The sequence below is a fragment of the Trichosurus vulpecula genome, chromosome 1, assembly GCF_011100635.1.
Source record: "Trichosurus vulpecula isolate mTriVul1 chromosome 1, mTriVul1.pri, whole genome shotgun sequence".
NCBI lineage: Eukaryota > Metazoa > Chordata > Mammalia > Diprotodontia > Phalangeridae > Trichosurus > Trichosurus vulpecula.
In genome coordinates this window covers 83,615,809-83,733,010 of record NC_050573.1, presented here as the reverse complement: position 1 = coordinate 83,733,010, position 117,202 = coordinate 83,615,809, and the positions used below count along the sequence as shown (strand labels likewise).

General features: G+C 41.6%; 1 protein-coding gene, 2 long non-coding RNA genes and 1 pseudogene across 4 annotated transcripts; all 4 read right to left on the bottom strand.

Annotated features, from left to right (window-relative positions):
* Positions 1–18,013: 18,013 nt before the first annotated feature.
* On the bottom strand, positions 18,014–29,965 carry LOC118828879. 2 transcript variants are annotated; one of them, XR_005008977.1, is made up of 6 exons: positions 29,873–29,965; positions 28,914–28,992; positions 24,771–24,785; positions 24,509–24,650; positions 23,407–23,492; positions 18,014–19,293 (listed from the first exon to the last, which is right to left on the bottom strand). It is a non-coding gene; the product is annotated as an uncharacterized LOC118828879 (long non-coding RNA). The 2 variants fall into 2 exon arrangements; XR_005008978.1 differs by lacking the exon at positions 24,771–24,785.
* Positions 29,966–45,782: 15,817 nt separating this feature from the next.
* LOC118833556 lies at positions 45,783–46,336 on the bottom strand (annotated as a pseudogene).
* A 914-nt stretch (positions 46,337–47,250) lies between these two features.
* Positions 47,251–101,499, bottom strand: LOC118833748 (zinc finger protein 850-like). The gene is given in 3 exon segments (XM_036741143.1): positions 47,251–48,058; positions 66,180–66,683; positions 100,565–101,499. Coding segments are annotated over 3 exon segments (2,247 nt in total).
* LOC118833593 lies at positions 66,882–70,185 on the bottom strand. Its single transcript, XR_005009324.1, has 3 exons — positions 70,004–70,185; positions 69,272–69,385; positions 66,882–67,148 (listed from the first exon to the last, which is right to left on the bottom strand). It is a non-coding gene; the product is annotated as an uncharacterized LOC118833593 (long non-coding RNA).
* Positions 101,500–117,202: the final 15,703 nt, after the last annotated feature.

The following is a 117,202-nucleotide window of genomic DNA, read 5'->3' as shown; positions in this document are numbered from 1 at the left end:
ATATATGTTCCCTTGAACCTCCTGGCCTTCCAGTTCCTCCAGTCATGGGTTCATCAGTCAAAACTTTCACTCCACCTTGGCCAACACCAGGGGTGAGCACACCCCACAGCCACCCTCCCATTTTACTATTTTACCTCCAGACTCTCAAACCCTGAAACTCCCCCTTCTAACCAAAATCTCTAAGGCAGGGGTGAGGAACCTGCGGCCTCGAGGCCACATGTGGCCTTCTTGGTCCTTGAGTGTGGCCTTCTGAGTCCAAGTTTTACAGAACAAATGCTTTTATCAAGGGGATTTGTTCTGTGAAGTTTGGATTCAGTCAAAGGGCTGTACTTGAGGACCTAGAGTCCTCAAGTGTGGCCCTGAGGCCTCAGGTTCCCCACCCCTGCCCTAAGGCTTCCATCTTTCCTGCTAAAAATGTTTTAGTAATAAGTAAACACAATCGATCACTCAGAAACATTTATTAAGCACTTCCTATAGGCTAGCCACTGTGCCTGGCTACAAAGACAAAAAAGAACACAGCTCCTGCCCTCAAGAAGCTAACGTTCTCGTGGGGAAATATAACATATTCACAAAGAAGTAAATACAGGATATAAATAAATGATTTTTCAGAGAAAAGGAGGCACGGGATGCTAGCAAATGGGGGAGTTAGGCCTCCAGGAGGAAGTGGCCCTAAAGCTGAGCTTTGACAGGAACTAGGGGTGACAAGAGGCAGAAGTGAGGAAGGAGAAGAGTCTGCACTTTGAGCGGACAGCTATACAAAGGCCACAAGCAGGAGGTAGAACGTCATATACAAGAACAAAGAGACTAATGTGGCCAGAATGGTGAGTATGTAAGAGGGAGTAAGGTGTAATCAGCCTGGAAAAGATTGAGAAGAGTTTTAGTGCCAAACAGAAAAGGTTCGATTTTATTCCAGAAATAACAGGGAGTAACCAAAGCTTCTTGAGCAGGGACATAACCTTGTCAGATCTGTCAGCCCTCATCATTTAAGAGGAAGAGTACAATGACAAGTCAGGGAAATAGGAAAGGTTTCCCATTATGGATGACACTTAAGCAGGGCTTTGAAAGAAGTTAAGGATTCTAAGACGTAAAGGTGAGAAAGAACTGTATTCCAGAGATGCAGGACAGCCTATGAAAAGTAAAGGAGGTGGGAGATGGAATGTCAAGTTTGGAGAACAGCAAGTTCTCCATGGCTAGAAGAAGGCTGTAAAAGGTTTTAACTGAGCCGTTTATATTTTATCCTAGAAGCAACAGGGAGTCACTGAAAATTCTTGAGCAGTGGAGTGTCTTTGTAATACCAAGTAAGATCTGAGGTCCCTTCTGAGATTTTATAAGATAATGTGATAAAACCTATATTCATTCATTTGTTTTTAATCTTTTCATACTGGTTTTTAAAATTCTCATCTTTCTTGATCTTTTTGCAGGATTTAATACTTAACTACTTCTTCTTCCCAGATATTCTCTCCTCCGTGGGTCATCATAACATTGTTCTCTCCTGGTCCTCTCCTCCTACCCATCTAACCACTCCTGGTCAGTTTCCTTTGCTGGATCCTTATTCATATCCTGCTCTCTAGAGATGGATGTTCCCCAGGCTCTATCTCAGGACCTCTCTTCTTCTCTCTCTACACCAGAGATGTCAAACTCATCAAGCCAGCAAAATTCCCACGTGGAACTGCCAGGTACAGCTGAAATCAGACAAAAACATGATTGGGAAATGTTTAACAAGATATTTAAAAATGCAACACACCCTAGATAATGCTAATTTGTGGTTTTCTAGGTCAATCTACAGCTTGCAGGGATCCCATTTCTATCTCACACTTCTGCTCTAGACCATCTATAGCATAAAGTGGCCAGATCTTGCCTCCACACCTCTTGCATGCTTTCTTCCTCCTTGTATTCTTTCTACTCAAACCCCCTCATTCTAGTTCACACCCTCACCATCTCCTCTTATTACTTCGACAGTTTCCTACTTGCACTCTTGGCTTTTGGTCTCTCCCTTTTTCTCTAGGCTAAACCAAAAATGCCTCAGCCTGGCAATAAAAACCCCCCACAATCTGGATCTCATCTACTTCTCTGGTCATATTTCATGTTACTCCACATCTCTTTCCATTCCAAACTGGCCTGCTAATGAATTCCTACAGAGAAGTTTCCAAAACCTGCCTCAGTGCCTTCATACAAGTGGTCCTCCATAGCTGGAATGTGCTTATTTGCTTTGCAGAATATTTTGCTTCTTTCAAGGCACAGATCAGGAGCCACTCTATGCAAGGCCTTTCCTGGATTCCATCCCACCCCCACCTCAGTTATTAGAACTTGTTCTCCATTGGAACCTTGTTGTATTACTTTGTATTTACTCTGAATGTGCATATATATATATATATATATATATATATATATATATATATATATATATCTTTTATCCTCCCAGGAGAATGTAAGTAACCTGAGGGCAGGGGCTATAGTGTTTTTTATCTTTGTATTCCCAATTCCCAGCAGAGCTAAGTACATAATAAATGTCTGTTGAATTCAACTGGTGATTCTCACCAACTACTATGGATTCAATTATCATCCCTCTGCTCAGGACTTCTAGATTTATCCAGCTCTCTCTCGTGCTCTCTCATGCTCTCTCTCTCTCTCTCTCTCTCTCTCACTCTCTCCCCCTCCCTCACTCTCTCCCCCTCCCTCACTCTTTCCCCGTCCCTCCCTCCACCCCCCTCTCCCTCTGTTGCTCTCTGTCCCTCTCCAGTTCCTGGAGAACCAAGGAAGAACAGGGAACCATCTATATGGCTGAAGAAAGGAGAAAAGAGTCAGGAACAAATCACCAAATGTTTGTTGGACATCTCTGACTAGATAGTTTCTGCAGACATGTCAAACTTAACATGTCCAAAACAAAACTCATTGTTTTCACCCCTAAATAATACCACCCCTCCTACAAATTTCACTATTTCTATTGAAAATACCAACATTCTTCCTCCAGTTACCCAAGTTCTAAACCTCAGAATTATTCTTTATTCTTTCCTGTCTCTCACTGCACTCCCTGCCCCCATCCCTAAATCTTGCTGATCCCATCCCTGTAACATCTCATTTCCATTCTCTTCTCTCTGCTCAGAGGCCCACCTTCCTACCTCAGACCCTCATCTCCCCTAACATATACTAAAGGACCAGCCTCCAGTCTCTCCCCTCCCCAGAGCTGCCAAGGTAATCTTCCATAAGTAAATTTCTAGCAGCATCTCTCTCCCCCTTTCAAGAAACTCTGGTGGCTCCTTATTGCTACTAGAATACAATGCAAACTCTTCACTTTAGCATTTAAAGGCATCACAATCTGGCTCCAGTTCTAGATTTGCTTTCCATTAACTCTATATTCCTGCCAAACTCATTTATTTCCTGTTCCCTGTACTTGACATCCCATCTCTTGACTCTGAGGCTTTGCACTGACCATCTGGTACACTCTCCTCAGCCTCTTAGAATCCCTGGCTTCTTTTAGGCCTTAGCTCAGGTGCTACATCCTATGGAAAGTCTTCTCTGATCCATCCATGTACTTAAGAATGCACTCTCTCTTCCCTCTAGGTGTATTCTTCCTCCCCACAACCCCTCCTCCTCCCAGTACAATTTAAGCTCTTTGATGACAGGGACTGTTTTTCATTTCCTCCTTGAACTGTATTCCCACCACCTAACTGAGGGCCTTATACATTAGAAGCTCTTCATTAGTGCTTATTGTAAAATCAATATAGAGGCTGAATCTTAGTCTTCTAGGCAGCACAGTGAGTTGAGTTCTGGATTTGGAATCAGGAAGACCTAAACTCAAATCCAGACTCAGACGCTCACTAGCTATATGACTCTGGACAAGTCACTTAACGACTGTTTGCCTGTTTTCCATCTATAAAATGGGGATAATAATGCCACCTACCTCCCAGAATTGTTGTGAACATCAAATGAAATGATATTTGTAAAGCACTTGCCAAACCCTAAAGCACTATATGTTAGCTATTATTATCCCCTGGAGTATATAAATATCGCCTTGCCCATAGCAGGCTTTCAGTAAATATTTGCTGAATAGATGAACACAAAAGTAAGTCATCCCTGTTTCTTAGACACCATTGTCCACCTACTGATGGCCACCAAATTGCAGGTATTACTTCTATGAAAAATGAACTATCTTTGACTGGGCTTGTCTCATGTAGGGCTAGAGGAGAGAATTCCATCTGATGTAAGCACAGAGAGTTACACGTTCTAAATTCCCCCTTATAGTGGTGAGTTTGGGCTGATTTTATCAAAGAAATTCTCTGGCTTCTCCAATATTTCCACACAGAAGGGTTTGGGCTAAGAGGAGCCTTGGGCCACTGTCTAAACTGAATCAAGAACAGGACATTGACACTTACTAGCTGTGCGACCTTGGGCAAGTCACTTAACCCCAATTGCCTTGCCTTCCCCCCGCCCTCTCCAAAAAAAAAAAGAACAGGACACAGGGGACCCATCTTTGGTCCTATTGACCTGCTGATATGAGGGCATAAACAAGCTGCATGGGGATGTCACAGTCAGGATGGGAAGGGGCCATATAACCATCACATGTATAACTTCTATGATCCCTGAAATAGATGGGGGAAAGAGATCTTCCCTAGAGGGAATCATGGAAAAAGGGGCCAAGAAACCACCTATGTGTAGTCTCACATTCAACAGAGGGGTCTATGGTTAAGGTGCATGGGTTTCCTGGGCAAAGAAGACCCAGTGGAAGAGAAGGAGACAAGGCCTTACTTGGCAGCAGATCCCAGAGAGAATTGTAGAAAGAAGAGCCCACTTGGGAGGTGTAAAGCACAGTGACCACAGCTTCCAAGCCCCATCTAGAAATACGGCCAAGAACAGGCCAAGTACTCCCATGATTCAGAGAGTGTAGACCATGGACCACATATTTTTTGCTCCTATAATCCTGGGAAGAGGAGGGAAAGGAAGAGGTTAAAGAAGGAGGAGCCAAGAGCCATTTCTACAGCTGAAGAAAGAAGACAAGTGGTGGAACCTCTAGAAGGACAGCTCACCTGGGACTTGGCCAGTATAGGGAACATAGCTGCCATTGCCAACCCTCCTCAGCTCCCTTAGGGAAAGGGGCAGATACTTGGGGAGCAGGCAGAACTAAGGGAAAACAGAGGAGCCACGAATGAGACCAGCCCTTTCCTGAAGCTTTCTCACTCACTAGGATTCCTCTTCTTTATAGGAAATGAGGGGGTCCTGAGCACAGCCATTTCTTTAATACTATCCCTTTCACTAAATCACCATCAGCCACCATGACCTGAGCCCCTAAAGAGTATGGGACCATGTCTGAGGTGTCATAGCAGCCTAAGGAAGAAGGTAGAAATAATATCCTTATAGTAGAAGAAATCGTAGGCAAATGGACTAAATAGAATTGAATTTTGGATTTCCTGCACTCTTTCCCTCATCTAGAGTGAACAATTCACAAATTAGTAACATATCATTAAGGGAAACCTAGTTGAAATGTCCACACGGTCCTGAATCACATCATAGAATCTCAAAGGGAATCCAATCTTGGTTAAGCATGAATCTTGTCTATAAGCTCCACAACTTCTCCAGGTGATCCATTCCATTTCTGAGGAGTTACAATTATTAGGAAGTTTTCACTTATATCAATCCAAAAGTCTATCTTTCTGTAACTTCTTCCCAGCAGTGACCCTCAGGGGCCAAGCAGAGCAAGTCTAATCCCTCTCGCCAGTGACATTTCAAAAACTTGAAGACAATTATTAAGACTCCTCTAAGTTGTCTCTTCCCTAGACATCCCCAGTTCCTTCAGCCAAGTCATGGTTTTCTGTCTTTTCCCCATCCTGGCCACCTTCCTCTGGATTGATTTCATTTGGCAAGGTTTCTCCTAAAATATGGTACCCAGGACTATACACAATACTTAGGTGCATTGAACTAGAGGAGAGAACGTAGGGATTTGCTAGGACCTCCATCATTCGTGCCTGTTCTCTCTAGGCAGTAAATCTTTAAACAGGTGTTTACTTTACCACTCCCCCGACCACTCTTCTCTGGGGCTGATATCTGATGTTCTAGCAAGGCTTAAGAAAAAAACAACTTTCATACAGCTCTAGTCCCTGGATTCTTTCTGCTTCTTACTAGGACAGAAAAAAAATGGACCCATGAATAAGAATCACACAGTCCTGAAATCTCAGTGCTGGACAGGACCTTAAAAGGTCATCTAGCAACCAATCAACAAGTATTTATTAACTACTATGTACATTGTGCTAGGCCTTGGGATACAAAGACAAAAAAGAAAACAGTGCCCACCAAGAAGAGCTCATGAGAAAATGGAGCTTGACTTTCCTAGTGGCAAAGAATTGGAAATTGAGGGGATGACCATCCATTGGGGAATGGCTGAACAAGTTGTGGTACATGATTGCGATGTAATACTTTTGTGCTATAAGAAATGATGAGCAGGATGCTCTCAGAAAAACCTGAAAAGACTTACATGAACTGATGCAAAGTGAAGTGAGTAGAACACACAGTAACAGCAATATTGTAAGATGGTCAGCTGTGAGCAACAGCTATTCTCAGCAATATGATGATTCAGACTTATGATGAAAAGTGCTACCCATCCCCAGAGAAAGAACTGATGTTGTCTGAATACAGATTGAAGTATATTTTTCTATTTTTCTTGAGTTGTTTTGGTCTATGTTTTCTTTCACAATATGACTGATATGGAAATATGTTTTGCATGACTATACATGTATAACTTAGATCAACCTATGTATGTATGTATATACATATATGTGTATATATGTGTGTGTGTGTGTTACACATGTATAACCTATATAAGCCTTCTCAATGAGGGGGGTGGGGAGGGAGGAGGGGAGAGAATTTGGAATTCAGTTTTTAGAATGAATGTTAAAATTGTTTTTACATGTAAATAGGGGAAAATAAAATACTAAAAAAAAAAAAGAAAAGAAAGTGAAGCTTGAGCTGAACTTTGAAGAAAGCTAGCGATTCTAAAGGACAGCTGGGAGGCCCAGTGAATAGAATATTGGGAATCAGGAAGACTCATCTTCATGAGTTCAAATCCAGCCTCAGTCACTTAGTGGCTGTGTGACCCTGGGCAAGTCACTTCACTCTCTTTGCCTCAGTTTTCTCACCTATAAAATGACCTGGAAAAGGAAATGGCAAACCACCCCAGTATCTTTGACCAGAAACCCACAAAATGGGGTCACAGAAGAGTCCAACATGACTGAAATGACTGAACAACAACAAGAGATTCTAGGAGGCAGAGGTGAGGAGGAAACACATTCCAGGCATAGGGGCAAACTAAAGGCATAGGGACAAGAGATGAGAGTGTCCTGTGTGAGGAACAGCAACAAGGTGAGTTTGGCTGGACTGAAAAGTGTGTAAAGGGGAGTAATATATAACAAACCTGGGAAGGTAGGATGGGCCAAGTTTTGAAGGGCTTTCAAAGCCAGTGAAATTTGTATCTAATAGTTGGGATAATAAAAAGCTACATTGAGAAGGTGATGACGCGGTCAGACCTGTGATTTAAGAACGTTACCATGACAGCTGTGAAGGGGATGGTTTGGAGAGGAGAGGAATTTGACACAGGGAGACTAGGAGGCTATCGTAATTGTCTAGCCTAGAAGTGATGAGGGCCTATGCTACAGTGGTAGACACAGATATGGGTGGAAAAGGACCAATGTAAGAGGTTTTGTGGAAGCAGAAAGGACAAGACTCAGCAAATGAATGGATATGTAGGTGCTTGCTCTGGCAACATATGTACTAAAAATCCATATGTAGATGAAAGAGATAGAGGGGTTGGGGATGACTCTGAGGCAGCAAACTTGAACTACTGAAAGGACAGTGATATACTTGAGAAAGATCAGGAAGACAGGAAGAGGGGAGATCTTTGGGGAAAAGCAAATGAGTTTTATTTGGGACATATGGAGTTTGAGATCCACAGGACATTCAGTTCAGAATGTCCAGAGCTAAGAGCAAAAAAGAAAAGAAAAAGACTGAAATATATGTATTTTTAAATACACCAAAGACCAGAAGCAATCAGAGACAAGCAGAGAAAAGCTTTGAATGTAACATGTTGACTATATTGTATATGTAACAGTTGTACCCAAAAAAGTTAATGATGAAAAAAGTGTCCAGAGCTGAGGAGACAGTTCAGGGTTGTAGAAACAAGTCTAGGACTCTTATGTATAGCTGATGATAGTACCAAGAGAAAGTGTAGAGAGGGAAGGTTTAGGGCAGAGCCTAGGAGTACATTTACAAAGGGTAGGCTATGGACAGTGTTCTAGCAAAGGATACTGAGAAAGAGCAGTCATGGGATTGAGAACAGTATCCAGAGACTGTATTCAGAAGAAGATGGCCAACAGTATCAAAGGCTGCAGAGAGATTAAGAAGGGTGAGGACTGAAAAAAGTCCATTGGCCTTGTCAATCACAAGATCATTGGTAATGTTATGCACCAATTTTGTTATATGAGATAACTATCTGGGAGGGGAAGGAATACAGGAAGAAATTTAGGCAATTTACAAATAAAAGATATAAATAAAAAAAATTTCTAAGGGATCATTGGCAATCCTGGAAAGAGTAGTTTCAGTTGAGTGATGAGATCAGAAGACAGACTGCATGACAGAAGAAAATAGGATAGGACATAGAAGCAACAAGTGTAGATGGTCTTTTTTCCCCCAGGAGTCTAGCTGTGAAAGGAAAGAGAGAGATGAGGTAACAGTATGAGGGGATGGTGGGATCTAGGGAGGGGTTTTAAGGTTAATGAGACCTGACTGTGTTTGTAATCAGCAGGGTTGGGGCCAGCAGAGATTAAAGATGAAAGAAAGGTGGGAGTAACTATGGAGAATGTGCTGGGGGAGATGGGAGAAGATGGCACAAGTAGAGACAGGGGCTATACTTGACTAGGAGATCCAAACCAGTTCTGGTCCAGGGACTGAACAAGAATCCCTTCTGCAATGTCCCTGACTAGTGGCCATCCAGACTCCACGTGGACACCTAATGGAAGGCTCGCTACCTGTCAGAGCAGCCTATTCCACTGCTAGAAGGCTCTAGCTTTGGAGAAAACATTACAGGACACAGAGGATAAAATACTCCACTCATTTGGAGTAGGGAAAACTTGGGTTCCAATCCTACCTGTGATATTTACTATGGGCAAGACCTTCAGGGCCTCGGTTTCTTCATCTGTAAAATAGAGGTAATAATACCTGTACCTTGTAGGGTTGTTGAGGGACCAGCTCCAAGAAAATGTTTATAAAGTGTCTGGCAAACCTTAGATCAATATATGCATCAGCTACTATGACAACTAGAAGTTTTTTTTACCTTATACCAAAATCAATCCTCCTGTCCCTTTACCCACTGTTCCTCATGCTGCCCTATGGAACTAGATAAAATAAATCTAATCCTTCTTTTGTTCACTGGAAGAGGGACTGCCCAAACTTTCCCTGCTCTCCCACCCACTTTGGGTTAGGGCTGCCTCAATATGACCCATTTTGGCATGTGTGTGTGTGGATTGTTTGTGGGAGTTGGTGGGGAGGGGAAGGCAGAGAAAAGAATCACCACTGACATAAATCATGGAAAACATTCAGGCCTTTCAGAAATTTCCCATGACAAAAACAGAATACAATAAAATGTAAGCTCCTTGAGGTTAAGATCTGGTTTTCTATTTTTTTGTCTTTTCATCCCTTCATTCGGCACAGTGCCTTGCACTCAGCAGGCTCTTACTAAATGCTTTTTGAATTGAATTGGAACACAGCAAAGACCTAACATTTAGAAAAGGAGACCAAAGAGATAAATATGTAGTATAGTGATAGAGTTGGAAGAGGCCTTGGAGATCTTCTAATTCAACCGCCCATTTTACAGCTGAAGAGGAGGATCTTGCCTTCACACAGATAAGTAGTGGCACCAGGATTTGAACCCAGGTTCTGCCTCCAAAGCTAGCTCTCTCTGGTTCACTAGATCCTTCACCTGTAACACCCCGTCCATATACCCATGGCACTATCCAAGCCTCCTAGTTACTTGCTTTCCCTTCAGTACCTCATTCACCCTTCCTCTCCACTATTATCCTCAATTTCATACGTAGGGACAGGTACATGCTGATGCCTCCTCAATCACCTTGGTCTCTTGAGCAGTCAGGCTCAATATCTTTGACATCCATAGACATGAGACTCCACCATCACTGATAACTGTGCCATGTCCATGTTCTTGACCTCCACAACGCCCCCTTTGGACCATAATCTCTCATTCTTCCTTCTCTTCCTGTCTCACTCATGCTGAAATCTACTATTCCACATCTGCACCAGGAGTCCTTCGGCTCCTTTCTGCCCTATCAGTCATCATCATCTGGCTTCATCCTTCTCACCTTGCAGTCTTGATTCTACAGGTAACCAGTACAGTTGCACAATTCTCTCCAAACCTGATTCTTTGCCCCCTTGCCCTACCACAACCATTCATGTCCTGTCAGGCCTCAGCACTGCTTCATCCCCACCATCATCCGATCAGAATCAACTAGGTGGTTCAGTGGATACAGCACTGGGCCTGGAATCAGGAAGATCTGAGTTCAAATCCAGCCTCAGACACTTACTATCTGTGTGATCCTGGGCAAGCCACTTAATCGCTGCCTATCTCAGTTTCCTCAATTGTAAAATGGGGATAGTAACAGAACCTACCTTAAAAGGTGGTCATGAGGGTCAAATGAGATAAAGCACTCAGCATGGCTCCTGGTATGTAACAGGCCCTAAATAAATGCTCATTCCCTTTTCTTCCACTCCCCATCTCTCTTCCTGCTCCTACACCCATTTAGAAAGTCACACACCTGTGTTGACTGAGTCCACTACAAATTCATATTATCTAATCTTAGAAGGTACCTCACTACTATAAGGTAGCAATTTTTATATCTTATATCTTTCCATGCGGCAGCTAGGTGGTGCCATAGACTGAACGCCAGGCCTGGAGTCAAGAAGAATTGAGTTCAAATCCAGCCTCAGACACTTACTAGCTGTGTGACCCTGGACAAGTCATTTAACCTCTGTTTGTCTCAGGTTCTCATCTGTAAAATGGGGATGATAATATCACCTTTCCTCCCAGAGTTCTTGTGAGGCTCAAATGAGATAATCATTATAAACCTCTTAATTAGAGCCTGGCAGTATCTAAATGTTAGCTATTAGGAATGATTCTGTTTTGAACATTCTCTTTGACCTTTCTATACCTCCCTTACCACCCTTTGTCTTTCAGCAGATGACCTGGTCTCTAACTTTATTGAGAAAAATGATGCCAGCTCCCTCATCTCCGTCATTCCACTCCTATAAATCTCCACCTTTCTTTGCCTCTGGCTCTAAGAAGAGGTGGCTCTTCTCATCAAATGCTCACCTTTCTGTCTGTACCATTAGATTACAAACTCCTTGAGGACACAGCCTGTTTTTGTCTTTCTTTGTATCCCTAGCATTTAGACAGTCTGGCATGTAGTAGGTACTTAATAAATGCTTGTTGCCTCTCTTGTACCATTTATCCCATCACTTCTTCTTTCTTCCAGGAGCAGAAATCATTCTCCCTTTCTCATCTTTCATCTCTTTCTTTCTATTAATTCCTTACCTACTGTGTACAAACGTGCCTAGGTCTTCCCCATCCTTAAAAATTCTTCATTTGATCCTACCATCACCTCCATTTTCTGTTCTCATTTCCTCACTACCCACTCACTATTCAACCTTTTATCAACAGGTTTTCCAACCCCACCGCTGTGCTAAGGCTTAGGGGTCTGCCTTTGAGGTTCAACTAACAGATGAGGAAACTGAGGCCCAGAAAAGTTAATCACCCAAGTGCTGACTCCAAATCCAGGGCTTGGTGATTCCTCAATGATTCTGACTCTGTTCTAACTGTTCTACAGATGGATAGAAAGACATCCCCACAGAAGCATAGCTCTAGGCTCTCCCTCTCTCTCGAACAGTCTGCCAAAGTACTATCCCTAAGGTGTGGTTCTGATTCACAACCCTCCCTTGCTCAAAAACCATCAGTGGTTCCCCAGTGCTTTTCAGGCTCTCCTTTGCCTGGTATTCAAGGCCCTTAACCTTCTGGGCCTAACCTATTTTCTCTTATACTAGCACCCTCTAGATATTCCAAGTTCCTGCCAAACTTAGCTCCACTAACATCTTCCACTGGACTAGAAGGAATATCTTTGCCCCAAATCAGTGAAAATACTCCCTTGCTCCCACACCCCGGCCCTCTCAACTTTTAAATTCCCTACACCTTCCCTTGAATAACATCCTTCCAACACACACACACACACTTACACTTGCATGCATCCCTTTCCAATACATGGGCATATGAATGCATTCATGCCATTCCAACATACACATATTCCTGCATGCACATCCTTCCAACACATACGTATCTGCATGCAGGCACACATATACCTAAACACTTTTTCTGCACACACAGATGTACAACGTACACCCTTCCAACACACATACCACCTATACCTGTGTGAACACTCCTCCAACACACGGATCGGCATGCAAACACTCTTCTGACATATACACACATGCATGTTTACACATCTTCCAATACACACAAGAGCCTGCGTGAACACCCAATACTTATACCTGCATGCACACCCTTTGGACACGTGAATATTCATGCATCATAAATGCTTACACATTCTTCCCATCTACATCCATACATAAACACATAACTACCCTTGCCCCAACTCACCCAGGGAAGTCGGTTAAGTCTAACAACGGCCGGAAGTGGGTGCCCAACCAAATCGCTCCTGGCAACAAGAGCCTCCCCAAGCCCCTGGCCAGAGTACTTCCGGGCCTCTCTAGGCCGCTGGGAGGACTCATCCTCTCGCTGGTTCACTTGCTTGCTAGCTTGTGAGTTCCCAGGCCGGCAGAGCTCTGATGTCTGATGGGGGAGGGTCGAGCCCCTGAGGCTGCTTGGCCAAGAGCCCAGCTCCCTGCTTTCTCTAGTTGGGAAGAAGTGGGCGGGCTGGGGGGGAAGGGAAGAGGGAAACAGTTGGGGACTTGAGCTGGGCTCAAATTTGAGCCCCAAGTTGCTGCTTCCATGGATTGCCAGCCACAACTCCCATCCTTGCTAGGTGCCCATTTCAATTCAATCCAACTACCTAAACATGTTTTGGTTGTTTTTTTTTTTAATTAAATTTTTTAATGTAGCAAAAACTACACAGTCCAGGACCTCCAAATGCTTGCAGTCTAAGGCAGCTATAGGTACACAAATAAATGATACAAAGTAGAAAACAGCAGAACCAAAGGAAAGATCCAAAGCACTCCAGGGAAATTTAAAGTAGAGATCACTTCCTGCTGGGTGGTGCTGGAGAAGTTTTCCTAGAGGAGGTGGTGTCTGGGCTGAGTCTTGAAGAATGGAAAGGGTTTCAACAAGTTGAGATGAGAACATCAGTCCAGGGCAGCCTGTGCATTACAAAGACGAAGAAGGCAGACCTATCTAGAAGTTCTGTTTAGCTGGACTATGGCAGCCCATGAAAGGAAGTAAGAAATAGGGCAAACTGTGAAGTATCTGAAGTCAAAGGGTCTGGGCAGGGGAGGGAGGAAAAAGAAAAAGCACATTATAGTCTCAGGCCTTCATTCAAGGTTTTCAACAACTCTGGTCCAACCTACATTATCTTACATTACTGCCTTCAGTATATTCCAAATTCAGAAATTTCCGCTCAGGCAGCACAATCTGAGGCTACTTTGATCAGTATTGCACTTTGAGAGTCTCTTACAGGGATGGAGAACCTGAGGCCTCAAGGCCACATGTGACCCTTTAGGTCCTCAAGTACAGCCCTTTGACTGAATCCAAACTTCACAGAACAAATCCCCTTAATAAAAGGATTTGCTCTGTAAAACTTGGGACTCAGTCAAAAGTCTGTAGCTGAGGACCTAGAAGGCCTCATGTGACCTCAAGGCCTCAGGTTCCCCCAACCCTTAGTCAGGCATCAAATAGACTTCCTGATCACCTGTTGTGTTTGTTCTAGGCCACCTGGGCAAAGTGGATACAGAGACCAAGAAGCCACTTTCAGGTCTTCAAGAAACTTCTGATCCTGGAAGCAGCTGGCTGGATATCTGAATGTATTGTTTTAGTCAGGCAACACAAATGACTAAATTTCTGTTTAACCTGTGTACTCACCAATGGTGGTTACCCTGAGTAATTAAGATGAGAGTGAGATTTCCTCTATGTGCCCTTGGTAAAGGGGTTAGGAAAGATGACAAGCTGTCAATAGACATTTATTGAGCACCTATTATGTGCCAGGCACTGTGCTAAGTGCTAGGAATACAAATATGACAAAGAGTCCTTGCCCTCAAGGAGATTACCATCTAACAGAAACACTAGCAGGGACATGATAGAGTTCAAGTGGGGAATGAAGAGATGATTCACATGAGAGCTCTCTGTAAATGGAGGCTTTAGGAGGAAAGAAAAGGAATAAGCACCTACTATGTGCCAGGCACTACTCTAAGTACTTTACAAATAAAACTTTGTTCCTCCCCAAAGCCTTCCAATCAGAAGAGGGTACTGAAGTGATGAGTACTAAAGTTGATGAAATCTTGCAGGATGATGAGTTTCCTGATGATGAGGTTCATGGGAGCATGACAGGGTCCAAAGGAGTACAGACAGACAGGAAATGAAGTGTAAGACAAACAGCTACACCTGTGCTTTCTGAAGTGGGAACCTAGAATGATGAGAGTTGAGTCTCAATATGTATGATAACCATGATACCAAGGAGTGAGTGTAATTAGGAGATACCACCATAAAGATTTAATATCTCCTAATATAGAGAGGTAAAGCCATTTTATACATGAGTAAAAATAGTTTGTGGAAATCTGTTGACCAGGGATATAACCATACATTTGGCACTAGCCCCAAGAATCTTTGGGTTATGCTGTTTTTCCCTTGGGAAAAGGAGGGCCAGAACGCACGTGTATGCAACCCAGAGTGTGAAGAAAAATCGGATGACTGAATACCACTCAGCCCTTTCTCTAATGAACTGACCTATTTTATGCATCACTTCTCCCTGGGCAACATCACTGCCTGCCTCCCTAAATAACAGAAATCCTTCCGGTCCACCTAGGACCAGACTGGGACCAAGGAGGTCAAACAGCAATGATCGAAACTTTGAAATAACTTCTGGTAGGGATTCTTCCTGAGATACACCAAATACAATGACTATACTAATGCCTCAAGCATACTTTCCTGTCTTTCAGATTTTATTAAAATTCCCTGTGTTAGGAGGGTTTTATGATCGTTTGTGTAAATAAGCAACTTTTTAAAAAACCGATACAACTTACTTGGAAAGAATACAAGTGGTGCAGCTACATATTTCATCAGTCTAGGGAAAGAATGTCATGTCATAGTTTAGGCAGGCTTGGTATCTTCTCTCAAAGGAAAGATAGGTAGATAGATGCTATGCAAATGGATGCAATGAACACAGATTCCGGTTATTTGCCTTTATTGTATTCGTGAAGTACCTAAGTCTGCTTATGTTAGGTTGGTGCCTTTGAAAAAGTCTCCAGCCCCCTTTGCCCTTCTTAATATAAAACAGTACTATCCCAAACTACTATTATTAATCAGACCTATCCTGTAATTCTGGATGGAGCTGGTTTTTCTGAAACTCTTCCAGAGCTACATTGCCTTGCAGGGAGCAGATCCAACTGCCAAGCAAGTAGATGGCTAGTAAAGCAGATTAGTACATGTATTCTTATATTTTCAGTAGTACACTCACTATGGAGGAATCTTAAAAAAAAAAAAAAGATTTGTACCATATCACATATAATAACAGGATTTCAGAACTGGAAAGGACCTCAGTAGCCAATCTATATTGAAGGAATCCCAACTATAATACAGCTAACAAGTGGTAGTCCAGACCCTCCAAGGAGGGGAAATGCACCTCATGACGCATGTTTCCCTCAAAACTCTGCTCAAACAACACCTTCCGCATGAAGCTTTGCCTGATTCTCTCCCAGTTGCTAATACCCTCCAATTCAAGAAGTTATCTCTTATTTTGTACATACTTCTTTATGTACCTGTTACCCTGATTTCATGTAAGCTCCCTAAAGGGAAGGCTATTTCATTTTAGTGTGTCCAGTGCCTAGCACATAATAGGCACTTAATAAATGTTTATTAATTGACATCTAGAACTGAAATGACTTACTAAGATATTTAATATGTACTAAGATATTGATACTGGTAGATGTCATTGTTTGAGCCACTGTCCCAGGTTCGGAAATAACTACCATTTATGTATCACTTTAAGGTTTGTAAAGTGCTTCAATACATTATCATATTTGAACCTCACAACTTTATGATTAATAATCTGGCATTATTAATTATTGTTAATAACTGGCATTATCATCATTTTGCAGATGAAACTAAGGTTCAAAGAAGTTAACTGACTTCCATGTGATCATTCAGTAAATGTCAGAGGTAGGATTTGAACCCAGGTATTCACAACTAAAATTCCTGCACTTTGTTCACTATGTTAGGGCTGCAGAAGAGAAAATGTCTCAGCTGGTTGGCTGGGTTTTTTCACGGAAGAAAATGGAGTCTGCAAACTATGGGCAAAAAGTAATTCCCAGTAAAATTCTGGTTCCTTATACAACTCTGAATTTTTTTTAACATTTTGTGGATATGTTTTTGTATATAATTTTGATTCCCCATGATACTTAAGTGAATTTAATTAAAGCATTCTGCTTTGGGTGGGGGGGGGGCTTTTAGCTTTGGTCAGTTACTCACTGAAAGAAGACACGGAAAGCCACATATTAATTAGCATTAAATAACATGACAAACTGATCAAATGATAAAAAGAAGAGTTTAGAATTAAAATCTTGTCCATAGGGCATGACCAAGCAAATTGTCTTGGCAAAGGCAAAGGGGAAAATTTGAGGGGATAAGAAAAGGGAAAGTTCATTAAGGACCTAAATGGTAGGTTAGAGAGATGTTTCAACAAATTCTCTTTTCATGATCTTAAAATCTAAACTGAAGGTGACAAGGAATAACATAAGAAACAGTGGCCCCATTTTGGAAACATGAAGAACTTCAGGTCCCACCTCTGACATATTGTGATCTACAGGACACAACTTATTAATATAAAGACAATTCTCTGTAGTCATAAATTCTCTTATAGACTGTAGGTTGCAGAGCAAATGCTGGTCTGAACTGATGAAAGGAGTTTCCTTGTTAATTGTTGCCTATACCAATAAAATCATAGTTCTAGTCAACAACTAAAAATCTCCAGAGGATAAGGGTTGTGACCTGTACCAAGAGAGAAAATAACCATATCAATGAGATCACAATGAAGCATAAGAATAGTCTAAAAAGATAAAGGCCTTAGAAGTAAGGAATATGCAAGAATTTTAATGGGAAACCAACATACAAGAATACAAGTCACATTCTGCTATGAGTTTCCTAAACTGTGAATTAATGAAGTCTTTCCAACATTCCTCAAATTTTTCATCATATATTCATTAGGTTGATAAAAAAATTTTCCCCCAAAATGAAATGGTTGAGAATTAACATATTCATCACAATTACAAACTTATCCACATTCATTAAATTCATGAGGTTTCTCCACTATAACGTTTCTGATGTTGACCAAGTCTTGAACTCCAACTGAAGGCGTTCCTACAATCGTTATATTTATAATAAGGTTTTTCTCCACTATGAATTCTCTGATGTACACTAAGGCGTGAGCTCCACCTAAAGGCTTTCCACACTCATTACATTCGTGCAATTTCTTTTCAGTGAGAGACGTAAAATGTTTTATAAGGTTTGTACTCTCTAAGGCAACCTCATATTCATTACACTGGTAAGATTTCTCCCCAGTATGAGTTCTCTGGTGTTCAATAAGGTATGAGCTTCTGCTAAAGCTTTCCCACATTCATTACATTCATAAGGCTTAACTCCAGCATGAATAATCTGATGTTGGGAAAGGGTTGAACTTTGACTAAAGCCTTTACCACACTCAGTGCATTTATAGGGTCTCTCTTGAGTGTGAATTCTCTGGCGTATTATAAGTTTTTTCATATTCATGACATCCAAAGGGTTTCTCTCCAGGATGAATTCTCTGATGATGAATAAGACTTGAATTGTGAGTGAACGCTTTCCCACATTTATCACATCCATAAGGTTTCTCTCCAGTATAGATTCTCCAAAGTTGAATAAGATGTGCGCGCTGAACAAAATCTTTTCCATACTCATCACATTTAAATGGCTTCTCCCCTGTGTGAGTTCTTTGATGGAGAATAAGGCATGAGCTGCAACTGAAGGCTTTCAAACATGTTACATTGAAAAGGTTTTTCTCCAGGTGAATTAACTGACATTGAATAAGATGTGAGCTCCACTTGAAAGTTTTCCCACATTTGTTACATTCAGGCATTTTCCCTCTGGTATAATTTCTTTGAGGCTTAAAATGTGGCCTACAAAAAAATCTTCATTCTCATTACACTGCTGTGATTTAACATAAATATGAGTTTTTTGATGTTGAACAAGGGTTGAACTCTGGCTGAAGGCTTTCTTACAATGATGACACTTACAAGGACTCTCTCCAGTGTGAACTTTCTGGTGTCAAATAAGCTGTGAGTTTTGATTAAAGGCTTATCCACATTCATCACACCCATAGGGTTTCTCTCCAGTGTGAGTTCTTTGATGTTAAAGAAATTGTGAACTCAAATGGAAGGATTTTCCACATTCACTACATTTAAATAGCTTCTCTCCAGTATGAAATCTTTGATGTCGACTGAGTTGAGGTCAGAATAATAGCTTTACCACATTTAACACAACTATAGGTTTTCTTTTCAGTGTGATTTTCTTGGTCTCCCCTAAAGTATGAACTCTGGTTGAAATTTATCCCACGTTCATTACACTTGGGGAGATTCTCTCCAGTATTAATTATTTGATTAAAAGCAATGGTTGAATTGTGTATGTAGCTTTTGCCACAGATTTCACATTTATAGGTCCCCCCCCTTGTAGTATTTCTTTGACCAATAGCAAGATTTGTGTTTAGCAAAAAGTTTTCCTAAATTCACTTAATTCTTGGAAGCATCTTCCTGTGGAAGTTTTCTTAAGAGTCACCATGACTTCACTGAAACCTCTCTCCTGGAAAAGGAACTGTCTTAAAATTTCCTCTGTGGTATTTCCTTGGTGATTTTCTAATCTCTCAGGTTCACACACTCTTCCAAAACCAGGTTCAGGAGGAATAGTCCTTAGGCATATTTCTATTATTCCATGTGGTTCCACTTCTAAAATTCCCTCTTTTTCATTTGACTGTTTATTTTTGGTCCAGATCTCAGAATCTGAAACAATAAATAGAAAATACAAATGTTACCTGTTACTTCTGTTGGAAGAAAACAAAAGAACTCAACATGTCCAGAATGAAACTTATTAACTTTCCCCAGTAAATTCATTTATTCTCCAAACCTTCCTGTTTTTGTTTAGAATACTACCATTCTTCAAGTTATCCAATTTCACAGCCTCAGCGTGAAAATTACATCCTTCCTCTGCTAAGAAATCTTTAATAGCTCTCTATTACTTACCAAGTAAATTTCAAACTCCTTTGCCTGGAATTCAAGTCCCTCAAGAGTCACATTCCTCACTCTTTCCTTTCCCTCATCTTCCACATTCAAATGGCTACAAGTGTTGTCAATTCTACTTCCACAACATCTCTGAAATCCAGCCCCTTCTCTTCACTCACAGGGCCACTACTCTAGGTCCCAACCTTCTCGTATCTTGGCCAGACTATTACGAAAGCCTCCAACTAGACTCCCAGCTTCCAGTTTCTCCCCTCTCTAATACATATTTCACAAAAGTTGTCAAAATAATGTTCCTAAAGCACACCCTCTGACCATGTGAACACCCTGTTGAATATTTAGTGGCTCCCTATCACCTCTACAATTAAACAAAAACTTCACAATCCATGTCCAGCCCATCTTTTTAGGTTTATTTCACATTCTTCTTCTTTTTCATGTATTATATGTTCCAGGCAAAGGGGTCTACATCCTGGTTCCCTGAACTGATTCAATTCCCTCCCTCTATACTTCTGCACATGTTGTCCTGCATGTCAAGAATGCATTCACTTCTCATCCCTACCTCTTAGAATCTCTAGATTCCTTCAAGGCTCAAGTCATACGCCACTTACTTTCGGGAATAATTCCTGATTTCCCTAGTTGAAGGCACTCCCTTCTTCCTTGGATAATCACATTAGTGCTTATGTTAACATGTTGTACCACTCTAATAAATGTAATCTCCTTGAAAGCAAGGGTATTTTTCTCTGTACCCCAATGCTTAATACAGTATCATGGATATAATGGGTGCTTAATAAATGCCTACTCAATCACACTGGACTGGATTAGACTGAGAAGTAAGAAGGGGTTATCAGGAAGAGACAAAATTTGGCTCTCCCTTATTCACCTCTCATTATCCTGTAAGCTACCAAGTCCTGTTGATTCTATCTTTGCAATACCTCTGCCATCCATCCCTCCGCTCTCTTCCTACTACAACTATACAGGCCTTCACTCTTACTTGGAAAAAGAGCTTTAGCAACTAGGAGAGAATCAGGAAAGGCTTCAGGTAAAAGTGATGCCTGAATAGGGTTTTGAAGGAAATAAAGGATTTGAATAGGTACAGCTAAGTTGGGAGTGCATTCCAGGCATGGGGGACAGTCAATGAGAAGACACAGAAATGGGAGACGGAGTGTCATTTCTGAAAAAAAGCAAGGAGGGCAGCATGGCTAGACTTTAGAATTTGAGGAAGAAAAGAAGGAAGGAAAGGAAGGAGGGAGGAAAAGGAGGAGGATTTATTAAAAGCCTACTATGTGCCAGGCTCTGTGCTAAGCATTTTGCAAATACTACTTCATTGTATCCTCACAACTCTGAGAGGTAGATATTATTATCCCCACTTTACAGTTGAGGAAACTGAGGCAGCCAGAGGTTAAGTGACTCACCCATGGTCATACACATTTAATTCAGATCTTCTTGACTCCAGGTCCAGCAGTCTTTACACTCTGCTACCTAGTTAAGAGGGAGGGGAGAGAGAAGTGGGGAGAGAAATAATGTACAATAAAGTTGGAAAGGTAGATTGGGGCCAGATTATGAAGGAACTAAAAAGTTAACCAGAGGAGTTTATATTTTATCCTAGAGGAATAGGGAACCATTGGAGTATATTTAGTAGAAGAGTAACATGGTCAGGCTCATAATTTAGGAAAATCACTAATGGCTACATGGAGAATGGAGGGGGACTTAAGGTAGCAAGGCCAATTAGGAGGCTATAGTCCAGATGAAAAGTGATAAGGGCCTGAACTAGGATGCATAAGTAAAGAGAAGATAAGAGATTCAAGAAATATTAGTAAATAGAGAGAAGGTAAGGTATGCAACAGAATTTGACACCTGATTAGAAATGCGGAGTGAAGGAGAATGAGGACTAAAGATAATGCCAAGGTTTTGAACCTAGGCCTATAATGTCTAAATGGCAACCACAGCTTCTTAACCTTCTCTCACTCACCTGCTTGAAGGCCTCTCAAGTTCTCTCTCTCTTGGGCACCCTGAAGATCTACAGCCCACAGCTCTTCTCCTTGCTCTAGCTGGGAAAACCAGCCAGGTTTAGAAATGGGAAATCCTGCATGTGACAAAGGAGAGGGAATTCAAAGTATTCCCAAGACTCAGTACCAGTCTCCTGACCCACTGGGGAGAGGAAAAGACCAAGAAGAAACTAGATCTTCTGAAGGAATCTCATTCCCTTGTGTAGAAAGGGCAGTGAAAAAGGTGAAGATCTTGCCACAAAAACAGAACAAACTTATTTGGTTCTTTACTGCTAAGAGACTGTGAGCCTGGAAGAATTCACACAGACTAGGGCTCTGTCTCCAATAGGAAACTCAGAGGATAGGGGATGGCTAATGCCAATAGCTCAAAGGAAACTGTACATTTCTGGTCCCGCCGGATCTATCACCTCGCTAGAGGCAACCAAAATGTTCTGATGCTGAGCTTAAGTGAAATGAGGAAGATCTGATCTCTGGATCACAGAGCATAAGTTTGATGAAAGCAGGGACAGTATCTTACTCAATTCAATAAACAGTTATATGTGCCCAGAATGTGCAAGGTTCAAAACTGGAAAACAAAAAAGTCCTTGCCCTGAAGGAACCTATGTTTTACTGACAGAACCCAGTGTATCCGGAGGTAAGCAAATACCTAGCATTAACAAAATAACACAATGCAATATCATACCAGAGAGTGCACTGACAACTGGAGAGGATCAGAACAAGGTTCTTGGGGTGGGGTGGCTCCTGAGCTGTCTCTTGGAGGAAGTTAGGGATTCCAAGGCAGAATTGAGGAGAAACTACATTCCAGGCTCAAGAGCCCACTTATGTAAAGGCAGGCAGGTGGGGACAGAATAGCATGTCTAGGAAAAGCCAGCAGGTCAGTGTGACTGGAATGCAAAGTACATGAAGGACAATATCGTGAAATTAGCCTTGAAAGGTAAATGGAAGCCAGACTGTAGAGGGTCTTAGGTGTCAGGCTAAGGATTTCATATTTTATCCTAGAGAAAACTGCAACTTCTCAAGCAGAAGAGTAACTGGAAGTAGGAAGAGCAATTAGGAGAGTAGCACAATAATTCAGGCAAGAGATCTTGAAGACCTGAAAAAGGAAACAGGCTACATGAAGAGGAGATGGATGTAAGAGATGGAATGGACAAGACTTGACAACTGATTGATCAATAGGGTTTAAGATGAAATGGAAAGGGTCAAAATTAACCCCAAAGTTGCTAACCTGCACAACTGGAAGATTGGCAATGAAAGGGAGAAGTTTGGAGGGATGGGTTTGAAGGGAAATAAATGTCTTATCTGAAATTGGTACCTACATGGAGCACAGTGCTCTGTGTATAACATATGCTTAATACAGGTTTGCTGAATTAAACTGCTGCATTGAGTCTTTTTTTATTGATAAATTGTGTCTGAACATCTAACAATAAGCATAAATATTTAAATAGATCAACACAGCAATAGAAACACACTACAAGCAAAAACAAGAAGAAAATACAAACTAAACAACACAAAAGACTGCAACCACACACTTATTATTGACTAGTAGTTAAAATAAATTTTACCATGATAGGCACTATATTTAACTTAAACTTATGTTATTGTTCAACATGAATTTTATTTATTACATGGTTGTGGTCAGCATACACATTATTTTTTGGTCCTGTTTTCTTTACTCTGCATCTAGGTCTTCTCATATTTCTTTGAAATCTTCATATTCATCACTCTTTTACTTTTTTACTTTAATACACCACCATTTATTCAATTTTTGGACACAAAATTGCACTAAATACAATATTATTGAAGTTCTTAACTCATGAAGAACATAAGAGACCTAGGGGAGCAGATTTTCAGTCATTAGGAAAATAGCCCTTACCCAGAGTGACCATGTTCCCACAATTTTCCAGCATTACATCCCTGTAGAGTCCTCTCTGACAGGAATCCAGATGCATCCATTAATTCCTGGTAAAGTACACAGCCACATCTTTGAATGTCACCAACTCCTGAAACAACACGTAACTGCTGCCCCAATGCACCAGACCTGGGTTCTAGTCCTGGCTTTCCAGGTATTATGCCCTTTCTAGGCCTGAGTTTTTTCATCAGAAAAAGAGAGAGATTAGACTAAGTGATCTCTGAGATTCCTTCCATCCCTGACAGACTATGATTGCCCTCAGCTGGAGGGAGGATGCACAAGGAAAGGAGAGAATCTAGGATAGGGATTGCTGGGATAAATAGTTCTGGCAAGTGAGGTGATGTGACCCAAAAACATTCCACTTCCAGTTTGCACCCCCACCATCCACAAAGGAAAAGAAGGAAAGAATGACTAAATCCCTACAACCCTGGCCCTTGCCCAGCAACCACACCCTTTCTAGATGGTGGGCATCTGCCACTATTTCTCTGGCTAACAAACTCCCACCCCCTATTACCCATCCAGGAGAAAGTATCTCCAAACTTCCCCTCTCATATTCTCATCCCCATCCGCCTTAATCCTACCATACCCATGTCATACTTTAACCCTGCCCACCCTTTCTACTATATCATCTGGAATTCCTGTTCCATGGTGATAAAACTTCCATGCGATCACATCCATTTTATCTGTTTTCATAGACACCTCCTCTACTCCTTTACTTCCAATCAATGAAAGTCTGAATTATCTCCCTTCCACCTCCCCTGCCACTGAGAAAGCAAGAAAAATGTTATAAACATGTATAGTCAAGCAAAACATATTCCCACATTAGCCAAGTCCTAAAAAGTACGTCTCAATCCGCACTCAGAATCCATCACCTCTCTATCCAAAGATGGGTGGCATGTTTCATCATGAGTCATATCTAGAATTGTGGTTGGTTCTATTTAGTTTTTAAAGCCCTTGACCTGGTAGCCTCATTATATATTATACATTACTCCCTTCCAAACTGTTTTTCACACATGGCACTCCATCTTCCATTGCTATGCCTTTCCCTCATGTTTGTAATACATACCCTCCTCCCTTCTGTAGAGGGCCAGCTCTGAGATAGTCCATGGTGGGAAAGGTACATGCCAGGTTTTTCTTTGAGCCTGAGCCTGTTCTTCTCTGGGCTGTGTACTCAGGATGTGGGCTCTCCAACTCCCTTTTAGCTGCCCCTGAGAACGTGCAGAACGACACGTGGAGAGCGTGTTTAAGCCTCAAGGCTAAGGCCATTTGAGGATAGGTCTATGCAAGGCAAGACCATCAAAGACTAAGAGGATGAGGCAAGGACCCACCTTCGCAGCTGCTATCTGCATGGGAAAGAACAGGAATGTTTCAACATGGTTAGCTTCAAGGGAACAAAGTAACAAAGTCAAGCAATGTGTACCCTGCTCCACAGAGTATATAAACTCACTGCCTGGGCTTAATAAGCAGCGTTGTTCTATACTCTCCCACCTGGCCCATGTCTTTCTTTCACTCTCTCCAACATCCTTATACCTCAGTGCCATCTCTGTAGGTGGCACCCTTCCACCTCTTAGAATCCTTGTCTTCCATTAAGACAGCTCAAACACCACTATCTACACAAAGCCTTTTCTAATCCAAATACTAGTACTCTCTTACCCAAACTACCTTGTGTTTAACTGCTTAGTATCCATTCTCTTTATATTTATTCTGTAAATGTTTATATGTGCGTCTGTTGTTTCTCCCTGTAGCACATAAGCTCCTTATGAGTAGAGATTGTTTCTTTTATTTGTCTCCCCAGCACCTAGAACAGTGCCAGCCACAAAGGTGCTCAACACATGATTTTTGATTTATTGATTCCAGACACACAAATAGGAGTAGTAGACAAGACTGCACAGGTGGCCTCACACAAATAGTAGCAAGACTTTTTCTGAAGATCCTATTTGTTTCTCTCCCCTCCAAAAAGGTGATCTCCACCTGTCTGACCACAGGGCTACATTATATAGTAGAAAAACATATTGCATGAATTGACAATTTGGGGAATAAGCTTTTCCCAGGATCAAAATAAGATTAAGGGCAATTTTGGTCAATCTATAATTCCAAGTCTGAACACAAACCATATTTAGAACATCCCCCACAGTATATAACCAGGGACATGTCCTTTGACCTCTCTTATCTTACATGATCATTGTGAGGGTCAAAGGAAGTAGTTTATGTAAAGTGCTTTTCAAGACTTAAAAGTGTCAAATCTATCTTGGTAGTCTACAATTTAGAAATACATCTGAAGAGAGGAAGGGTTTTCTTTTTCTCTTTTTCTCTCAGTTGCTTCTTGTTGGGGGAAGAGTAAGTTTGTGTGTTCCTTCCTCTTTTGGCTTAGAGAGCAGCTCAGTAAGCACTTGCTCTTTCTCTCTGTATATAGGTTTACTGCTGGGCTCAAAAGGGATCACACCCTCTGAGTTTATCTGGAAGATTCTTTTAGAGCTCTGTCACTTTTCTGAGCTCTGAGAAGCTCAAAAACTTTCTTGATCTTTCTGCCTGACAGGGAATTTCAATGTACCCCAGTGAAAATGGTGCAACCAGATCACAGGAGAAATACCTTTACAAATCTCACCTGTCCTCCCAGAGAAATTTTGCTTACATGTTGCAGCTTCTACTTCTATATCCAATTGCATTAGTGAAATTATTTTATGAGGAAATAACCTTTATGTGGCTAAGATCAACAATGATTTGCAAATACTTATGACTGAGCTAACATTTCTCCAATGTGATCAATGCATATTTTAGTTCTGTATGTTTAATATATTGTGACTCCATTTTTTCAAAGGGCCTGTAAGAGTACTGTTGAGTACAATATGCCATCATGTACCATCTCTTATCTCACTGTCCCTTCTTTAGAAGTTTCTTGAAAAATCTATGCCAGAAGCTTCCACTTCCTCACCACCCACTCTCTATTCAGCCCTTTGCAATTAGATTTGTCCCCACCTGAAATTGCTCTCTCAAAGTACACCAATAAACTCCCATACATCAAATCTAATGGCTGTTATTTAGTTCTCATCTTCTATGACTTCTCTATAACATATAACACTGTTGCCCACTACATCTTGAATATTCTCTCCTCCTCTGGCTTTTGAGACACCACTTTCCTGGTTCTCCTACCGTTCTACATGGTCCTTCTCTGTCTCCTTCACTGAATCTCCCTTCTCTTACTGACCCCTTAGGGTTGATGTCCCAATATTTTATCTTCAGCCTTCTTCTCTCTGTCTCTGTCTGTCTCTCTGTCTCTATCCGTGCTAGGTACTTCCTTCCTTCACAATTAAATTCACTTCCATGGCTTCGATCACCAACGCAATGTTATTAACTCCCAAATCTCTATCTCTAGGAATGACTTTGCTTTTAAACTATGTTGGAAAATTTCAAAAGCAAAAATCTTACACAGCAGGGAGAAGGAAAGCTTTATTATAGTTCTCGCAAGGAACAGAAGCCTCAAGCTAAGATGCACAAGAGCAAGCACGACAATACAGAAGCAGAGCCAGCTTATATAGGTTAATTGATTAAGGTCTCTCCCTTCCAGGTCAGGATTGGTCCCAATCCTTCCTGGTTATATTCTTCCTTACACTCCTACTACATACTACTCCTTATCATGTTACCCCACCAGATTCACGCGTTGCATATACAGAAAATGGGGGAGTAATTTTATGCAGGGTGTATTACTTAATATTAATAAGGTTCATTAAGCAAGAGCACTTTGATTCTGGTGGCTGTTGCTTTAAGTGTCCTTTCATTAACCCCTCAATTCTTGAACTCCCTCCTTCAAGTTGGATTCTGTGGTTAGCAAGTATTTAGTCCCAACTCCCTTACTGGATGGTTGGTCTTTAAGCAAATAGTAGTGGGTCAGCTCCCATGGGGGAAGGGGCTGGCTTCTTCACTATTTGTTGTGGAAACAGAACAACCCTTCTTTTCTTACAACCGCGCTCGCGCGCGCGCGCGCGCGCGTGCGTGCGTGTGTGTGTGTGTGTGTGTGTGTGTGTGTGTATACATACACATATATACTTACACATCTGTTTCAACAATCCAGTTAGCAGCTGTTGTGGAGGTGGAAGACCAGCCCAAGCCCAACAACAAGAACGCTACCAGCACACTGCAAAAGCACAGGTTCTTTTGATCTGCTTAACTAAAGAAAGCTATATGAAGGGGTTGACAAGCTTACTTTAATTTAGCATACAAATATCATTCACTTAGTTCAGGGGAAAAGAGCCAGCACCCTAAACTTCGGAATAAATACAAACAAATTACAAACATCAACAGACAAACCTTGTCTGATTCAAATCCCAATACATAGTTACCAGAGTTTAACAAAGTCTCAGCATCTGGGTTATAAGCTAGAGGGCTCTTAGCTACAGCTGCCCAGAGTCTCCACCTCAGCACCACCACAAGTGAGAGCCCTTGTGCAAATGGCTCTGTCCTCTCTTCTTATAGGGCTTCAGACGTCATCAAAAGTCAAACGTCATCTGAATGACCAGAAGTTAGGCTGCTATGATTGGCTCTTGAGTTAGCCCCTCCCCTTAGGACCCTGGGAGGTTCACATCCACATAGGTTAGGTTAACACCTGATAGGGGTTAAAGCCTGGGGCTTAGCATGTAGTAAGACTCAATGAAATACACTGAATTAATCAAAGGAAAGAAAGCCAAACTCTTCATGGGCACTTGTTGAACTAAATGCTAAGAGCCCATTTCGCTTACCAACACAATATCTCTCTCTCTCAGTCCACATGCACACAGGACATTCCAGAATACTGGGAAATTCTATTGGCACCTCAAATTCAACGTGACAAAAAAAAAATAAACACATTATTTTCCTCCCTTAACCTGCCTTCTGACTTCACCTAGTATCTGTGTCACCAAGTTCAAAATCCTTTGTCTGATACTCAATAACCTCTAAAATATGGCACCACTCCACCCTGCCAGGCTTCCATCAAACATTCCAAGTTCCAGCAAAGTAGGCTATTTGCTGTCTCCCATAGAGATCCCACACTTTCTCACCTTCTATTCATGTTATTCGCTGTTCCAAGAATGCTCTAGCCCTCCTCCATTGGTTATCTTTTATCTTCACTTGTTTATCTTTTAAAGATCAACATAACACTTCCTTGCACCTGTCCAATAGGTTGTTGTATTACTGTTAAATCTAGGTATGTGCAAAATCCCAAATGGTCTATAAATATTGAGTACAGGTAGGTATCATGTCTTGTCTAAATTTTGTAATTCCCCAGTACCTAGCACAGTCCTCTACATAAACAAATCAATAAATATGTTTAATTGCATGAATTCTTGTAATTGTTGTACTCAAAAAAAAGGTCTTGTCAGCCTCACCAGTGTTACTCCTTGAAATCCAAAGGTTTACTAGACAAGACCAATCCAGATTAAGGGAAGATCAGGCCATACCCAGCAGGAGGGATGAGATTTCTTGGAAGGACAGCTCACCTGAGACTTGGATATCTTCATTTTGGGCACAGCTGCCATCTCCTGATTTTCTGGGCTCCCTTAAGGAAACAGCAGGTACCTTTCAAAGATGAATGGAGACAAAAGATCCATAAAAGAGACTTGCCCTGCCCTTTACTTCTCATGGGCCTCCCCCTTACACAGAATACTTAAGGGGCCTGTAGCACAGCCTCTTCATATGCTACACCGATCAATAAATCATTATCAGTCACTGAGTCCTGGGTCCCTAAGAAGTATGTGGCTGTATATGAGGTATCACAAGAATACTGGTGTAGGAAAGGGAAGCATCAGTCCCCATTCTAAAAAAGCACACGGTATCTGGGGAAACTAAGCAGACAGAAATGCTGACAGAGGCACACAGTAGCCCATTAAGTCAACTCTGCATCCTCCCTCCCCAGCGGCGCCCTTCCCTGCAGACCTTGCTTCTGCCCTCCCTGGGGGCTTGATCCGTTCAGGTTAATTACTATTTACTCTGCGGGCAGAGGCACTCTCTGAAACCTCCACACTTTGCCAGGCAACAGACCGTTCCATGACTTCTTGGTGAGGACGCGACAGCTCAATCTCCCTAAGTAAAGCAAAAGTAAAGCTCCTCCCAGGTCTTCACCAGTGCCTCAGGATAAGACAACTCCAGAAGGTCCAGCAGACAGACCCTCCAGGATCAGCTCCCAAGGGAGGGGACGTGCCTTGCCCAAAGCCCCATTCCCAGTTTGTGCCAGCGCTAGAACCCGGATCTCCTGGGTCCTGGTCCTGGCTCTTCCCACTCCTCCAGGGCTCCCCTCATGGCCTTGCTTGGACATTCGAGCACAAGCCCTAGAAAACTTCCTAGATGTCACTGACTCCACCTTCCCCCTCCAAGCAGTACACCTCTGGGGATGGAGGGGGTTGGAGGTGGGAGGGTCATGAGGGCTTCGCTTGAATACTTCCGACGTTGGGCTACTCACTCCCTGTGGGGGTTCAGGCTGGGAGTCTCCCACATTCAGACTTCTGATGGAAACTCTGCAGAAGGGTCAGGTCGGGGCGGGGAGGGGGGAAGCAGGAAATGAAAGGGACGGGGGTTTAGGCCAGGCCCTTCCTTCCTCCCCCTGAGCCTCAGTTTTCTCCATTCACACAGTTAAGATGCTGGAGGGACCCCGAGCCTCTCACGTCCCTCCTGAGCAGCTTCCCTGCCCTGGAGTCACCCCGTGCATCCCAACAATCTCGGGTTGGGGAGAACCCTCAAGACCGCCAATTAAGTCCCGGGGGCTTAGGAGGGCTAAGAAAGCACCCAAGTCTGGAAGCTTCCGGGGCAGCTCTAGGCCGCTCGGAGGACTCGCCGTCAATCTCTATGGTTGCCTGGCACTGACTGGAGGAGGAGCCTGGGCGGTGGGGCTGGGGGAACCTCGCTGAGGTTGGAGCCCCGCCTCTAGGGGCGGGGCTTAAAGGTACCTAATCCCATCCAGGTCTGCATGATTCAAACATATCGCCCGCAATCTGTCTGCTGTGCCCTATGCTACTTGGAATACGAAGGAGAAAAATGACAATCCCTCCCTTTGTGGTACTTAGAATCTAACAGGGAAACTATGATATGCACATAAATACTGACTAGCTGTGTGACTCTGGGCAAGTCACTTAACTACTGTTTCAACTTCCTCACTGTAAAAGGAATAATAACAGCATCCATCTCACAGGGTTGCTGTGAGAATCAGATCTTTGTAAAGCTCTTAGCACAGTCCCTTGCACACAGTAGGCACTTTATAAATGCTACTGCCACAGCTTGATAATGATAATGATACAGGGAGAATTGTGATAGAAGAGATCCAGACTAACAAAACCTGATGAAGGTGGGGGCACTTTCAACTGAGAGGATCAACTTAAATCCTGGTCTTCTGACTTCAAATCTAATATTCTATTGACCATACCATGCTGCTGCCTAAAGTTGTCCAAGAGTCATAGGCTGCCTTACAAGGTGGTGGCTTCCCCATCATTGAGGTCCCCAGTCACAGCCTAGATGACCTCTTTTGTCATGGAAGTTGTAGAAGAGACTCTTGCTTGGATGCCCTCTGAAGTTCATTCCAGCTCAGAGATCAGATGATTCTGTGATCAGCTCTTGCTCCCACGGCTTCCTCCTCTACTTCTACATTAAGCTTCCAAAATCTCTATCCCCTGGCTCAAGGCTCAACCACCCATTCAACTAAGAAATTACATCTTTCAAAGTGAAGAGTATCTCACCACCAGAGTGTTGGCCAACCAACTAATTAACATTTTGGCCACAGCAATTCAAAAAGACCATCTGCTAAACTTCGTGGGCAGGGGATACAATCTGTATTGGCAGTAGATTACACAGATTAAACCACACGCATTCTGAAGTATTGAATTATTTCCTAGGGGAAAAGAGACAAAAATTAAAAGGATAGGGATGCATGTGATTGAAAGTGCATATAAAAAGGTCTTCCTTTTAGCTCCCAATAGTTCTTTCAGCTGCCATGGAATCCAGAGCAATTACCTGCCAGTCTAGAAAATGGTACATCTACTGGTACTAGAAACTGTGAGAAATGTGGTTTTGAGGATCGCTGGACTTCACCAAACTGTGAGAACACACGGCTTTGGGGATCATTGGACTTCCTAAGTAGGGCCAAAGTCCTGAGGAAGAACCCTGTGATAATCCCTAGGGAAGGCTGTACAGACCACAGGACTCCCAGAGGAAGACCACATGGTAGCCCCCCTTTAATCTGTGGGGATCACAGGGCCTCCTAGGGGTCAGACCCTAAGGAAGACCCAAGTGATGGCCCCTTAGGGCAGCGGTAAGATCACAAGGCTCCTGAGACAGGGCCGGAAGTCCCAAGTGATGCCCCCTTAAGAAGGCTGTGCAGACCACAGGGTTCCCCAAGGGAATCTGGAGTGGTAGCCCTCTTAACACCGCAGTGGGGATCACAGGACACCCCAAGACAAGATCGAGGAATAATCCCGCCAAGCTTCCGCTGCCTATTGCTTCCCTTCACTTGACCTTAGGAAGATCCATGTGTGATTTGCCCATTCTCACCCAAAGAACTCAAGACCAGAGTGGGCAGAGGAAGGCATTTGATTACGCTCCTCAAGCAGGTGTAGTGCTCATGGGAACACTCACACTGATACAGCTGCAAGAGCAGGGGTAACCATTCCCTCCACTCCTGCTAGAGTTACGGTTAGTTTACAATCTTTTTTTTTTTTACGTAGTTTTCCTAGGTTATACAGAAGGATACAGAAGCAAAAGTGAAGTTAATTAGATTTTCCTTGTCTTAGTTTAGGACTAAACTATATTCTTTTACTTTCCCTACTTTCCCTCATTAACATATGCAAATTATGCAAATCAGTAGGCCTTGATTCTTGACCGAGACCAGACCCTAGATAAGCTTGAACTGGTTCAAGAGGGTTTGGCCTCTCTAATTCCCCAGACTGCCTTCTCAAAAAGCATGTGCAGCATGCATACAAGCCTCTGACCTCTCACCTGACCGACCTTGAGGCCTGGTTTCTGCTAAAGCTGGGGTGGGGGAGGGTGGGGAAGCACACCTTTAGTTCTGTGGAAACAAAACTCCTCCTCCTATTTCTTACAATTTCCCCCTCTTCTTTTATTCAAATTTTTGTTTCCACATTTTTAATATTCCCTTACTCTCTCATCTGAATTTTTCCCCTTAATCATCAGCCCCTTAAATGTGGGAAGGATTGATCGACGCATTGACAAATCAAAGGGGGCAGTCCCCTTTGTAAATACAGATACAGAGACCCAAAAGAAAACGATAATGCAATTGTCCCTTTAAGATTCAAAAGTCTCTTCCCATAAGGCTCTCTGGCAGGGAACAACATCAGTGTAGTCCTCTGGTCCTTGGTATTTGTTCCAGCCATCTCCAGCATCTTCTTCTTGCCTTCTTGTAGGAACCAGCTTTTTTCCATTCTCCTACAAAAGTTACCTTGGCACAATTTTCTAATCCTTATACCCGGATCATTTTTACAAATTCAGAATTGGAACTTTGGCCAATTGCCATGTTTAAGAAATTTACATCAGAACCCAGTTCCTCATACTTTACATTAACTCTTTACATATTTTACTTAACATACTTTACATTAACATTTCCTCACCAGGAGAATGATATTTCACTAAGGAATTAACAGCAGACTCCAGCACATACATAAATACATTCGATAACCAATTCTTAACACAGTACATATAACATCATAAACTTTTAGCCATGACATGTCTCTTTGATGGCATTTACAAAATAATCCACAAACCATTCTTAACAAGGCTTAAAGATGTTTCTGATTTAATTCCAGCACTTAATTGCACATTGTGTATACAAAGTAACTTTAAATTACAGTTACATATTCACAATGTCCATTCAAAGCAGCACTTTTAAATCCCAGATGTCTGATTGTAGTTATCTGGTCCCTTGATAGTAAAAGACAGTTCTGCTTTTCTGGTGCAGATCTAGAAATTCTCAGACAATTCTTACTTAATATAACTTAGTACAATCACTTAAATTTGGCTCTCCTTTTTTAAACTTCAGAGTATTTCAGTTCATATATCATCTGCTATTTCTATCCTTACCTAAATTTTGTACCTGGTATAAGAATCCTTTAAAATATGAAAGTCCAACCATAAATTGAACTCATCTTCCTTTAAAATTATCAGGCAGATACTTTACAAAGGAGATATAATTTCACTTATTCTACTATCTTATACAATTTACTTGTGCTAACATCCAAATTTAATATCTTATTACCAAAACACACTTATCAGCTTGAATTTCCAGGATTGATAAATTTGAGCCAATCATACACATCTGTGTATAATTCTTAGGGGAATCAATCTGATCCTATTGCCTTTTTCACATTTATCGCATTAAGTCTTTGCCTTATGGCTTTGTCTAATCATTTCCCCCTTTTGGAGGATGTTATGTCTATATTATTTCAATGTTTTATTTGGCCATGAACATAGGTTAAAATTGTAAGCTATTGATTCCTGTGTCCTATTATAATAACCCAGAGATATTCCAATATTCATCTATCACCTAACAGATTTAGCATCGTGCTTACAAAACTTCTTGATAATATAAATTTGCTATGAAAGAAAGGAGGGACAATGTCATATATCTCAACAGGAGGAAAGAATTTCCTTAGCTCTGTTTGATTCCAGGCATGAGCCATGTCTGATAGCCAATCACAGAAAAAGTCACTGAAAGCAGGGCTTAGGAGTAATCAGGTGGGGATTTCCTTTTCAGAAAGGAAATAGCAGAATTGGGAAATAGAGTTAGGAAGATCCTACCTAGGCCATGTCCAAGGTCGTCTTCAAAACTGTTTCCCAGGCACAGACATCCACCTTGAAAGTTCTCTGCTTGTAATGCCAGCCATTCTACTACTGGCTTTCTGTGACCTATTCCTGTAACCAGAGCTTAAAATAATATTAAATTGTAGTCCCATAAAATCTTAAATAGCAAATAAATATCCTTCAGATAAGACTGTCCAAATTTCATTGAGCTAAGAGTTATCAAATCAAGTTACATAACTTTTCCACCTTCTAAATACTTCCTCACACTCTTTCCCAACTTACTTAAACCATCTGAAACTAGCATTCTCAGGACAGGGGAGGCTCAGCTAACTCCCATTTGTCCCCAAACTTTCTTATCTGCCTTTCCAAATCTCTCAAACCCATTACTCAGTCTTCCTTTACATTTCAACCATAAGACAAAACAACTCATAACTGTGTATACTGGAATCCCATTCCATTTTCTTAAACAAACAAAAGAGATTAATGACTGACCTCACAAGTTGATGGATTTGTCCCTGTTAACTCATTCTGGAGGAAAGGGACACTTCAGGAATTAAGTCTTATACACATTTATAAGCTCTAACTCTCGCTTAAAATCACAAAAACATTTTTCAAAATAGTTCTAGAATTGTTTCCCTAAACTAAAGATGTCTCTGATTTAGTCGCAGTAATTAATTACACTATTTGTATCAATACCTAATTGCTCTTATCACTTAAAACATCTAAGAACTCTATCTCACATAGATACAATATAGCTTTAAATCCCATCCTTAGTCTATGGGATAATGATTCAACCTTACATTCATAAACAATATTATCTCATAAAACTTCTTTTCCCTTTTTCCCAAATTATTCCCATTAATACTTTAGAAGCCATATTATCTTTCATTTGGCTATACAAGAGTACCAATGTAACCAGTCACTTGATTAAAAACAACAAGATTTCACATATCTGCATTTATCCAATTTTCCATTTTTTTCCCCCCATAAAACCAACTTCTTTCACAATGGTAACAGATTCTGGCAGATACCTTCCCTTTTGTCACTACCGGCTTATTTCTGATTACAGAGATCTGCCATAAAAAAAAAAAAAGCATCATATCATCTCATCCCAAGAGTGGGTTCTTTTACATCAGATGGCAAGTTTCACTAATGAAAACTACCAAACCAAACCCCATCTCAAATCTAACCTTATACGTTCTGCTGACTTTAAGAAGCCAGGTTTGGAGGCTTCTGACCCCTACTGTAATGGTCCTTTAACCACCCTCCCCCAAGGCTTCTATGGATGAGCATTAATTCTAATAAGGTTCTCACCCAGAAACTCTGAAAACTCACAATAGGTTTGAACTGCAACCAATTAGCTTACAGGTGGAAATTCAGCAGGCCTTCTGAAAATTATGCAAAAAGATTTTACAGAGCATTTTTCAAAAGTATTTTCCCTTCTTTAAAACAGTTTAAAATTGATCCTGATATAAACAGGGATTGTCACTAAACTTTCATGAAAAAAAATTATTTGGACAGCTCTAAAATGAGATGTGTCTCCTTCTTAAAGCAAAATAACCTTTAAACATTGGGATTAATTCAAATTCCCAAAGTGCCATCACCAATTGGTCCATAAACCTCCAGATTAACACACATAAATATATCTTTAGATGATACAGGCTTGAAAATCACACCCCTGTATTTTTCAAAGTATTATAACAACTCAATTCCTTGTTATTACAGAATTTCTAGATATCACAAAAATTCTTCAGTCAAAAAGGTGTTGTAATAGGGAGAACACTTAGTTTCTATACATTACATACCCAATTAAATTAGCTTTATCACAATAACAAAGTCTACCAGGACTTTAAAAGCTTTGTCCATAGGAATTCCTCTACCCCGAAAACCTTTACACAAGATTGAATATCCAAAAGTCCTTGGTTCACTTAACAACATCAGTTTCTTAACTAAGTAAAATTCTTAATCTAACCTCTAGATTACAAGAGGAATTTTAATCACTAGTGGTAACATTTTAATTTCTAAGGCCCAATACTCTTAGCATTGTAAAAGAAAACATTACTGTTTATAAAACCACATTTTTGACAGTTCACAATGTATCCTGAATTGACAGAGATTACAAGAGGACCCAACAAGGCCTTTGTATAAATAGTTGATTTATAGCAAAAACAATTTCAACTGAACTTCCAGACAAAACTTGGAAGTTATAACTTCTTAGGTCACAGTAATTGTCCAACTTCTTAACCTAGTGCAACTCTAACAAAATGTAATAATGCCCTAAACATTATTATGTATGTAAAATTTGAACTACCCATTTCAGCCTAGGTAAATACATTTCTAAACCAAATATGACAGTTTAGAATTATCAAATTTTCATCACATCCTTTAAAGGCACCCAATTCACATGTATCAAGCTCAGATTAAAATCACATAATGGTCCTCTTAAATTTCACAATCTAAGAGAATTTTAGAAATACAGAAACAATAAATTTCAGATGACATCAATTGCATTTCCAGGTTACCACATATAGGAATTGTTGATCTTATTACTTCTGGTATATATAAAAATTGAGCGAAAACCTGTTGACCCTTACAATAGATAGGGGTCCTGTCTAAGATCAGTACCTGGAAATCTTCACCCTTAACTCCCATAACCTTTAGGACTTTTCTCCCAATTTTTACCCCAATGGGTAGTGTACAAAGGGAAGATCTCTCTGTCCCTGTGTCTACCAAGAATATTATGTCTTCTTTATGATCCCTAAATTTTAGGTTTACTACAGGTTCTCAGTTGGGTTTAGAGAGAAAGAACCCCAGATCCCAATAGTCTTCTTCCTCAAAAGTGAGGAGGGGAGCTACCTGTTCTTCCTTTCTTAACTCAGGACACTCTCTCTTAAAATGTCCTTTATTACAATAGTAACATACTGTCCATTTACCCACATCTCTCCTATGTCCTGAAGCCCTGTGCCCTTTGAGATTCTCCCTTAAGGATTGTTTACAATTGCCTCTTCCTTCTTGCTTCCTCATAACTTCCCTTATAGTATTGACCATGACCCGAGCTTTCTGTTTCTGTCTTTCATCCTCCCACCTCACATACACTTTCTGAGCCTCTCTCAATAATTCGTCTATTGGTCTCTCACTCCATCTCTCTAATTTTTGCAATTTCTTATTTATATCTGGCCATGACCTGGTGACAAAGTTTACTTTTAGCATCCCTTGGGCCACAATGATGAGGGCACAGTCTCTGGGAACCCCCTTGAATCTGGAATACAGTCTCTGGGAGTCCCCTTGAACTGCCCTTGAATCTTCCAACTAGATCTGGCCCTCCCCTAAGGCCATAAGCCTTACATTATCATTAGGCCCAAATCTCTACCTAGCCTTGCCCTTTATTGTCTAGCTACTTCCCACCCTTGATACTATCAATATCCATTTCTCCAGCTACTTCCCACCCCCAATTCCATTCTCTTGGTTGCTGGAGTCTCACCTCACCTTCCTTAGACTCCTCCTCAAGACCCGCCCCCCCCAAAGCCCTCCCCTAGTCACCCCAGACCACCCCTCAATCCCTCCTACAATCTTTCTGTATAAGCTCCATCTTGCCCCCATGAAGGTGCTCAGATTTAATCTAGCTCAGCCAAGACTAAATCTGGCCCGCCTGTGAAAACAGGCGTCACAAAGGGTGGGACCTCCCAAAACAACCCATCATGGTGAATCCCCAACAAACCCTGTCCCTTCCCTTGGCTGAGAAGGCCCAAGTCGAACTCCTTTGACAGGACCCGGAGGGTAGGCACCTTGGGGTCTTGAGCACCCCAGAAACTGATAGTTCACTAACAACCATCATTTTGATTTAACCTCTTCAACAGGATCGTGAATATCTCCTCATTCTTTCTAGGAACTGAGGAGATTCATTATTTTTTAAATTTCAAAAGCCTTATATTCTGTGATTTTGGCACAGCTTCCCTTATCCCTTCAATTACCAATTGTCTAAGATCCTGCATATTCCTATGATGTTCTTTAATATTGTTATCCCAGCTTGGATCTTCATTTGGGAATTTTCTATCCGCAGCTACCACTCCTGGTCCTAGAGGGTGTCTCCTTTCCCATCCCTCCATGGCTGCCTTTCTAATCATACCCTTTTCTTCTCCCATAAACAGGAGGTTGAGTAGGGACATTAATTCTGCCCAGGTATTAGGAATATTTGCCTGGCTAAACTTATATAAAAAAAAAGAAAACTTTATTTCATATCATTATTTGCTTTAAGAACCATCCAGTTTTGAATTTGGCACCCTGCTTTCTCCAAGCTTCATCTTATGCATACTGGCAATTAACAAAATACCTAAGGATTCTAAGGATTTTTGAGGAAGGGTGCGGGTACTACTCTTAAAAAAAAAAAAAACCTTTTGGACTCTTAGATAAGAGGGAGTGGTCCTTAAGAGCACATGGGTTTGTAACTCTGCCACTCATTCTTTATACCAAGCTAAAATATTTCTCAGTTTCCCCTTGAGCCTGCTACCTCTGATAAAGGGAAAAATCCCTTTCAGTTTTCTAAGGGCTCCTCCCTAGATGGGGCCTGGCAGCTTGAGAGCAAAGGAGCCCACCTTTCTAAGCACTAACTAATCAGCCCTATTTTCCAATCAGGTTACAAGTTTCTTTAGCTTCAGCTCCTAATTGACACACCCAGTCTTCTAAGGTGGAGTGGGGGGGGGGGGAGGGAGTGGCCAAAAGCACATGGCAGCTAAGAGCAGCACATGGACTGAATTCCAGGTGGTTGCAAGCCACCATTCTACAACCCTCACCTAAATTCCTTTTCTTTCTCCCTTTCTTTCCCAATCTTTACTGAAACTTTTTACTCTCCGTATTTCCAATTTCAATCTTTCTTTCCCTAATCTTGACCCAAATTACCTCAAACATTTCAAATAAATAAATTACATACTCACCCAGCTTTCCCTTTTCCCAGCAGCTTTCTTTTCATCTGTTACCATTGTGAAAGAAGTTGGTTTTATGGGAAAAATGGAAGATCGGATAAATGCAAATATGTGCAATCTTGTTGATTTTAATCAAATGACTGGTTATATTGGTACTCTTGCATAGCCAAATGACAGATAATATGGTCTCTAAAATATTAATGGGAATAATTTGGGAATAAGGGAAAAGAAGTTTTATGAGATAATATTGTTTACAAATGTAAAGTTGAATCATTTTCCCATAGACTAAGGCTGGGACTTAAAGTTATATTGTGAGATAGAGTTCTTAGATGTTTTAAAGTGATAAGAGCAATTAGGTATTAACACAAATAGTGTAATTAATTACCGCGACTAAATCAGAGACATCTTCAGTTTAGGGAAACAATTCTAGGAATGTTTTGAAAATGTTTTGTGATTTTAAGCCAGAGTTAGAGCTTATCAAGGTGTATTAAAACTTAATTCCTGACGTGTCCCTTTCCTCTAGAATGAGTTAACACAGGACATAAATCCATCAACCTCTTTTGTTTCTTTAAGAAGCTGGAATGGGATTCCAGTACACACAGATATGTCAGTAAAAATATTAACTTATGAGTTGTTTTGTCTTATGGTTGAAATGTAAAGGAAGACTGAGTAATGGGTTTGAAAGATTTGGAAAGGTAAATAAAGGTTTGAGGGAAAATACGAAAGGCAGATAAGAAAGTCTGGGGACAAATGCGAGTTAGCTAAGCCTCTCCTGTCCTGAGAATGCTAGTTTCAGATGGTTTAAGTAGGTTGGGAAAGAGTGTGAGGAAGTATTTAGAAGATGGAAATGTTATGTAGCTTGATTTGATAATTATTAGCTCAATGAAATTTGGACAGTCTTATCTGAAGGATATTTATTTGCCATTTAAGATATTATGGGACTACAATTTAATATTGTTTTAAGCTCTGATTTCAGGAATAGGTCACATGAAGCCAGTAGTAGTATGGCAGGCATTACAAGTGGAGAACTTTCAAGGTGGATGTCTGTGCCTGGGAAACAGTTTTGAAGACGACCTTGGACATGGCCTAGGTAGGGTGTGTTCCCCTTCGGGCTGCTGCCCGTGGACTACCAGCTGCACATCCTCTCGTTCCTGACGGAGGCGGAGAAGTGAATGGCGGCCGAGGTGTGCCGGACCTGGAGCCAGCTGATGCGCATGCCCCGCCTGTGGCACATGGCCAACTTCATGCGGCTCGGCGCTTTCCAGTCGGGCCTGGAGGTGGTGCTGGTGTTGGCATGGGAGTTCGAGCGCTGGAAGGACTGGATACACCAGTACACCTACCACCTCATGGCGCGCGGGGCCAGCCTGCTGCGGCTCTGGGCCAGCTTCAACCTGGCCGACCAGGGCGCCTGCTGGGCAGACTTCCTCAGCGGCTTCCTGGAGGGCATCCACTGCGGGGATCTGCGGGACCTGGAGCTCAACTGGACCCTGACGTACCTGGAGCCACCAGACTTCTACCCGCTGGGCATGCGCAGCATGACCCAGGTGAGCCTCGCCAAGCTGGACCAGATCCACAACTTCCAGGTGCTGCTGGAGCGGCTGCTGGTCCGGGCACCCCGCCTCAGCCGCGCCAAGCTGCCCTTTGACTGGTCGGCCCCATCCGTGGCGCTGCTCACACGCTTTCAGCAGCTCCGCACCTTGGAGCTCGAGTACTTCTGGAGCTTCAACGGTGTGTGCCCAGATACAATGCAGGAACTGACCAAGGCCCTGCCCAACCTCAAGACCCTAGTCCTGCACGTGCTCGTGCCCGTCAAAGACCTGGGTGTAGCCTACGCACTCGAGTCCCAATCCCTGGAAACTAGAAGTATCCCAGAGCCGGGGCCTAGTGTTCCGTCACCTTGACCTGCCGGCACTTAAAGCTCTTCGGGTAAAGAAGACAGTCCGGGGAATCATCCTCAACTGCCGCACACGCCTGGCCCTACAAAGCCACTGGGCCTGCCTCTACACACTGCTGTGCCGCGGGACCCCTAATCTTCGAGTCCTCAATAACCAGACCCTGCTGCCTCACTGGCGGGAGCAGGCCTATAAAGAACTGCACGCCTTATTACTTCAGGCCTGCTATTGTACCCGCCACTCAGATACCTGGCTCCTATAGGGTCAGGGGAGGACCCCCCCCCTTCCCTCATTGTCCTTAGCTCTCAGGGTATGGGCCCACCGAGCGGTATGGAAAAGTTACCCTGCTCCTCAGACGTACTGGGTTGGAAGTGAGGGAAGTGGGGTTAGGGCTGAGGGAATGCTGAACAGGGGAATCTGGGTTTGGTGGGACTGTTTGTAACAGAGCAGACCTTTACATGGATATTGCCTTTATTTTTGGTGTTGTGGTCTGTGAGCGTCTGTCTTGACAGGTGGGGAGTGGGGAAGAACACTAGGGGAGTGACCAAGAAAGTTCAGGTTTTGTGCAATATTTCATGGGTCCTGGATTTTATTACATACAAATAGATAAGCCCAGGAAAGCAGAGGGTTCCCCTCTCCTTGAAAGCCAGAACTTCTGGCCCTAGAACAACTCTGCCGTTATGTCTGGCATGGACAAGGCATAGAAAGTCTATAACCCCGTTACACAACCCATCCAGGAGCATATACTGAGTATGGCCCATTCTGGTTCTGCCAAAGCTCAGAGAAGGAGGCACTCGCCTCCTTGGAATAATACTGCATCAGTAGCAAAGCAGAGGAATACTGCCTCTCTTCGCACTTCTCCTCCCCACCCTTCTACTCCATAAATATAAATATACAGATACTGCAGGCTGAAGTAGTCAAAACGGTTGTGGCCATAGATATCCATGCTCCATAGCACACTGTGGCGCCGTCTGGCCTGTAGCAACTGCTGCAGCTCAGCTTGCACACTGGCAAGCCTCTCTTCATCCACATTACCCTCTAGGAGATTGGCTGAAGAGGGTGGCCATGGCAGGTCCTTGTAGCAATCCACAGGGATTGGGTGAACAACCAGCTGGAGCTCTGCACAGGCACTGCTTGGTGGGTGGGTGGGTGGGGGATGCCCTCCAGAAGGGATTTGTTTCCACAATCTGGCTAGCAGCTTCTGTGGAGGTGTAAGATCCACCTACAACCAGCACCCAGAAAGCTGCCAAAGCACAGGTTCTTCTGACCTGCCTTAATAAGGAAAGTAAGGTTAAAGGGGTTTGACAAGCTTACTTTAATTCAGCATACAAATATCGTTCACTTAGTTCAGGGAAAAAATCCAGCACCCCGAACTTCAGAGCAAATTACAAACAAAGCACAAACATCAACAGACAGACCCAATAGTTACCAATATCTAGGCAGTCACGCAGCACCACTGCTGTGGGTAAGAGAGCTCCAAAGAACAGACAGCCAACCCCTGGTTTTTATATCTTTTTCAGCGTCAGGGGTGAGTCACACATGCGACTCACCCACGTGACCCAGAATCCTCACAAAGAGGTGGACTTAAACCCACGTGGTCTAAAAGCCTCTGCTCTCCCAGACACGTAAACTAGGCCCTCCCTGGAGTCAGCCCCACCTTGGGCCCCACCTTAGTTGCCAATCCACACCCATTAAGGTTTTACACCTAATAGGAGTTTGGGCCTGGGGCTTAGCACCTAGTAAGGCTCAATGAAATACACTGAATTACTCAAAGGGAAAAAAAAGCCAAACTCTTCAAGGGCACTTGGTGAACTAAGTGCTAAGGAGCCCATTTTGCTTACCAACACACTTTGTCCCAATATTCTGAGCCTGGCTTTCCCAAAACTAAGTAAGCCAGTCTAATAATCACCAGCATCAGGCCCTCCTCCAAATGAATAAAGCCTGAGAATGATGGGAAGTGACTGTGATGAAGGTCACTGATGTGGCTGACCAACTCTCTTAACATCCATAACATCAGCATCTCTGTGTGTTGCTATCCAGAATTTAACCATGCCTCATATGTTGGTCTAGGATAGGTCAAGGGACTTCATTGTGTTCAGGTGGAGGGAAATGATTACTTGAACTTTCCCTTACAATCTTCCCTCTTGACTTTGGCTGAGGTTACAGCTACTGATTCCTACTTGGCAGCTGCTTCCTTTTCTGTGGTGATCACAGCGTCCCTTCTCTTCCCCTGTCTTGGCCAATCTTCATTCCACATTGCCAAGTTTGATAGGGACTCTTAGGGGCTCCCTATTCCAGCATTCTTCTTTCAGTTGTTAAAAAAGTCTCTTGGTTGGTCTTTGGGAATAAAATACCTTGCACATATTGCCAGAATCATGTTCCTAATTCATTACCCCAGCACATCCTTTTCCTTCCTCCCACAAAACAAAACAAAAAAACCTTTAATGGGTCCCAATTACTTGTACCTTTACAATAACAGTTCACATGTACCAAAGTACTTCAAGGTTTATAAGGTACTTTCTACACAACAATCCTATCAGTAAGTAGTATATGATTATTATTTCCACTAACAAATGGGGAAATTGAAGGTCAGAAAGATTTAGTGTTTTGGCCCATGATCAGACAGCTAGTAGGTGTCAGAAGTAGGATCTGAACCCACATCTTCTGGACTCCAAGTCCAGAATAGTATCACCATATTATTGCATATAAGAATACGGAACATACATTCAGAGAGGGGTGCAGTTCTCATGCATTGATTAAACAGTTTTTAAAAATGTGCACATAAACACAAAGCTTTGAGTCAACTACACGACATCTGTGGTTGCTGTTCAGTCATGTGAAATTCTGCATGACCTCATTTAGCGTTTTCTTGGCAGAGATACTGAAATGGTGTGTCTTTTCCTTCTCCAATCCTTTTTTGTTGTAGTTGTTGTTGTTTTTAAATAGATGAGGAAATTGAGGCAAATAGTATTAAGTGACTTCCCAGGGTCATAAGCTAGTAAGCGTCTAAGCCCAAATTTGAATTCAGGAAGAGGAGTCTTCCTGGTTCCAGGGCCAGCACTCCATACACTGAGCCACCTAGCCCTCATGGTATCTGTAGTGGCCATTAAAATGCTGAATTATCTGAGAATGTACCGTATATCCAGGTATGCTACAGTTTTTTACGTGTAATACATTGATTCAGCATTCAATTAATTCCCTAAAAGCATCAAAAATGAACACTCCTCATTTTATGAATATTGTTTTGTCTGTAAAAATTTTTTCTTTAGAAGTATTACCTTTTAAGATTTGTTTGATTATACACATATAAAAGTAGGGCTGAGGTCATGAAATTTTATTTTCCATATTTCTCATTGTGATCAAAACACAAAGAAATATGCTCCACATTATTTTTAAACATTTTGTCCACCTGAAACATAAAAGAGATAAGCAGAACAAGAAATCAATTATGAAAGATGTCACAATAATTAAACAGGCTTGTTTTGCTATAGCAATAAATTATTTAATAAAATTATCTTTCAAAAACTGCTATGGGTATTTTTAACCATAAAATGTCCTCATTTAATGTACTGCTCTCTATTTTGCTGTTTATGCATATTATAATGGGTGTGATAAGTATTCCAACATTCTAAAAAAGTACCAAGTTGACAAAAGCTACCTAAACTTATTTATGTTTTTACAGGTACTTTAAAATTCATGTTTTCCCTGGAAAGGAAAAAAAATCAAATAAAAAGTACCGCCCCTCCAAAAATCAACTTTGTTGATTTGGCTATTAGAAAAACAGTATAACCGATATATATTTCCTCTAATATTTTCAAATTATGAATAGAAGACCCAAGTTATAGGCGCAAGACTATGAAGGATGATCGTACAGACACTGAGACTAGTGTTGACATGTGAATACTTCTCCTAGTGGAATTTTGTGGAGAAGCCAAGAAATACACTATAGCCTACTCAGTTACCACTTCCTAATCCTTAGTAGTCACTCCCAACAAAAAGCAACTATTTAGATTACCAAGCCAACCAAAATATCTCTAAGGAAGGAGGGGAGGAAGGAAGGGAAGAAGGGAGAAAGGAAAGAGAAAGGAAGGAAAGAAGGAAAGAAAGAAAGAAGAAAGGAATGAAGGAAGGAAGGAAGGAAAGGAAGGAAGGGAGGGAGGGAAGAAAGAAAGTTGAAACTTTGTGACATCTGACTCACTTTTTGTCAGGTGGGTTAGTGGACTGCTGTAAGGTGTGGAAATCCTCTGGCTGGGGAACCCTGTACCTCCCCTATACTGTGGGGTAAATTCAATTCCAAAGGAAGAAGCCAAGGAGCTCCAGATTGATTATAGCAGTTGAGTCAATCATTATGATTACTTACAAACAGGGGCAACATGGAGTGGCAGCCAGATGATTCAGTGGATCCCCTCAAAGAACCCCAGAAACTCCCATGGTAATTACAGAAATCAGACAAAGGGAGAAGGAGCCATAGGGTACTTCACTGCGGATTGGTAGACATTTTGGGTTTTTCTGTTTAGTCAATGTTTTGGCTAATATTTTAATTTATACTTAGTATTGGACCTGGTTCCCAGACATCCAGGCATTTACCCAGCACTGTTGGGTAAATGGCTCAGCACTCAAGGTTGGGTACTGGTTATGTACTGGTCACGTGCCAGTCATAGTATCTAAGTTATAACTCCATGTCTGAATTATGATTTTTAACAGGTCACCGTGTCTGGCTTCCACTTTTCACAAAGTTTAAGTTTATGGCTTTCACTTCTTTTTTTTTTTTTCTGGGGGTAGGGTTTATTAGAGAAGGGGTGTAGAAGTCAGCCCGGGGTACCCCAGCAGGCTCAGGTCACCCAGACGGAATTATCCCGGATAAGCGGTGCTGTCTTTTACCCACCGAAGGTACGGAAGGTTCCCCTGCTCCACAGGTAGTGCGATGACACGACCACTTCATAGGGATGCACAGAACGGATAAATTCCGTCAAGGGGGCCGCCAAGGCCGTTTGGGTCTTCATCATCATCAGCACCTCGCTGTCCTCCTCGACCTTTCCCTTCCATTCCGTAGATAGACGTGACCTGGGGCACGAGATTGACACAGGCGGCCAGGCGCTTCTCCACCGCAGCCCTGGCGATAGTCTTGGCGACCTTGTCATTGGGGCAGGTTACGGACACGACCGAGACGGAGCCGGCGGCGTAGTCCGAGCCGGTGGGGGCGGGGGCCGAGGCTTCCGGAGGCCGTGTGGCCATGGAGAGGGCTCGGGGGAGCAGCCGTAGGGAGGGGTACACGGAGAGCAGCGAGGGCATGCACAGGGAGGCCAGGAACAAAGCGGCCACTCCGCCGAGCCAGACCTGGGGGCCCCGCCCCACCAACATGCAGCCTAGGCGGGCAAAGGTGGGGGGGTAGGGATCAAAGGGCACGTCACCGAGCGAGAGGAAGTCGTCCCAAAGCCGCGCCCCCCCACCCCATCCCAGAGGTCCCTGGCTTTCACTTCTTACTGTGTATTACGGCTTTCACCAATCAGGACCCCACAACTTCTCTTGTCAATTGCTTAAAAAAAAGTCTGGGTCAGATCAGAGTGAGAATTAAATTAAACAGATATTTATCTAGCACCATTTATGGAGGAATTGTGGCTATGCACATGATAGATAAGATACTACCTCTGCCCACAAGTAATGATATTCATCAAAACATCTGTGACATGTGAAAATTCCATCTTAACAAAGGCCATTTGGAGAGTAACATGGAGTCTTAGAGCTGGAAAGGATTTTAGAGATCATTTCATCTAATACTCTCATTTTACATATAAGGAAACTGGGCCATAGAGGCATTTAGCTATTTGCCTAAGGTCACAAACTATGATGGAGTCAGGACTAAAATGAAGTCTCGACTCCCAAGTTTGTGTTCTTTTTATACCTCATCTTTAACAAAGTTATTTCCAAGTTCTAGCAAACAGAGGAGAGTAACTATATTTTATTCATTTAGTTTTAACAAATTCCAAACAAATACTGGTTCTCCCTTCAAGGCCCTTTTAATACCCGCAATACTATTCAAAGAGCGTTTCCAGAAATTTATTACTTTCTCTAGATTATTTTCTAGCATAAAAAACTCTGTTAATAAGGCTTATTGATCTTATTTGAGTTCCCCACATTTAGAAGTTCAAAATATTTCTCTCATATGAAATTCCTCATACTGAATAAAGCATGAGCCTCAGCTGAAAGCACCACCATATTGATTTCATTTATATGTTTTTCTCTCTAGCAAAGTCTCTAATGTGAATTCTTTGATGTTTATTAAGTTGTGAGCTCTGAATAAAGGCTTTGCCACAGTCCTGACACTTATAGGGTTTCTCACCAGTGTGTGATGTCTGATGTCGAATAAGGTTTGAACTTCGAGTAAAAGCCTTCCCACATTCAACACATCCATAGAGTTTCTCTCCTGTATGGATTCTCTGATGGTGAGTAAGATGTGAGCTTTGACTGAAGCTTCTTCCACATTCATTACATTTATAAGGTTTCTCTCCTATAGCATGAGTTCTCTGATGTTGAATAAGCTGTGAGTTCAGACAAAAGGCTTTGCCACATTCATTACATCTATAGGGTTTCTCTCCAGTATGAATTCTCTGATGTTGAGCAAGATGTGAGCTGCAGCTAAAACATTTCCCACATTCATTACATTCATAAGGCTTTTCTCCAGTGTGAGTCCTCTGATGAAGAATGAGGTGTGAACTCTGACTGAAGGCTTTACCACATTCATTACATTTATAGGGTTTCTCTCCAGTATGGATTCTCTGATGCTGAATAAGGTTTGAACTAGAATTGAAACCTTTCCCACATTCATTACATCCATATGGTTTCTCTCCAGTATGGATTCTTTGATGCTGTATAAGTTGTGAGCTGTGAATAAAGCCTTTACCACACTCATTGCATTCATAAGGCTTTTCTCCAGAGTGAGTTCTCTGATGTTGAATAAGATTTGAGTTCCTACTAAATTCTTTCAAACACTGATTACATTTATAAGGTTTCTCTCCAGTATGAGTTCTCTGATGTCTAATAAGTTGTGAACTCCGACCAAAGCTTTTCCCACATTTATCACATGTGTAAAGTTTTTCTCCAGTATGAACTTTCTGGTGCTGAATAAGGTTGGAATTATATTTGAAACTTTTCTCACAGATATTACATTTATGGGCTCTGCCTCTGGTCTTGTATGTGGCAAAGTTTGAGTTCAAACTAATGTTTACCCCAAATTCATTAAATTCATGGCTTTTTTTTCCTTTGAGGGTTTTCTTGCATGTCATGGTTGAGGCCTGAAAATCTCTCTCGACAAGGAACTTTCTCAAGGTCACAGCTGTGAAGGGTCCCCAACAACTTTTTTTATTTTCCAATGTTCTTTAAAACAAGTCCTAAGGAACATCCACTGTCCCTTCTTGTGATCCTGAATCTTCTAAAATGTCGTATTTTTCCATAAGACTGTTTGTTCTTAGTCCTTATCACTGAATCTAAAACAGTAAACAAAAAATATCACTTGTTTCCTGTGGTAGAAGTAAACACAATAACAGGCATAAGATCATTAAAATTAATGTCTATGAGCCTTGCTTATAATCTCAAAATCTGCATTCAAGACCTGGAAAGAGAATAAAAAGGAGGATAATGGTTGCCTAAGGAAGTGACTGAAGTAGGTCTACAAAAAGGAGGGAGATGAGTATAAAGTGTCAATTGACATGAATGAGAAGTTTGATTAGAGGAATAAGAAGGGAAGAGATGGGGGGATAAGCAAAGGTAAGGAGCAGAAAGTGGGGAAGGCAAGGTAGAGTCTGACAGAGATGGGTTTTGAGGGATGCTAGGAAGGAACTATTAAGGAGATGGTAACGATAAGGATTTAGTAGGTAGCTAAGAATGACTGAGACTTAGCACTCCCTGTAGACTCCCCATGCCCTGCCCCCAAGAGTAGGGAAAAGAAGACTAAGTCTCCCTTTCTTGGCTATCTGAACCTAACCCTACTGAATACTTCTGGAAGACTTAAAGAGACTTCTCTACCCAACAGGAGCTCGTTGACAAAATAATTTTGTTCTCATCCTGATCTAGCCATCTGCTGGACGGCAGCTCCTACTCCCCTGACTAGTCCAAGTTTCTCCAGTGGCAGCTTTTTTAAATAGCATTTCAAACAACAATTCATCCTAATTTGGAGCTATTTAATAATATTTAATAGAGACAAATGTAAAGTCATAAACTTAGATTAAAAGTCAATTGTGCCAAGATGTTAAGAATAGCAAGATGAAGTATACCAAAGCTCCATCCCTCCCCAACTCCTCCACTTAGATCTACAAAATGTGCCAAACTGAGTCCTAATTGGGAAAACAAAGAAAAAAAGTATGGTAAGTAGTTTTTTTCAGCCCAGGCAAGCAAAAAGTGTTAGAGAGTTCTGGGGACATTGATGATAGGATCTAGCCAGGAACAGTCAGGCAGAGCAATTCGGTATATTACGTTAGGACAAGATATCCTAGAACCACACAGAGGAGTCTGATGCTGTGCAAGCTGCAGGAATAGGTGCCAAGTGTCTTTGTCATACACTAACCAGTTCTGGGTCACAGATCCAGAGCTGGCTGAGGAAGGGACTAGTTATGGTGTCAGTCCAGGGTTAAGGAAGAATCATGGGCCCTAGGTTTGTGTACTGAGCAAGAAGCACTGGACTACCCAAAAGTCATGACAAAAAAAAAAAAAGAGCCCAGGTATTTGTTTTTGCTTTGTCTGATAGCACAACTGCAGCCTTTGCTTTTTTAGGTTCATATGATACATAGTAAATTTTGTTCCAGACACTCATTTTTATTCAGCCTTGGATCATTCCCATCACCTATCACGTTCACTCCTACACAAATGCTTCAAAATGAAGATGGAAAAAACCACACAATTGTTCTGACTAGGTGTCCACTACAGATTTTCATTACACAACCTCAACTGGACCCTCACTGCTGCTAGGCAATCCTACTAAAACTTCCTGTATCAACTTTCTTTCCCATTCTCTCACAGCAGCTCTTCCAAAACCTTTTCATTCCTTCTCATCTCCCTTGGCACCCTCTCCTCTCACTCTTTCAGCTGAGAACTTTGCCTCATATTTTGCAGAAAAAAACTGAGGCTCTTCGAAGTGAGCTCACTCTTCTCCTTTGTTTCTCATTTCATATTACTCATATACCTTCTGCCACCTTCTCCTCCTGTACCCCATGTCACGAGGTGGCATTACACCTTACCAAAGCTAACCCATCCATGTACTTACACAATTCCATTCCTTCCCATCTCCTCCAACTCTGTCATCCCCATTCTATCACCTCAATGATCCCATAATTGCCAAATCCAATAGCTTTTTCTCCATCTTCATTCTCTTCAACCTCTTTATAGTCTTTGACACTGCTGATCACCCTCTCTTCCTTGATACTCTCTTCTCTAGGTTTTCAAGTCACTAGTCTCTCCAGGTTCTCCTCCCACCTATCTGACTTCTCCTTCTTGGTTTTCTTGGCTGGATCCTCAAACAGATGATGCCCTCTAACCCTCAGGTGTCCCACAGGGTTCTGTTCTAGGCCCTCTCTTCTTCCTCCGTACTACTTCATTTGGTGAGCTCATCAGCAACAATGGATTTAATTATCTCAATATTAATGATTCTCAAATCTTCCTATCTCTACTGACTTCTAATCTTGCCTCTCCAACTGCCTTTGAGTCATCTTGAACTGGATGTCCAGTAGACATCGTAAATTCAACACATGGAAAACCGAACTCATTATCTTGTCCCCTAAACCCTCCTTCCCTCCTACTTTCCCTATTCCTCCAGATTTATATAGAAAATCCTGTTTGACATTCAAAGTCATTTATAACATAGTGTCACATCCCCACTTCCTCCACCCCACATATGCACACACACCTTTCTACCCGTCTTTACTCTCTCCCATGTACTCTTTGATCTAGCTACACTGGCTTCCTTGCTGATCATCAAACAAGATACTCCTTATCCTGGCTCAGAACATTTTCTCTGGTTCCCCCATGCCTAAAAGGTTCTCCTTCCTTATCTCTAAGTACTGCTTTCCCTGACTTCCTCACCTTCTGCAGGACACTTCCCAAACCCTCTTAATTCCAATGCCTTCTCTCTCTTAATTATTTCCTATTTATCCTGTATATGGCTTGTTTGTACATATTTACTTGGTTGTTTGCTTTGTCTCTTCCAGCGTCATTAGTTACCAGAGGAACCTGAGGGGAAAAAAAAGAAATGGGCAAAGAAACAACAATAAAAAAACAAACAAAAACCAAAAAGAGAGAACTGACAAAGGTCCCCAGGCTGGGTGTCAAAAAAGATAAAAGTCATTCATGATTAAATCGCCTCTAAACACACTGGGGAAGAACCAGTTCTTGGGGCTCCCGTCTAGGGCAACCTCTTGAAGGTCACGGCACCCCTCCCCCTCACAGTCCACCCTCGAGGACACGGCTCTCCCAGGATCTGGTCAGACCCTTCCTCCAATCCCCGCCCCCTCCCCCAGAGAAAGACAGGGCTCCAGGTCAGAGTGGGCTCTGAGCACCCCTTGGCCCCCCAACCCTGCCTTTTCCCCACATTCCACCAGGGCTTCTCAGACGCGAGTTCCTGGAGGGGCGGGACTCTGGCGGGCACCCACTCCTATACGCCCCTTGCAGAGCCCAACACTGAACTCACCCCCTCTCCAGGTAGGGCGCTGCAGAGGGGGAGGGGCAGACCCCAAGGAGCACCGGAAGAGAGGAGAAAGAGGTGAGAGGAGGGGAGGGACACAGCACCTAGTGCCGCAAGTGGATCTTCCCTTATCACTGAGTGCTTGCTAGAAGGGCGGAGACCTAGATGCTGACCATCCCCACCCCAGCGCGCATGCGCTACCTTAAGCCCTTGCGGGAGCGGAGCCACCACTGAAGCTCCGCCCCTGGATCCCGCTCCTCTCCGGTACAAGCTGAGAGGATGCAACTGAGTGTTGTAGCAACGGATAGTGGGGCAACATATAGACAGGTTAACTCTCAGCTTCACTTCTGCCCTGACACTAATAGCTGTGTGGCCCTGAGGAAGTCACTTAACCGCTCTGAGCCTCGTTTTCCCCGTGTGAATAATAATACCACCTTCCTCCCAGGTTTGACAGATAGGTGGTGTAGTGGATAGAGTCCCAGGCCTGGAGCCAGGAGGATCAGAGCTCAAATTGGGCTTCAGATACTAGCTGTGTAACCCAGGGCAAGTCACTTAACTCTATTCGCTTGTTTGTAAAATGAGTCGGAGAAGGAAAAGGCAACCATTCCAGTATGTTTGCCAAGAAGACCCCAAATGGGGTCCCAAAGAGTCTGACACAACTGAAAAGTGACTGAATAGCAAAACGACATCGCCCAGGGTTACCATGAGGTTCAAATGAATTAACCTATATAAAGTGTTTCGCAAAACCTTTAAATACCATAAGGGCATACCTCATTTTATCATGCTTTGCAGACACTGCACTGTTGTTGTTTCTACAAACAGAAGGTTTATGGCAACCCTGCAACCAGCAAGTCTATTGGCACCATTTTCCCAACAGCATGAGTTCACATTGTGTCTCTGTATCACACTATGGTAATTCTCCCAATACTTCAAACTTTTTCATGATTATATCGGTTATGGTGATCTATAATCAATGAGTGATCTTTGATATTACTATTGTATTGTTTTGGGCTGCCACTGGGACTGTTAGATAACAAACTTAATTGATAAATATCGTGTGTCCTGACTGCTCCACACATTCCGTGTCTCTCTCCCTCTCCTTGGGCCTCCTGATTCCCTGAAACATAATATTTAAATTAGGCCAATTAATAACCCTACAATAGCCTCTAAACGTTCACGTGAAAGGAGTCGATCGAAGCTTAAACCTTCATTGTTGTCTTATTTTAAAAAATTACCCATAGTCACCCCAACCTTCAGCCACTCTGAACAGTCAGCAACCATCAACACTGAGGCAAGACCCTCCACCAGCAGATTAGGGCTTGCTGAAGGCTCGGATGATGGTTAGCATCTTCTTGTAATATTTTAAATTAAGATATATACATTTTTAAATATAATACTATTACATACTTAATAGACTAATATAATTTTTATATGCACTGGGAAATAAAAATATTTGTGACACTTTGTGATAGTCATTTGACTTCAGTGGTACAGAACTCAACCCACAATATCTGCCCTGTGAGCAAAGCAACGGACAGATATGAGTGCTGAGATGCTATGGATAATTGTCGAGGACTTAAATAGTGGAGGCTTTTGCTTTCAGCGGCTGGAGGTACTGAGCCGGGGAGAGGGAGGGATGGGAGGATGACCTCTTTTCTGGGACCCTTCAAATGAGTATTTTTTGCTCCAGGTTGTTACACTGTGACCAAGATGAGAAGAAAAAGAATGGGGCCATGGGAAAATGGGCTCCATGTCAGAGCAATTAGTAGAGAAGGCTTGTTCCTCCGTTCCCAAAAGTTGCAGACAATATGCCTTCAGCAGCTGCAGTTGGAGTGGCCACTGGTTTCTCTTTCCCTGGCAATCTTGGAGAAATGGGAGCCAAGAGATTATGAGCTATCCTGTCCCCTCGTCTTAGTAGCCTAGAACCAGTGATACCAATTTTCCCCTGAGGACTAGGCTTACCAGTAGGAAGTATGATTTTGGGGTTCATTAAGTACCCTCTTCCCAAAAAATCTTCCCTATTGACAGAAGACTAACATTACTTTAAGAAAAGACAATCATTCATTCAACTAGAGACTTAAAATTTCATTAACTTCCTCAGAGTGGTAGGTAGTCAGCTGAAACTCATCACAGCTAAGGAACATTAAGGAGTCCCCTGAACTTGTCTTTTGGAATTACCATATTTTCCAAAAATACTGGACCCAGAGTATGCAGGAGGCCCTGAATGTGTCAAGGATAAAGCCCCTGACCCCGAGCTGACACAACCTGTTATTTGCACCCCAAACTGGACTCCCTGTGTGTCTTTGAGGGTCAAGACAGATACCAGTCAGTCTACACTAGGCTAAGAAACTACTTGTGCTTCTGGGAGGCTTATAAGTAAGCAGACCCTCCTATCTTCATGGTCTAACTAGCAGTTCCCAAGGGAAAAGAATGTGGCTTTTGCCATCACCTTGCTCCTCCCTTCTGGGAGAAATTTTTGTCTTTTACCCACCTTTCGTCCTTCCATGCCACTTCCCCTTTGGCTGGAGATTTCTGGTACCTCCTCTTCCTTTTGTTGAACCATTATAAATATACAAACTTTTGTATGGATTGTGAACTCTGCTCTGGCTTTGGGTTCCACATGCACATTCATTTCTCTTGTAATAAATCTAACTGCAACACAATGTCTCATGGACTTGTGATAGTTTTTTGATTAACATTACCAATACCATGTCACTAACAGACATAGTATTGGAGAGAATATTGAAATTCTCTTCAAATGCCTCGTCCTGAATTCTCAAAGGCCACGTCAGTGACGTGGAAGCTCTGGTATGTCCTATCAAGCTGGGAAAGCTTTAAGTAAAGCCTCAGAGAAAGACTATTATTGGGGGATAAACTTACCTATGGGCAGACAGATCATTAGGCTGATCATTACAGAGTATTTTTCAGCCATTGTAACTCCTCAAACACAATGGGGTTACAATCTGTGTCAGTGAAAAAAGTACCTACACTAATGAAATAACAGGTCTTTCAAAGCATCAAAGATACTGACACAGCTTGGACTCTCCATTGACTTGTTCCAAGGAACTAGAGAGCAAAAATTCTATTTAATTTCTACAGAATCAAATCCCTGCCCTCATAGTGCCTGGCACATAGTAGACTCTTCATTCCATACCTGGCTGCACTTCTTTGATCTTCTTCATCATGCCCCTGAGTCAAGTGCCTTCTCTCCCCTTCTTCCTCCCACTCCCAGAATCCCTTTCTGGGTTGTGTTCCTCCCCTTTAGATAGTAAGCTCTCTGAAGGTAGGGACTGTCCTTCTTTTTGTATTTGTATTCCCAGCACTTAGCACAGTGTCTAGTACATAATAGGCACTTCATAAATATTTGTTGACTTGGCTAGGTGACTAACTAAATCTCCATGTTGGAAGCAACGTTATTCCAACTTGGGAATCCCTTCTATAGGAGCCCTGAAAGGTTGTTTATCCAGCGTCAGCTTTAACACTTCCAGTGAGAGTGAACTCATTATAATTTCACTGCTGAACAACTCTACTTGTTAGCCAGTTCTAGATTATACTGGCTAAAATCTGTCTAACATTTCTCTGGTCCCACCTTTGTTCTCTGGAGCAACACAGAATCTATTTTCTCTTCCACATAAAAAACCTTCACACTTAAAAGTGATTGTATACTTTCTTTTTTCCACACTAAACATTCCCACCTCCTTCAACCATTCCATATGCAAGTGACACAGTTTCTAGCCCCTTCCTCATCCTGCTGTCTGGTTACTACAGACTAGAAATAAAATTCCCAGGTGTAATATTAATAGAATAGGAAGATCTTCCCCACCTACTAATAGGCCGATGTGACCACATGTGTTCAATCACCATGTTTTGCTGCTTTAAAATTCCAGCTCACAACTGATCCATCCTAAGTGTAGCCAGAATGGCCTTTGTTTTCTTTGAATGACTCAGCTTACCTCATTGAGCCTCTGGACACTGTGGCTTGCTCTTCCGGGGCAGGAAGCCCAAAGAGCATTCCAGGAAGCAGACAACTTCCTGTGTGATGAGTCATGGGGCTGGCTGAGGGGAGGTGTTAACGGCTATGCTAGGGGGAGGGGCCAAGTCAAGAACCAATCGGCCCTGGTCGTTCAGGCGGTGCTTGATGATGTCAAAAACTCTATAAGAGGGGAGAGGACAGCTTGAAGATTCTCTTTTCCTTTTCCGGTTGGAGCCAGCGACAGTTACAGCGACAGTTACAGCGACAGTTGGAGCCAGAGGCAGTTACAGAGGCAGTTACGACAGTTACGTCAGTTACAGCCACAGCCACAGCCATAGCTGAAGCAGGAGCTGCCAGTAGCAGAGCTAACCTACGGGAGAAAGCTGAACAAAGACTTCAGGCCATTACAGCGACAGTTGGAGCCAGAGGCAGTTACAGAGGCAGTTACGACAGTTACGTCAGTTACAGCCACAGCCACAGCCACAGACACAGCTGAAGCAGGAGCTGCCAGTAGCAGAGCTGACCTACGGGAGAAAGCTGAACAAAGACTTCAGGCCAGTGGGTAATCTTATTACCATAGAGGGGGAAACATGATTTTGCTTTACGCAATCATGCTTCTCTGTAGCCTCCTGGTTACTCTTTCAAGGCGTACTTATTGGGCCTGGAAGCTTTTGATCAATATATCAAAATGGGGTTGCTGGTTCATGGGTTGGTTACTGTGGAGCCTAAATAAATGTTTTGATTCTTCTGCCTTCTACTTTGAGAGTTTCTTATATCCGGCGATTCCGAACGTTTCAGACATGTTTATGATCCTATTTGAGATTATAAACTCTGCCCTCCTAATACACTAAGTCATGTGGAGCCCATTGGGGAGGAATTTGCTTAAAGAAAAAGCCTGCTTATGAGGCTTGCTTGCTTGAAGGCATTCACACCTTTTGGCAATTAGGCACTGATGCATGAGAGTTGTGATGCCTTCTGGCTATTCATATATCAGGAGGTTAGCATTTTGCTTCAGGGATCACTCATTGGAAGAACATTCATGTGATTTGGCCAGGAGAGACTCTGGGTAGCCATTAAGGAGCCCCTCGGCTTTAAAAACCCAGATATTGGTGCTTCTCTTTCTGATAACTATGTATATACTGCTTTGGTGAGACAGTTAGAAACCCTGACTGTTGATCTGTGCTAACTTCTCAGACATTTTTCCCCTGAACTAAGTGAATGATATATATGTTTAATTAAAGTAAGACTGGTGACCCCTTTAAAAGCTATTTTTCCTTTAAAAGCTGATCAAAGAACCTGGGCTAGCAGGCCATCCTGGGTATGCTAGGTTGCTTGCTTTTACACTAGGTCATAAATAAATTGCACAACAGTAGAAGTCTCATTTTAAGAAAGAACATCTTCAATGCACAGAGGCCTTTCAAACAGTCATTTTTATGTTTTAGCTGACAGCACAAAACAACGGTATTTTATTATTTTTGCCTTCAATTTTCAAGACAACACAAGAACTACTCCAAGAGAGGAGTGCTGCAGAGTGTGAAAAGAACACTGGACTCAGCATCAAGACCTGAATACCAACTCCAAGAAATATTCCTGGCTTTGATACTGTTGTACCAGAAGCGAGCGAGACACACCACAGAATATAAGTTTTAAGTGGAGAATTTATTAGCCGGCGGCCATTGGGGTACTGCACTGCAAATCAATGGCAATGTGTTGGGGTGATGGCTTGGCTTATATAGGATATGGGGGTACAGGGCAGAAAAACAGGAACAAAGGTCCTGGCTGATCAAAAGATTCAGTCAGGTTATCATACTAGTGGGATAATCTCATTTACATTCCTTGGTGGAGTCACGGAGCCCCAGGGATATCTGCTAGAAAGGGTCTGCCAGGTTATCCTTCAGTAGGATGGTCCTATCTATTGACTTTCCTTGGTGGAGTCATGGAGTCCCAGGGGGTTTGCTAAATGCCAAAGATATCTGAGTCCATTCTTTTCTGGGGGTGCTTGTCAGTAGCTAGGGGTTACTCAGGGGTTCCTAATTTTCCTTGTATTCTAATAAGGTTCTCACTCAGAAACTCCGAGAACTCACAATAGGTTTGAACTGCAACCAATTGGCCTACAGGTGGAAATTCAGCAGGCCTTCTAAAATTATACAAAAAGATTTTACAGAACATTTTTCAAAAGTTTTTTTTTCTTCTTAAAGCAAAATAACCTTTAAACATTTGGATTCATTCACAAATTAGTCCATAAACCTCCAGATTAACATACATAAATACATCTTTAGATGATACAGGCTTGAAAATCATACCCCTATATTTTTCAAGGTATTATAACAACTCAATTCTTTGTTATTACAGAATTTCTAGATATCACAAAATCCTTTAGTCAAAAAGATGTTGTAATGGACCCAATTAAATTAGCTTTTATTACAATGACAAAGTTTACCAGGACCTTTAAAAGCTTTGTCTATAGGAATCCCTCTACCCTGAAAACTTTCACAAGATTGAATATCTAAATGTCCTTGGTTCAGTTAACAACCTCAATTTCTTAATTAAGTACAATTCTTAATCTAACAACATCCAGATTATAAGAGAAATTATTCTCTAACAGCACAGGTAATGCGATGTTAACCAATTTGTATATAATAATAAACTTAGAAATAAGTACACCACAAGCAATTATCATGTATTTAAAACTTGAAACAGATTCCAATTAATTACCAGTCTAGTGATCATAACTGAGTTGGATAAGCAAATCAAATCTGATTCATAACCACTAGTGGTAACATTTTAATTTCTAAGGCCCAATACTCTCTGCATTGAAAAAGAAAAAGGTAGATGGTGGCTGGTAAGCAGGAACTAGTGTGAGCTCCGTACAGAGTCCCTCCAAAAACCTATAAAAAATGGCTCTGAACTAATTCTAGAACGGCAGAACCTAAAAACAGCAGAGGGAAGCAGGGCTCCAGTCCAGGACAGCCTGGATGGTCTCTGGGTGAGGTCTATCCCACACGGACCTGGGAGCTGAGAGCTGGGAACGGAGTGGAGCAGAACCCAGCCTGAACGGCGTGGACCATCCAGACCAGAAGCCGGGCGGAGCGGGCCCTAGCACCCTGAATCAGTGAGCTGCAGCAGTTACCAGACTCCTTAACCCACAAACACCAAAGACTGCGGAGAAAGTTAGTGGGAAAGCTGCGGGAGTAGAAGGAATTCGCGGTTCGGCTTCCAGCCCCGGGGGCAGCGGAGGTGGGGCAGCTACAGCTGTTGTTACTTCTGGCTCCAGGCCCACCTGGTGGGAGGAATTAAGAGGCGGATCAGAGCAGGAGTGCACAGCCTGCTGAAGATCTAAGCCCAGTCCAGGTTGGGGGTTGGGGAAGGAGCAGTGCTGGTGTGGCAGAGCTGGCACCTCCCCCCCAAACGTGGAACATAGAACTCTCTAGTCTACAAGCAGTCATAGCCCACTGAAAAACTCAAAGGTCAAGTTAGTTGGCTGGGAATATGGCCAGGCAGCGAAAACACACCCAGATTCAGTCTCAGACTTTGCATTCTTTCTTTGCTGACAAAGAAGAGCAAAACATACAGCCTAAAGAAGTCAATAAAGTGCAAGAGCCTACACCAACAGCCTTCAAGAAAAACATGAACTTGTCCCAGGCCATGGAAGAGCTCAAAAAGGATTTGGAAGAACAAGTTAGAGAAGTAGAGGAAAAATTGGGAAGAGAAATGAGAAGGATGCGAGAAAACCATGAAAAAAAAATCAATGACTTGCTAAAGGAGAACCAAAAAAAAAATATCGAAAAATACACCGAAGAAAACAACACCTTAAAAAATAGACTAACTCAAATGGCAAAAGAGCTCCAAAAAGCCAATGAGGAGAAGAATGCCTTGAAAGGCAGAATTACCCAAATGGAAAACGAGGTCCAAAAGACCACTGAAGAAAATACTACCGTAAAAATTAGATTGGAGCAAGTGGAAGCTAGTGATTTTATGAGAAATCAAGATATTATAATACAGAACCAAAGGAATGAAAAAATGGAAGACAATGTCAAATATCTCATTGGAAAAACCACTGACCTAGAAAATAGATCCAGGAGAGATAATTTAAAAATTATTGGACTACTTGAAAGCCATGATCAAAAAGAGAGCCTAGATATCATCTTTCAAGAAATTATCAAGGAGAACTGCCCTGATATTCTAGAGCCACAGGGCAAAATAGAAATTGAAAGAATCCATCGATCGCCTCCTCAAATAGATCCCAAAAAGAAATCTCCTAGGAATATTGTCGCCAAATTCCAGAGCTCCCAGATCAAGGAGAAAATACTGCAAGCAGCCAGAAAGAAACAATGAGTATTATGGAAACCCAATCAGAATAACCCAAGATCTGGCAGCCTCTACATTAAGAGATCAAAGGGCTTGGAATACGATATTCTGGAGGTCAGTGGAGCTAGGATTAAAACCTAGAATCACCTACCCAGCAAAACTGATTATCATGTTCCAAGGCAAAATATGGATTTTCAATAAAATAGAGGACTTTCAAGCTTTCTCAGTGAAAAGACCAGAACTGAATAGAAAATTTGACTTTCAAACACAAGAATCAAGAGGAGCATGAAAAGGCAATCAAGAAAAAGAACAAGAAAAAGAAATTGCAAGGGACTTACTAAAGGGGAACTGTTTTGTTGACATTCCTACATGGAAAGATGATGTGTATGATTCATGAGACCTCAGTATTAGGGTAGCTGAAGGGAATATGCATACATATATGTTTATGTATATATATGGGTGAATGTGTATGTATGTATGTATATATCTATGTGTGTATGTGTGTGTGTGTGTATATATATATATATATATATATATATATATATAGAGAGAGAGAGAGAGAGAGAGAGAGAGAGAGAGAGAGGGAGAGAGCGGACACAGGGTGAGTTGAAGATGAAGGGAAGATATCTAAAAGAAATAAAATCAAATTAAGGGATGAGAGAGGAACATACTGAGAGAGGGAGATAGGGAGAGATAGAATGGGATAGATTATCTCCCATAAAGGTGGCAAGAGGAAGCAGTTCTGTGGGAGGAGGGGAGAGGTCGGATGAGGGGGGAATGAGTGAACATTGCTCTCATCAGATTTGGCCTAAGGAGGGAATACCATACATACCCAATTGGGAATCTTACCCCACAGGAAAGAAGAGGGAAGATAAAAAAAAATGGGGGGATAATGGAGGGGAGGGCAGATGGGGGTGGAGGTAGTAAAAAAAAACACTTTGGAAAGGGGACAGGGTCAAAGGAGAAAATTCAATAAATGGGATGGGTTGGGAAGGAGCAAAATATAGTTAGTCTTTCACAACATGAGTATTGTGGAAGGGTTATTCATAATGATACACATGTGGCCTATGTTGAATTGCCTGACTTCTTAGGGAGGGTGGGTGGGAAGGGAAGAGGGGAGAGAATTTGGAACTCAAAGTTTTAAAAACAGATGTTCAAAAACAAAAAAAAAAAAAGTTTTTGCATGCAACAAGAAAATAAGATACACAGGCAATGGGGCGTAAAAATTTATCTTTCCCTACAAGAAAGGAAGGGAAAAGGGGATGGGAGGGGAGTGGGGTGACAGAGGGGAGCGCTGACTGGGGAACAGGGCAACCAGAATATATGCCATCTTGGAGTGGGGGGGAGGGTAGAAATGGGGAGAAAATTTGTAATCCAAACTCTTGTGAAAATCAATGCTGAAAACTAAATATGTTAAATAAATTTAAAAAAAAAGAAAAAGAAAAAGGTTACTGTTTATAAAACCACATTTTAACAAAATAGTTGATTTATAATGTGTGGGACGAGTGAAGACCTCTCATAAAAGGGAACAAATTAGATAAATAGAAATAAGTAGGATAGTGAGTCCCATTTCTCTTAGATATTTTCCTTTCTGTAAAGCCATTATCTCTACTCAGATGTTTTCCCCTCCACAAGCCTAGCTAGTGACCATAAGGCCCCCGAGGTTAAGAACAGGTCCTGTGTATTTACCTAATGGCGAGAGGCCTGAAAGAAAGAAGGGTTGAGGTGAATAAGTCAGCAACCATAAAATTCTCTGAGGATAAGGATAAGACACAGGATACTCACCCCCTGTACATTGACCCCAAGATAAGAGAACCTCCGTTTGGGGAAGAATGGATGAAAAGCCGAAAAGCCAGGTGCAATATAGATGTGCAAGATTAGTTAGGTATAAGAATGATGGGAGGCAAGGTGTAAGGATACTGGGGATATCCGCCATAGCCACAGATGTGAAGATGAGGTAACTAACAACTAATTCCTGTCTGTCACCGATAACCGAACTGTTTGTTCAATCGTCATTGTCATTGTTATTAAGACAGATTTACTACCTTGAGATTGATAGTAGAATGAAACAAGGATGGTGGGAAGTTTATGACTGTCACCTGCTTGTAAAAATAACCATACTGTTTGTTCCTTGCCATTGTCCCTGGGTAGATTTATCGCATCTAGATTGTACCCTCAAAGCTTACGTCTGCAAGCTGAGAGGAAGGAGGTTGGGAGGGGGAATTGCGGTTAGGGACCTATATAAACACCCCAATTTTCTGTGTCCAGCGCGCTCTGACACTGAGAGGACCCCCAGTCCTTTCAATGTCCGGGTTGCCCTTTCCTGCAGGATCGTAATAAATTTTCCTTTCTACTTTCACCTTGAGATGCCTCTGTTGTTAATTTTTGGATTCGTAAAATCCATCCCACACAATAACAAGAACAATTTCAACTGAACTTCCAGACAAAACTTGTAGGTAATAAATTCTTAGGTTACAGCAATTGTCCAACTTCTTAACCTAATGCAACTCTAACAAAATATTTTATATTATAAAAATGTAATGATGCCCTAAACATTATTATGTATGTAAAATTTGAACCACTCATTTCAGGCTAGGTAGATACATTTCTAAACCAAATGTGACAGTTTAAAATTACCAACTTTTCATCACATCCTTTAAAAGCATCCAATTCACAATATACATCAAACTCAAATTAAAATACAGTATAATTTTAGAAATACAGAAACAATAAATTTCAGATGACACCAATTGCATTTCCAGATACAATATAGGAATTGTTGGTCTTATTACTTCTGATATTATATATTAATATATAAATACGTGTATCACATATATTAATACATTAACATCTTAAATACATTTTATTTAGCTGTATATTCTTCAGCACCACTACCTCTGGCCCACGTATTAGGAACTTTTGCCTGGCCATGAATGAACTTATGAGAGAGAGGGAAACTTTTTGCACCCACTTTTTCCAAGCTTCATCTTATACAAAAATGCCTAAAAGGATTTTTTTTTCGGACTTCCAAGGAAGATAAGGTCCTTAAGAGCAGGAAAAAATCCCTTTTAGTTTTCTAAGGGCTCCTCCCTAGGTGGGGCCTGGCAGCCCCTTGAGGGCAAGGAGCCTACCCTTCCAAGCACTAACTAACCAGCCCTATTTCTTTACAAGTTTCCTTTTAGCTTCAGCTCTGATAATCTTTCAATGTGGAGGGTGGGGGAAGGGTGAGGCCAAGGAGCACATGGCAGCCAAGAGGAGCACATGGACTCCTGACTAGACAGGTAGTCTCAAGCTGCTACTCTACAACCCCCCTAAATTCCTTATACAGGTTTTCTATCTCTCTCTTTCACAAATTTACCTTTAAACTTTACCACAAGGACGGGCTACTAAGCTACCCAGGGGTACAGGACTGACTGTCAGTCTGTGAATTTCCATCCCTCTCCTCCTTTTGCCTGTCAGGGAGGGCAATTTAAGTTTTTCCCTACAGTTCTCCTGCATTCTCTTCTAATCTGATCTGGGAGGAGAGGAGTTTGATTTAACTGCTCTAACTTTTACTGCAGCCCTAGTGAAAGGATCTCAATGATTGTAATTCAAGTAAACTTCACCCCCTTGCTCACTCCCAAAAACCTCTTTTGTACTTGAATTGAAGGGAATCAGGGACTAAGACAAGTGCGAGAGTCCCACTGAAAACTTTAATGGAGATTTTAGCCAGAAGGCATTCATTGGGAGGAGATGTTTCAGCAAGAGTGAGCTCCTGGAATGACTTTACAATTTCAGGAGTTCTTTCTTCCCAAATTCAACTAACCAATTTCCAAACTTTTTAACAATTTAAAACCCAGAATTTGCCAAAATTTTAACCCATTCCCTGTAGTTTCACATTGGCCAAACGGGAGCCACAAGGAAGGGAGTCTTTGTTTTCCTAGTTGCAGCCTGAAATCCCTAGCTGCCTATGTTTCAGATTTTTTTTTTAAAAATGACGTTTCACAATTTTGATATAGACACACAAACAGAGACAAACTCAAAATGTAGCAAAATTCACAGTGTGGATCGAATTGAAGGCTAAGCAGGTCCCCTCAGAGGAAAGATTTCCTCCTCAAAGATTATGACCTCCAACCTCTCTCACACCTCAACACAAAACAGAGAACCATTAGCATGAGTTAATTGGAGGCTAAACAGGTCCCCTCAGAGGAAAGAAGATAAACCAGGTTTCCTCTTCAAGGAAAACACCCCCAATCTTCCCACACCCCAAACAGACCCGGTAGCATGGGTTAACTGAGGCTAAGCAGGTCCCCTCAGAGGAAAGAAAATAAACCAGGTTCCCTCTTCAAGGAAAACACCCCAATCTTCCCATACCCCAACACAAAATAGATAACCAATAGCATGAGTTAATTGGGGCTAAGCAGGTCCCCTCAGAGGAAAGAAAATAAACCAGGTTTCCTCTTCAAGGAAAACACCCCAATCTTCCCACACCCCAATAGGAAGGGTGGCGTCCCAGCCCCCCTAGCTCTGTACCACAGCCTCGTCAGGGTTTATGATGATAACACAGACCCAAACGGCTAAAACCAAACCAGAAACCAAACCAGAAAAACCTTACTTCTAGAGGTCTGAAAACCAGAATTCTCTGTAGCCTGAAAAGGGACAGGTCAGCAAAGAGCCCATTCTCCAAGACCATCACTCCACATCAGAGTCCTAGGAAAAGAAATCCCCAGGAGCCGGCCCTCTGAAGTGAGAGAAGGTGGATCGGGGGCAGACACTCCCTGTTGAGGTCCGAAATTCTGTGTGTGTCTCCAGGGCGGTAACACGTAATACTGTGTCATCTCGCTGGGGCCTCCAAAATGTTGTACCAGAAGCGAGCGAGACACACCACAGAATATAAGTTTTAAGTGGAGAATTTATTAGCCGGCGGCCATTGGGGTACTGCACTGCAAATCAATGGCAATGTGTTGGGGTGATGGCTTGGCTTATATAGGATATGGGGGTACAGGGCAGAAAAACAGGAACAAAGGTCCTGGCTGATCAAAAGATTCAGTCAGGTTATCATACTAGTGGGATAATCTCATTTACATTCCTTGGTGGAGTCACGGAGCCCCAGGGATATCTGCTAGAAAGGGTCTGCCAGGTTATCCTTCAGTGGGATGGTCCTATCTATTGACATTCCTTGGTGGAGTCATGGAGTCCCAGGGGGTTTGCTAAATGCCAAAGATATCTGAGTCCATTCTTTCTGGGGGTGCTTGTCAGTAGCTAGGGGTTACTCAGGGGTTCCTAATTTTCCTTGTATTACAATACTTACTAGCCAGAACTAAATTATACATTAAGGCCTTTACCACTCTGAGAGCTCCAGAGTGCTATGATTCAATTCAATACAATAAGCATTTAAATGTATGGAGATTTACCAAGGTTAACTAAATTCTTCCCACATTTATTATATTCCCTGGATTACTCTGAGGTACACTCACAGTGCTACTAAATAAAGACTGAAATAATCAGTGAAGGCTTGCCTGTATTTGCTATATTCACATTGTTTTATGTGTGAAATGAAGGGGCTGGACCAGGTGACCTCTAAAGTGCCATAAATCAGATTCCATGAATCAATTAATTTGCTTGTAATAATAACATTAACAGACATTTCTAGAGTGCTTTAAGGTTTGCCAAACACCTTACATAACCTTATATCATGGGATCCTCACAAAAGCCTTGTTTAGTAAGTACTAATGGTAATAATGCTCCCATGTGAAGAATGATGAAAGAGGGTCAGAGAAATCCCATGGTTATAGAACTAGCACATCTCACAGGTGGGACCTGAACCTGGGTCTTTTCTGCCTGCAAGTCCAACTCTCTCCACCACCTCATGCTGCTTCTTTCATGGTGAGTAGAGTGAGCTCTGACAACATTTTCAGTCAGTATGGCTCAAGTTTTTCTATTACTATAAATTTTTTTGTGTGAACTCCCTGATAGGTTTTAAGATGAGAGGCCTAACAGTTTTTCCACAGTGCTGACCTTTATAGGGTTTCTGTCTAGCGTGAGTTGTCTGGTGCTGAATAAGGTTTGAGCTCCGACTGAAGACTTTCCCACACTGAACACACCCATAGAGTTTCTCTCCTGTATGGATTCTCTGATGCTGAATAAGGTGTGAGCTCTGACTGAAGGCTTTGCCACATTCATTACATTTATAGAGTTTCTCTCCAGTACTGTGAGTTCTCTGATGCTGAGTAAGTCATGAATTCAAGCAAAAAGTTTTACCACATTCTTCACAACCATAAGGTTTCTCTCCAGTATGAATTCTCTGATGTTGAGCAAGATGTGAACTACAAATGAAGCCTTTCCCACATTCGCTACATTCATAGGGTTTCTCTCCAGTATGAATTCTCTGGTGTAGAATAAGGTGTGAGCTCTGACTGAAGGCTTTGCCACATTCCTCACATCCATAGGGTTTCTCACCTGTATGGATCCTTTGATGCTGGGTAAGATGGGAGCTCGAACTGAAGCCTTTCCCACATTCATGACATCTATAAGGTTTCTCTCCTGTATGGATCCTCTGGTGCTGAGCAAGATGTGAGCTGCAATTAAAGCCTTTTCCACAGTCATTACATTCATAGGGTTTCTCTCCAGTGTGAGTTCTCAGATGCTGAATAAGGTTTGAGTTCCTACTGAAGCCTTTGGAACATTTATTACATTTATAAGGTTTTTCTCCAGTGTGAGTTCTCTGATGTCTAAGGAGCTGTGAGCTATGACCAAAGTTTTTCCCACATTTATCACATACATAAGGTTTTTCTCCAGTATGAATTTTCTGATGTTGGATAAGATCAGAGTTGTATATAAAGCTTTTCCCACAGGAATCACATCTATAGGTTCTGTCTTGTATAATATTGCTTTTCTGTATAACAAAGTTTAATTTCTCTCAAATTCCTTACATTCTTGGGGCTGTTCTCCTATAGGAGGGCTTTTGTGAGTCATTCTCACCTTCCAATCTCTCTTCCGGGAAAAGGATTTCTTTGAAATCTCTATACAGTTTCTCTGTCTCTGTAGCTGTCTCTCAGATTCCCAATCTTCTCCAAAATCAGGTTCCTGAAGAACATTCCCTAGGAAAATTCCTAAGATTGTTTCATGGGATTGTTCATCTTCTAAAATTTCCTCTTTTTCATTAGACTGTTTATTCTCAGTCTTTATTTCAGAATCTAAAATATTAAAACAGAAAAGAAAAATTAACAGAAACATTATCACTGAAATTAATTCCTAACTAGATGGTTTTAATAACCACTCATGAGGAGCATAACCTAGAAAATAATAATATTATTATTTCTACTCCACTATGAAAAGGAGCAGCTCACACCAGAAGTAGGTGAGCTATGACAAGGTTAGTTAGGCGAGGGAGTGAGATGTTTGACCAAATGAACACAGTGCTAGAAAAGGTGAAAATGAGGAGAAAAAAGAATGAAGATGATGATAAGGACAGAGACAGAAACTTTCTGGAAGAGAGAAAGGGTGCTATGGTGTATATCAGGATGGAGAGTGGATTGAAGGGGTAGGTGTATAGGATTCAGTAAAGTAGTGAGAAGAATGGCTGTGTAGGTAGATTAAACTGCTTAAAGCAAAGCAGTTCTTGAAGGTGGAACATGGAGTAAGATTCCAAAAGCAAGGAAAAGCATACGTCTCTAGGCCAGGCTCAAGGGTACTCACATCACTAGGCTATTAAGGAATATTCCAATAGAAGTTATGTGAGGAGAACCATAGAGACAGCAGTCCTTTTCTTTCCTCCCAATATCCTTTTCCAGATATTCCTGATAACTACCTTTTCTGTGGCACAATCTCTAAGAATCATGCCAGAATCACAGAATCTCAAAGGTACAAAGGAGCTCAGAAGCTGTCTATGCTAACTCATTCCAGAACCTGTTCTGCAACATCTCCAACAAGCATTCATACAGCCTCCACTTGAAAATCTCCAGTGGAAAGGAACTAACTGCCTCCTGAGGCAGCCTATTCCACTTCTGGGTTACTCTAATAGTTAAGAAGCTTTTCCAGAAATTAAGCTTAAATCTGCTGTCCTTCCTTCTGGTCTCTAGATTTGTTCAGTCAAAGGGCTGCACCTGAGGTCCTACGGGGCCACATGTGGCCTCAAGGCTGCAGGTTCCACATCCATGGTCTAATCCAACTCCCCCATTTTACAGATGAGCAAACTGAGACTAGAGAGGTAAAGGGGCTTGGCCAAGTTCACCGAGAGAGTAAAGAGCAGAATCAGGATTCAAATCCAGGCCCTCTGACTCCAAATCCAATGACCTTTCCTCTAATGATGAGCCCTTCAGGGCCACTCCCTCCATATACCCCAAATTCCCTAATCTCAGTCCCTTACTCTTTTCACTACAAATCATAAGCCCACAAAATGTTATTCCTGCTGAGATGAAGGTAGCACTGCAGTGGTATGGAAAGAACACTGGCATAAACTTGTAAGACCTGAGTTCAAATTTTAGCTCTGCTACATTTCTGAAGGTTAGCCTCTCTGAGTCTCAGTTTCCTCATCCATAAAATGGCGTTAATAACCCCTCCCTACCTCTCCTTACAGGAGTGTTATGAAGAACTCAATCTTATGTGAACATGAGTTATTGTTATGAGTACAGTTATGTCTCTCTACATCTAGCAAATATCCCAGAGATCAGTTTAATTGCTTATCTTTGTCCAAGACACCTTGGATGATACATTTCACCATCAGCTCATATTTAAAATGGCAATGAGATGCTTGTTTATCATCCTCCCATACCCTCTCCCATCAAATTCTGAATAGCTACTTTGTTCAGTGAATGAGTTACCAAATCCTGTCGGCTCTCTCAAAAACATCACCTTCATCTACCCCTTTCCCTCTGGCATTTCCTCCAGCAATAATTCTGAAAACTCATATGTCTCTTAAGAAATATCAAATCACTGTGTGTATCATCTTTCTGAATTATTATGACCCATTTTATGAGATCATACATCTTTCTAACCAGCTGTGTCCACAGTGATTTCTGGAATAACCCTTCCCCAGTTATGGCTGGCTTTAATCCACTCCTTCTCACAGATACCTATAGTGGCATTTCATTGCCCAACATCTTGACTCTGATTCCTAGCCCTATCCTGGGGTCCCCTGGACATTCTCATTTCCCTCATTCTTTCCTTCATGCCTGTCTGCTTTCTGCTGCCTCAAGCACTGCTATCCAAAGCTATTTCAGTACAGTGACCCTTGTTCTCATTTAAAACCCTCTTCTACAGCAAAGCCCTCTGCCTAAGGTTAATGTAGATACTATAGATCCCGGTACCTATTCTCTACCTGAGTTAAAGCCTTTTGGGGTATCTTGGTCCTCAGTTCCTTGTAGATCCAGGACCCATGGTTCTTCCCCTCGCTCCAGCTGGGAGATCAGCTCAGGTTTAGGGACTGGGAATTCTGCTCATAGGCAAAGAAAGAAGATATGATGGTTTATTCTGAGAATTCAAAACTACCTTAGGGCTCAATGCTGACCCCTATGCATGTAGAAAGTATGCAGGAAGGTAAGGAATATCCAGAGAGGCCAAACTAGAAGGCAGATGGGAATGGGTAGGGCTCTGAAGGGAACATCCTCCAGAGAGGTAAACAGGAACTAAAATACTTAAGTACAAGAGTTGAGGAACTTAGCCCAGGACAATTTATTTATCTGGTCCCTCCCTCATAGGACCACACAAATGAAGAAAAAAACAACCTCTCATTAAAAGGGCGGTTATCACTGAAAACCTAGGATAATTTACATAGAACATGGTGGAATCTCCTATAGGAAATCAGAGAGTGGGGAAGGGTCTGCCTTTGAGAGACCTAAGGAAATTGTCCATTTATCTCTTTGCTGGGATCAGATCAGTCACCTGAGGACACAGAAGAGGAATAACTTATCTCTGGGTCCAAAAGAGATGAGAAAGCTCTTATCCATGAGGCATAGCTCATCAAAGCACTTCAGAAGTCCCAGAAATATAACCTAAGAGGAGGGCGGAAGGCTGTTGGGGGAAGAAGGAAGATTTTGAAGCAAGTCCTTACTCAATAATGTCATATTCCCATTATTCTCCAGCATCACGTTCCTGTAGAGGTCCTTCTGGCAAGAGTTCAGATGTTTCCATTCCTTCCTCGTGAAATACACAGCCACATCCTCGAAGGTCAGGGCCTCCTGAAATAGTAAACTCTGTTGCTCCAAGGATAATCTCACTCCTCCATCCTTCGGTGAAAATCAGCAGAGTTGGTAACCTCTGGAAAGGGATGGTACAAGGGGAAGCAGAGCAGTGTGCTGATAAATGATATTTATTTTCACTAAACAGATTTAGACTTATAAGGCTAGCACTTCATTCTCACTAGATATTATACTGAGAATTTGGGTAGGTACCACCATGTGTCTGAATTTGAATATACAGTCTAAACTAAAGTGAGACAATAATCTAGCTGTCTAATTTATGTTTTCATAGATCATAGATTTAGAGCTAGAAAGGGCCTCAGAATTCCAATCCCCTCATTTTACAGGAGAAGAAACTGAGAAACTGAAGAATTAAATGTATTGCCCAAGGCCATATGTGTCTGAGAACAGGATTTGAACCTAGGTCCAAGTGCTCTGTCAGTTAGTCAATCAACAAGTATTTATTAAGCCCATACTATGCCTACCCCTGTTCTAAATGCTGAGGCCCTTCACATCCTAATGAGAAATTCACATCCTAATGAGGAAGACAACTTACAAACAACTACATACAAACAAGATCATCGTTCAATCATTTTTCAGTCACGTCCAAAACTTCATGACTGCATTTGGAGTTTTCTTGGCAAAGATACTGGAGTGGCTCATCATTTCCTTCTGCAGCTCATTTTACAGATAAGGAAACTGAGTCAAACAGGGTTAATGACTTGCCCAATGTCACACAGCTAGAAAGTGTCTGAGGCCAGATTTGAACTCATGAAGATGAGTCTTTCTGATTGTAGGCCGTGTGCTCTATTTACTTCACTACCTAGCTGCCCCAACAAACAAGACAGATACAATGTAGATTGAAGGCAGTTTCAGAAAGGGGACAGGGAAAGGTCTTTTGTAGAAGAAAGTAGGATTTGCGCTGAGACCAGAAGGAAGCTGGAGGAGCCAGGAGGCATGATGAGGGACAGACAGTGAAAAGGTACAAGTGTCCTGTGCAAGGAACAGCAAGGCCAGTGTTGTTGGACTGTAGAACACATGGAAGGGAGTAGAGTTTAAGACTAGCGAGGTGGGAAGGGGCCAGGCTGTGAAAGGCACAAGATTCCAAACAAAGGGGTTCAAATCTGATCCTGAGGTAAAAGGGGATTGCTAGAGATCTATGAAAAGAACAGTAAGCTTATCAGATGTGTACTTCAGTAGCTGAGTGGATGGAGAGAACAAGCAGAAGGTTATTACTTCGATAGTCCCAGGACTGGGGTGATAAGGACTTGCACTAGGGTGGCAGCCGCATCAGAGGACAGAAGAAGTTGTAAATGAGAGATGTGAAGGTTAGAAATGACAGGACTTGGCCACAGATTGGATATGTGGGAGGTGGGAAATGAGAGTGTCTACGGGACATCCAGTTCAAAACAGGAGAGTGGAAGTCAGGAGAGAGGTTAGGACTAGATAAATAGAATTGTATGTCTGCATACAGATGACAATTGACCCCATGCGAGCTGAGGAGATCACTAGCAAGAAAACTCTAACTAAACAGTGTGATATAACATGGCACCCTGGAGAGACTGATCATGTACTCAAAGAATTACAGATTTAGATAGACTGCAGATTTTGTTTGAAAACATTTTGAAAAGAAAAAATTGCCTCTTTATTAGCACATTACTCCATTCTGAAAGATAACCAAAAAATTATACTTTGAACAATAATTCAGTGAAGGAAGGAAACTGAATGGACAAGCTGAGGATCAGCATCTGAATTAAACTAGCATTGTCAATGAGAATAAAAGCAATGCAAATAAGGCCACATTCTCCAAGATAACATTGTGAAAAGTTGTAGAAACACAAGCACACTAATGCACTGCTAGTGAATTGGTGTTAAAACAATCTGGAATTATGCAAAAACAGTGACTGAATTAAATTATTTCTAGTCAGAGATTCCATTAGTAGGCATATACCCCAACGATGTCAATGACACAAAAAATGCCTCATATATGTCTCTGATTAGGGAGTTAAAGAGTTTGTGGATTTGAGAACTTGAAAACTATACATCAAAATGTTGTGCATAATTTTTGAAAGTCTAAAGGAAAAAGTCAGAAAGAGGAGAAGCAGCATGGAATGTGGCAAATGACTTGTCTCTAGCTCCACACCTCCAAACTCCTTTCTCAGCCAAAGATAGGAAGGTGGCTATGTCCTTAGAAAGATTTAACATGTATTCTTCTGTCAGAATACTAGAGAGAATAATTCCCTCAATTCTTACTTTCACAGTTTCAGACTGTTGAATCTGACCTATCTTTTTCTTGTATTCAGCAAAGATTTCCAAGATTCTCTTATGATTTCTTGCTATAAAATCTGGTCTTCATTTTTACTTGATTTAGGTGGAAAGTGATCTTATACTAAGAGCTTTCATAAGTTCCTTCCCAATTTTTCTTGACTCAGAGCAGGCATTCTTAATTTTTGTCTGTGTCATGGACCCCTTTGGCAGTCTGGTGAAGGCCATGGACACCCGCAGAATAATATATTTAAAGGCATAAAATAAAAACACATGATTGCAAAGGAAATCAATTGTATCAAAAAAGAACTATCAAAAAAATTTTTTAAAGAGAGAGCATGAACAGAAAGGCTGTTTTATTAAGTGCCTACTTTGTACATAACATTGTGCTCAGCACTAAGGGAGACAGGAAAATAAGGACCCTGGTCTCCAGACAGTATTCAATTCAACAAGCATTTATGAAATATCCATTACGTACAAGGTCCTGTGTTCTGTGCTGGGGATACAAAGACAAGATGAAATCGTCCTGACTTCAAGGAATTTATATTCCACTAAATACATTCTGGCAAATGCCAGCTCACCAACTTGTACTCTTTAGCATCAGATCTTTAATCATCCATACCTTAAATATTGCTCATTTACTTGTACAGAAAAACTGCTTATATTTTATACCTAGGGTCATGGATGGTAACAAGTCCAACTCCCATATTTGCAGATGAGGAAACTGAGGCCCAGAGAGATTAAATAACTTGCCCAAGGCCACAAAAGTAGCATAAATCTGAGAGCCAGGATGTGAATCTAAATTCAGGGATCACAGGATCATGGATTTAGAGCTGGAAGGGGCTCAGAGTTCACTGAGTCCAGCTCCCTCAGTTTACTGATGAGGAAACTAAAGTCCAGGGAGATTAAATGTTTTGTCCAGCTATTAAGAGTCTGAGGGAGGAAGATGGCGTCTGGAAAGCAGGGACTAGCGTGAGCTCCCCACTGAGTTCCTTCAAAAACCTATAAAAAATGGCTCTGAACCAGTTCTAGAACTGCAGAACCCACAAAACAGCAGAGAGAAGCAGGGCTCCAGCCCGGGACAGCCTGGATGGTCTCTGGGTGAGGTCTATCCCACACGGACCTGGGAGCAGAGTGGAGCGGAGCAGAGCAGAGCCCAGCGTGAGCAGCACGGACCAACCAGACCAGAAGCCAGGTGGAGCGTGCCCTAGTGCCCTGAATCAGTGAGCTGCAGCAGTTACCAGACTTCTAAACCCACAAACACCAAAGACAACAGAGAAGGTTAGCGGGAAAAGCTGCGGGAGTGGAAGGAGGGAGTAGAAGGAGATCCAGGGTTTGGCTACAGCCCCAGGGCAGCAGAGGTGGGGCAGCTACAGAATTACAGCTGCAGTTGCTTCCGGCCCAGGTCTAAGGAACCACAGCTGGGTTGTCCTAGATCCTCATACCCATCTGGGGATATAGGGTCTTTCAGTGTGATTCTAATGGCTCCTAACTGCCTGGGCTTTGAGTTAAAGGTATAAGATCTCCTGGAACAGGGCCAGGACCAGGGGGTCTTAATTCTTTTTCATGACATGCATCCCTTTGACAGTCTGGTGAGGTCTACAGACCCCTTCTCAAAACAATAATCTTAAACATATAAAACAAAATACACAGCATTATAAATGAAACCAATTACAATGAAATAGTTATCAAAAGTTTTTTTAAAAACAAGCTCATAGAGCCAAAGTTAAGAACCTTTGGGCTCCTTTACTAACATGGCTGAGGACAGATACAGTCATCCAAAGGAGGTGGTTACACTATGAAGAGATTAGGCTTCTACCAGTTGATTTGTATGGTCTCTAGACCTATCAGAGGAGGAGAATTGTGAATGGGAAGGCCCAGGAAACTAAACAGATATTAACATGAACTCTCTCATCTAAGCAGAGGGGCCCAGGCTCCTGGAAATATGGATATGGCAGCTCAAAGCCCTGTATGGTGTTTCCTATGTAGAAAAGCTTCAGGCTTGGGTAAAAATGAGGTCATATTAGGGTAGCAGGAATGGGACCTCAGAAATGGCAGCTCACCTGACACCTGACTGTCATTGGGAAAACAGCTGCCGTTGCCTGGTCTCCTGGGCTCATTCCTTCGGGGTGAAAGGCAGGCACCTGGGGAGCAGGCAGAGCTGAGGGAAGACATAACAATTATGAGTGAGGCTAGCCCCTAGTCTGAGGCTTCCCTACTAATGCATCTTGGGGCTGCCTGCTCCCTTCAAAGTTCTTCACAACCTGGTCCCAACCCATCTTTCCAACATCTTTAGACTCTCCCTTAGCCTGTACTTTTTCATTCAGCTAAACTAGCCTTCTGTTTCTCACTTAGGAAACTCCATCTTCTATCTCTGCCTTTGTACAATGTGGTACTAGAAAATCAGTTATTGCTAAGGAGACCCCTGAGAAAACCCCAGTTTGCAAAATAAAGAATGGACTCAGACCTTTTGGCATTTAGCAAATGTCCCTGGGGCTCCATGACTCCACCAAGGAATGTCAATAAGATTATCCCACTTAATGATAACCTGTCAAAATCCTTGATCTGTCCCAGTGCCACCCCCCACCCAGTGACCTGGCCTTAAGTTCCAAGAGATAATTAACCTCTGTACCCTGTCTTTTCTATATAAACTGCTTCTTTACCCCAACCCGGGGCCATTGTGATTTGGGTAGAACCCCGAATGGTTGCTGGCTAATAAATTCATCATTTAAAACTTATACTCTGTGGCGTGTCTTACTCGCTTTTGGTATAACATTTTGGAGGCCCCAGCGAGATAAGGTGGTATTTCATGTTACTGCCCTGGAGACACACACAGGATTTCAGACCTCAGGAGAGAGTCTCTGCCCCCAATCCACCTTCTCACTTCAGAGGGCCGGCTCCTGGGGATTTCTTTTCCTAGGACTCTGATGTGGGGTGATGGTCTCGGAGAATGGGCTCTTTGTTGACTTGTCCCTTTTCAGCCTATGGAGAATTCTGGTTTTCAGACCTCTAGAGGTAAGGTTTCTGTTCTGGGCTAGCCTTCTGGTCTCTGTCAACACTACAACCTGGACACAGGGATGTGTGCAGAGTGGGGGGAAGCATGGGATGCCTCTTCTCCCTGTTGGGGTGTGGGAAGATTGGGGGCCTTTCTCCCTAAGCAGGAAATCTGGTTTATTTTTCTTTCCTCTGAGGGGACTCTGCTTAGCCTGCAATTTCACCCACACTGTTGGTTTTCTCTTCTGTATTTGGGTGTGAGAGGGATTGGGGGCCTTTCTCCCTGAGGAGGAAATCTGGTTTATTTTCTTTCCTCTGAGGGGACTTGGTTTAGCCTTCAATTTTTGACCCACACTGTTGGTTTTCTGTTCTGTATGTTTTGAATTTGTCTATGTCCGTGTGTCTGTGTCCAAAAAATGTGAAATGTCTATATTTTGGTAAAAAAAAAAAGAAAAAAATTTTGAAACGCAGGCAGCCAGAGATTTCAGGCTGCAAATAGAGAAACAAACTCTTTTCCTCGTGATTCCTTGGCTGGTCAACTTGGAATTACGAAGGAAATAGGGCTAAAATTTCGGGAAATTCTGGCTTTTAATTGTTAAAAAGTTTGTAAACTGGTTAGTTGAATTTTGGGAGAAAGAACTCCTGAAACTGTAAATTCATTCCAGGAGCTTACTCTTGGTGAAACACCTCCTTCCAATGAACGCCTTCTGGCTAAAAACCTCTCTTTATCTGTAAATACAGAGTCTGGTAAAAGGTTTTCAGTTGGACCTCATGTTTGTCTTTGTCCCCAAAGTTAGGAGGGAATCTTCCTCCTTAGATTTAAGTGCAAAAGGTTTTTAAGGAGCGAGCAAAAGGTGAAGTTTGCTTGAATTACAATCATTGAGATCTTTCACTATTGTTGTCCTGTCTTTGACCGAGCCAGGGCTGCAGTAAAAGTTAGAGCAGTTAAAACAAACTACTCTCCTCCCAGATCAGATTAGAAGAGAATGCAGGAGAACTGTAGGGAAAACTTAAATTACCCTTCCCCACCGGGCAAAAGGAGAAGGACAGAAATTCACAGACTGACAGTCAGTCCTGTGCCCCAGGTACCTTTGTAGCCCATCCTTTTTGGCTAGCCAGGAGTCCATGTGCTACTCTTAGCTGCCATGTGCTCCTGGGCACACCCTTCCCCCATCCTTCACATTGAAAGACTATGGGGAGCTGAAGCTAAAAGAAACTTGTAACCTGATTGGGAAATAGGGCTGATTAGTCAGTGCTTGGAAAGGTAGGCTCCTTTGCCCTCAAGGGGCTGCCAGGCCCCACCTAGGGAGGAGCGCTTAGAAAACTGAAAGGGATTTTTCCCTTTATCAGAGGGAGCAGGCTGAAGGGGAAACAGAAATATTTTAGCTTGGTATAAAGAATGAGTGAGGGAGTTGCAAACCCATGTGCTCTTAAGGACCACTCCCTCTTATCTTTCTTAAGAGTCCAAAAGTCTTTTTTGAAGAGAAGTGCCCGTGATGAGGGTTTGGGGTGAGAGGTGCTCGACACCCCAAAGTACCGACACACCGGGTTCTGCCAAAAGAATTCGACTCAAGCTGTCTCAGCCAAGGGAAAAGATACAGTTTATTAAGAGTTAGCCAAATAGGCCTGCCCCAAGACATCCCACCCCTTGCAATGCCTGTAAGGAAAGCGGGCCTGAGCTAGATTGGATCTGACCACCTTCAAGGAGGCAAGATGGAGATTATATACACAAAGGTTGTGGGAGGGATTGAGGGGTGGTGTGGGGTGACCAGAGGAGGGATCTAGGGAGGGACTTAAGGAGGAGTCTAAGGAGGAGCTTGGAGGGACTGGGATGAGGTCAGACTCCAGGGTGGGGGAAATAGCTGAAGGCTATATGGAAATGACAGACCATAAATGGCTAGGGTTACAGAGCTAGGGTATAGATATTTTGATCAGGATTAAGGATGGGAAACTGGATTAAGGGTGGGAAATAGCTGGGCAATAGAGGACTGGGCAAGGTAGGCATTTGGGCTTAATGGTTATAGCCTCAGGCCAAGGCTAGATCAAGTGGGAAGATTCAAGGAGAGTTCAAGGCTTCAAGGGGTTCCCAGAGACTGTGCCCTCATCACCCGCACCCCTTCCACCTCAAAAATCCTTTTAGGCATTTTGTTAATTGCCAGTATGCATAAGATGAAGCTTGGAGAAAGAGGAGTGCAAATAGTTTTTCTTTTCTTTTATAAGTTCATTCATGGCCAGGCAAATATTCCTAATACTTGCGCCAAAGGTAGTGGGTGCTAAAGAATATACAGCTAAATAAATAAAGTGTATTAAAGATATTAATGTATTAATATGTTATGCATGTATTTATATATTAATGTATTAATATAGAAGTAACAGGATCAACAATTCCTACATGTGATAATCTGGAAATGCAATTGATGTCATCTGAAATTTGTTTCTGTATTTCTAAAATTATATTGTATTTCTAAAATTCTCTTAGATTGTGTAATTTGAGAAGACCATCATGTGATTTTAATCTGAGTTTGATATATGTGAACTGGGTGCTTTTAAAGGATGTGATGAAAATTTGATAATTTTAAACTGTCATATTTGGTTTAGAAATGTATTTACTTAGACAGAAATGAGTAGTTCAAATTTTACATACATAATAATGTTTAGGGCATTATGACATTTCTATAGTATAAATTTTGTTCAAGTTGCATTAGGTTAAGAAGTTGGACAATTGCTATAACCTAAGAAATTATGACTTCCAAGTTTTGTCTGAAAGTTCAATTGAAATTGTCTTTGCCATAAAACAAGTATTTATACAAAGGCCTTTTTGGGTCCTCTTGTAATCTCTGTCAATTCAGGATACATTGTGAACTGTTAAAATGTGGTTTTATAGGTAATAATCCTTTACAATGCTAAGTATTGGGCCTTAGAAATTAAAATATTACCACTAGTGGTTATGAATCAGATTTGATTTGCTTATCCAACTCAGTTATGATCACTAGATTGGTAATTAATTAGATTCTGTTTCAAGTTTTAAATACATGATAATTGCTTGTGGTGTACTTATATTTCTAAATTTGTTATATTATGCAAATTGGTTAACATTGCACCACCTATGCTGTTAGAAAATAATTCCTCTTATAATCTGGATGTTGTTAGATTAAGAATTGTACTTAATTAAGAAATTGAGGTTGTAAACCATCTAGTCCTGAATTCTTATCAATCTTGTGTAAAGCTTTCTGTGTAGAGGAATTCCTATGAAAAGTTTTAAGGTCCTCGTAAACTCTGTTATTGTGATAAGGTAAATTTAATTGGGTATGTAATTATAGAAATTAAGTGTCCTCTACATTACAACACCTTTTTGACTAGGGAACTATGTATTATCTAGGAATTCTGTGCAATATTTGAGAATGAGGACATTTTCCAACAACTTAGTTAATGAATTCCAGTGTTTAAGGGTTAATTTGCTTTAGGGAAAGAGAAGGAGATGTCTATCATTTTAAAACCTTCTAAATAATTCTCGTCAGAAAGGTTTAGTGAGTATTCCTTTTAACATCAGGATAAAATTTTAAACTGTTTTAAAGAAGGGAAAATACTTTTGAAAAATGTTCTGTAAAATCTTGTAAGGAGGTTCGAAATGGCAGCCTGCATTCCTTACTCCTCCCCGCCCTTAGTTTAGATAAGAAGAAAGAATTTTACCCTAGCCCACCTGTCAGAAGGAAAGGAAGGGGGAGGAGCAGCAATTACGGGGATTTGAGTTTTAATGAAAATAAGAAAACGGTAGTGGTCAGAAGCCTCCAAACCTGGCTTCTTAAAGTCAACAGAACTGATAAGATTAGACTAAGACTTGAGATGGGTTTGGTTTGGTAGTTTTATTAATGAAGTCTGCCATCTGATGGAGAAGAACCCACCCTCAGGGGGAGATGGGATGGCAGATCTCTTTAATAAATGTCCCTTTCCTCCACAATGAGGTCACACGGAACACAAATCCATCAACCTGTTGAGGTCAGTCATTAACCTCTCCTCTTTGTTTAAGAAGCTGGAGTGGGATTCCAGTATACACAGCTATGACAGTAAAAAATACTAACTTATGAGTTGTTTTGTCTTATGGTTGAAATGTAAAGGAAGACTGAGTAATGGGTTTGAAAGATTTGGAAAGGTAAATTAAGGTTTGAGGGAAAATACGAAAGGCAGATAAGAAAGTCTGGGGTCAAATGCGAGTTAGCTAAGCCTCTCCTGTCCTGAGAATGCTAGTTTCAGATGGTTTAAGTAAGTTGGGAAAGAGTGTGAGGAAGTATTTAGAAGATGGAAAAAGTTATGTAACTTGATTTGATAACTATTAGCTCAATGAAATTTGGACAGTCTTATCTGAAGGATATTTATTTGCTATTTAAGATATTATGGGACTACAACTTAATATTGTTTTAAGCTCTGATTACAGGAACAGGTCACATGAAGCCAGTAGTAGTATGGCAGGCATTACAAGCTGAGAACTTTAAAGGTGGATGTCTGTGCCTGGGAAACGTTTTGAAGATGACCTTGCACACGGCCTAGGTAGGATCTTCCTGACTCTATTTCCCAATTCTGCTATTTCCTTTCTGAAAAGGAAAGTCCCCACCTGGTTACTCCCAAGCCCTGCTTTCAGCACCTGGTGACTATATGATTGACTATCAGATATGACTCATGCCTGGAATCAAACAGAGCTAAGGAAGTTCTTTCCTTCTGTTAAGATACATGACATTGCCCCTCTTTTCTTTCATAGCACATTAATATTATCAAGAAGTTTTGTAAGCACTATGCTAAATCTGTTAGGTAATAGATGAATATTGAAATATCTCTGAGTTATTATAGTAGGATACAGGTATGAATAGCTTACAATTTTAACCTATGTTCATGGCCAAATAAAACACTGAAATAATATAGAGATAACATCCTCCAAAAGGGGGAAATGATTAGACAAAGCAATAAGGCAAAGATGTAATGTGATCAATGTCTAATAAAAGGAAAGGGGATAGCGAATTTTGGAAAAAGGCAATAGGATCAGATTGATTCCCCTAAGAATTATATACAGATGTGTATGATTGGCTCCAAAATTTATCAATTCTGGAAATTTGGGCTGATAAGTGTGTTTTGGTAATAAGATCTTAAATTTGGATGCTAGCACAAGAAAATTGTATAAGATAGTGGTACAAGTGAAAATATATCTCCTTTGTAAAGTATCTGAAGTTATATTAAGTTAGAATTGTCTGAGAATTTCTAGATCTGAACCAGAAAAGCAGAACTCTCTTTCACTATCAAGGGACCTGATAACTACAATCAGGCATCTGAGATTTAAAAGTGCTGCTTTGAATGGACATTGTGAATATGTAACTGTAATTTAAAGTTACTTCGTATACAAATTGTGCAATTAATTGCTGGAGTTAAATTAGAAACATTTTTAGCTTTGTTAAGAATGTCTTCTGAATTATTTGTAAATGCCATCAAAGAGACATGGCATGGCTAAAAAATTTATGATGTTATATGTACCGTGCTACTGGGATACGAGGAATTTAATGTTAGTCAGCATTGTTAATAATGACTGCATTACTTTGTATGGTTCATGTTTAAGTTTTCTTGGTTATCTAATGTGTAAATGTAAAACATGTGACATGCAAAATCTCCCCCTCTATTGTGCACCATCTAAGTAGTCTGGTCTGTACCTGACTCAATGTAATTGTGCAGCTTTGTGAATTATGGGAAAAACTTTATTGTAATTGTTTGAACTCAGCCCTGTGTGGCTGGGATATTGAACCATTTATTGTATTTGTTTGAACTTAGCCCTGCGTGGCTGGGACCTATGTTGCACTTTTTTTCTCTCAATCACCAAATTATGTGTGTGTCGCATCTGAGGACTGCCCCTGCTCCCGGGTGGACATCTGAGTCCATAGGAGACCTTGCGCTACAGTTCCAAAGAGCCTGAAGGGGACAGCATGAGACACAGACAGCTTTCTCACAGGGTCCAGACCAGAACCTGAGCAAGGACCTGCTTTTTCCCTTTCTGAGTAATTTTTAGTATTTTTAGACAATTTCTGCCCATCCCTGGGGATGTCCAAACACAGAAAAGGGAAAAACCTGACTCCACCTAGATAAGGATTTTTAGAACTTCACCCCCGAGGAAGATAGAGGTTTTTCCATACCTTAATTGGTCTTCAGGCGAAACGTTCAGTTTGCCTTTGACCAAAAGGGGGAAATGTGGAACATTTTATACCATTTTGCATCATTTTTAATTTCAACCAGACCCAGAGCCTGAATTAATGAGTAACTGGAAGAAAATCCAGGACCTGAGCTTCTTTGCTCAGACTGTGTAGCCCCTGAACTGAACCTATCAAGACAGGGACAGCTCTACGCCCCTTGCCAGCAGGAAGGCGTTTTAGAAGCTGAGACCTTCGTCCCTGACCCCAAAAGAATTTGGGTCCTATTTGTTTGAGGGAATATGATGAGGGCACAGTCTCTGGCAACCCCCTTGAATCTGAGGTGCAGTCCCCGGGAGGCTCCTTGGGCTCTCCTTGAGTCTTCCAACTAAATCTGGCCTTCCCCTGGGGCCATGGGCCTTGCATTATCATTGGGCCAGAATCTCTGCCTGAGCCTTGCCCTTTATTGTTACTATCAAAATGCATGCCTTCCCCAGGCTCACCACACTGCTTAGCATTTTAGTTGGCCCCCTCATTTTATTGCTACGCCCCATCAGGTCGTTCCTCTTTCAAAGGTTTGAATAGCTCCATAAAGAGAAGTGGGGAATGTGGTACTGGAAAATCAGTTATTGCTAAGGAGACCCCTGAGAAAACCCCAGTTTACAAAATAAAGAATGGACTCAGACCTTTTGGCATTTAGCAAATGTCCCTGGGGCTCCGTGACTCCACCAAGGAATGCCAGTAAGATTGTCCCACTTAATGATAACCTGTCAAAATCCTTGATCTATCCCTGTGCCACCCCCCACCCTGTGACCTGGCCTGTAAGTTCCAAGAGATAATTAACCTCTGTACCCTGTATTTTCTATATAAACTGCTTCTGTACCCCAACCCGGGGCCATTTTGATTTGGGTGGAACCACGAATGGTCGCTGGCTAATAAATTCTCCATTTAAAACTTGTACTCTGTGGCATGTCTTACTTGCTTTTGGCATAACACTAACCATCCCACATGCCTGGAATGTATACCCTCCTTATGACTGTCTCATAGTCCCTGTCTTCCGAGGAAACAATCTGAGTTATGTGATTTATGAGCAAAATAGACATAATAAATGGGTCAATGGACTCCCCAGTCAGTTCAAAGACCGTGAATACAGAATGAGACAGATTTTTATGTACTAAAAGCAACTAATCAAGTAAGACTAATTAATTAAAAGAAAACAACTGGGATACAAAATGGGGTAATCTGATTCCCAAATGGAGGAAAGATTAGGGACTTTCTAAGTTGGGAGGGGGTAAGCAAACAGGTACAATTCACTAAAATCAGAAAAAAGAGGTGTCCCAAGCTAACATAGAAACAATAACTGATTGATTGGTATGGGGCTGGTTTTCAGATAAGATATATGGACTGCCTGAGATGTATGATTGTGAGAAAACTCTTTGCATCAATCTTTGAATCTGCTTGGGTTACTGTTCAGCATAACCTAGGAGGTTAGTTAAGGGTCTCTAAGCAGCAGGTAGAGGTGGTCCAGCTTCCCAGACACACAAGGCTAGGTTTACACAATGCGACAAAGTTTTCTCACAAGACAGAAACTGGATCAGTCCCATAACTGAACAGAAAGAGAACTGAGCCAGGTTTAGAACTGAGTCACAAGATAAAGTCAGTGTGGTTCACTCAATTCCTACAATTCTCTTACTTTCTTTAAGATGCTGTTCAGCTACCATCTAATGCATGACACCTTCTCTGATTCCTCCAACCACTAGTGCTCTCACTTTCAAACTACCTTGTATTTAACTACATTTCATATATTTTTATATTTGTTAATTTGTGATATATATCATATCATATTCTATTCTATTTTATATGTACTTGTTCCCACCATTAGAATGTGGATTCCTTGTGAGTAGGGATTGTGTCTTTGTACTTATATTCCCCAGCACCTAGCACAGTGCCTGGCACACAGAAGTCATATAAGAATTGCTGATTGACTTTTTTTGACATAAAAAACACTCCTTGACAAATGCCATAGCAATTCCTAGCCCTTACAAGGGACACTAAAAGTCATCAAGCTAAACAGCCTGATACTGCATATTCTTTGTATCTATCTGATTCTTTATAATGATAGAGCTGCTGCCACACTTGGGGCCATGCTGTGTTTAGACACTAAAGGATAAGGCAAAATCATCACTGCCTAGCCCTCTGGTAAATGTAATACCTACAGCATCTTTTAGCACATCTAAAATTTACAGGAGATGTTCCAAAGATGCACATTTAACACAGAGCAACAGAAATAGATACAAGAGAAAAGTTAATCGCAGAATCCTCAGAGCTGTACTACTTTGCCACACAGAGGTGATGGAAAAGGAAAAAAGTCAAAGGTAAGCTTAAGCTAATGAACATGGCACAGGAGCCGGTTTAGAGAAAACCACAGCAAGTGCTCTTTTGGACAACTTGAGTTTGAGGTGCCAGTGGGACCTCAGGTGGAGACGTAGCCAAGATGGCTGTCTAAATGGGAAGCAGACAGTTCAGCTCCCATATATCCACTCCAGGAAAAATCTGAAATTTCTACGAGACCAAATAATGATTAAGAAATCCAATGTGAAACTATAACAAGTGACCTCTTCCACCACAGAGCAGCATAAAAAATTCAGTTAGAAACCTAGGGGCAATAATAAAGTGGGCCAAAGACAGTATCAGTGTAGGCAAACAAACCCAGCCTACCAATGCAATCAGAAATAAGCCAAAAACACATGTAGCCTGTAAAGCTCTATGTCTAGAGGGAACAAGAGCAGAGGCCTCCCTCAAGAGAGCCCCAAAGTAGGGGCTTTGAAAGTCCTGCAAACGGAAGCCCACAACACCCTACGCCCAAGTACTTTCAGGTACTGAGTCTCCATTGAAAGCCCTGATGATCTAAGTCCTGTGAAGCACAAAAATCTAGGGGGCATAACCCTGGAAGGTGGAGGTCAGTGCAGGAACCCAAATGATCCATGACAAGACAAATCAACAAACATTTCTTAAACACCTACTATATGCCAGGCATTTTAATAACCACTGAGGATGCAAAAAAGGGCAAAAAACAGTCCCTGGCCTCAAAGACTTCACAATACTTTGGAGAAACAACAAGAAACAACAACGTATAAACAGGATAAGTACAGGCTAAATTGGAGCTAATTTCAGAAAGAAGGAACTCATAATTCAGGAGGATCAAGAAAGGCATCTTGCAGAAGGGGAGGATTTTAGCCGAAATTTGAAGAAAGCCAGGGAAGACAGGAGGACAAGACCAAGTAGGGAAAGCAGGGGCCCAAACCCCACCCAAAAGCACAGAATGGGGGGAAGAGGCCCTGGCCCTAGCACAAGGTCTCAATTAAGGTACTAAAGCTGGAGGAATGAGTAAACCAAAAAAGAAAGCTACTAGAATAAATAATGATTGTAAATCTTGAGATCCCCAAAAAGAAGAGCGTAATTCTGTAACAGCTACAAGCTAAGACTCAAATGGGAAAAAAAAAATGGGTTTTCCACAAGAATTACATGAATACCTAGAAGAAATGAGAATAAAGAATGACATAAAAGCTCTGGGTGAAAGAATTGGAACAAGAATAAACAGATGAAAAATCTCACTGAAGTAACAGATTCCATGAAAATTAAAATACAGCAAACAATATTCAGTGACTTCATAGGACAGCAAGAAATATTAAAATAAAGTCAAAAGGGGGGTGCAGCCAAGATGGCAGCCAGAAAGCAGGGACTTGCATGAGCTCCCTACTAGGTCCCTCCAAAAACCTATAAAAAATGGCTCTGAACAAATTCTAGAACTGCAGAACCCACAAAATAGCAGAGGGAGACAGGGTTCCAGCCCAGGACAACCTGGATGGTCGCTGGCTGAGGTCTATTGTGCACGCAGCTGGGAGCGGAGGGGAGCGGAGCTCAGCTTGGGCGGCGGCAGGACCAACCAGACTAGGAGCCAGGCAGAACAAGCTCTAGCGCCCTGAATCAGTGATCTGTGGCAGTTACCAGACTTCTCAACCCACAAACACCAAAGACAACAGAGAAGGTTAGTGGGAAAAGCTGCTGGGACAGAGTGGAAAGAGTTTGCAGTTCGGCCACTGCCCCAGGGCAGCAAAGGTGCTGCAGCTACAGAACTAAAGCTGCAGTTGCTTCCGGCTCCAGGCCCACCTGGTGGGAGAAATTAAGTGGCGGATCAGAGGAGTGCAGAGCCTGCTTAAGATTTTCATCAGGTCCAGGTTAGCGGCTCTTGGGGAAGGAGGAGTGCTGGTGTTGCAGAGCCGGCTGTATAGAAATAGCTCTGAAAACAACAGCGCATCCCCTCAAGCTTGGAACAAAGTACTCTCTACTCTTCAAGCAGTCACACCCTGACAAAAAACTCTAGGGTCAAGTAAGTTGGCTGGGAACATGGCCAGGCAGGAAAAACACGCATTCAGCCAGAAGAAGTCAACAAAGTCAAAGAGCCTACATCAAAAGCCTCCAAGAAAAACATAAACTGGTCTCAGGCTATGGAAGAGCTCAAAAAGGATTTGGAAAAGCAAGTTAGAGAAGTAGAAGAAAAATTGGGAAGAGAAATGAGAAGGATGCGAGAAAACCATGAAAAACAAGTCAATGACTTGCTAAAGGAGACCCCCAAAAATACTGAAAAATATACTGAAGAAAACAACACCTTAAAAAATAGACTAACTCAAATGGCAAAAGAGCTCCAAAAAGCCAATGAGGAGAAGAATGCCTTGAAAGGCAGAATTAGCCAAATGGAAAAGGAGGTCCAAAAGACTACTGAAGAAAATGCTACCTTAAAAATTAGATTGGAGCAAGTAGAAGCTAGTGACTTTATGAGAAATCAAGATATTACAAAACAGAACCAAAGGAATGAAAAAGTGGAAGACAATGTCAAATATCTCATTGGAAAAACCACTGACCTAGAAAATAGATCCAGGAGAGATAATTTAAAAATTATTGGACTACCTGAAAGACATGATCAAAAGAAGATCCTAGATATCATCTTTCAAGAAATTATCAAGGAGAACTGCCCTCATATTCTAGAGCCACAGGGCAAAATAGAAATTGAAAGAATCCACAGATCACCTCCTCAAATAGATCCCAAAAAGAAAACTCCTAGGAATATTGTTGCCAAATTCCAGAGCTCCCAGATCAAGGAGAAAATACTGCAAGCAGCCAGAAAGAAACAATTGGAGTATTGTGGAAACACAATCAGAATAACACAGGATCTAGCAGCTTCTACCTTAAGGGATTGAAGGGCTTGGAATACAATATTCCGGAGGTCAATGGAGCTAGGATTAAAACCAAGAATCACCTACCCAGCAAAGCTGAGTATCATGCTCCAAGGCAAAATATGGACTTTCAATGAAATAGAGGACTTTCAAGCTTTCTCAGTGAAAAGACCAGAGCTGAACAGAAAACTTGACTTTCAAACACAAGAATCAAGAAAAGCATGAAAAGGTAAACAAAAAAGAGAAATCCCAAGGGACTTACTAAAATTGAACTGTTTTGTTTACATTCCTGCTTGGAAAGATGATGTGTCTGATTGATGAGACCTCAGTTTTAGGGTAGCTGAAGGGAATATGCATATATATATCTATATATCTATAAATATATAGATATATATATAAAATATATATATGTGTGTGTATATATATACATGAGTATGTGTGTATATATATATGTGTGTGTATGCATGTATATGTGTATGTGTATTATGTGTATGTATGTATATATTATATATATGTGTGTATGTGTATGTATATATATGTATCGACAGAGGGCACAGGGTGAGTTGAATATGAAGGGATGATATCTAAAAAAATAAAATCAAATTAAGGGATGAGAGAGGAATATACTGAGAGGGAGAAAGGGAGAGATAGAATGGGGTAAATTATCTCTCATAAAAGTGGCAAGAAAAAGCAGTTCTGTAGGAAGGGAAGAGGGGGCAGGTAAGGGGGAATGAGTGAATCTTGCTATCATTGGATTTGACCTGAGGAGGGAATACCATACACGCTCACCTGGGTATCTTACCCCACAGGAAAGGAGGAGGAAGAAGATAAAAAAGGGGGGATGATAGAACGGAGGGCAGATAGGGGCAGGAGGTAATCAAAAACAAACCCTTTTGAAAATGGACAGGGTCAAGGGAGAAAATTGAGTAAAGGGGGATAGGTTAGGAAGGAGCAATATATGGTTAGTCTTTCACAACATGGGTATTGTTGAAGGGTTTTACATAATGATACACATGTGGCCTAGGCTGAACTGCTTGCCTTCGTAGGGAGGGTGGATAGGGAGGGAAGAAGGGAGAGAATTTGGAACTCAAAGTTTTAAAAAACATATGTTCAAAAACAAACAAAAAAAAAGTTTTTGCATGCAACTAGGAAATAAGATACACAGGCAATGGGGTGTAGAAATTTATCTTGCCCTACAAGGAAGGGAAAAAGGTATGAGGCGATTTGAGGGGAGTGGGGCAACAGAAGGGAGGGCTGACTGGGGAATGGGGCAACCAGAATATATGCCATGTTGGAGTGGGCGGGAGGGTAGAAATGGGGAGAAAATTTGTAATTCAAACTCTTGTGAAAATCAATGCTGAAAACTAAATATATTAAATGTTTTTTTAAAAAAGTCAAAAAATAGAAAAAAACTAGAAGAAAATGTGAAGACCATGATTTTTTTAAAAGTCAGTACACTACACTTCAAAGAAATGATAAAAGAAAAATTATCCTGATCTATTAGAACCAGAGAGCAAAAGTGAAGATAGAAAGAATCCACCAATCATCTCCTCAAAAGAACCCAAAAAGGAAAAGTTTCAGGAATGCCATAGACAAAATCCAGAACTCCCATGTAAAAGAAACATACTGCTTAAGTATCCAGAAACAAATGTGTTCAAGTATGTATCAGCAAGCACCCTAGAACACCTAGGATGGCCTGCTAGCACAGGTTCTTTGATCTGCATTTATAAAGGAAAGACAGCTTCAAAGGGGTTAACAATTAAACAATACAGACTTTATTCTATCTAACCTTCTCACAAGGGTTACTGAGCACCAACTCCTACAGCATTCCCTAATCACCTTTCTCACAGGTGTGGGTGAGAAGGGGTGGGGCAACTCCCCCATGTCTGGATGGGGCCAATTAAGACAGGCACAACTTGTGCATTCTGCTAAATCCCCTTAAGCCTCAATGGGGGCCAGTTGAGGCAAACACAGATTACCCCCAAGGCTTGATGGGGGCCAATCAAGGCACACACAGCATCCTAGCCTGTGCATTTCAACCATAAGATTCCCCACTCACTGACCAGTGCCCACTTGCTTTACACTTGCACTCCATCTCACAGGATGCTGACCTTTATAATCTAAACAGGTGACACTGGCCCTCACAGTCTACACGGATGGGGTTGTGGTAGAGATGCTTGGAACCACAGAACTCATACCTAGCACCTGGGAACAAGAGATTGTTATGGCCATGGATCCTAGAAAACCACAAAGTGCCATAGAAAGATAGTAAGGCTCACACAAGACCTGGAAGTTTCGTTTATAAGTGAGAAGAGATACTGGAATATGATATTCCAAAAGGCAAATGATATAAGCTTAAGACCAACAATAACATCCTGCAAAGCTAAGTATAATTCTTCAGGGGGAAAAATGGTCTTTAAAGGTACAGAAGACTTTCAAGCATTCATGATGAAAATATCAAGACAAGTAGAAACTTCAAACTACAAACACAGCAGCAAAGAGAAACCTAGAGAATTTATTTGAGCTCTTAGCACAGTATGAAGATGCAGTACTAACATTTTAATAGGGGAAGAAGAAACATATTCCTTTAGAACTTTAATGTCTGCAAAGAGTAATGAGAGAGTTAAATATGAAAAATCAAGGTTTTTGACTGGATTAATTCTGTTCTGAAGGAATCAATAAAGGAAAGAAAAAAGAAAACAAAAGGAATACACTAGTGTAAAAAGGAGAGAATTTGCTATTTCTCATAATTGGGGTGCATGAGAAGAGCATAGAAAAACATGGAAGAAGGGTATAAGCCATGCAAATCAGATGAAAATCACTTATATGAAATGGATAATGGGTGACTAAAAATAAAATATAGTCACAAACGGCAAAATCCATCAAACTGAACAGGGAAACAATCAGGGATAGGAAGGGGAGGTGGTTATAAGGAAAGACAATACCGAGGAGGAAAGGGTGGTAAGCAAAAAAAACTTCCTGATTCTAAAGGGGAATAAAAACAAAAACTAGAATCTAATAAAGTACCTTAATCTGCCTCTCAGATAAGTGAAAAGCTGAAGCAACTGTGATATATGAATGTAATGAAAAATTATTGTCCCATAGAAAATGCCAAAAGAAACAATTTCAGAGACTCCTGGGTAGTATGAACTGAATCAGGGTGAAGTAAGAACCAGGAGAATGATTTATATAAGAGCAACAATGTAAAGAATACAACTTGAAAGACTTAAGGATTCCAATCAACGCAATAACCAATCATGTCTCCAGAGGATCTATGGAAGCGTATTACCTAGCTGACAAAGAGGTGCAGGCAGAGACGTAGTTTTGGACAAAGCCACTGTGTTTTGCTTAATTGTGCTTATTTGTTACAATAGCTTTTTTTTCCTTTATCTCAGTTTTTGAAGGGGGGGGAGGAATGAGGAGGAAGTTAACAATATTGATGCCCAAAAAGAAGGCCACTAAAATATTTTTTAAATATGCAGAACAAAAGGAAATTTACAAGGAAACAGATGAATGTTACCTTTGAAAGTGTATAGATTTTATTTTTATATATATGTACAGTAGAACCTTGGTTTACTAGTAACCTGGTTTACATATGCTTCGCTGGACAAGGAAAAATTTTTCGCAAAATTTGTCTTGCAGGACGAACAAAAATTCACAGTACGAACATCATGTTTGGACTTGAACACCTCACGAAGGGGTGACATTCAACTAGGGCAATGTTTTGGGTTTTTTTTTTTGCTTTCATATGTCAAAGCAACCTCGGTTGGTATACCGCCTAATCAGCCTCATTCAGCATTGACCCTTCAGGAAGGCAGCATTGTTCGCTCTTAACAGCACTATTACAACTATGTTCACGTGTGTTTCCATACATATGGTAGTGCTTTTCATAAAAGTGTACGGTAGTGACTGTGATTTACAACAATATTTGTACACAACGGCCCCAATGGAGGTGGAAGGTGGAAAGAAGAAGACCATTACATTGGAAATGCAAAAACAAGTCACTGAGAAGCATGATTGTGGTGTGCGTGCGACCAACCTTTCACGCTTTTATAACTGGTCTGCATCTACAATCTGCACCATTTTGAAGAAGAAAGATGAAATAAAGGCAGTAGATGCAGCGAAAGGAGGCACGGCAATATCAAAGCAACGGCCGCGTGTTCTAGAAGATGCTGAAAGTTGCTTCTCGTGTGTATCAATGAGAAGCAGTTAGCAGGTGATGTGACTGAGAACACTATTTGTGAGAAGGCAAGGGCACTGCATGCCAATCTCGTTTCGACGATGCCAGGCACAAGTCAGTCAGAGGAAGAAAGTTTCAAGGCTAGCCAAGGCTGGTTTGATAATTTCAAAAAGAGAAGTGGCATCCATAGTGTTGTATGGTATGGCGAAGCAGCAAGCTCAGATACTAAGGCAGCGGAGGCCTCTGTCAGCGACTTTGAAAAGCTTGTGATTTCTGAGAATTACCTGTCACAGCAATTTTTTAACTGCAACGAGACAGGTCTTTTTTGGAAAAAGATACCTAAGAGAACGTACATCACAGCAGAAGAGAATGTAATGCCTGGGCAGAAGCCCATGAAAGACCGTCTAACCCTCTTGTTCTGTGCTAATGCAAGCAGGTATTTAAAAATCATGCCCCTTCTTGTGTATCATTCTGAGAATTCCCCAAGCATTCAAGAACAGTAAGGTGCAGAAGAGCCAGTTAAATGTTATGTGGAGGTCCAATAGGCATGGGTCACTCAGATCTTATCTGTGGAATGGATCAAGTCTTCAGTCCTGCAGTGCAGAAATATCTTCAAGAAAATAGTCTGCTACTCAAAGTCTTGCTGGTTATGGACAATGCTCCTGCCCATCCTCTCAGACTTTAAGATGACCTACTGGAGGAATTCAAGTTCATTAAAGTCAAGTTCCTTCCTCCCAACACCACTCCACTACTCCAGCCCATGGATCAACAGGTCATCTTGAACTTTAAGAAGCTTTATACAAAAGCTTTATTTAAGCGATGCTTCAAGGTGACCGAAGGCACTAACCTTACCCTCCGAGAGTTTTGGAAGGACCATTTCAACATTGTTGGCTGTCTCAAGATCATCGACAAAGCCTGGGATGGAGTCACCAAGAGAAAGCTCAATTCTGCTTGGCGAAAACTATGGCTTAATTGCATTCTTGAACGTGACTTTGAGGGGTTCGTTCCCGAAAAGGAATCAATCATCGATGAAATTATGTCTTTGGGCAAGACACTGGGACTGGAAGTGGATGCTGAAGACATTCAAGAGCTGATAGAGAAACACAGCCAGGAGCTGACGATGGATGAACTGGTTGGATCTGCACGAGGAGCAACAGCGAGAAGTTGCAGAGGATATTTCACCTGAGGAGGAGGTTGAGAGGTTGGAGGAATCATTCATGCCAAGTGAGATCAGGGAGGTTTATCAGATGTGAGAAAAAGTGCAAAAGTTTGTTTAAAAATTTTGTTAAAAAACATCATCCAAATAAGGCTGTTGCAATGAGAGTCACAAGTATTTTTAACAATAATGCAATGTCACATTTCCGTGACATTCTGAAAAACCATCCAAAACAAGTGTTGTTAGATAGATTCCTAGTCAGAAGAGAATGTAAAGGAAAAAAAAAATCAGTGAGTCAAAACATGAAAGTGATTCTAAAAAACAAAAAATAAGTGAAGGTAGTAGTGTTAGTTTTACTTTTAGTGAAAGGAGCCCAAGAGAGAACACTCCGGATGTTGAAATCCCCAATGTTCTCATGTTAAAGCAAACAGCATTGATGAGGCTGACTTCTGCGCAGCAACAATGAGAGCCTTGCTTAAATCTAAATCTGCCCACAGGCAGCTCTCTACCTGTTAACTCTGTGTACGTGACTAACCCCTATGGTTTGTGGCCATATTCTTGAATGTTGCATGCAAAGCTCACGGTGACCATATCCTTGGAATGTTTTCAAATGTACCCAGCATACCTGCTTCCCTTTTCTCCCTCTCATTCCTTGTGATTAACTGCCCATGTAGAAGCACGCCCCACCCCTACCTGAGAGCCCAAAACTTGTGTATAAAAGCCTGTGTTTTTTCTCAAGTTGCTAGAACCCCTAAGGACTAGTCACCCCTCCCCCTTTTGCAGCAATAAAGCCCTCTTGACTAGGAGAGCATCTGCTTCCTGAATCCTTTCCAGACTACTCAACTCAGAACCTCAGCTACCTCATCAACATGAATGGAAATTCACAGATTTGTATAAAATTTTGTGTGTTCTTTTGTGTATATGGAAATGATCTTTTTTTGGTGTGCAAGTTTCAAAAAAATTTTAAATAAAAATTAGGAAAAACATGTAAGTTGACGTATAGGATATGTTAGAATTAGAGATACGTAATGGTTTGGGAATCTGCATAAACACGAAGAGCCATGGAAATGAATTACATTGGTAAAGAAGAGAACGTAGGAAGATAAAAAGACTGAGAACAAAAGCCCGTAACACCCTATGTTAAGAGATGGTGAAAAGAATGATAGAACAGTGAAGGAAAAAAAGAGAAAGTAAGATCAACAGGTTTTCGAAGCCAAGGTAACCAGTAGAAGATAATGTCCAGGAGGATTAAAATGTGCTAAGAGGTCGAAGTTGATTGGAAGAAACGTGAAATGGGGAAGCCATTGGATTTTTAGATTGGTAGGTCACACTGGTGACTTGAGAAATTTTCACTAGCGTGATAGGGGAAAGTGTGAACGAAAGAAGTTAATGGTAGAGAGCAGAGATCTAGGATAAAGCTACTGCCTTTCCTCTGCTGGTTATCTCCTGTTCATCGTGAACATACCTTGTCTGTACATAGTCGTCTACATGTTGTTCCCCCATCAGACTGTGAGCTCCTTGAGAGCAAGGGCTGTTTATTGCCTTTTTTCTGTCTCCCCAGAGCTTAGCTGAGGGCCTGGTACACCGTAGGCACTTAAATGCCTACTGACTGATTTAGATAGCAGTGAAAGAAAGGGAGTGAAAAGAAGGTGAGGACTGGATGAAAACAGAAAAGTTAAGGGAATCATAGTTTTTGTTTATTTTAAAGGAGGAAGAACCGAGTATGTCTGTAGATGGACGAGAAAGAACCAGGGGGAGGAGGAGGGAAGGTGCATGAGAACGGATCCCTACGGAGGCCGGGACTTAAAGAAGGCTGGAGGGGCTGGGATCCAGAGTCAGGAGCAGGGACGAGCATAAGCGTGCTTCACAAGAAGCTACCCCTGCGCTAGAGCAGCGGGGCGACAGCATGGCGCCTTGGACTCAGGGCCCTGGGCTTGAATTCCAATTCCGCTAAATACAGCCTGTGGGGCTCCCCAGTGACCTCAGCCCTTCCCAGAGCTCGCCAGCAGCAGCAGGGCCCCCTCCCGGCACCGCTGAGTCTTAGCTTACCTCCTGGGCAGAGAAGACCGCAGCCAGCCCCAGCTCGCCCAACCAGGCACACCCGCAACTCTCACCACACTATGGCCTAAGGCAAACTGCCTTTTGCCTCTTGCCCCAAGGTTGACCGTTGCAGGTACCCAAGTTCAGCTCAACTGCGAAAACCGGAAGTGATACTCCCTGGCCCGCCCGCCGGCCGCTCTGGGCCGACCTCGAAGCCTCTAGGCAGCGGGAGGACTTGAGTCTCGATGGTTCGTTTCCAGCAGACTCTCCCAAGGGGTAGCACCTTGACCCTGCATTGGGAAGGGGGTGGGGAACCACCGTAGAGAGGGCAGTGCGGTGACAAGAAAACAACTGTTGGGGGGAATAGCGTGAGAATGACTCAGGAGCCCAGGATGATTGAATCAAAGACTATCAAAGTCACTAATCAAAGTCACACATGGCTGAGGGTGGTCCTGCAAGGCTTTGTCCTGGCAGTCAGATCCTCACCTCGTCTCTGAATCACCAACTACCGTTTGGACATCTCGAACTTGGACTCTTGTAGGTATATCAAAGGCAACTGGTACAACGATACAACCTAACCTTTTAAAAACTCAGCTTAAATCCCACCATCTAACTCTAATTCCAAGACTCATCATGAAACATGTTACCTAACTCTTGATCCTGATAAAAGTGATACTCATAGAAGAGACAGAGAGGGGGGAGGGAGAGAAAGAGAGGGAGAGGGAGAAGGAGAGGGAGGGGTTGGGAGAGAGGGAAAGAGAAAGAGAGAGAAAGAGAGAGAGAGAGAGAGAGAGAAATCTGGCCAGTAAACTCCAAGTTAAGTGGGCAGCTTCTGGTCATCCAAAATTTACCTTCCTTTGGAGAGAACAGGGAGAGAGAGGATGAGCTGAGTTACCCAACAAGCTGGGTCACCTTTGAGGCAGCTCAGTCTACTCTCACAGGTTGTGTTTGTCCTTCGTTTCCATGACGTCAGGGAAATGATGACATGACTCACAGTTGACTTTGAGTGAGGGAGGGCTGTGCAATGTCACCAACCTCACTTTCTCCTCCAGAGCCATCTGGATCCAATGACCAGATATTCATCAAGATGACTGGAGATGACCTAGGATGCAACGGGAGACCCTGACCCTTTTAGGCCCAGGCATTTTCATGTACAGCCACCCTGAGGGTCCCCTCCCAGCTTGTTTTTTTCCTTTTCTTCTAATTAAAAGGGCCTTTGACTCACTTCTTAAAGAGGCCTATTCACTGAATGGGTGTTACCTCACTCTAATTGAGTACATGAAAAGGTCTAAGCCTAAAAGGGCCAGGTTCTCCCACTGCATGCTGGGTCATCTCCAGTAATCCTGATGAATATCAGGCTACTGGGCCCAGATGGCTCTGGAGGAGAAAATGAGGTTGGTGACTTTGCACAGCCCTCCCTCATTCACATCAAAGTGAACTGCAAGTCATGTCATCATTTCCCTGATATCATGGTCCTCTTCAAAAACGAAGGACAAACATATTAACTTGCACCCCATCCTGTACCACTCTTAGATCTCTGTTCTCCCCTAAGTTCACCCAATGGGAGGTTAACCCAATGTAGAAAGGCCTTACTCATTTATTGTCACTATGATCCTGTGGAGCATTCTGGTTGTCTACTCCTCACCCTCCACAAAATCCTTCTCTTAAGACTCCATCATGGTGTGGAGGTGAGCCTGGCTTCTCAAAGGCTATCTCAACCGAACAAAATAGCTGACAAGTTAAAGGAACCTGTTCTGACACTTCCGACCACATCAGTCTCCTGCTCAAGAAGTTCCAGCGACTCCTTCTTACTCCTGGGATAAAGTACAAATTCCTCTGGCATTTGTAACCTTTCACAATCTGGATCCAATCTTTCTTTCCAGGAAGATTAAGAACATGTCACTCTCACACATAGTTGGCCTGCTTGTTATTCCCTAAAAATGATACCCCAAGTCCTTTCTCTGTGCCTTCATAAAAGTTGTCCCCCATGTACTTCCTCCTCCCATTTACCTTGAAAAACCTTTGGATTTTCTCAAGGTTCAAGTTCACTAGCTACCTCATATATTCAGTCTATCCCTGAGGATCCCAAACTCTCTGCTGTGGCACTGTAACTAACTCACATGAGAGCTTCAGGATATAGAAATATTTGAGGGAAATGGCTATAGTGCCACTGCTTAAACTATTAGTTCAAGGCAGTTCAGCTTCAACATTAGAAATACCTTCCTTCTGCTGTTGTTCTTGGAATGTCTGTTTTTGTTTACTTGTACTTTCAGCTATATCAGTAACTTCTCAAACTTTCTCATTTCTTGGATGATGTATATAAAAATACCTGTCAACTCCCCAGGTCCATCAGTCTTCCTGACTCCAGGCCCAGTACTCTATCCCTTGTACCACCTAGTTGCCTCTAATTGAATTTTTTTTTTCAAATGGCTACTAAGTTATCAGGATATAAATACGTATTATCATTATTGTTTAAACCTAACTACTTAATATACAGAACTATTATTTCTTTCAACCTAGGAGGGCTAGGCTGTAAGAAATTACTAAAAATAAATTACTAGTAAAAAAAATTACTAAAACACTAAGGATGCCATGAAACAAGAACATTTGAGAACCTCTAGCCTCTTAGAGTCTTCCTTTCCAGAAATCACTTTGTATTTTCTATTTGACTTCTCTGGTTTCCTTTAACTCCGAACTAAAATCTCATCTTTTACAGAAACATCTTTTCTAACACCTCTTAATTCTAGTGCCTTCCTTCTATTATTTCCTTTTTTTCCTGTATATAGCTTGCTTTGTATATATTTCTTTGCATGTTGTCTCTCCCATTAAATTATAAACTCCTTAAGGACAAACTATCTTTTGCCTCTTTTTGTATTCCCAGCACTTGGCATAGTGCCTAGCACATCTGTTGTTGAGTTGTTTTTCAGTCATGTCTGACTCTTCATGACCCCATTTGGGGTTTTCTTGGTAAAGATAAAGCCATTTCCTTCTCCAGCTCTTTTACTGATGAAGAACTGAGGCAAACAGGGTTAAGCAACTTGCCCAAGGGTACACAGCTTATAAGTGTCTGAGGCCAGATCTGAACTCAGGAAGATGAGTCTTCCTGACTCTAGGCCCTGTGTTCTATCCACTGAACCACCTAGCTGCCTGGCACATAATAGGCATTTAATAAATGTTTACTGTTTATTTACTTTTAGCTGTGTGGTTTCCCTCCAATGGAATATTATCTCCTTGAGGGCAGGAACCATTTCATTTTTGTCTTTGAATCTTCAGGGACTTGCACAAAGTAGACACTTCTATGCTTGTGGAGTGAAAAGGTTAGTGGAGGTGTTAGGAACCCTTTCCTGACCTTCCCAATTTTCTCTGCCCTGGGGAAAAATTTCTCCTTCCTCAAATATTCCTAAAGCACTATAACAAGATTTTTTTCACTTGCCCATCACATTCTACTGTGCACACTTAAAACTAGTACCACCCAATTAAACTACTGCAATAGCCTCCTAACAGTTTCCCATACCCTGATTCTCTCCTCATTCCAATTTATATAATAGCTAACTATATATAGATAGATAGATGGATAAATAGATAGATAGTACTTAAAGGTCCTCAAAATACTTTATATAGATATTTCATGACTTCCAGAATAATATTTCTAATAGAACCCATCAAGTTATTCATCTCAAAAGATCTCAAACTTCTTATTGCCTATACTGAATAGAGGTCAGATGTCTTCAAGACTATTAAAAAACTGGTACCACCTACCTTTCCAATTTTATCCCATATTACTCTCCTCCACATTCTCTATGCTCTAAGCCAGGGCTGTTCAATCTTAGGTTTTTATTTAAACAATAGACAATATATTTTGATTTGCCATTTTAGTGAGAGCTCTGCTGTAGCTCAGCTTCATTTACTAAAGCATTTATGTAAATTTCTATGCTTGTAGGAAGGCTGCACAAACCCCCTTTGGCCACATTTTGGAGAGCCCTGCTCTAAGCCAAAATGGATTATTCAGTGCTCTCTTGGACATGTCCTACACTCACTCTGCTTCACCTTTATACATGCTGTCCCTATGTCTGGAATGTCCACCTCCCAATTTAATTCCTTCCTATCCTTGGAAACCCAACTCAAATGCCACTGCCTCCATGAAACCTTTCCTACTTGATCTCTTAGGCAGCTGACTACCTCAAAAGTATTTTGTTTTATACCTCTTTAATGTACTTCTTAAGCAATGCTTTGTAATATACTTATGTTCATGTCTTGATCCCTCTTCTAGATTTTACATTCCATGAGGACAGTGGTTGCGTCTTATTTTACGACCAGAGACAAAATTGGAAGAGACCTCAGGGGTCATCTAGTTCAACTCCCTCAATTTACAGATGAAGATACTGAGGCCCAAAGAAGTTGCAATCCAAACTGATCACAGGTAGCAAATGGCAAAGGGTATATTTGAAATCTGGTCATCTCACTCTAAATCTTTCCACTTCACGTATGCCACCTTTCAATTTTGTGTTTACCTCAGCATTTAGAACAATGCTCTATACAGATTCCAGTGCTTCACACAGTGCTTGACTACTACTAGCACTACTATGGTAGGCACTTAATAAATGCTGATTGATCCTTAATAAATATTTCTTGAATGAATGAATGTGGGGATCACTTCTGGGGTCAGCTCTGGGAGTTTGGTAGACAGTGTGGAAATGGCTCTGGAGGAGGCAGTGTGATGGCATTTTTGAGGAAAATTTTTGTGACTACATCATACATAGTCTTGGATAAGATAGTTAACCTCTTTGGGCTTCAGTTCCTTATTTATAATGAGTGGCTGAACTAGATGGGCTCTGAGATCCTTCCAGCTCCAAATCGATGATCCTATATTTATTTTGGAATAAGTCCCTTCGTCTCTCTGAAGCTCAGGATCTTCATTTATAAAATGAGGGGGTTGAATACTCTATACAATGATAACACTATAAACTATTTTAAAAGACTTTAGAACCCTGATGAATACAATGTTGAGTCCAAAAGAATGAAGATGAAGCACATAATTCATTTCCTTCCAGAGCGCTTAACTTAAAACACAGGAAGAGATAGCATTTTCCAACATGGCCAATGTGGAAACTCATTTTGCTGGAATGTGTGTGTATGTATGCTCACACACACACACCTATCTATCTATATATATGTGTGTGCGCGTGTGTACATATATATTGTATATACGTGTATATACATATATATGGAACTTAATTATTTTTAAATTTTGCTGGGAGAGGTAGGAAGAGTAGGAAGACCAAATTAATTTTTAAAAAAATATAAGGGAAAAAGTATTTCTTCTGTGCTATTGTGGTCATGGGAAACATAATCTATTCCTTTATTCTCCAGAGATTGCAGACTTTGGGCAAAATAAATAGAATATAAATAGCCTTTGAAAAGTGGAAAACCAAAATGAATTTTTAAAAAATGAGTGTTTAAAAATTGTTTTTCTATGTCCTGTAAGGCCATCTAAAGTGCCGGTGATTTAGTTATTTTATTTCAACAAATTCTAAATTCTTGGAAGCAACACAGTATAATGGAAAGAATATTATATTATAAATTGAGAGAACTGAGACCTAGTCCTGCCTCTGCCATTCACCAGCTGGGTGACTTTGGGCAACTCACTTAACCTCAGTGCCCTTCAGTTTCCTTACCAGTAAAACTTGGATTAGAAGAACTCTAAGGCATTCGATTTAAAAAATTCTATTAGAATGCTTGATGCATCAGAAAGAATGCCAGATTATGAGTCAAGAAAATCTGGGTTCAAAGCCTAGCTCTGTCTTTTGCTACCCACATGATCTTGGGCAAATAATAATCTCTTTGGACCTTAGTCTCCTTTTCTGTAAAGTGAGAGGCTTGAGTTAGATGACCTCTGATATATCTTCCAGCTCTAAATATAAGATCTTATAATTTTATAATCTTAGATAACCAATATTGACTAATGTGTTCCCTTTTTCATTACATCATGAATAACTTTCTGATGTAAATACTGTTACTGAATAAAGGCTTGAGCAGACATTGAAGGATTTGCCACATCTGTTAATGTTCATAGGCTTTCTTTCCTCTAGAACATATGTTGATATAGTGCTTTAAGATTTGCAAAGTGCTTTCCTCACAACTCTGTGAGGTCAGCAATTCAAGCCCCACTTTACAGATAAAGAAATTGGGACTCAAGTGACTTGCCAAGTATTATATGAATTATCTCATGTTGAATAAAAGCAGAACTTTGACAGAATTTCTTCAATTACATTTACAGGTTCTTCCCCAGGGACAGTTATTTTGTGTGAAATCTCTGATGCTTATTGAGTTGTGAGGTATGGATAAAAGCTTTTCCACACTGTTGACATTTAAAGGGTTTCTCTCTAGTGTGAGTTGTCTGGTGCCTAATAAGGTTTGAGCTTCTGCTGAAAGCTTTCCCACATTGAACACATCTATAAAGTTTCTCTCCTGTATGGATTCTCTGGTGCTGAATAAGATGTGAGCTCTGACTGAAGGCTCTGCTACATTCATTACACTTATAGAGTTTTTCTCCTACTGTGTGAGTTCTCTGATGTCGCATAAGTTGTGAGTTCAGACAAAAAGCTTTACCACATTCATTGCATTCAAATGGTTTCTCTCCAGTATGAATTCTCTGGTGTTGAGCAAGGTGAGAGCTACAACTGAAGCATTTCCCACATTCCATACATTCATAGGGCTTCTCCCCTGTGTGAGTTCTCTGATGTAGAATAAGGTGTGAACTTTGACTGAAGGCTTTTCCACATTCATCACATCCATAAGGCCTTTCTCCAGTATGGATTCTTCTATGCTGAGTAAGGTGGGAACTTGAACTAAAGCCTTTCCCACATTCTTTACATCCATAAGGTTTCTCTCCAGTATGAATTCTCTGATGTTGAATAAGCTGTGAGCTCTGAATGAAGCTTTTACCACACTCAATACATTCATAGGGTTTCTCTCCAGTATGAGTTCTCTGATGCTGAATAAGATGTGAGCTTTGACTAAAGCTTTTCCAACAATCATTACATCTATAAGGTTTTTCTCCTGTGCAAGTTCTCTCATGTCTAGTAAGTAATGAGCTACGACTGAAACCTTTTCCACATTCATCGCAAATATAGGGTTTCTCTCCAGTGTGAATTCTCTGGTGTTGAATAAGGTCACAATTGTATTTGAAACTTTTGTCACAGGTAGCACATTTATGAGGTCTCTCTTTTGTAGCATTTTTTTGATGAGCAGTATGGTTTGAATTCTGACCAAAATTCTTCTGAAATTGATTACACTCCTGGGCTCTTCCTGTTGGGATTTTTTTATGAATCTTAGTCATTTTTCTAAAACCACTCTCCTGGGAAAAAGAATTCCTCAAAATCTCCCCTGTACAGTTTCTTTGTTGGTTTTTAACTTTTCCATCTTCTATAAAATCAGGTTCCTGAGGAACATCTTGTATAAGTACTTCCATTGTCTTTCCATAGAAGCCTACATCTTTCGAAAATTCCTGTTTTTCATATAGTGGCATATTTTTTAGAATCTGAAACAAAAGGAAAAGGGAAATGCTAGTTTCAGAAGACATTTATTAATGTCCAAAAGGAGGAGACAGTTTTGGTGGCTCTCAAAACTGGCTTCAAAACATACTTCTTAATACAGACATTTCCCACATGGAATCCTTGCCATGTGATTTGTGACCCTAGTATTCCAACAATTAGCAAAGACTTTTTCACAGCCAATTCCAAAGTTCCTTCCCCCACACACTTCCTCTTCACATGGTATGAAATGTATACAATCCATTCTTCAACTATTTCTCTTGACTTAAGGACTGTAAGGACCCACACTTCAATTAGTTTGGCTCCTACCTACCCTGTGTCATCTCATTTTTTCAATACTTTACTATGCCCCCTCTATCAGGACTAGGATTCCACTCTATGCTTGGATACTTTTTTTAAAAAATTTTTTTTTATTTATTTTTAGTTTTAAACATTTACTTCCATAAGCTTTTCAGGATTTTTTTTCTCTACCTCCCTTCTCTCCCCCCTCCTCAAGACAGTGTGCAATCTGATAGAGGCTCTACATATACACTCTCATTAAACATTTTCACATTAGTCATGTTGTAAAGAAGAATTAGAACAAATGGAACCCCAAAAAAGAAGAAACAAAACAAGAAAATGAAAACAAATAGTATGCTTTGATCTGCATTGAGAGTCCATAGTTCTTTCTTTGGATATGGATAGCATTTTCCATCGAGTCTTTTGGAGTTGTCTTAGATCCTTGGATTGCTGAGAAAAGCTAAGTCTATCAAAGTTAGTCATTACACAATGTGGCTGTTATTGTGTACAATCTATGCTTGGATCTTGGTAACTCATTCTTCTTTCAAATCAGCATTCAAATATGCCTTTCAAGCCCATTAGTCCTATTATACCTCCCTCCACAAAGAAATTTCCCCAAATCTATCCCTGGGAGTTTATCTGAAAATTTGAACTAGATGTCACATTTCTAACTTAACATAAAATGTCATTATCCCTTATAATTGACTTCCCCATCACTGTGGGTAGTGCTATCAACTCCTTAACATGCCAAATAAGGAAATCTTCCAAAATCTCCAACTAATCTGTAGCCTTTACCCTATGTGCTGTACCCTTCTTTCCCTAGACCACTTTTTATACCTACCTCTTGTCTGGTTCTACCCCTACTGCTTAGTCCACAAAATCATTTCTCACTGGATGACTGTGATATCTAACACTCAGTACCTATTCGTTGCCAACCATGCCCAATAACTTCCAGAATCCTCTTCTCCATTTAAGGCTGTGGTTGGTCAACTGCTTCCTTACAGCTCCATCATGGTGTTTTACCAAGACCTGCATATTCTCACTTCCCTAATGCTTTCCTACAAACCAGCCTGTTCACCTCAGGCATGACTTCTCAATGCTGTCCCCAATACACATGTACCCTTCCTGCTTACAAATCTTTTCCAAAGCAATTTCCTATTCAGAGGAAGCTTGAGTATTTTTAGAGATAAGATAGTGCCTCTTGCTGACTGGTCTCTTGTTCACCTGTGCAGGACCTTGTGGATATGTGGCATATTACAGATCCAGGATCCATTACTCTAGCCTTCAACCTACCTGAGAGATCACATTAGGTCTGGAAACTCAAAGTCCTGCCTCTGAAGAAAGAAAAGGGGTGCTGATTTGTTGTGGGAGCTCAAAACAATCTCAGGATGAAGTTTCAGCCTCTTGGTCTTCAAGGGGCAAATGAAGTGCAAAAATGTTCAGAAATGTTAGGCAGGAAGGCTCAGAGGGGAAAGGTAGACCCTCTGAAGGAAATCCATTTCCAGGAAGAGTAGAACCAATAAGGGAGAAATCTAGAGACAGAAAGGCAATAATCTCATTTAATCTCTCTTGGCTGGAAGAATGGGAAGATTTCTGGAAGAGTTCACACAGATCACTAAGACACTCAAGAGGGTGAGGAAGAGGATATCTTCTGTCTTAAAATAGCTTCCTATTTTCCCCTCTGCAGATCTGAGACCTGTCAGTTGGGGGATGAGAATAGTAATGTCCTATTTCTGCACTCAAAGTATTTGCCCAGAGTCACACAGCTAATAAGCATCTGAGGTTGGATTTGAACTCAGGTCTTCCTGATTCTAGGCCCAACATGTTATCCACCATACCACCTAGCTGCCTCAAATGACATGAGACAAATGAACAATAGAAACAGGGAAAAAAATGTCTCTGTTCCTGAAAAAGGATCAGAGTTTGGCATTTGAAGTAAGGCATCTCTGGACTGGGGAGACTAAGAGGGATGACTGAAAACAGTAAGAATATCAGCAAAAGATACAGGCCACCTTCCCTAAATCTTCCAGGATAATGTCACTATAGAACCTTCTCTAGGATCCAGATATTTCCATTTCTGTCTCATGGAAAACATGGCTATACCTTCCAATGTCACTGTTGCCTGGAAAAAAAAATTTTCAGATCCAAAAAAATTATACTTATGGGCCAAGACCAGGAAAGAAAAAGGGTAGATAGAGCTGACAGCCCAAGTATAGAGAAAAGAGAGAGAGGGATGGAATTACAAAGTGCTCTGGGTGATTATGTCAGTCAGGAGAAGCAGAAGAGGAAGCCTCATATCTCAGTTCTCAAAGAATATTTAATGGCACTGGGAAAATATCCAAAACAGGAGAAAGGGGCAGTTAAAAATTACTGTAGGGGTTAGCCTTTACTACTAAGCACCGAATTCAGGTAGAATGCCTAGATTGGACATCATAATAAAGTACTAATGTTTCTATAGTGCTTTATCAACAAAGTTAGTATTTCACATATACTATCATGCTTTGTCTTCACAAAAAACTTGTAGAGTATGTAGTAAAAACTCGAATCAACCAAAGCTATAGTGACTGGCACTCTCTACTTTTTGAAAGCAGATATGATCAGAAGTGGGCACAGGTTTGTTTACCAAGCCCTAGGAATTAAACTCATGGTTTCTCTCAAAACCTGAGTGAGGTGAATTTAGGCAAACAAAAGGAATTCCTACTTCACAACCTGGGAAGTAGACTTACAGATCTTCTTTCAGAGGATGGCAGAATAAGAATATCAAAGCAGATTCAAGTAGGGTTTAGATAAAATTTTGGCAGAGTTAATGAGGGAGAACAGAGATGTTTACAGTTACTAACCTGGTAATGCCCAGGTGGTCAACCGTATGTCTTCCACTTCCTATACATTCCTTTGGGGACTTTGTGAGAAAGAGTCTTAGGCTGAATGTCACATGGGGCATATCTTTCTAATGACCATCAATGGAATTTCCCATAGTCTGAAGAAACCCAGCCATCATGGGCCCCCTTTCACAGGAGAAGTCGTGGTCTGCGTTTAGAGACTTCATTCATGGTCTTATATATATTTGTGAGTATAAATATAATATCTATAACCCATGTGAGTTAGTGCCCACATGGCAGGAAGCATAAAATCACAAAAGGAAGACCCAAGGAAATCAGGAACAATCTGAATGGAATTTCTGCTCCAGCGGCAAGAAGGACCCGGGATGGGCAGAGAAGTTGCAGGCTAAGAGAAAGAGAAAATGTCATGACTGGGCAATAGTGAAAAGAACCTCCAGAAAAACAGCTCACTTGGAACTGGATTGTTACTAGAACATAAGTGCCATTGTCTGATTCTATCATACAGGGCAAGAGGAAGGGGAAAGAGCAGGAATTTGGGAAACAAGCAGAGCTAGGGGAAGACAGTCACAAGGGAGCCTAGTCCTGGCCTGAAACCTCACCCCACCCCTATTCATCCTTCAGTGCCTCCCTCTCTGATAGAATTCACAAGACACCAAACTTGGTGCCTTTCTCTCTACCCTCATAACTTCCCTATCACTAAACCACCACTATCCCATTTCCTGAGACCCCCTAGTATGAGGAGCTGTGTCTGAGACACCATAAGAGGTTTTATATAAAAGAGAAGCCACAGTGTCCCTATCCTAGATTCCTAAGGGATTCACAGAGATACTTACAGATACTCCTATCATTGCACACATAGTCAATTCTGCTCTCTTTCTAAGGGGACCATCCCTTACAAGCACTGCTTTCAGGCTCACAAAGGGATGTTCCTTCTCTGGTGAAGCCCTTATATATTCCTCATGGGGATCTCACTCTACACTTTGTGCCTACCTCAATTCTCCTCTTTAACTTTTTAAGTGGCAATGTCAGAGGCCCAACACAGAGTATGTCTGTTAAAGGGCAGTCTATGGAGCTATTCTACTCTTAATGGAGTCAACTAAATGGAGTTTCTCAGAATTAACGGGAAAGGGAAGCTTCCCAGCTCCTGCTCAATCACAATTTTACAAAATGGTTTCAGTTTCCTTATCTGTAAATTGGGGATACTTGTACTTCACGATAGGGTTGTTGTGGGGAAAAAAAGCCTTCATATTATACAAATAAGAATATTATTATCTCATTTTTCTCATCTTGTTTGATGGACAGATAGATATGGTTCTGGACAAGTCACTATCTTGCTATTTTTTTTTTTAAATTTAATGTTCTATGTACAGGTGGACAAAATAACTACATTTTATAGTTGAATAAAAGTAAGAATGCTGGCTTACTGAAAACACCCTCAGACAACTCCAGTAACAAATAAGACGATGAGGAAAATATGTATCTCATTCTATTCTCACAAATTTTTTTTTAATTATTATTGTTGAAAGAACCATGATATGGAGAGGGGGCCTCTGGCACATACTAGCAGTGTGTCCCAAGCCAACACATTTAACTTCAATGTCCCCAAGCAATGCTCTAAGACTATAAATTTCAGGGGAAAAGCGGATCTTCATTGGTATAGGAAACTTCCTAACTGGGAGCTCCCTATACCAATGAAATCACAGGTCCTGTCACCCCTGTAAGTATTACAAGGTGCCATCTTCAGCCATCCTGATCTATATCTTGCCTCTGGACCCAGATGGCTCCAGAGGAAGGAGTAAGGCTGGTGACTCCGCATAGACCTCCCTCGCTTGAATCCAATTCACTTGCAAGTCCTGACATCACTTTCCTGATGTCATAGTCCTCTTTGAGAATGAAGGACAAACAACAAACGATAAGTAATATTACTTAGAAATGGCCACTTTTCGTGAGGGAGAAAGGAGTTATATTTGAAAGTAAACCCTTGTTTAAATACTAAACTCTGGTAATTTTATTTCAAAGGCAGAAAAGGATTAAAGGCTTTTTCCTCTGATCTTCCTTAACACAGTAACACATATGGGAAATAATGGTCAGCTCTTTTAAGCAGAGCCATTATCAACTAGATAATGCCAATCTGTCTCTATTTACTATATAGTCTATCTACAATCTAGATATAGGCAAATCCTACTTGGCTGTCTAAGCTTAGCAAGTACCACGCACATAGCAAATGCTTAATAAATGTTTACTGAACTGGCCAGCTATGTGTTCAATGACAAAAGAAATTTTTAGAAAAGAGAATCCTGCCTGTATGAAGAGTAATTATATAAGATGCAGAAACACATTTTCAGAATTTTATTTGTATTCTGTCGACTTATTCTATATAGGCACATGGACAATTCTCAACACTCAAAGGTTTGGGTATTAATATAGAGACTCATCAAAGAGCTTCTTATAGACCCACTCTCTCTGACCCCTTAACTACAGTCTAGACACAAAGAAGAAAGATAAACGTTTACTTATTATGTATATCTGTGTATATAACTTTCAATACTATCACCCATGATTAGCATTCCTGGGTATGCATAGGAAGGGTAGTAGTTTTCTCCAAAGTGGAGGCTTATAATAACACTATACATCAGTGGTATCAAACTCAAATAGAAGTAGGAGCCACTAAATTATATATAAGGATCCCTGCAGGCCACATGTTGAGTTCGAAAACCATATATTAACATTATTTAGAATCTACTGTATTTTTATTTATTTTGTCAAATATTTCCTGATAACATTTTAATCTGGTTTGGGACTCATTCAGCAGTGTTGTGGGCTGAATGCCTCAGGGCTGTGCATCATCACTAGACGTTTAATGTGAGTAAAAAGCAGCTTCATTCATTCAGCCTTTGGTAACATGCCATCTACCACAATTTAAACCACTTGATAATCCTCAGTCAGAAAGAGATTATCTGAGGAAGAGTAGCAATCAATCCAACCAAATGACAAATAGTTGACATTTATGTAATTTTTAGGTTTCCAAAATGCTTTACATTTATTATCTTGACTGATCTTCACAATAGCTCTGTGAGGTAGGTGCTAGAGATAATTATCTTCCTTTCACAGATGAAACTGAAATTCAAGGGAGCCAGAGACATTATTTGAAAGAGGTCTCTCCTGATTCTAAGTCCAAGTCCAAAGCTCTTTCCAGTACACCATGCAGCTTTCCCAACAATGATGATGATAACAATGATAATAAATAATATATAAATGATAACAGGTCACATTGCCATAGTGCTTTGCAGATTTGTTCATAACAACTCTGTAATACAGGAAGCACAAGTATTTTTATTCCCTTTTTAGAGGTGAGGAAACTTGAACTAAAAAAGGTTAAATGACTTGCCTGAGATAATAGTGGGCAAATGTTGGTTGGTCTATGAATTCACCTGAAATAAAATGATATAGGTATACTGCAAAAGGTCTGATTCAGGTGGTACACTGAACTCTTTCACAAGCTTTGGCTCTGAACCTTCAACTGTCAACTGACTTATTCAATTACCCCTCAGTAGGAGAGATTTCTTTGTGGATTACCCTGTCTAATACAACCTCAAACTCATAATGCCTAAAATCTCTCTATTCCCTAGGCAGCTTGTCATCCAGATTTATCTATTTTGGTCAGCCTGTCACCTTAAACAGAAACTGTAATGTCCCTGCAGACTCTTCCCTCTATCTGCTCTGTTGATCTTTCCTTTATAACAGTTTTCAGATAAAACCATTTCTTTCCATTCCTACTAAAGCCGCTCTGGCCCAGCTCTTCATCTATTGCTGCTTATGGTATTCATATGATTTCCTGGCTTCCAGTACCTCCCTCCTTCAATTCATCCTGTACACCAGAGATGTCAAACGTGGGCCACTGCTGTGTTGCCCAAACCAGATTAAAATGTAACCGAGAGGGGCAGCTAGGTGGCGCAGTGAGTAGAGCACCAGTCCTGGAGTCAGGAGGACCTGAGTTCAAATGTGACCTCAGACACTTGACACACTTAGTAGTTGTGTGACTTTGGGCAATTAACTTAACCCCAACTGCCTTGCCAACTGAGAAATATTAGACAAAATAAATAAAAATACAATAGAACACAGAAAATGTTACTATATGGTTTTCTAAGTAAAGATGCTTCTGCAGGGATCCTTATGGATGGGGCTCCATTTCTATTTGAGTTTGACACCACTGCTGTATACAATTGTCACACTCATCTTGATAAATCACTGCTTTAATACAAATCAACAGCATTTTTCTCTTCAAAATTTTTCAATGGCTCCCTACTTTCTGAGCAACAGTGTGTAGTAGAAAGAAAACTGATCTAAGAATCACAGAATATGAAGAGGACTTCAGCAGCCTACAAGTCCAACCCAGACATGAAAGGTACACCCATTAAAACAGACCTGTCAACAGGTATCCAGCTTCTGCTTGAAGTATTCCAAGGATGGGAACTCACTACTTCTTTATTCAGACCATGCCATTTTGGGACAGTTCTAATTGCTAGGAGACTCAAGTTTCAATCAAAGCTTCCAATCACCTTATGTGACTGAGAGTCCCAAGATATCATCTAATACTGGAGTTGTTAACCTTTTTTGTATCATGGTCCCTAGTCTGGTGAACCTTGTGGACCCCTTCTCAGAATGTTTTTAAATTCACAAAATAAAATTCATATGATTATAAAGGAAGCAAATTATATTGAAATACAATTATCAAAGTATTAAAAAAAAAAGTTCATGGATCCCAGGTTAAAAACCTCTGATTAAGTACAATCCAATCCCCTAATCTGACAGAGAAAGAGACTCAAAACAAGGATTAGAACCCAAGTCAAAAAGCTTTAATTAAGTCCCTACTATACACTTGTACTATGCACTGGGGGATACAAAAGGGGGAAAAAGGATCTAGATACAACAGGCACTGTTGCCCTGCCCTGTTTAGCTATCTTGTAGCTTACTTCCCATTACCACCCTACGTATACTATCCAGTTAAGTTGGACAAGATTCTAGCCTTCTCCCCCACTCCCAACATAGCCTGCACTCTCTCACCTTGACGCATTTGCTCATCTCAGCCTCTAGAATTTCTTCTGACCCTTAAAGCCCAAACCCCTCATCCCTAAGACCTTCCTCCAGAATCCTCGGAAGCCCTTTCGAAGTTCTCCAACACGCTGTAACATTGGACAGCTCCTAGTGTTTCTGTCTCCTCCGGAGGTTCCAGGGTGCAATGTCTCGGTCAAGTTTTCTACCCTCCCAAGCACTGGGTGGAGCACACAGTAGGGGCTTAGCAAAAGCTAAAATGCACTGTCCAGGTCGAATGGGAAGGCACAGGAGTCCCCGCCCCACTGCGCCCTCACCAAGCCTTTCAGATGCTCCTTTCCTGACCCTCTCCCTTCACCTTCCCAACACCCCACCCCAGTTTGCTTCGCTTGGTGGGGAGGAGGAGGCCGCGGAGTGCAGGGAAACGGACCTCGAAGCCGCAGCGGCCGAGAGCCGGAAACTTAACCTCCACCTGCCCCTAGGCCTGCCCGGGGCGCGCCCCGAGCGCCCATCCGGGGTTCGTCGCGGTCCGCTCTAGGGTCTCTGGAGGACCCACCGTCTCGTCTCGCTGGTTCCCTCGGCTCTCGCTCCCTGGCGGACCGCCGCGGTGAAGAAAAGAGGCTGCGGGGCAGGGGAAGGAGGCTCGGGCCTCCTTCAGCCCCACCTGACCTTAGGCGAGGGTGCAGGAGGCTCAGCCTAGCTTTGCCGCAGAACTGAAGCTGGGTAGGGGCTCGGAATTAAAGATTTCCTTTCTACGTAAAGACCTCACCAGGTAAGGCTGGGCGGGGCTGCCGGAGAGGCTCCTGTGGGGCCGCAGGGCGCCTGGGTGGGCACGCTAGAGGGTGCTTGGCTCGAGGACCAGGAGACTAGATGAGGTCCGCCCCACCAAGAGCCTCGGGTCTCAGCCCGGCCCTGCCGAGGCTCCTCAGCTTTCCCCTCCACTCTCCTCGGAGGGCTCCCCAGTCATTGGCTCAGAGTTTGAGCTCTGAGCCAATGAAATGTGGCCCTGGCCCCGCGCCAATGAGAGCTGAGGGCGTGGGGCTCAGTCCAGGACCAAACGGAGCAGGTTTGTAGAGCAAAGACCCTGCCCAGCCACCCAACCAGCAGTCTACTTACACCTTTGTAGGAAGCCCCAGGGGGTGACTTTTTGATCATCTATTACAAAATTTCTCTAATAATCATACAAAACGATGTTTCTGTAAACGCTTTAATGTTCACAAATTGCTTTCCCCATAACTCTGTAAAGATAGATAGTGCAAGTATTCCCATTTTTCAGATGAAGAAATAGAGGCCCAGAGGTTGAATGACTTACCCACTGTCACACAAACCCCTGGCTCCAAATCCAGCGATCTTTTCCATTCCATTTGGTTCAATAAACACTTATTAAGCACCTACTGTCTTCAAGATCTGTGCCTAGGCATAGGAGATATGGAGATAGATTTGACAAGGCCCTGCCTTCCAGAAGCTTACAATCTAAGTGGGGCAAAGATCCAAATGATTACATTACAAGGAAAGTGGAGATAAGTGCAAAGATGAGCTTTAGCCAAAGTGCTGAAAGAAATTTGAGGGGGATGCATCTTCAAGGAAAACCCCTGAGCAACCAGCAGAAGCTTCCTCTAATTTCTTAAAATTGGGGCCAGGAAATCAACTGGGTTATGTGAGCAACTCTGACAACTGATCATACCTTATGGTCATATTCAAAACCGACACCAAAGATTCTCTGACACATGTAATGACTACTGTGCTTGGTAAGTGGGGTAAAAGGTGAACAATTCAACATAATAGGCAGGCTAGAGTTAAGAGTTACTTTCATAACCAAACCACAATCCTCATTTTTCCTCTTTTCACTTTTATAACTTTCCAGGTACCTTCCATCCCAAGTTCTCTTTGATCCCACGTGTATGTTCTCATATGCATTTATTAGAAGCAAATGCTGTGCTGAGAATCAACTCCATGCAAGATGCAGTGGTAGACACCAGGGGCATAAAGATAAGGTAGTGAAAAAAGTAGTGAGCCATAAATCTGGGGACCTAGGTTCTCTGTCCACTAATTCAGGTGCAGCTTTGGGCAGGTCCCTGTCTCCAAAATGAGGGTGGTTGGACTAGATGGTCTTTTAAAATCCCTTCAGTCTCTTACATTCTGTGACCCTAGATGTATAAGCTACATTTGAGCATCTTACAGTCTTGCTGAAGAGTGAGGTTAGTCATAAAGAAACCATTAATACAAAATAACAGGGGATAAGTGCCAGATGAGTAATACAGACAATAAAAGCTTGGGAATTCAGAGGAGAAAGAAGTCACTGTGGGCTAAGGTGGTAAGGGCAGGCTTGGTTGGGTGCGTTTGGGGGAACGGATTAATCTGGACCTAGAAGGAGGGAGAGAATACTTTATGTATGAGGAAAGATATGAGCAAGACCATGGATGCAGAGACACGCATCTGAGAAGTCAGAGACCTTCAAAATCGACCCAAACAGCATTTTCTAAGCCATTGCAATATGCAAGGCATGCTGCATTGAGGGTATAAAGATTTTTTACGATAACATTTCAGAACTCAAAAGAGCTTAAAATCTAATTGGAGAGTTAAAAGAGTTACACACAAATAAATATAAAGTAAAATGTGATTGAGGTGAAGAAGTCAGATATCTGAAGGTTTAACCTCAGTTTCAAGAAAAGTTCCATGAAGAAGACAGCACCTGCCCTGGGTCTCAAGAGAAGAGAATTTCAATAGGTTGGACATACAAATACATTCCAGGTAGTACCATGCATGAAAACATAGAGGTGGCAAAAGAGGAACCTGTTAATGTTCTAACTAGGGTGCAACATGGAGAAAGGACATGAAGAGATATAAAGCTGGAAAGGCAGCTCAGACTCACAATGTGGCTGGCCTCATGCCAGGCTAATTTTCTCCTATGAAAACAACATGATGTAGCCATACTAGCACCATAAATGTAATTCTTACAGCTGTAGGAAGGATGGACTGAAGAAGGGAGAGACCAGAGACAGTAAAAGCCCTTTAGGAGGCCTTCAATAAATTCTTGTTAAACTGAACAGAACTGAAATGAAGCCTTTAGAATAATGAAGTCAAGAGGTGATGAAGGCCAGAATAAGGGTGGTAATAGTGGGGATGAGCTAGAAGGAAGTGGAAATGAGAGACCCTCAAAGGCCCTTGGATGTGGGGCAAGAGAGGTAGGGAAAAGAGGTTCAAGCTGTGTGGCTGGGAGGATAGTAGGGCATTGGAGGAGCAGGTTTCAGGGAGAAAATGAGGAATTCCATTATGGAAATGGTGCATTTGAGTTGCTATTGAGCCATCCAGATGGAGATATCCAGCAAGGAGCTGGAAATACAGGAGAGATGTTGGAGCAGTAGATTTGAGAGTTATTTGCCCTAAGATAATAAATGAAACCATGGACATGGATGATATCAATAGCATCTCACATTTATAAATGGCTTTGAATTTTATAAAACCCTTCCTCTCCACAACCCTGTGAGGTAGGTAATGCAAATATTGATTTACCTATTTTAAAGGAAAGGAAACCAGGACTCCTGAGTGAAATGGCTTGCTCACTAACAAGTAGCTAGGAAGCATTGGTGTCAAGACCACAATACAGGTCATTTGATGCCACACACAGCAGCACATTTTCCATTATACTAAACTACCTGCCAAAAGCAGTGAGAAACAGTCTTGGGGGACACCTACCATTTGGGGGGCGTGAAGAAGGAAGATGAACTAAATGAAGGAGACCAGGCATAGAGAGAGTATCTAGAAGAAGGGAGTGATCAACAGTATCAAATACTATATAAAGGTAATAGAAAATTAAAAGGTCAAACATCTTTTCCTCTGGTAGCTGTCTTCAAATATTTGGAAGACTGTCAAGTAGAAGAGGCTTGTGTAATGGCAAGCAAAGTGGGATTTTCTGTTCTTTTTTCTTTTGGAGTGCTTCTCAGCACTAAGGTAATCAAGTGCCTTTGATTGAGTCTTTGGTTGAATCAAGAGTCTTTGATGACCTGTTTAGATCACAAGAAAGCCTAAGTCACATAAGTTTGAATCACATGGTTGTGATGCCCACTGTGGGCTGACCCTGAAGAAGTGTATACATACTCTTAGGTTAGCATTTTGCTTTGGGGCTCACTCATTGGAAGAGTGTTCTTGTGATTTGGCCAGATGAGACTCTGGGTAGCCATCAAGAAGCCGCACCCCCCCCCACCCTCGGCTTTGAAAACCCAGTTGTTGTTGCTTCTCTCTCTGGTAACTATGTACGTATTGCTATAGACAGACAGTTAGAAGCCCTGTCTGCCAATTTGTGTTATTTGCTCTGTTTATATAATTTCTGCTTGTAATTTTTGTTTGTGTTTACTCTGAAGTTCAGGGTGCTGACTTTTTCCCCTGAACTAAGTGAATAATATCTATCTATCTATCTATCTAGAGAGAGAGAGAGGTTTAATTAAAGTGAGATTGTAAACTGCTTAAAGTTGCTTTCCTTAGAAAAGCAGATCAAAGAACCTATGCTAGGAGCCCTCCTGTGTGCTGATATTATTGGCTTTATACCTCCACAGCAGCTCCAAGCAGTTTGTTCTTCGACTTTGAGAGCAAACCTGGAAGCAATAGATGGAAATTTTATAGAGGCAGACTTTGGCTTGAAATGTGGAAAAACCAAAATGTTGGAATGGGGAAAAGGTGCCTTAAGAAGGTAAAGAGTTTCCCACTCTTCAAATAGAGGCTAAATGGCCATTTGTTGGGAATGTTCTAAAGAGAATACCCCTTCAGATTCAACTAGTGTACTTCGAGGTCCCTTCTGAGATTCTGTGAGACCTGGCTGTCCTTTAAGACAAATGGCCCAGGTAAACAAACACTTTGTCTGGACTACAGGGATTTGGATAGCTTGCCTGAATGGGAAACTTGAACCAAACTGAAAGAGATGGAAGAGATCACAGTGGAAAATGGCCCTGGATCTCCTACACTTGGAGTCTTGGAGCTGGGGAAAGCGCGAGTAGTTTCTGCTTAGGCAGGGATGGGAATAGAAGGGAAAGAAGGCTAGGGGAACCTCGATTGACAGAGGGGTCCTAGGGCTATAACTAGAAGAAGTTGTGATCCTCAACTCCTAGTAGCTCTCAGGAAGTACCCCTAGCATCTATAGCTAAATCCCTTAATTTCTGTTCTCCAAAAAGCAACAGTCCTTTGGAGTCTCCCTTCTTACCTTGCCCTGTGCTTTCCATGGTGACCCCTTCCTCTCTACCCCAATATATCTCTCTCTGCTGAGGCCTGAAACTCCCAGGAGTTTTAGGAGAGAAAATTTTTCATTACTTCATAGAATTTGGAACTGTAAGGTCCTATGAGCTCATTTAGTCCAACTCCTTCATTTTACAAAGGTGAAAACTGAGGCACAGAGAAGAGAAAGTTTTTTAAGGACATTTTTTCTAAGGACATTTGTTGTTCAGTTGTTCAGTAATGTCCAACTCTTCATGACTACATGGACCATAGCATGCAAGACCCTTCTATCTTCCACTATCTCAGAGTCTGTCCAAGTTTCTGTTCATTTTTTCCATGACACTATCTATTCATCTCATCCTCTGCCATCTAAAGACATACAGATAGCAAGTAGCAGAGCTTGAATTCAAGCTAATGTCTTCAGATCCCAAATACAGTTACTTCCACATCAGAGATGAGGCTTAAAATGCGAATACAAAGGAGACAGCTAAATAAAACTCACATTAGAAAGTATGAATGACAATAACCATTTCTGTTTTGCTAGGGGAAGGAGATCAGAAAGCTTTAGATCCCTGGGTACTGGGGGTGAATGGGAGGTAGGAGTAAGACCATCAGTTACCGAAGTTAGTAAAGCAACCAGGAGACAAATTCCACTTATTTCATAATTCTGCTTAAAGCCAGAGGTATATTGTCTCATGCCGAGCTCAGGGAGTTCACTGCAGCCCCTGATGCTATGCTGTCCAAAAGTATGGGTGGGAAAGGGAAGAGGAAAGGAGCTAGGGCTAGACTAAGGCATTCACAACTGCAGCATTCTGCCCTCAAAGTCATGCCAATCAAAACAACCAGATAATCTCCTCTATGCCCCACCCCAAATACACACCCAAAAGAGAAATCACTCAAGAACTCAGAAGAGAAAGGGCCTAACAGGGAAACATGCCCCATGAATAGGGTCTCTTGGTTCCTTCAGTTCACAATGCTTGATAGTTCTTTTTAGAGAGAATGGGTCAGCTGTTCCACTGACAATGATTCCTACTAATATAACTGATAAATTATCCAATAATAGGTAAAAATACTATCTTAACAAATGCTATTTTCAATGAAGAATTTTCTTTAGCAATTTTCCCCAAAGTCCTGGCAAACGTCCAAGAGTTAACAGTGCTTCACTGACAGATTTCCAACAAATTCTAATTAGACACAGGCCCTGACCCCAGGGATCTTACAATACTGCACAGGTTCACCAAGTCTGACTCAAGCCATCCCCATTTGTTATATTCACTGGATGACTCTCATATATGAACACTCTTGATACTGAAATAAAGGTTGATCTGGTAACCAATATTTTCCACCATTCCTTATATTCACAGGATTCTCTCCAGTGTGACTTCTAAATAATATAACCTCTAAATAAAAGCGTTTCAATGTTTACTATATTTATAGCTTTATCTCTAGTCTTTTGCATGAGTCCTCTGGTGCCGAATAAGCCAAGAGCTCTGACTAAAGGCTTTTCCACATTTCCGACATTCAAAAGGTTTCTCTCCAGTGTGAATTATCTGATGTTTAAAAAGGTTGGCTGTCTGACTGAATGCGTTACCACAGTCTTTACATTTATAGGGTTTCTCACCAGTGTGAACTATCTGATGTTTAGTAAAGTTGGCTCTCTGACTAAAGGCTCTATTACATTCTTTACATTTATAGGGTTTCTCGCCGATGTGAATTCTCTGGTGTTGAATTAGGCACCAACTGAAAGCCTTCATCACATTCATCACATCCATATAGATTTTCCATCTGTAAAATTAAGGAGTCAGGCCGAATGGCCTCTAAGATCCCTTACAGTTCTAGATCTCTGAGCCTGTTATCCCACAATGTACTTCAGAGTGTTTATGGGAAACTGGTCTGACCTAAATAGAGCAAGAACATGGGATTCACTTTCTGTGGCAATTCTTGAACTGCTTTTGCCCCAGGGAGCCCCAGCTGAGCTATCCTAAGACCCTTTTTGTGTGATGCCTATAGGGAGGGGGATTCCCAACCCATGGACAGAAGGCACCCATGATTGTCAGGGCAGTGCAGGAGCCCCCAGCATGATTAAAGTGACCCTTGCTAGGAGACTAGGGAT